This window comes from Medicago sativa, chromosome 4 (genome assembly GCF_051527215.1).
Source record: "Medicago sativa cultivar Bolivia chromosome 4, Bolivia_mono, whole genome shotgun sequence".
Classification (NCBI taxonomy): domain Eukaryota; kingdom Viridiplantae; phylum Streptophyta; class Magnoliopsida; order Fabales; family Fabaceae; genus Medicago; species Medicago sativa.
Window position 1 is genome coordinate 17,868,671 of NC_140752.1, and position 144,179 is coordinate 18,012,849.

General features: G+C 32.5%; 7 protein-coding genes and 1 pseudogene across 9 annotated transcripts; 2 read left to right on the forward strand and 6 right to left on the reverse strand.

The window, feature by feature from the left end:
- Positions 1–1,436: 1,436 nt before the first annotated feature.
- On the reverse strand, positions 1,437–7,300 carry LOC146926874 (putative methionine--tRNA ligase). Its single transcript, XM_085700324.1, has 16 exons — positions 7,093–7,300; positions 6,814–6,958; positions 6,551–6,704; positions 6,296–6,451; positions 5,780–6,154; positions 5,302–5,392; positions 4,862–4,968; positions 4,646–4,760; positions 4,400–4,527; positions 3,577–3,642; positions 3,314–3,442; positions 3,077–3,220; positions 2,872–2,992; positions 2,279–2,502; positions 2,056–2,157; positions 1,437–1,881 (listed from the first exon to the last, which is right to left on the reverse strand). The coding sequence occupies exons 1-16, from the start codon at positions 7,208–7,210 to the stop codon at positions 1,651–1,653; spliced, it is 2,406 nt and encodes an 801-aa protein (XP_085556450.1). The 5' UTR covers positions 7,211–7,300; the 3' UTR covers positions 1,437–1,650.
- An 18,190-nt stretch (positions 7,301–25,490) lies between these two features.
- Positions 25,491–27,146, reverse strand: LOC146926875 (protein BTR1-like). The gene is made up of 5 exons (XM_085708108.1): positions 27,009–27,146; positions 26,739–26,845; positions 26,183–26,460; positions 25,846–25,963; positions 25,491–25,750 (listed from the first exon to the last, which is right to left on the reverse strand). Exons 1-3 carry the CDS (start codon positions 27,075–27,077, stop codon positions 26,322–26,324), a joined length of 315 nt encoding a protein of 104 aa, XP_085564234.1. The 5' UTR covers positions 27,078–27,146; the 3' UTR covers positions 25,491–25,750; positions 25,846–25,963; positions 26,183–26,321.
- Positions 27,147–32,319: 5,173 nt separating this feature from the next.
- Positions 32,320–32,781, reverse strand: LOC146926876 (S-protein homolog 5-like). The gene has a single exon (XM_085706982.1). It carries the CDS (start codon positions 32,779–32,781, stop codon positions 32,320–32,322), a length of 462 nt encoding a protein of 153 aa, XP_085563108.1.
- A 1,728-nt stretch (positions 32,782–34,509) lies between these two features.
- LOC146926877 (mitochondrial import inner membrane translocase subunit Tim9-like) lies at positions 34,510–39,487 on the reverse strand. 3 transcript variants are annotated; one of them, XM_085700301.1, is made up of 3 exons: positions 39,256–39,487; positions 34,970–35,164; positions 34,510–34,642 (listed from the first exon to the last, which is right to left on the reverse strand). In XM_085700301.1, exons 1-2 carry the CDS (start codon positions 39,348–39,350, stop codon positions 34,972–34,974), a joined length of 288 nt encoding a protein of 95 aa, XP_085556427.1. In that variant the 5' UTR covers positions 39,351–39,487; the 3' UTR covers positions 34,510–34,642; positions 34,970–34,971. The 3 variants fall into 3 exon arrangements, with proteins under 3 accessions (XP_085556427.1, XP_085556426.1, XP_085556425.1); XM_085700300.1 differs by having other exon boundaries at positions 34,510–34,707; XM_085700299.1 differs by lacking the exon at positions 34,510–34,642 and having other exon boundaries at positions 34,842–35,164.
- A 10,534-nt stretch (positions 39,488–50,021) lies between these two features.
- LOC146926878 (uncharacterized) lies at positions 50,022–52,449 on the forward strand. Its single transcript, XM_085700325.1, has 3 exons — positions 50,022–51,201; positions 51,727–51,801; positions 52,155–52,449. Exons 1-2 carry the CDS (start codon positions 50,065–50,067, stop codon positions 51,763–51,765), a joined length of 1,176 nt encoding a protein of 391 aa, XP_085556451.1. The 5' UTR covers positions 50,022–50,064; the 3' UTR covers positions 51,766–51,801; positions 52,155–52,449.
- Positions 52,450–60,184: 7,735 nt separating this feature from the next.
- On the reverse strand, positions 60,185–62,463 carry LOC146926879 (metallothionein-like protein 1). Its single transcript, XM_085700327.1, has 2 exons — positions 62,338–62,463; positions 60,185–60,624 (listed from the first exon to the last, which is right to left on the reverse strand). Exons 1-2 carry the CDS (start codon positions 62,385–62,387, stop codon positions 60,447–60,449), a joined length of 228 nt encoding a protein of 75 aa, XP_085556453.1. The 5' UTR covers positions 62,388–62,463; the 3' UTR covers positions 60,185–60,446.
- A 5,749-nt stretch (positions 62,464–68,212) lies between these two features.
- Positions 68,213–69,508, reverse strand: LOC146926880 (metallothionein-like protein 1). Its single transcript, XM_085700326.1, has 2 exons — positions 69,374–69,508; positions 68,213–68,692 (listed from the first exon to the last, which is right to left on the reverse strand). The coding sequence occupies exons 1-2, from the start codon at positions 69,421–69,423 to the stop codon at positions 68,515–68,517; spliced, it is 228 nt and encodes a 75-aa protein (XP_085556452.1). The 5' UTR covers positions 69,424–69,508; the 3' UTR covers positions 68,213–68,514.
- A 1,364-nt stretch (positions 69,509–70,872) lies between these two features.
- LOC146926881 (uncharacterized) lies at positions 70,873–71,916 on the forward strand (annotated as a pseudogene).
- Positions 71,917–144,179: the final 72,263 nt, after the last annotated feature.

Here is a 144,179-nt window from a genome sequence, read left to right on the forward strand (position 1 = left end):
TAATATCTCATTTTAATAATAATTCATACATTACAATAATTCATACAATAAGTTTGAACTTATTCACTATATCTACTTATTTTCTCCTTGGGGTAAAAAGTAATCAATCTTCGTGGGGTAAAATAGTGAGCAGCCTTCTTGGGGAAAATACATCATCAACCCTTGGGATAAATTTAAATCTGGTTTTTTTTACCACAAGAAGTTCTTTTTACCCACGGTAAAAAGTTTCTGCGGTTAAAAAAGCAGGTTTAAAATTATCCCATGGGTCGATCACTTCCCCAAATCGGCTACTCACTATTTTACCCCGACGAAAATTGATCACTTTTTACCCCAAAGAGAATATTGAAAAGAAAAAAAAGAAAGAAGAGAAATAGAGGGAGAGAGTGAGGAGGGGGAGAAAGTAATATGGTGTGAGGAATTAGGGAAGTATGGAGGGGTATTTATAGGTAGAAATGGGAGCCTAGGTTGTAACTACCATAAATGTGGTAAAAAAAACGTGTAAAGTTTGTTAAAAACGTGTGGATTGAAGGTTGAAAACCTGACCACCGTCCAAAAAACGTGTGTTCTTGAGGACAGACCACCGGCCAACGTGCGTGAGTTAACTCGCGCATAGGCCAGTGGTGCGTGACTTAAGTCACGCATTGCTTACAACGTGCGTTAGTTAAGTCACGCTGCGTGACTTAACTAATGCAAGGGTATATTTGGAAGCAATGCAGGGCGCGAGCAAAATGTGCTGGGTGGAGAGCAAATCTTCTCCTTTCAAGCTTTGCTAATTTTAACATTACTTATCAACAATAAACGAACCACAAATGGTAGCTCCAAATTTAGACCCCCACCAAGTCCAAGATCATACCCACCATAGGCCACCTTCACCATATTAAAATTGCTTTTCTGACTTCAAGAATTTCCTAATAACACCTAGAAATTTCTAAAATATCCCCAACGGTAGTTAACTCACTTTGCGATTTCCCCCCAAAATCAGTATAGGCTACCTCCCCTATTCACTCATCACCTTGCATCATCATCACCTTACCTCAAAAAAATTCCCCTTTCAAAAAAATTTCTTCAAATTTTGGTTCCAAAGATGGATTGGTAGAAGGTATCTACACACATTTGACGTCAAGAAACAGGTTTTGCAACGTTAAACTCGTTTCCATCTGACTCATTTTTCCTGCTTTTTTTTTTCTTGACATGCACGTGAGCGGTAGTTAACTACCGCTAGGGACTTAGAAACAATTCTAAAATTTTAGAATGGCAGTTCTACTACCTAATTTTTTTATTTTTTTTATTTATTTATGTTCTTACTTTATATTAGATACATGTTAGTTAATTAGTTTTGCAATTATATGTTGATTATTTATAGTTATGGTTGAGAATGCGGATGATGAACTGTTATTTAGAGGCTTCTCTCAATCGTTACACAAAGACAAAACAAATACAACAATCGAACATCTCACTAACATACGAAATGATTTTAGAGGCTGATCTCAATCGTTACACAGACAAAACAAATACAACAATCGTACATCACACATCTTGTTATTGGTAGTTAGCAAATTTAATTTACATTAAGCACACGTGTTTATCAATATCAAGTACTCAAATGAACTTGAATAGTTGTCATTCTCCCTTTTAATCCTTGAGGTTTGTCTACGTTATTGATCCACAACGTATTGACGAAACCTTGCAAACACCAGCTGAAGTGTTAAGTGGAATATTTTTGTAGCATGCTACTAGCCCTTTGTTAATGTGCAGATCGACTTTTAATGTCTCCCAGACTTTCTTTTTTGGGTTTAAGAGTTCGTCGGGGTTGCCTTCATATCCATTGAATGTAATTCTTTCTCCAACACAAGCAGAACTGGGTGGTTCAACCAACTCAACCTAAAGGGTGCAAAACAATAAGAAATTCAAACAAAAATATTGAAGAAAAACAATATTAATAATCATCTCAATCCACATTCAGAAGCGTGCCACGGTGTGTAATTTAAAGTGTTAACAAGAACAGATCCATGTCCACTTTAGTAAAGGAAAAGGCCTTGTGTGTTTTTTCCTTACCTTGGTGTGATCATCATTGGAAGCAGCAAGAACCATTGCTTGAGATTTAATTCCCCTCATGGCTGCTGGCTTTAGGTTGCAAAGTACACAGACCCTTCGGTTCTGAAGAAAGTTGTTAGAATTAAATTATTAATTAATTGATCAGTGGATAAAACCATACCTTCACAACTTGCATTTAAAGGTAATATATACAGATAACAGATCCAGATAGTAATAACCTAACCTGCATTTCATCAACTGGTATATACTTGACAAGTCCACTGACAACAGTTCTTGTCTGTTCTTCACCAACATCAATCTCTTCAACATATAAGGACTCCGCACTAGGATGCTTTTCAACCTTTTTTATGAGACCAACCCGAATATCAAGCCTGGTGATTGTAATATCTTGTTTAGCAGCAGCCTTGTTTTTGGCTTCATTTGATGATTTTTTCTTTGCTTTGCCATCTGTTGCAACAATCAAGCCTGCTTACTACTGACATACACAGATAACAAGATATGCAATAACTCCTATATATCACATTTACTTAAGAAACAAAGGAAAACATGGTCATAACATCAACCACGTTTTTGATATTTATAAACCACATTTTCAGGTGTTTCAACTTTCAACTACACATGGATTTGAACACCTGAAAATTGTGGAATAGTGCCGGTTGTCACATTTTGTGCTTAATTGGGAGGTTTAGAGATTTCTTAAGGTATTATAGTGCCGGTTCATGTTTTTATGAAAATAGTATGTAACACCACATCATTTGTCTTTGTGGCCATCATAAACTCAAAATTCTATTTAGAAATGGATGGAATATAACACACCTGAAACTTTTGTTTTCTTCAATTGCTTAGCAAAATTTTCAGCTTCGGCCTCTGCACGTATAATTCTATCAGCTTGACTTCCTGCAAACTTAATCTTGTAAAACTCTACTTCTTCATCTTTCTGGTAAAGGATTTTGAATACATCAGTGACTCAAAAGCAAAAGCAAAAGCAAAATTGAATAATTTCAGAAAGCAGGCCACTTACCAGCTCCCTGAACAATAGCTTGGGTGTCCCGATCTTATGACCAGCGCTAAGGATATCCCATAGTTTCCTTAGTCTATCAACATCACCGTTATCATCAGAAAGTGAAAGATGTACCTCCGCAGACAAATTTAGCTGCTTAAATACCTTCAAGGCAAAAACCAGAGAAGTAATGTCATGGAATAAGTAAACAAAATACCAACAAAAGTGGAAGAAAAATATACAGGGAAGTAATCTTACCTCAAGAGTGAACGATGGCATAAAAGGTTCCAATAAACAAGCAAGAAGATATACAATGCCAGCAGCAGTTTTTATGACAAGGGAGCAGAGAGAGGGGTTTTCCTTGTAAAGGCGCCAAAATGCGGTTTCCTACAAAGTAAGTTGCACAAGTACTTAAGAAGCAGCTTACACAGATATGTAACATCAACATCAAAATATTAGGAATGAATATTTGAGGTGGGATTAAAACAAAAATAGAGAATGGAGAAATATTCAAAAGTTACCTGCAAATATGCATTCCCCTCACCCGATATACTCATTGCAATTTTTAATCCTTGCTTTAATTTAACCTTCACAGATTTACAATAAGAAATACAATCAGGCTAGTACTAAACAACAAATTAAGAGTCAAAAAGTGCATTCTAGTGATTATAAACTTATTTCAGGTGTTTTATGTTCACAAAACTTATTCTTGTTTCCTATCTTAAAATAAGATCTTAAAGTTGTTTTTATTTTTTATTTCCTCTATTTTTCCTTGACTGTTGCCGCTTCCACTGGAGCCGCCACCTCCACCTGGCACCATCCACTGCCACCCTCCACCTCCACCATCACTGCCACCTGGCACACGCCATTGCCGCTGCTAACATTCTTCACCATTGCCATCCAGCACCTTCCAGAATTGTTGTCGCCACCAGGCACCTTTTGTCATTTTTGGCCTCTAATATCCTCCACTACTGTCCCCACTGCTGCAAGGTACCTTCCACCGTCGCCATCGCTGCCCAACACCATCTACCACTGTTGCAATTTGACGCCCTCTAATGCGCATCATCATCTGGATTCTGGGCACCCTACCCTACTCACTGCCAGTCTGCCAGTGCTGGGTACTCCACTTTCAAAAACATGATATCAAAACAAATTTACCAAGCAAGTTTTTTTTTTTTTCCCAACCCTTAAAATTGTTTTTAAATTAACATTACCAAAATAGATTTGTTTTCTTATGAAAAACATTATTTTAAAATCATCTTATAGAAAAGTTTTCAGAATAAAATAACGTAAGAACACAATCAAACAATATCATGCTATTTCAAAAGGGGGATTAGCAACAACCTTCTCCATTGCTTCTATGTATTGCTCCAAGTAAGCAGCAACTTTATCGGCCAATTTTCTGGTTGGGTCGTGCGAATCAGCGCTTACATCATCCGGAACAGTTGGAATAGTGGAATTATATCCTTCACCTTTACAGGACAAAATTGGTAAGTTAAACAAAAAGTATGTAAAGGACAGTTAATTGTCAATAGCTCCAACAAATCAGCAGAGATTTCAAGAAAAAAAGTACAAAAGAGCTCAACCAACCTTCGGGTTTGGCAATAAAACTCAAAACTCTGTTAACGAAGTTTCCCAAATTATTCAGCAACTCACTATTTAATTTTGCTTGAAAGTCAGACCATGTGAAGTCTGTATCTGATACCTACAAATGCAGAAATACATTCAATAGAGAAAATTAACTTTTTTTTATCTTCATGAGCAAGTAATAAATAAGCGTTACAGACATGTTTAAAATCAAATTACCTCGGGCCTGTTTATGAGCAAGTAATATCTCCATACTTCAACTGGAATATTAGTATCTTTCACGTCGTTACCAAATACCCCGATGCCATCACTCTTAGAAAACTTCCCTATAAATCACTTACGTAAATTTTGTTACTTTAAAATGGTAAAATCACAAACATGATAACATATTCAATGTTGGTCCTGTTTGGCTTCAGAATACGATTTGTTTTCATTTTCTATTACAAAACTGCCACTTTAATTTCACTTTGTTTCATGCTTTCCAATAATTGTTTTCACAGTTTCTTGTACAGGTCTTAGAAAACAAGAAACATAGTAAAAACAAGATGGTGATTTTGAAATAAAAAAATGTTACTTATTCTGAAATTGAAAGTGAAAATAAGAAATTAAAACATTTCTTTAAATATTGTCAATATGCATCGTTCGCCGAGATTACTAACCTGATTCATACTTCAAGTATTCGGTAGCACTAATAGTCTTCGCTGAAGTCCAATTTTCACCGGTTCCGAGTAGAGTAGATGGAAATATTACCTGTAGAATAAATTCCATCAGTTAGCAAATAACAGTCCAATATCCATAACTCAGTCTATCAATCAATGAAAAGCTAGATCAGTAGCTTTTGTTTTAAAACTTCACTGAGCAAATAGCTGCTACAACAAGATTTAAAACATAGAAATTGGCATTATATAAGGGCAAAGCAAGAGGTGCCAAATTAAGTACTAAGAAGCTGCTTAAACGATAAGAGCATAGGATAGACACATGTTGATCAGGATATACAAATAAAAAGCTGCTTAAAAAAAGAGTGGCATAATATTAACTCAAAATAGTTCAATCATTTTAAAAAAAAAAAAAGTACCGATAGTTGACAAAACATCACATAATAACTATAAAGTCCTCAAATTGGAGAGGATAACTTACACTATGGAACAATATATTGTCCTTTCCCATAAACTGAAACAGCTCCACATTATCTGGATTTTTCCACCATTTCTCCCAATCATGTGTGTAGCAAGCCGTAATCGAAATGTATCCAATAGGCGCATCGAACCAGACATAGAAAACCTTGTCACTGTATTTTTCATGTGGAACGGGAACCCCCCACTTCATATCTCTGGTAATGCATCGCCGCTCTAATCCATCTCTGAGTCGTGCATTGGTTGTTTGAATAGCATTCTGACTCCATGAACCGACCACAGACATCTTGTTGATGTATTTTTCCAATTCATCTTTCAACAGAGGGAGCTCAAGAAAAAAGTGGTCTGTATCACGAAGACGGGGACTTTTTTCACAAACCTGTTACAGTGCCAAAAACTCCTTAAAATTTGTGTACACACTCCCAAACAAATTGTAAAAATACATAGCATGTGTGCTAACCAAGTTTCCAACAAAAAAAAAAATGTAAAATAGAGCGAAAATTCAAGAAGTGGTTACTACCTTGCACCTCGGATCCTTCAATTCGGTTGGATTAAGGAGCTTTCCGCACATGTCACACTGATCTCCTCGGGCAGAATTGTTTTCACACCCAGGAGTTGGACATGTACCTTCTACAAGCCGGTCACATAAAAACCTTGCGCATGTATCACAATAAAGCTGAAATATTTTTATAAGCATTTAAGTCAAGTGTAACAAAGAGGAATAAAACAAATAGACATTAACCAAAGAAATAAATAAAAAAAGACAACAAAACACCTGCTCCACTGTACTCTCGGAGAGCCATTTGTTATCAAATATCTTTTTGAAAATTGACTGGCAAATTTCAGTTTGCTCAAGGGAAGAGGTCCGGCCGAATTTATCAAAGCTTATGTCGAACCAATCATAGACCTCCTTATGAATAGCATGGTATCTACACAAAAGCACATAAAGAAAACACTATGAATGAAATTCTGCTCAATAACTTACTAATCGCAACAATTACAACAAGCAATATAAATAGAAAACAAATGAGATAATACTTGTCAGCAATTTCTTTGGGAGAACAATTTTCTTCCAAGGCTCTCGTTACAATTGGAGTACCATACTCATCAGTACCACAGACGTATAAGACATTATAACCCCTTAGTCGGCAGTAACGAGCAAACACATCGGCACTTAACACGCCTGGTAAAAAAAAACAAAAATTAAAGGAGACATGGATGATCGAATTCAAATTGAGAGAGAGAGAGAGAGAGAGAGAGAGAGAGAGAGAGAGAGAGAGAGAGAGAGAGAGAGAGAGAGAGAGAGAGGTGACTGACATCCAATGATGTTGCCGAGATGAGGTACGTTGTTGACATAAGGTAGAGCACTCGTGATGAGGATGTTGCGTTTACCTTCCACGGGAAGAACCTTCCCTGTTTTCCGATTTTCAATCATTATGGATTCTAAAATTTGAAACGTTTTGAGTCAGAATAAGAAAAGGGAGGGTACGTTGCAAGTCGTAACAAGAAAAGGGCGATTAGGGTTTATCAATAATACTTGATGCAAAAACTAAACATTCATCCTATTTATTTATTATATATTATAGTCTCAATCGTAAATCAAAATCCAATCGTTATAAAAATAAACAATATCTTCCTTAAAAATCGTTATAAAAATAAACAATATCTTCCTTAAAATAAATAAATAAATCAATAGTGTTTTTTTTGGTGGTAATAAATAAATAAATCAATAGTGTTTTTTTTGGTGGTGGTCGGGTTTGAACCCCATACCTTGCATATTTTGATTTATTTATTTATTTGGTGGTGGCCGGGGTTTGAACACCGGACCTTGCATATTTTATGTTTATGTATTGTACATACCAACTGAGTTAAGCTCACGAGGACAAAATAAATCAATAGTGTGTGTGTGTGTGGGTGTGTGTGTGTGTGTGTGTGTGTGTGTGTGTGTATATATATATATATATATATCAATAGTATCAATCAATCAATAGTATCAGTAGTATATAAAGTAAAGTTTTTTATGTTGTGTTACTTCCACGTTCATTCTCAATATTTTTACTATATTTTCTATTTTTTAAAACCAATATTTTATTTGACATAAATATCTCAACAAACATTTGATCTTATCCAATCAATATTTTATTTATTAATTTATTTTTATTGAATTTCTAATATTTTATGTAGCATAAATATCTCAACAAACTACATATAACTTTCAATGGTTTTTTTTTTTTTTAGGAAAGGAAGCTTCAATTAATTACTAAGTAATCTTTTAGCACCGTATCATACAGTTAGTTTTTCCTTTTGACGAAAAAAAGGTTTCGATTATTTACTTTTTTTTTTTTGAAGGAAGGCTTCGATTACTGTTTTCCTTCTTCAGGTTTGCCAAACACCAATTCTATTATTTATCTTACGTATACTTTGATGTATGTGTGTCTGTGTGTGTCTATATATAATTCAACCACTTTCTAATGCTACTTTTTAATATAATAACGTGTTTTCATCTTTTTGTTATTTTTATTTTTTGATTTTTGAAGTCAACTTTTCAAACATCTTAAACACTTCTACTAATGTTTACACACACACACACACACACACACACACACACTTACAATACCTTGATTCAATTTTGATTCCCACCTAACCAAATCATAAATTTGATCATTCTGTTTTTTATTTTTCTTTTCCAAAAATTATGGCTACAAAATTTAATTCCATTGACGACGTCAATCAATCAATAGGATATAAATAAAGTAAAGTATTTTATGTCACATTTAGATTGCACGTTTATTCTCAAATTTTTTATTAATCTTCAATTTTTACATGAAGATTTAATTTTGCATAGATAAATCAACAAATTCTTTCTTTTAACCAACACATGTTGGCTCAGTTGGTAAGGAACGGGCCACTTCCCCTCAGAAGGTTGTGTGTTCGATTCCCGCTGCCGATGTGAGGACGGTGTTGGTGGGTGATCTGTAAGTACCTCTGTAAGTGCCCTTTGGGCCCGGAGGCCTGCCCTGACCCTGGTGGTGACCGGAGCCAAACCCACCTAAACTTTTTGTAACAAAAAAAAAAACAAATTCTTTCTTTTCATCAAAAAGATTATCTTCTTCTTTCTATTTAGCATCCCTCTCTCTCTTTCTCTCTAAACAAACTATATTCATTACATTGATATTTTCCAATGTAAGTGCCCTTTGGGTCCGGAGGCCTGCCCTGACCCTGGTGGTGACCGGAGCCAAACCCACCTAAACTTTTTGTAACAAAAAAAAAAAACAAATTTTTTCTTTTCATCAAAAAGATTATCTTCTTCTTTCTATTTAGCATCTCTCTCTCTTTCTCTCTCAACAAACTATATTCATTACATTGATATTTTCCAATAAATATGTTACTTCATTATCTGATTAAATAATAATTTTTTCGTACAATTATTAAATGCATAATTTAATTTTATCATAATTTATTTCAATAGTTTATTTTTTTTTTCATATTCAATATTTTTGTCGCTTTCACATTTGTTTTGAATATTTTTTATTTTTAAATAATATTTATTTTAATTTGATATAAATATACCAATGTGCATTTTTTTAATGTTTTTTATTTAATTAAATTTTTATTTATTTATATTTTATAAATATTTTATTAATTATTTTTTATGTAGCATAAATATCTCAACAAACTAAATATATTATATATTTTATGTTTTGTTTTTGTTATTTCTTATCTTTTAAAACCTAATTTTTATAATTGCTTAAATTATCTGATACTTCGTTTCTTTTTTTTATCTTTTAGCATCATATTCCAATTCAAACTTTAACTATAAATCTAGGTTATTTTTGTTTTATTTCCAATTTTTAATGTTGTTTTATTTTACTTTATCATAGTTTATTTCAATAAATTTCTTTTTTTTCAAATTTTTAGTGTATTTTATTTATTATTTTTTATGTAACATAATTGTCTCAACAAACTACATATATTATGTCCCCGTAAGCTTAGTTCAGTTGGTAAGGTTTTGGTTCAAGGTTTTAAAACCACGGCCACCACAAAAAAAAAACTACATATATTATATCTTTTTCTTTCTTTAAATGGTTTTTGTTATATTTTATCTTTAAAACCTAATTTTAAAATTGCTCAAATTATTTGTTATTTCTTTATCTTTTAGCATCATATGCATAGTTTTAAAACTCGGCTCGGCAATCGACTCGGTAAGGTCATTGAGTCACTGGTTCAATGGTTGAACCATTGGGTCACTGGTTGAACCGCATGACTGAATCGGTTTAAATCGGATGACTCGGTTGTATACCTCGGTCCTTATAACACTTGTATAGACATTTAACCGGATAAAATATGATGATTCAATCACCAAAAAAATATATAAAAAATCTAAAAATATAAATTAACATTATTTCCTAAACTTACTTTATTTAAGATTCATTGATTTAATAAAAAAAACTAATATTCAATGGTTGAACCGCATGACTGAATCGGTTTAAATCGGATGACTCGGTTGTATACCTCGGTCCTTATAACACTTGTATAGACATTTAACCGGATAAAATATGATGATTCAATCACCAAAAAAATATATAAAAAATCTAAAAATATAAATTAACATTATTTCCTAAACTTACTTTATTTAAGATTCATTGATTTAATAAAAAAAACTAATATTCAATTTAGTTAAAGAAAAAAACGTTAAAAAAATAAGAAGAAACAAAGAAGAAAAGGTTATTAAAGAATAAAAAGAGGAAAATTGCTTTTCTGACATAGGAAACTTCACAATGACACAAGTAAAATACTTAAATGCCCCCATCGGTAGTTAACTACCGTTCTGCAAACCGGCGGTAGTTAACTGCCGCTAGCACTCAGCGGTAGTTAACTACCGCTGACTTCATTTTTCAGTTTATGCCTATACAACATATGTACGTTTTCAAATTCTGCTCTTCCTTCACCTCAGACAACACCCTTCTTCTCTTCCTTCACCTCAGACATAATACCTGATTCCATTTTCATATACCACTGAATCTTGCTACTTTCCTTGTTTATAGATCACTTTCATATACCACTGAATCTTGTTACTCTTGCTACTCTTGTGGGCCAGTATGAACTATTCCAAATTATTCTCATCACATGATTCATATGCTTTTTGATTTTATATAATGATGTCATCAATTGTTTAGCAAATTAGGGGTGGAAACTTATAAAGGGTGTTACTAGTGAATTTTGTAATCATGGGTGTGATTTTGTTTTTTTTAGATTTGATTAATGCGGTGATTGACTGTTTGGTGATTAAAAACAGAACCTTTTGGTGATTAAAAACAGAACCTTTACATAAGTGAATGATGTCGGGGAAATGAAGTTTAGATTTTGAGGTAAAGGAAGAGAAGATTTTGCAGTTCCTTATTCACCGTGAGTTATGGAAATAAGGAATAAGTAATAGGCATAAACTGACAAATGAATTCAGCGGTAGTTAACTACCGCTGAGTGCCAGCGGCAGTTAACTACCGCCAGTTTGCAGAACGGTAGTTAACTATCGCTGGGGGCATTTAAGTATTTTATTTGTGTCATTGTGAAGTTTCCTATGTCAAAAAAGCAATTTTCTAAAAAGAGAAGAACAACGGGGCTTGAAATAATGGGCTTAGACAACCCGAAACCCATCTTTTAGTTTGAGTTCTTTCAAAGTCCTAATTATGGTAGTTTTGCAGCAATAAAAAAAAAAGAGTATTACTTTTCCCACCTTATGCCTTTCCTCGCACGCCCTATTTTTTTTCTTCCAATTTTACCCCTGGTCCGGATTTTGTATTATGGATTGAATTGTTAGAATTTTTCAGATGTTTCAGGATTTTAAAATCCGGAATAGTATTTTAGCAGAACTTTTGCAATTTTAAGCTCTACAATTCGTAAAATAAAATGCGAATAAAATAAAAAACAGAAATAAAAAGACACAAACATAAAAACAACTCATTTTATTAATATATGAACAATACATTACAATAATTTTCAAGCTTTTTAAGTTTATTACATAAGATCCTAAATCTATTTCTAATCTCCTAAGAGCCTAATTCTAATCTCCTAAGAGCCTAACCACTAGTATGTGATAGGACATGCCAGTAGTTTGGCTATTGGAGGAAAACCGGAGGAGGAGGGAAGAGGAGGGCGGGAAGAAGAAAACAATGCCCCTGAGGGAGGTGGGGGGTGCTCAAACTTACACCCAGACAGGCGAAGCTAAGAACTACACTGACCTACATGACCCTCAGATGAACTGCACTTAGTTGCAGCGCGGTTCCATCCTCATTGACCGTTCATACAAACCCTGAAAGTTTTCAACGAGGCTCTTACCTATGAAAGGCCAACGATAGAAAACCATGGTTGTAGAAGGAAGAAGAGGAGGAGAGGATGGTGTGAGAAATGGTGGGGTTTGGAAGGCTATTTATAGGGAGGGGTGGGTCAAAAACGGTTGGGAGGCCATAAATGCAGTCAAAAAACGTGGTGAAACACGTTTTTTTGACTTGACCACCAACAAAAACATGTGGTGCAGACCACCGGCCATGACTGACGCATTCCAGAATATAAAATCCGGAATGTACGTCTGTTTTCCGGAATATAAAATCCGGATTAATGGGATAATGGTGAACGAGGGAAAAGTTGGAACTTCTTGTAGGGCTAAGGGCATTCCGGAATGTAAAATCCGGAACGCTTCAGCATTGGATTCTTTTGAAAGAGAGCTTGGATTCTTTTCAAAGAGAGCCATTAATGTGGGTTTGGACGGTTGCAACCACTAACACGTTTTCATTGACTGTATTAATGACCTAGGACTTGTTTTAGGTTATAAATAGGCTTCCATCTTCAACAAATACATTCATTCTTCACTTCACCTCTTTTCTTCCATTTTCTTCAAATGTTTCTAGTTTTTTAGGGGTGTCGGTGGTGTCATGGTCATTGTTGACCGTTCATATGAACCCTGCAATTGCATTGCAACTTGTGTGGGGTCCATATAACGGTCAACAGAGACCCTTGACATCAAAGAAAGACACAAAAAAGCACACAACATCTGGTTCGGATTTCATATTCCGGAAATCACTAACAATCTTGTCCGAATTACGTAATCCGGACCAGGGGTATTTTTGGAATTTTTGCAGGGCGTGCGAGAAGGCAGTAGGGTGGGAAAAGTAAATCTCTAAAAAAAATTGTGACATTTCATACAAAATCATAATTGTTATAAAACTAAAGGAATAGGAACAAGAATAAAGTAAAGAAAATTAGAGAAGGAGAAAGAAAGTGAAGAGAGATTATTCTATTATTATCTTGTGATGTACAATATGTTACATGTGGTCTCTATTTATAGAGAAGTACAATGATATGACTTAAGAGTTAAGTACTTAAATGATAACTACAAATATGCGTGACTTAGCGGATAAGTAATATGGTGTCACTAAAGAGATAAGTACAAGGGTTTGTGGACATCCACTTATTATATTCATAACACTCCCCCTTGGATGTCCATCAAGGATATGCCTCATTAAAACCTTACTAGAGGAAAACCCAGTGGGAAAAAATTCTAGTGAAGGAAAAAGAGTACAACATCCTTTTGTGTCATAATCTGCCTCGTTAAAAACCTTACCAGGAAAACCAATGGGATAAAACCATGGTTAAGGGAAAAAGAGTGCATAACACATTTTTGTCTCCCCCTCATAAAAAAAATTATATATGAGATGAAGAAAGTCAAATAATCTTTTATGCTTGTTACTCAAAAGCTTCACTTGATGGTGACTTTGTAGAAAGATCTAATTTATCTCCATATTCTTCTCTAAATTAGCAGCTCTTGAGATATCTTCATATTGAGTTGTTGAAAGAACCTCCTTTCAAAATTAGAAAACTGCAAGTTTCTTGTATGTATAAAATCATAATCCTTAATAAAGAACATTCTCCACTTCCTTGATTATCTGCATTTACTAATATTGACAAAAACAAAATACCACGATATATATAATAAGTAAAATACATTAGTGTCCTCACTTGATCAATTCAAGTTGTTCATAATTTTTTTGAGGACATGGTTTTTACTTACGTCAAGTGACATCTCAATCATTCTAGTGTATAATCAATTAAATTTGTCCATATCAACATTTATATAACAAATTTTAGAATCTCTTCAGGAGTTCTAATAATATTTTATACCATTATCATAAAATCGATTATAACAAATTCATTTCCATATCCTTAAAATGGACAAATGATGTCATCTTTCCAATAGTTTTGATAATGTATCTCACACAAATGAAATCCTTAAGGGAGTTTCATATAATCATCTCTATCAAGTGAGCCATATACAAATAAATTGTAACACATCTTTAATATAATTTGAGCCTTTCATGTGCTATTGAACTTAATCAAGTGTGAAAAAGTTCTTGAATTCACTTCAGGTGAATATGTCTTAAACAATATGTTTCTTAAAAATAAATGGTAGATATTTACCAATTCACTTTAGGTGAACATATCAAACTCTATATATATGTATATTACCATACTAATTCCCTTTTCGCGTGAAAAATCATATATAGTCATTTAACTTCACACCTTCAAGTGTGCGGACTACAAGTCCAAACAAAATCTGCTTCATGAAGCGAGTTTGATTTCACTAGAATTGTCTCTTTTCATTATGTAGATATTTTCTTTATCTATAATCTTTAGTCGACTTTAACACATGATCCTCATTATTACTTATCACATATAGCGCTATATTATATGCAAAAACACGTCAACGTTGACTTCATTTCGGTTCCATCTCATTCCATTGAGATCTTTTATTCATGACATAATTTATCAATATTTTATAAGTTTCAGGTACCTGATTAGTTCTTCTGGAACTGAAAAATCAATTATGTCAGAAAACTCTTTTAGAGTTTCTATATCCTCGTTTGGGTTATCTTTCCTTTAAGCTTCTTTTCTTATTCAAGGCTTTTTATATTTGGAACCGATTGATCTATCATGCTTTAGGCACGACTGAGACTCATTTGCAATATTAGATTATCTTATATGGATATCTATTTCGTTTTTAGCAGCTAATATTAGATTTGTTTACCTTTGCAAATGTGTTATATCTTGAGGATCAAGACGAGACAATAATATTTCCTTTCAAATAATTTATTTGAACTTCAGGTTCACAATTTTATCACTCCCCCTAATATTGGGAAAACTATTCCATCAATTGATAATCAACCTACTAGGTTGTAAACAAGTTGGCTCAATACAATTAATGATAGATGAAGATTTATATCAAATATATTTTCCCAATATTCTTTCAAGATTTATCATAGTGCATTATATTGGAGCAATTGTGACATACACAACACATCCAAAAATTCACTTAGATGAGAAATATCAGGTTGTTAACCTTAAACCAATGATAAATTAAAGGGAGAACTTACATATAGTTAGGGTTGGGAATAGGCCAGGCCGGCCTACAGGGGCCTACGGCCTGGCCTGTTTTGGCCTGGCCTGGCCTGGCCTGTTTCGTAGATAGGCCTAGGCTTAGGCTTTTTAAAAAGCCTGTTTAGTTAAATAGGCCAGGCTTAGGCTTCCAGAAAAGCCTGTTAAGCCTAATAGGCTGGCCTATTAATACTATTTATTAAAAAATGTTTTTTTATATTAAAATAATTGCATATATTAAAAATATAAATATCTTTTTCTCTATCTATTAGTCCCTTAATAGGCTTTGTTGTTATAGGCTTTTAAGTAGGCTTTAATCTAGTTAAAATTTACTTGTAGTTAAATAGGCTTTTAAGTAGGCTTTAAGGCTTGTTTAGCTTATTTAGTAGGCTAAATGAACTATTTGATGACCTTAATATAAAGTAGGCCTGTAAGTAGGCTTTCAGGCCAGTCCAGGCTTTTAAATAGGCCAGGCCAGGCCCAGAAAAACGGCCTATGATAGGCCATAGGCCAGGCTCAGGCCTGTAAATTTTTTCGTAGGCCAGGCTCAGGCCTATCAAAGCCTGGCCTGGCCTGGCCTATTCCCACCCCTACATATAGTAATGTGTTGGCTTGATGCAAATAAATATCTCAATATACAAGATTATTGATTCCCAAAATTGAGTTTATAAGGCATGATCTCATAACCAAAATAGAGTTTATAAGGTATGGTCTGATAAGTATCAATCATACAATTAACTTTAGACGTCTAAAGAATGGATCTTCAAGTCCATTTTTATGAGCATATGCTACAAGTTGTTCAATATCAGTTACAAATGATAGTTATCAAATGATTTCTGAAAAATTCAGAAAATAAACTCTTAGTCAAATTTGTTGACAAAGTAATCTCACAAACTTCTGGTTGTGAGTTAACAATAACCATACATGTGATCATTTAGTTGATGCATCGATTCAAATCATATAATATCCAAGTGATTCACATGATCAGTGTATTAATTTAAATATCACCTTATGTAAGTGAGAGACTCGTTCTTTTAAATTGCCAACTTCCTATGGGAACTAGTAACATACAATAGTTACTAGATTGAAGAATCTTCTGGCTCTTCAATATATATCCATTTTTTTCAACTAGTTTATGCATCATAATAGATCCGGGATAACCCAACCGGTCTTGCCAACAATTTGTAAACTTCGGGTTTACAATAACATGTGCTTCCATTGCACTAATAATATAAATTGTAAACTTCAGGTTTACAATAATAGTGCTTCCATTGCACAAATAATATAATATGTAAACTTCAGGTTTACAATAATTTGTTACTTCTATCCCAAATTTGTTGCAAGGTTGTTACATTCGTAACAAAAAAATGTTTCTCATTAAATAGTTTGTTACATTAATTTGTTACATAACAATTTAAAATATAGAAACTAAAATTTTCAAAGATAAAATTAAAAGCATTAGAGATTTATGTACCAAATCAATATGTTTTTGAAGATTCACATAACAAAAAAAAATCATTCAAAAATTAGGCAACAAATTAATATATTTATAGGGGTGTATGTTACAAAAACTAGAATTTATTCACAGACTAATCTTTTATTAATTTGTTCCATAAAATTTGTTTTGAACGAAAATTTGTTATGAAAGTTTGTTACAAAAATATGTAGAATTCATCCTATATGAAACAATTTTCAATTTCAAAAATCATATATGCTATTGGTTAAACAAACAATTCATATAACAATCCTTTTTGTGGAAATTTTCAACTAATCACAAATTAAAATAAAATTTAGCAACATAGCTAAATTGAATTCAAGTATTAAAATTAGATCTTCAAGAACTATATAACTTCTAATTTATTTGTGCAATCCTTCAGAGATGCATATCATTGGATTTAATTGAATTCTTCGGGAGTTCATGGAGAATAAAAATTGAGTTTTTATGTTATTCAATAACTACTCAAAATCAAATCAATTCTTTGTGCAATCCATTAGGGATGCATCACTATTGAATTCTTTAGGAATTCATGGAGGATAAAGATTGATTTTTAAGTTCTTCAAGAACTATGCAATAAATTTAAACCATAAAATCAATTCTCCAAGTAGTCCTTCATAGATAACGCTTTTGAATTCTTCAGGAATTCAAAGCAAAAAATATTAAGTTCTTTGGGAACTACGCTGTTGAATTTTTTTAGAAATTCATAGAGAATAATATTGAGTTCTTCAAGAACTACGATTTTGAATTCTTCAGGAATTCACAAAAAAATAATAGTGAGTTCTTCATGAACCACACTTTTGAATTCTTCCAGAATTCACATAGAGTAATATTGAGTTCTTCAGGAACCATATAATAGATCTCTTTGATTTTGTAATATGAGATCAATCCTTATGCAATACTTCAGGATTGCATATGGAATAAATAAACACAATAATATAATACAATTCACATAATAATGATTTAGTGTATCTATTAGGCACTGATTCGAATTGATGGAATTGTAACAGTATAGTCTATAATCATCGATACAAAAATTAAATTTTATTTACATAAAAAATAGATTAAGAAGAATTGCATACCTCAATTGGTTAGAGCGTCGTGCTGATAACGTGTTATAAAACTAAAGAAATAGGAACAAGAATAAAGTAGAGAGAAGTAGAGAAGGAGAAAGAAAGTGAAGAGAGATTATTCTATTATTCTCTTGTGATGTCCAATATATTACATGTGGTCTCTATTTATAGAGAAGTACAATGATATGACTTAAGAGTTAAGTACTTAAATGATAACTACAAATATGTGTGACTTAGCGGATAAGTAATATAATGTCACTAAAGAGATAAGTACAAGGGTTTGTGGATATCCACTTATTATATTCATAACAATAATGTACTTTTTCAAACCGAAATAGTCTTTTAATCGAATTGCATCAAATTGTTATTATTCACTAATAATCAATATTATTGATTAAAATAAATCAAAACAAATAAAATATCAAAACTATTTTATAAAAACCAAAAAAATTGAACCGAATTGTACAGATAAATTTAAATACTATTACCCTTTCATTATACACAAAATTGAACCGAATTTTTACTTTGACAAAATCAGAAGTCCATTCATCAGCAGCAGCCAAATATATAGAGATGTCACAGAAAATGTGGGATTAGCCGAAACCTTGAAATAAGAATTAAAATTGTCTTGTATACTTTTTTTTAACAATCATCTACATCATTTGTCAAAAAAAATAAAATAATAATCATCTACATCAAACATGTGGATGTTTTGAAAATATACTAATAATACACGCTTTGATTTGATTAATAATATCAAGAAGTGAAAATCACTATTGCCAAACGGAGCCATATACATTTTTTTTAACTTTACGGAACAACATCATGAAATTAACAAATGAAGCTGTAAAAATAGCTGAAAAGGGCTAAACAAAATTACCTTTTAAAAGGCAACGATAATGACATAAAAAATTAACAACGGTACTAAGTTGGTAGTAGAAGTAGAACTAGAAAACAGTGACTATAAAGTTAAATAAAATATGTAAATTAAAATGTCACTCTCATCTCATTTAATTAGTTGGGAACCTTTGACCATGGGATTGATAGGATCCAATTCCGACAAATTTGGATACCAGAAGATCTACTAGTAGAAAGTGACTAATCGTCAATGAAAAACCCTCAACAAAAATTAGTAAAGAATAAAAACAAATTGAAGTGAAAAGAAACAAAATTTTAAGGTAAAAATGTTATTATTTTGCTGTTTGGATTTTCTTATGATATAAAATGTATGTATTGGTTTCGTATCTTTCTAAAATTTAATTAGAAGTAAGAAAAGGGGTACCGGATTACACCTCCACATATGTTTTCACCTCCACATATTTTCTATTTTGCACAATCTTAACAATGAAATAAAGTAACATATTGTATCCTTATATCCTAAAAAAAAAAAACTAGCTTAGCTATTGATCTTATCTAGAGAAGAGTTGGTCGAGATAGAACAACTTATGTTGAGATAGATGTAGAGAGCAAAGAGTGATCAAATGTGTAAAATTGGAAAGAATGTGTATGTTGCATTGTAGTGGATGATGCTTTTAACAGGCACCGATGAGGAGTCGTTGGAGAGTAACGGAGGGTTCGTTATGAACGGCGTGCGTCAACGTTTCGCACATCCATGTTCTTAGCTCTGATGAAGCCATTGAAATGTTATGGAGTGGAGGGGGTTTAAGATTGGAGAGAATTGGTTTGGTCTTTTGTGTATTGTGTCTTATATAATGTGGATTCTCGGCCTTGTGCCAATCCTGAACAATTATAAACATTTTGTTCTAAGATTTAATTTGTATACACCTACAATATTTTTTTTACACACATTCAATAAAATCACGCCATGTAGATATTTGTGAACATATTTTACGAGCGAATCTATAAAGTGGCAATATGATGCAATTTAATTGGATGTATGTGCAGTGGCAATATGAGCGAATCTAACGTTTTTGAATTAAAACTAACGGAAAGGACCAAAATGTGTAATGGAGAGACATTAAGGGACCAAAATAAATCGAATTTTAATTAAGGGACCAAAGCGATACTACCTAAATAGTTAAGGGACCAAAAATGTTATAACACATATCTGTCAACACATTACCTTATTAAGTGTCTATATAAACTATCCATATATTTCTATACAAACTTTTATTTGTAAATGATAAACTAACATGAAATTTTTATGTAAACAAATGAAGTAACATCAACACTTCTGAATACGATATATTCAGCCAAACTTATTTTCAAATCTATAATAATATTTGTCTACTTTGGCTTTATGAAGAAACCAACATTTATCTGCAACAATCTGCAACACTTGAATGAAAAACATTAATATTAATTGCTGATTATTTTTCCTATATGTATGTCAATTATAGGATGTTGAAAAGAATGACTCGCTCAGCCCAGGAATTTGAAGTGTAAATTCACACTTAATAGTTTCATACTATACACCATGTAATTATTCGAATTTTAGGCTCATTTAACTAAATTTGATGAAATCGGCACAATTTACTACCAATGAGTCTTCTACTTTTCTATATACTCATTTGGGACAACTAAAAATTGACAACTCTCTTTGTATTTCGAGAAATGATATTTAAACAACCAAAAGTTGACAACTTCTAGGACAACATGTAAGATATATAAAAAAACAAGTGTTAATCTGTTTGATAGAAATAGAAATTCTAATTAAAACGACAACTGTATAAAAAGAGTGGTAGACAACTCTCTTATATGATTCCTTCGATCACCTCTCTCTCTCTCTCTCTCTCTCTCTCTCTCTCTCTCTCTCCTTAAAAAAGTTAGAAGATTATAACTTTTTTTAAAGTTAGAAGATTATAACTTTTTTTAAAGCTAAAAGTTCAAATATGAAAAAAGAAAGGCAAAAAATTGAGGGGACATATGAACCTAACTCAGAAGAAGAAACAAGACAAAAAAAAGTGAAAATAAAAAACTCTCAAAAGTAGTCTTAGAAACAAAACAAGAAAAATAAAAACAGAAATAACATCGGATTTTACATTTGTAACCCTTTGTTCAACACTTGCATTGTGCAATTTTTTATGATATTTTGAATTAAAAAAAAAATACAGTTGAAAAGCCAAAATGGGACACAACAAGGATCGAACTTGAGTTCATATCCTGAAAGGCGTGCATATACCGCAAAACTACTCCATACACATATTATTTATTTACAAAGATTGATACGTATATTTCTATAATGAGTTTCTTAACATGAGCCCTTCAGGGCACAATTTAGCAGTTGCCATGTTTTATTTACACTTACTTCAAAAAAAGAAGTTTCAATTACACCTAAAAAAATATATGTATTTATGCTTTACCTAGTTAGTTGAAATAAGGGCTTCACTCATTATCAGTTACAGCAAAATGCAAGACTTGCCTTCAAATCAAACATACAATCAATACTCTAACATATTTTGTTAGAAGTGCATATAGGAAACAAAAGAAAATAAAATCAGGGCAATGCTGATATATCTATCTGTTCTGGACCGGCCAAAAGGATCTTTGACCCATTACTTAGGCCCAATACAATCCAAAGCCCAAACTCCACGTTTGGCAACGTCACTTGCGACACACCCCCTCTCCGCGAGGGGGGTGCACGGAGCGAGCGAGACCGGTTCAAACGAGCCACAACGTCTCTCTGCACGTTCCCGCAATAAACTCTCTGGCGGTTACACTTCCCACGATTTCGTAACCGCCAGAGCCAGGTGTGCCATTACAACGGCTCTGCAGCCCTCCACCTCTATAAATAGGGGACTCAATGCAATCCCCAAGGGAGAATCTCTCTTCCTTCTAAACCCTCACTCTCTGATCTCTACTGACTTGAGCGTCGGAGTGCCTGCAGGTACACACCCCCCATCCACTCCAAGAAGCATTCTGACGCATTCCACCACCGTCACAACCACCGTATTCAAAGCACCAACAGTCACCTTCTGATCAGGTACGATCACTATCAGATAACAATGATTGAAGCACATGAACTTCAATGATTGAAATCAATGTGGGACCTACACTTTGGAAATGGAACCCACATAAAGTGGTGGGATATACATTGATTTTACCCAATAAAAGAGTCAGTGCTAGAGAGAGTGCTCAAAAGAGAGTGTTGCTAGCATTCCTTTTTTATTGTATATGACTATTTTTTTCATGTGAATATTTATGCAATATTCATATTCCGTAAGAATATAAATAATAATAATTATTCTTTTTATTTAAATTTATTACTATTTTTTTAAAGTTATTGTTGCTTAGGACTTTCTTTATAGTAATTCCTTTCGTCAAAGGCTTGACTAATTCTTTATCAGTACGTACATGATTTACTTTAACCGTTCCTTTAGAGTAGTTAGCTCTCTAACCCTTTATGTGTTCATGCCATAATTATCGTCTCTTTCCATTATACTAACGATTCTCTATTTTTGTAATAGCTACAAACTATCACAATGAATCAACATTTTTGGCAACGGTTTTACCCACTAAGGGTTCTCAACTAACAAGCATCTTATCAACTTGCTTCTTCACTAGTTTTCTTTAGTGTTCTCATCTCAGATTCATTCCATAGTGGACTGAGTCAATTATCATTTGTTTCTAACAAACAATTCCTCCAGTGATGCTCAATGTGCAGTCACTGGTCGCTAAATACTCATCTGAAGGATGTTCTATTTTATATCTTGTACCATTTAAGTACAATAGGTTACTCCTCATGAAGTAATCCTAGAGTCATATTCTTCTTAAGGCACCTCATGACTCTTTCTATAGCATGGTAATGCTTCTCATTTGTCTACTAGTAAACTTGCACAATAGTTTGACGACATCAGTAACGTTGGGTCTAATACATTCAGTGCCTTACCTAAGGACTGCCAATGATGCTCGCATATTCCATTTGTTTAACTCCATCTCAAGTGTTCTTACACTTGGATCATAATATATGATTGCAAGTTTTCGATCAAATAATTACATTTCCTTAAGATCTTCTCAACTTTGTGAGATTTGTCAAAAAAGTTCTCTTTTCTGATCTAGTAATCTTGAAATCAAGAATTACTTCAAATTTGTCTAGGTTTTTCTTATCAATGTTGTTGATAAACAATGATTTCACATAATTCATAACATGAACCTTTAAACCAAATATGAGCCAGTCGTCTTTATAGAGACATATGATCGTGCAAATATTATTTGTCACTTTCATTCACTTTATACTCATTCGATAGCATTATAATGTCAAATTTTCCATGTCATTCCTTAAGAGTTTATTTTAGACCTCACAAAGAATTATCTAACTTACGTACCTTGTTTTCTTGTCCATGAATCGCAAAATTTGTCAGGTTGTTCCATATAGATTTCTTCTTCTAGTTCACCATAAAAAAGGCAACTTTCAAATCCATTTGGAGTACTATCGAGTTATGAACTGCGGCTAAAGGGACTAGTACTCTTATGGATTTGATTCTAGTGACTGGTGAATGAGTATCGAAGAAGTCTATATTTTTCTAAAACCTTTGACTACAAGGAGAGCCTTGTATTCATCAACCTTCCTATCAGGTTTTTGTTTCCTTTTTCAAAATCCAATTACTACCGATTGGTTTTGCAACTATAAGGGAAGTCAATCAAGTGTCATGTTTTGTTAGACTCTAGAAAATCCATTTCATCGTTTATTTATTCTTGACACCAAATTTCATCCATTCGTTTCATTTAATCCAAAGGTTTAAAACTATCACCAAATTAATTAACATATACCAAATACTTTTTGTCACCTAATTAAGAAACATATCTATCATCATTGATTCATAATCAAACAATCCCTTCTTGTTTTTGGTAGATTCAAACCCTTTTTAATTTCCCCCTAAATTTTTCCTTTCGGCCATAAGCACAAACTCAAACTTTTAAATTTTTATAAAATCATGATAAATCTTAATTCAGTTAAACATGAGACACGATGAGTCCCCGAAAAAAATTAGACCTATAAGTGACAAAATAATCTAATTAGCATGAACAATTCAAGAATTATTTGGGTGGTTTGATGACATCTGCTATTGATAATTTAGTCGAGCTTGTTCGCTTCTTTTTTAATACAATTTCCTTAATTATTTAAAAAGAAAGAGTATATATGAGATAAAGGCAAAGAAATATCATCGATGGTGATCATGACTAAGATAACCAATAGTATGAGTTCTACCATTCATTTTATAGAACAGAAGTTTGAGTATGATGATAGAAATCTGGGAAAATAAATAAATCTTTGGAAATAAAAAAAGGGGAATGAATAAATCTAGGGAAAAATGGAATGCTTGATTATAAATTAATGATGATAGATACGTTTCTTAGTTAGATAATAGAGAGTATTTGGTGTATGTTAATTAATTTGGTTATAGTTTTCAGCCTTTGGATTAAATAAAATGAATGGATGTGATATGGTGTCAAACTAATTGTGACACCATGGTGCCTGGAAACCGCAACCTAAACGTTTAGGCAACGGATTTGGTGCCTTTAACCACGCTTTTGCGACGTTGTCTAAAGTAAAAAATGTTGTAGTGTTTGATCCTAACCCATATATATATATATAATTTGCTTTGATTAATTTTATTGAAAATATATTTGGCTTAATTGCACTTACAGCCCCCTATCTTTCCAAAAGTTGCGGTTACAGCCCCTTAACTTATTTAAATACAAAACAGCCCCCTAAGTATTGAATCTTTGGCAGTTTTGGCCCCCAAGGCTGATGTGGCACCCTAAGTAAGGTGACACATGTCATTTTTGGCAGTTTTTTTGGCCTTGGGGGGCCAAAACTGCCAAAGAATCAATACTTAGGGGGCTGTTTTGTATTTAAATTAGTTAGGGGGCTGTAACCGCAACTTTTGCAAAGATAGGGGGTCAAAAGTGCAATTAAGCCATATATTTTTAGTGAACTTTTATTACAACCTTTCTTATAAGCGATATTGACACCCAACATGACTACAACATTGCAATCCCGAAAAAGAGATATTACAAGCAATATTTTAATCAAACAAGTGCGTTATATACCTAGTTTATATAAAAGGAAACATAGAGACACTACAAGAAAATATGCGATTTGCTATGGCCAATTTCGTAGCTACTCCGCAGCTGATTTCCAGTAAACCCATTTTAAAATTAAAGTTTACAAAATTTAATGTCTATCCAGAACCAATCCCAAACAAATACATAAATTTGAAACTATAGATCACCTTTTACGACTATTTCAAATTAATTTCAGTAAACATGTTTTGGTAAAGTGAGAGAGACAAAGGTTGTAGAGGCTTATCAATCCTAAAGACAATATAGAGTACTAATAAAAACATTTCCAATACTAATGAAAAAAAAGGCAGGGGATAGAGTACGAAACAAGTACAATATAAAAAGTATAAATAAGCTTGGAACTTAATAAACCTCTTCTTCTTGAGGATTAAATGCTTGAGATTAGATCTTAGATAGATGTTCCCCCTTATCTAAAAACTCTAACCACATTTGTTAAGCTCTGCAAAAAATTTCAGGAAGCAAGTAAAGTTACCTTAAAACACATCAGGCAATAACTCAGAAATATTTTTTTTAATCTCACAAACGCAGGAATGTAAAGACTCAGCCCAAGCAATATAATACACTCAAGAATTCAAAGCTTATCATGTGCAAAACAACTTCCACAAACAACTATAAACACACAATTTCAACTTTGGATGCTATAGAAACTCAATAAATATCAAAGTCAACTGAAATGCAGAAAAACATTTGGTGAAAGTATTGAAGGAATAAGGTAGGACCAGTGTAGAAAAACATTTGGCCATATTTACAGCATAATAAACGAACCAGTGTAGAAGGAATAAGGTAGGACCTCGAAACATCAATTAAACTAAAAAAATAGATACCTGAACTGTGTCAAACTCATTTGAACTTTCATCATCAGATGTCCCCAAAAAATCAAATGATGAACATTTCAAAGAAAGAGAGAGTGCCAGTTCTTGCAATTGACTGATGGCTGCAAAATACATAATCACAACTCACAAACGAATGATCACTAAAAAGTAGTAAAGAGACAGGGAAAAAAATGGAGCATGAGTATAGCCATTTTACCATCATTCTTCAACTGGCCCAATGATGTTAAAGATATCTGAAATATTTGAAAAAGATATTGGTTCCTAAAGAAGCAAGCTACCCTTCAATGCTTTGTTGCAGTTAAACCAGCATTCGCCTGAGACAGGACACATAAGTCTAGCACACAGAACATAGTTCGAAAACGCATAGCATAACTTAAACAAAACATGCAATAGCTAAGTTAAGGAATCTTTGATCTGTTGAATTGATTCACACTTAACTATAATGGTTCAACTATGTAGAATACAGATTACGGAAGTACTGAACATGTTAAATGTTGTATGAGAATAATGTGATATCAAACATAATGTCTAACCTGATTCATCTCAGAAATAAGTTGATTCAATATCTTCAAACCAATGATGTTAAAGATATCTGGAACAAATAAATGACAATGGCCAGAATATGTAAACGGAGAACTCATGGACTATGAATAATGAGGATCTTCAGCTAATTTAGAAACAATATAAATCAATTGCACGCATCTGCTCATCGAGAGTTCCTATCACTATTACTACCCTATCATTTTGCCCATAGTAACTATTATTTTGAGGAGATATTTTAATGCCAGCTTGAGATTCTTCAATGAATGACCTGATCAAAGGAAAATAGTGGATAAGGTAAGCTTTTTACCCCCATCTCTGAATAACATTAAAAAAATAAACAATGAGAAAGAATCATGCGGTGAAAAATAACAGTTGGCCTGACAATAACATGCTCATTTTTAGTTGCAGGGGAAGCATAGGTCATAGGGATATAAAAGCTTTGACACCAAAGAACCAGCATTCATATAAGAGACAACCTCTTGAAATCAAAACATAAATATGGTAAACAAGTAAGCCCTACAACTTGACAAAGAAAATGAATGGTACCTAATGGTAGCACCTCCCTTCCCAATTATTCCACCACAAGAACCATTAGGAACAATGTGTCTCACTTTTGTTTTTAGCTCAACATCATTGTCATCCTCGCTGTGAAGCTAATCATATAAAACAAATTAAGCTCAGAAGCCAGCAATGCAAGACATTTTTTATTCTAGTAACTAATTGAATCAATATCATATTTTTTATTCTAGTAACTAATTGAATCAATATCATATTTTTTATGCTAGTAACTAATTGAATCAATATCATGGTTGTTACCTCACTGAGCAACTTTGAAAGAATGAGCTCTACAACTCTTAGTACTTCATTGATTGCACCAGATACCATGATAATCCGATCAGCGGTTCCAGGGAAGAATTCATTATTGCTTGACAACTGGATTCATGCTCCAGATTGAGACTGAAAATCAGTGATAGTTGAAAATGTTCAATACACAATACAGTTCAAATCTTCAACTACGATGAGCTAGATCGTTGCGGATGAAATTCACTCTTAGGATCTTAATCAATTAAGCTATCTGCCAAAGTAAAAAATAATAAAAAATACAGGGCATCACTAAGCTAGAGAGTTGATTTTCAATAATTCCACAATGTGTCATTTGGACTTCAAACACCTTAGTTGTATTCCATGTGCACAAAAGGAATCAAAATTAAGCTTTTGAAATAAGAATATTATTAGAGTTTGAGTTCAATAACAAAAAAATCAATAAAATTCAATCCCAATTTCACATTAATATTAATGCCATACAATATGAAGATCACTAAACATATTGAAACTGATTTCTAGGGAGATACTCAGGATTAGCGAGTTAAACTTCGTTGAGTAAAATTATCAAACACTTAATATGCAACACAATAACAAAGTCAAATTAGGCACACAAATGCAAAACAGAGTCATATTTCATTGATTGAAATTATCAAACACTTCATACTCAACACAATAACACCATAAGCAAACATTAGAATTATCAAATTTAATAATCTCACAATATCACTATTTCACTATGGTTCAAAAACAAGTAGAACAACTCAGAATCATTTTGAGGTAACGTGGTGAATTATCAATTGAATCCGTGAAATGTAAAAAAAGAATATGGGAAACCAAAATCAATAAGCAAAAAATACCAAACCTTGATGAAATGAAACGATTCTGATTAGGGATTCATGTGTGCGTGAAGATTCACAATTCAGATGTGAGATATACGAATCATACTATTCACGATTCTAATTTAGGGATTCAGATTCTGATTCTAACATAGAGATTTGATGAATTGGTGATGAAGAATGTTGTGATGAAGAACATTGTGATGAACGATCAAAACGAGAGTGATGAATCGTGATGAAGAATGAAAATGAGTTAGGGATTTTTTTTCGTGATGTTATTTTTTTAATTTGGTGAAATTTTATCGTAAAAGTAATATATTAAAAAATTTTAAAAAACGAGCCCAAATATAATATATTAATAGGTTCAAATTTGTGTTCCGGTTAAACAACGGTGTTTTTAATAGAGATTGCCTAGATGCCTAATTGGTAGTAATATTTTGGTAGCATATCCTATATTTTGTGAGATATGACAGTAAGTTTCAAACAACTTTCCATATTAGAATGACTGCGCATTATAAAAGTCTACTGCAGAAAATGTTACTTCTACACAAGACAACATAACACTAGAAATTCAATCATTGGAGAGAAAAAGATGGTATAATCTCATCTTAGGTGGTTTCGATGGGAGACAGCAAATATATAACATTGAAGTGTAGATGTTCATAGTTTTTAGATAACATTATTATTTTTTTATGGGTAAAGTTTTATTAATTAAATTGGTACTATTGGCCATTTTACAACGCTAAGTTCTTATGACCAATATATATTAAAATAAATAATTTAAAACGTTGAAGGGTGGGCACGTCCCAATTCATCCAACCCCTTTATTTGCGGCCACTTTGAAGCGTCGTATGCATCCATTAATGGATGCTTCTCCAAGGAATACATTGTCCATTCAAACAGCCTCCATTTACATGTATTACCCATGTGCAATTATCGCATGGCATATGCTTTTCGTTGAAAACTTCAAGATAATGACGACGGCGATCTTGAGGCCATCTAAAACTACAAAAGAATAATGTAGGCATAATTGGTAAAAAATTTGGTGTGAATGAAAACCTGTAAACATCTTTTTTATAATGGATCGTTTGTAATCCAAGATCGTCATCTTTAGACTTGCAATGAAGAGTCAAGGGTGTTGGATTAGGAGCCTTCACCTTGTTGATAATAGAAACTGTTGTATGACGAAGATGCAAGATTGGTAGAGTTGGAGCCTGCACCTTATTGTTAATAGTAGCTATAGTCTCTCTAGCCACGAATGCAAGTAGTATGATTAAGAGTATTGAAAACTTTAAGGTAATTGAACTTGGAATTGCCATTATTGTATACACATGTCTACAAGACTTGCATCAATCTTAATTTATACACATGAAAATGGGATTTGTTCAATGACTTTTTTCATTTTGGTCAGCAAGAATAAATATTGTTTGAAAAAAATTGAATTATTTCCCATTTGTGATATAAATGTGCATAAATGAGGAAAGAAGAATCAGCTTTCCGATTTTGAATGAGAAAAAGGATATGATTTGCAAATCTACCATCTACCATATAAACAAATCATTCTATTATGGAATAGTTCATACATAAACCTGTAAAAATCAGTGTTTATGTTAGAAAGTATTGATGCCCATTCATGTAATAGAATCGTATTATTATTTCACCTGATTAATTACCTTAAAGTCGATATCAACCAATAATTATCAATCAATCACATCCCAATGAATTACCTGCATAGAATTAAATCATCAAACGTAATGTTAACAACAATATGCAATAGTATAACATATCAAGACTAAATACATCTTAATTATTTGTGGAAACTTCAAATAGTTAATATTCTTATTAATTACCGGATCAATTCTTATGATATTCCTTTAGTTGAAGTATTCAGTTTTTTGTTTTTGTTTTTTTGGTCATGCTAACTTGTGCCCTCAGCATTCCACTAATGGTAAAAAATTATTGTAAAAAATTAACATTCTATATTTTGAGCAATAAATTAACACATTTCTAATGTATAATTTCAATTAGTAGAATTCTTAACATGTATCCTAAGTATAAGTTAGCATTTCACTTGTTTTTTTAGAAGTCAATTTTATTTGTTATAACACATATCTGTCAACACATTACCTTATTAAGTGTCTATATAAACTATCCATATATTTCTACAAACTTTTATTTGTAAATGATAAACTAATATGAAATTTTTATGTAAACAAATGAAGTAACATCAACAGTTTTGAATACGATATATTCAGCCAAGCTTATTTTCAAATATAGGATGTTGAAAAGAATGACTCGCTCAGCCCAGGAATTTGAAGTGTAAATTCACACTTAATAGTTTCATACTGTACACCATGTAATTATTCGAATTTTAGGCTCATTTTACTAAATTTGATGAAATCGGCACAATTTACTACCAATGAGTCTTCTACTTTTCTATATACTCATTTGGGACAACTAAAAATTGACAGCTCTCTTTGTATTTCGAGAAATGATATTTAAACACCAAAAGTTGACAACTTTTAGGACAACATGTAAGATATAACAAAAACAAGTGTTAATTTGTTTGATAGAAATAGAAATTCTTATTAAAATGACAACTGTATAAAAAGAGTGGTAGACAACTCCCTTATATGATTCCTTCTTTTTTCTTAAAAAAGTTAGAAGATTATAACTTTTTTTAAGCTAAAAGTTCATTTATGAAAAAAGAAAGGAAAAAAATTGAGTGGGCATGAACCTAACTCAGTAGAAGAAAGACAAAAAAAAGTAGTCTTAGAATCAAAACAAGAAAAATAAAAACAGAAATAACATCGGATTTTACATTTGTAACCCTTTGTTCAACACCTGCATTGTGCAATTTTTTATGATATTTTTAACTAAAAAAAATACAGTTGAAAACCCAAAATGGGACACAACAGGGATCAAACTTGAGTCATATCCTGAAAGGCATGCATATACCACAAAACTACACCATACACATATTATTTATTTACAAAGATTGATATATAACTTAACCTTTAACTAAAATATGTATATATACCTATTAAAAATGAATTTTTTGGGATTTTGGGGAGGCCATAGCCTCCCTGTGTCCCTCTTAGTTCCGCCTCAATCTTTTGGAGTACTTACCAAGCTATATGGTATGTTGAAAACTATAGTTTGATTTTTCTTCAGTATATAGTTGTTGACCCCAATTTTTTATATGTATTAAACTATTTATGTTTTAATTACACCTCAAAACAATATATGTATTTATGCTTTACCTCACATGAACTTCTATAAGAATTTAGAGAATCACCATTACAATTTACAAGACCTTGTTCAACAACATTCTACTTTCTTTGAATCTTCTATTTGGATCCTGAACGTAATGCCAGCTTCCAATATTGTCTGAACCTAATGCCAACTTCTACTTTCTCTGAAAATTTAACCCTGACTTGCGATGAAAGCATCAAGTTTTTTTCAGCACATCTGAGGACACAAGTTTCCTCTGGCTTGTTCAACGAACTCTGATAGAATGTATTGACGCAATTGTTAAATCATCTCTCCACTAGTGAATTATACAATCTAAGACTACAATTTTGTTGGAACAGAAAATAAATCAACAAAATCTATAGCCATTATTTATATGTAAAATTTCGGTTAAACTATAGTAAATGACATGTGATCAGTATTGTCAATAGCTGATCGCAAGACATAGATGCTTGTTAGAAGTCCGCTACAACACTATTCAATAGTCCTGTAGGACAGCTATAGCCACTATTTAACAACATTCTATACTAAATAGTGTATCGCAGATTCACAGAACAATAGCAATTTGTTCAAATTCTAAAATACTATAATGCTATAGCCGCTATTTAACAACACTGCATGTGATAATGTATTATATAAATTATATGTTCTTAACAAGCTCAATTCTAGAGTAATAGTATGCAATAAGTCAATTACTATGGATAACCATAATCAGCAGTTAACTTGTTGATGCTGATTTTCAGCCATATCTACTGCAACAGAAAACGCTAATGCAAGTTCATACAGTTAAAACTTATCACTAGATTCGCTAATAGGATAAAATATCACCTGTTAGAAAATAAATCAATTTGCAGCGTTGTCAATTTGACATGTAATAGTTAAAAACTTAAAATAGGAAGACAAAGTATGAATTAAATTGGCACCGTTCTTTTGTTGATCACCGATCTCTTGACGCATTATGGAGTACGTATGACGTATTAGTGATACACTTAAAACAAAGAGCAAAAGACTAAATTGGCACTCCTGACCATTTTACAATCGTCCCCCCGACTGAGATTTGAATGAGTTCCTTGAACATACAAGGCCAAGCTCTTACAACCAATATATATTAAAATAAATATTTTAAAAAGTTGGAAGCTGGCATGTTTTGAATCATCAAACCCGTTCCTTTGCGGCCACTTTGAAGTGTTGTATGCATCCATTAATTGGACACTTTACCAAGGACGACAATTTTGATTCAAACAGGCTCCATTTCCGTATATTTCCCATGTGCAATCATAGCATCTGTCATACCTTTGGTCGTATACAGCATGATAATAAACACGGGGGTTTTGAGGCCATGTAAAACTGCAATTGAATAACGTAGGACTAAATGGGATAAATTGTGGTTTGAATGAAAAATGGCGAATTTTACCAAAATTGAGTGTCCATAATCCAAGATCGTTATCTTTAGATTTGCAATGAACATTCAAGCTTGTTGGATTTGTTGGATATGGAGCATATACCTTATTGAGAATCCAAACAGTAACCTTGCCAGAAGCTATAGGTATAGCCTTTCTAACCTTAGTAACAGTTACATTGTTAAAACCTATAGCTATAGTCTCCCTAGCCTCAAATGCGAGTAGTATGATTAGTAGTATTGAAAATTTTATAGTAATTAGACTTGGAACCGCCATTGTTGTATGCACAATGCCTACAAGACTTACCACAATCCTAATTTATAGATCAGTAAATAACTCAACAAATAGCTAGTTTAAAAGTGTATAAATTAGCTTGCGTGATATGTTATGTATCCTTTTATGAAATTAAATGGGATTTGATTTTGATGGTAATTGTCAAGATAATGAAGATGGCGGTTTTGAGGTGAAGTAAAACTGCAAAAGAATAATGTAGCTCTTTTAATTGGGATAAATTCTGGTTTGAATGAAAGTATGTAAACTCCACCAAAATTGAGTGTGTGAAATCTAAGATTGTCATATTTAGATTTGCACTGAAAAGTCAAGGTTGTTGTAGTTGAATACATCTTATTTTTTTACACCAAAAAGTTTAGATGAGTTGTTTTCGAGAGACACACGTTTACAAAAGTATTTACAAATCACACACCAAAGATATTCTCACAACGATGATGGGAGTTGAACTCATGACCTTACGGGCGAGTCAACTATTTACCAATTGAGTCAACTTTTGTGGACAAAGGATACATAATTTTGACATAGAACTATTTTTTTCAACTACATCATTGATTTCATTTATTGGAGTTACCATTTTATCATTTTTTTTTAATATTATTTAAAATTATAATTAAAAAATTGTTTTTTTTAGGGGAATTAAAAAATTGTTAAATCACATTATAATAGGAATAATTTCGCTATAATAAAAATAATATCTTATTAAAAAAAATGAAGAATTTGCACTATAAAAGAAGTTTATTTATATATTATTTACCAAAATTATTTGAGTGTGCTATATGATATATTTATTAACCAAAAGTGATAATATATACATACAATTAAGTACAATAAAAAAATGGATAGACAGACACCAAGATAAAGGACAATGAGTTGAAAAAGACCAATGCAATTCAATAATAATAGTTCAGCAAGGTTAAGTCACACGTTTTTCCTCAAGAGAGAATCAAAAGATGATTGAATTGCTTTCATGAGGAATGATCAAGTGCATAATGATAAATAAATGGATATTTTAGATTTTGATCAAAGTTGTAGTTGTAGTTTTAATTCATATTGCATTATTTTACTGGTGTTTTACCCCAACATGTGTTTATCTAGTAAAATGAAGCAATATGAATTAAAACTACAACTTAAACAAAAAACAAAACACCATTAATATATAATAGAATTTTACATAGGACACAATGTGATAAACCTGTAATGAGTCTTCAGTTACAGAAAAATGCAAGGCTTGCCTTTAAATCTAACATACAATTAATAATCTAACATATTTTGACATCACAAAAACACTCTATCAATTTTGAAGACATCTATTCATTTATGCATAAAAAAAAGAAGGCTTCTATTTTTTTTTTTTTTGCCAAAAACTAGGTTCCACATATGTGATGTATCAATTCAATTTTATATTCTAATAATTCAATTTCTCTATCTCATAAACCGAAAACTTGATATTTATTTTTCACATACTCAAATTGAAATGTTAGTATTGTGCTGGAGATGAGGATCAAACCCTCGACCTCCTTATCATTCCACTCTTTTGATACATCAACTTCAACCATCGAGCTAACCTTATATCCCCTTCATGGGCATTGGAATTTAACAATGTCACATAAGTGGTTTTTCTAATCCCTCAAGTTCACTTTTTGTTAAATGTGTATATAGCAAAACAAAAGAAGATAAAATCAGGGCAATTCTGATATATCTACCAGATAGAAATGATTCAAACAGATGAACATCAATAAGAATTTAGAGAAGCACCAGTACAAGACCTTGTTCAGCAACATTACACTTTCTATGAATCTGTTATTTGGACCCTCAACAAAATGCCACCTTCCAAAATACCACCTTCCTATATTGAAGTGACAATATTTTACCCAGTTGAAGAACCCTCTAGGAAATATTTAAGCCGTGAACCTTGATAGTACATAATTTGTATGAAATGAATACAAAAAACAAATGAAAAAAGCTAATGGGAAATTCTTCAGAAATCAATACCATGAAACATAAATAAGAGCAAGCGCATAAAAACTTGACGTCAAAACCTTACCTTTAGAAATTCCAGTTCATTTTATTATATCTATAAAGGAATTTCACTAGTCAAAAACAATTAATTCCCAGTTATTGACAGTAAGAAAGAATACAAATCTAACAAAATCAATATTTCAGTTACACAAACCATTATTGTTTGTCTGTTGTAGATGCTCCTTGGTTGATATCTGAAAATTTAACGCCCACTTGCGATGAAAACCTCAAGTATTTTCCAGCACATCTGAGGACACATGTTTCCTCTGGCTTGTTCAACGAACTCCGATAGAATGAATTGACGCAATTGTTAAAACATCTCTCTACTAATGAATTATACAACCTAAGACTGCAATTTTGTTGGAACAAAGAATAAATCAACAAAATATATCTTATGCTACTAGATCAAATAAAACTTCTGCATTGTAACCAAAGAAAGAGTGAAGTAACCAAAAGAAAACTTTTGCACTCATATCTTTGCATTGCATCTCTAAACTCTACACTTAAAACAAATGTACTACTTTTATATGTGTACAATTTCGGCTAAACCATAGTAAATGCCATGTGATCAATATTGTCAATAGCTAATCGAAAAAAATAGTGATTTGTTCAAATTATGCTATGCAATAGTGCTATAGTAAATGACAGGTGATCAGTATTGTCAATAGCTGATCGCAAGACATAGATGCTTGTTCGAATTCCGCTACAACACTATGCAATAGTGCTATAGGACAACTATAGCCGCTATTTCCAAACATTCTGTACTAAATAGTGTATTCCGGAACAATAGTGATTTGTTCAAACTCCGCAATACTATAACATGGTAGCACTGATATAGCCGCTATTTAACAACATTGCATGTGATAATGTATTACGCAAACAAGATCAATTCTAGAGTAACAGTATCCAATCAGTCAACTCAATTACTATGGCTAGCCAAAATCACCAGTTAACATGTTAATGCTGATTTTCAGCCAAATGTACAGTTAAAGTTAAAATTTAGCACTAGATTCAATACTCATAAGATAAAATAGTATCAGTTCTGAAATTAATTCAAAAATAAATCCATTTCCAGCATTGGATCGCAGAAAATAGCATTGTTCACATTCATCTAAGTCACAACGCTATAACGTCAAAATGACGACTGTTTGACATACTCTGCAGCACTAATAGTGAATCATGAAACAATAGTGATTTGTTCAAATTCTGTTATGTTATAGTTTTGGGTCGCGAGGGAAGCCTAGATGATCACCCACATTGGGCCAAGAGCAGCCATACAAGTGAGGGAAGCCATAAAATAGTATCAGTTCTGAAATTAATTCAAAAATAAATCCATTTCCAGCATTGGATCGCAGAAAATAGCATTGTTCACATTCATCTAAGTCACAACGCTATAACGTCAAAATGACGACTGTTTGACATACTCTGCAGCACTAATAGTGAATCATGAAACAATAGTGATTTGTTCAAATTCTGTTATGTTATAGTGTTGGGTCGCGAGGGAAGCCTAGATGATCACCCACATTGGGCCAAGAGCAGCCATACAAGTGAGGGAAGCCATAAAATAGTATCAGTTCTGAAATTAATTCAAAAATAAATCCATTTCCAGCATTGGATCGCAGAAAATAGCATTGTTCACATTCATCTAAGTCACAACGCTATAACGTCAAAATGACGACTGTTTGACATACTCTGCAGCACTAATAGTGAATCATGAAACAATAGTGATTTGTTCAAATTCTGTTATGTTATAGTGTTGGGTCGCGAGGGAAGCCTAGATGATCACCCACATTGGGCCAAGAGCAGCCATACAAGTGAGGGAAGCCATAAAATAGTATCAGTTCTGAAATTAATTCAAAAATAAATCCATTTCCAGCATTGGATCGCAGAAAATAGCATTGTTCACATTCATCTAAGTCACAACGCTATAACGTCAAAATGACGACTGTTTGACATACTCTGCAGCACTAATAGTGAATCATGAAACAATAGTGATTTGTTCAAATTCTGTTATGTTATAGTGTTGGGTCGCGAGGGAAGCCTAGATGATCACCCACATTGGGCCAAGAGCAGCCATACAAGTGAGGGAAGCCATAAAATAGTATCAGTTCTGAAATTAATTCAAAAATAAATCCATTTCCAGCATTGGATCGCAGAAAATAGCATTGTTCACATTCATCTAAGTCACAACGCTATAACGTCAAAATGACGACTGTTTGACATACTCTGCAGCACTAATAGTGAATCATGAAACAATAGTGATTTGTTCAAATTCTGTTATGTTATAGTGTTGGGTCGCGAGGGAAGCCTAGATGATCACCCACATTGGGCCAAGAGCAGCCATACAAGTGAGGGAAGCCATAAAATAGTATCAGTTCTGAAATTAATTCAAAAATAAATCCATTTCCAGCATTGGATCGCAGAAAATAGCATTGTTCACATTCATCTAAGTCACAACGCTATAACGTCAAAATGACGACTGTTTGACATACTCTGCAGCACTAATAGTGAATCATGAAACAATAGTGATTTGTTCAAATTCTGTTATGTTATAGTGTTGGGTCGCGAGGGAAGCCTAGATGATCACCCACATTGGGCCAAGAGCAGCCATACAAGTGAGGGAAGCCATAAAATAGTATCAGTTCTGAAATTAATTCAAAAATAAATCCATTTCCAGCATTGGATCGCAGAAAATAGCATTGTTCACATTCATCTAAGTCACAACGCTATAACGTCAAAATGACGACTGTTTGACATACTCTGCAGCACTAATAGTGAATCATGAAACAATAGTGATTTGTTCAAATTCTGTTATGTTATAGTGTTGGGTCGCGAGGGAAGCCTAGATGATCACCCACATTGGGCCAAGAGCAGCCATACAAGTGAGTTGGACACCACTGTTCAACTCAAAACCTTAAGACATTGGGTTTATTGGTCTCTCACTTAAAAAGTGTTCAACCTCCACTTTTCTAAGCAATGTGGGACTTCAAACTCACAAATTCACAATAGCTGCACAACATATAGTCCGCTATATGACAACGGTCCATTTGATATGGAATAACTAAAAACACAATACAGGGAAACATAGCATGAATTAACCCATACTCGAATGGCCATTTACTTTTTTTTTTTGAATCGGCCAAATATTATTAACCAACAAGCCCGTGCAAGACGCACTAATAAGCTTGGCCATTTACTTTTTTTTTGAATGGCCATTTACTATTAACACAATAGAGAGGACTACACATTCTTATAGTCTAGAGGTTCATATGTTTTCTTGTCCTCATCAAAATGAATGCTTTAAGTGTATTCATGATCTAAACAGGGTCTAAAAAATGATCTATTACCCCAATTTTAGCCGCAACGTCATGTTTTTTCATGTCTCTATGACCGTGATTCGGGTTCCATCATAAATATTTGACCATGACTCTCTGTAATCAGTGTTATCAATTGAGTACCATGATGGAAAGGCAGAAATACACCATGGCGCCGCTATCCTTCACAAATTGGCCACGGTGGTTGTCAAAATTCTGCCACCACAATCCACCATGGCTGACACCATGGTTCGGCCATGGTGGATATTTGACAACATTGTCTATAATATCAAAGTTGCATCGTGGCCACAATTAAATACATTGAATTAAAACAGTTTAGTTTGAACCATTCAAGCATATCTACTAACTTAAGCACTTGTGACTGCGAGCTCTATAGCACTGACACTTTTCATGGAAGGCGGCGTGTCCCATGTCCAACAACATGTGTTGGTGTCTAACACTGGCATGACACCAACACATATAATTACGTTAAATTAATCAATTTTTTCATTTTTTTTTACCAACGTCGATGTGTCTATGCCGTGTCATTGCTTTATGAGTTGTTAGATTGTTTGAGATAGTTTCTATAAACAACTTATGACATGTCATAAGTTGTTTCCGGCTTAATCCCATAAACTGTCCAGAATAGCTAATAAAAACAGTTTATAACTTATATGAAAAAGTTTAACTTTACTTTATTTATTACTAGAGAAATGGCTTAAATAAGCACTTCTATATGAGAAGTCCTTAAAGGGCCCGTTTGGAATGGCTTATTTTTGAGCTTATGAATAAGCTTTTTATGTATTATTCATAAGCTTGTCAAGGTAGTTTATGCAAAAACAGCTTATGAAGATACAATTTTCTTTAGTGAAAACTTACAAAAGCTTATTTATTTGCATAAGCTATTTTCATAAGCTCCGAAATAAGTCAATCCAAACGAGCCCATAATGCTTAATATGTTTACCCAAACAAATAGGGCATATTTGCCAACTAGAATCAACACATTCTAAATGATTCTTCACACATTGCAGCTAACAGAAACAACAAAACCTCATCCATTAATCAGATCCCCAATCTATATATGATTTTTATTGCAAACAAACAAAATAACAAGATTGAAACATACCTATCACGAGTTTGAAGCTGTTCAACCATAGTAGACATTCTTTTCTTATCTTCTTCAGGAAGATTATCTACTTCTCCAAAAATGTTCTTATCCATTTTCAACAAAAAAAAACAGTTACAGAGGTTTTTGGGTTTTCCCCTGTTTTTTGTTTGTTTGATCCTATGATTTTGAAGGGTTTAAGGTTTTTAACAACGTTACTGTTTTTTCTGAAAAAATGAGAAAAGAAAAAGAAGCGTGTGTGCCCTTAAACCCTAAAACACCGCAATAAATCAGAACTGTCGCTTAAACCTGATGTTTCATTGGGTCGGGTTGGATCCAGCCCGGGAGTTCCAAATCAACCCGCAAACTGTGGGTATTATTTTTTTGGTTTTAAGCCGTCAATCACAAAATTTGACCGTCAAGATTGTTTTAACTAAAAACACACAATTTTCAATCTCAACCGTTGGATCTAAGATGAACGACTAAGATTGAAAACTGTGTGAAATATGTTTTTATTGACGATAGCTTGACAATTTCTTGGATTTTAGGTTCGATCAAATATGTTTTTATCCTATAAATGGAAATCTTTCTTGTTTATTCTTTACTTAAGTTTAATCGATTTTTAGTCCTTAAATTGTTAAACTTGGAACCAATTTTTGTAGACATCTTTAGAACATTATAAAAAGCTTCTCTACAAAAGATAAGTTCAAAATTTGATTTATAGGTTCATCCTTTGTTACTTTTATCTTAAAAATAATATTTAAATCATCATATTAAAAAAATTAAATATTAGTAAATAAATTTTTGATAGTGTTTTAAACATGTTTGCAAAAATATTTTTTAAAAATTTATATAGTTTAAGAATAATTAGACAAATTAGATTTTAACAAAGACTAAAGTTGTGTGCAATTTATTTTTATAAGGACTAAAAAAATTTAAATTAAGTAAGGATTATGCATAAAATGTCCCTATTTTAAATGGATTAAAAACTACAAGAGTGGTTGTTTGTAAGTACCAACCTAGTCTATAATTTGACGAATAAAGAGACTATCAACACAGTAACTGATCATTTACCATCAACTCCCTACAACATCATCAGCAAGCATTAACCACTTTGTCGAGCGTCGAGCCCCAAACAGTCTAGTGTCAAACAAAACAAATGACTAACATATCACTACAATCTGAGACATATGTTAAGGTTGCACTTGTGCCATGGAGACGAACCTCAAAACCCCCACGACGTGGCCATCAGAAAGCAGCCACACGGTCGTTTAAGACAACCATTATTGAAAATCAAATCATGGAAACCGAAGATTAGCATTGGTTGAATCTATGGCGGCATCTCCAACACCTTCACTGATGACAACAAGAACCACCGTGAATTAGCAACAAACAACAAAGATCAAGGAGGCAACATCGATTAAGAGACAACTCTTACGATACGAGATCCATTCGGAATTGAAGGTGGTTTCACGAAATCAATGGTTTAAAAAAGTTAAAAATAATAATTGTTATCATTTAATACTTTTTTAAAGAATAATAACTCTTTTTTTCTGACAAAACACATTTATAAATATGTGGTTTAAAACCATATATTTTCTTTTTTTTAGGGAAAAACTATATATTTTCTTGAAACCATATATCGAAGTTTTTTTTTTTAGCAAAGACAAAATTAGGTCATTTCATTTAATAATAAAGAGTACAAGTAATCAAGTACATCACTGAAGATATGGGGGATATGATAGGATAAGGCATGTAACATTATATTATATATACTATATATAAAGAAAACAACTCCTTTCACCTTTTTTGGGCTGGTTTTTTCTTTCTAATAAAAGTAACACATGTAACAAATAGATAACAATAATCTTAAATATTAAAAAAAATGTAACAAACACGATATGAATATATATATATATATATATATATATATATATATATATATATATATATATATATATATATATGGGGTTTGCTAGAACACACCCACTAATTTTTATGTGGGAGTGTTTTAGCAAAGCTACACCTTAGGGTGTAATTAACCACTTTTTAGTTATTTACTTGCTAAAACACTCCCACATAAAAACTAGTGGGTGTGTTCTAGCAAATGCCTATAGGATTTGCTAGAACACACCTACTTGTTTTTGTTAGAAGGTGTGTTATAGCAACATACACCTTAGGGTGTATTTAACCACTTTTTAGTTATTTACTTGCTAATACACTCCCACATAAAAACTAGTGGGTGTGTTCTATCAAACCCCTATATATATATATATATATATATATATATATATATATATATATATATATATATATATATATATATATATATATTTCCTTTATCATTTAAAAAGTGTAAGAAACTAGATGGGTATATTAATACTTACATTTTCATTATCCCAATTATACCCTTAAACTTTTTCTATAATAAAGATCGTAGTTGGTTTCATTAAAAAAAATTAGATTATATATTTTTTGTTACATTATTGGTGTCATTGAAATAAATAATCATGATTATTTTGTTTTGTTATAACTTGAAAGCAACCACATTTATATTATTAGTTTTAACCCAAATAAAAATTTCATACAAAAAACACGGTTAATAATTTTCAAACGTTAACGCAATAAAAAGAGCGGAAAGACTGGCAAGTGAGTGCCCGTCTTTTTGCTAGTATAAAATAGCGGAAAGACGGGCACTATCGTGTCGTCTGTTTGCTCTTTTTACAGCACTAATGTGTGTGTATATTTTCTTATATTTGTTTGTATAATTTTGATTTAAATTTTTAAATATTAATGAAAATTATTCGTACATCGATTTATCTACAAATTATTGTCAAATCATTAACGAAATTATTTATCAACTTGACATATTTTGGTTTGCTTGTATATAATATAAAAATAAAATAACGATCATTTATTGTTTATTCTAATAATAATTTTATATTGTGATAAAAGAATATCTTTAAAAAACATTTTTCTTTTCAAACTCTCCATCTTCTCCTTGTGTTTTTCTTACTTTAATGAGAACTTTTTTTTTTTAATTTTGAGAAACTTCTCCTGATAAAACTACATATAATTAACCATGACTGAAACACATGTTGTGAAAAATAGATTTCAACACTGAGAATGATTTTCAATTCTATTATGCACAAGGCCCTAGTTTTCTAGTGAGAGAAACTCCAACTTCTCTCTAAACTTTCTTTCTCTTTCGTTCATCGAGGAGGGGTGGTTTTAGGTCATTTTTTGACCTAGAATCACCCCTCGACATCTTTTTTCCCTTTTCTTTCACTCTAAATAAGTGGTTTTCACATATATCAAGTTTTTTCTTTTGTGTTTTTTTTTGTAATTTTGTCGTCTAAGTGCGGCGTTGTTTTGTTCGTCGTCTTGTGCGACGTTTGATTTCGCGTCTTATCGCGGTGTTCGTTTATTACTATTGAAAGATCGGCATCAGTCAATTACAAATCCAACCAATGATTTGGGCGTCAACGTTGAAGATCCAGAAGCATGTGAATTTCGGTGACTTAAATTTTATCATATTATTTGTAGGCATTTTGCCGTTTTATGCTATTAACTTGGGTGCTGTAAGTTTGTTCGCAGATTCACCCTTTACGTTTTTAGCGATGTTTGTATCTGATGTAATCTATCGATTTGAATGAATAAATATCGTTTTATTTTTGTCAAAAAAAAACATTGAGAATGATCTGCCCTTGTGACTTATTTATGCTAATAGAAAAACTTAGTCTAACCAAAAATTGTTTTCAACTAAGCATAAAAGGAAGTCCTAAACTCACATTTGTTTTTAATTTAATTATGGGCAAAAATGCTCTTTTTTCAGCGTTGTTTTCTGATAGGATTTCCGCATTCAACATATTCATAAATAAACCACAACATACTAATTTATGTCCCATTACACATGCGATATTTAGGGTCTATGTTTCGCAACAATATTAAAATTCATGCATTCTTCTGTTAAAAAAAATAAATCTTATTAATTTTTTATTTTATTTTTTACCTTTAATTTTATTTAATCGAAGAATGCATGAATTTAAATTTTTTTTTTATCAATGCATGAATGTGGGATATTTTTTCAGAAAAAAGTTAAATATTTTGGTTATTGTAGCATCCCAGACTGCTTTTAGGATTGCCGACTGACCCCACAAACCAAGACGAGTCTTCTCAGCGTGTTTTGTCCTCACTCGCACGCTTACCGGGAAACTTCCCGGTAGGTCACCCATCCCAAAATTGCTCCAAGTCAAGCACGCTTAACTGTGGAGTTCTTATGGAATGAGCTACCGAAAAGAAGATGCATCTTGTTGATATAGGCAGTACCAAACAATTCTTATAAGCTTTCCTTCAACCACGTAGTCCCATACCTACACGGCCTCATGATCCCTCTCATTCCGATGTGATTCGGTTCCTCTATAAGCTGTCGGGAGCTGCTCAAGCTTTGGCGTAGAACACAAGAGTTTACAACTCAATACACAGTCCTAAACATGTATCACAAACGATACAAGAAAGGCTCACAATAGAAGGTACAAAACTTGCATCAACATGATACAAGAATAGAACACATGTAGACTCAAAACCCTAAAAGCTAAACTTTTTAGAATGACGGCTTGAATAGTTCATTAGGTCTTGTAGTCTTCCTTTTATACTGAAGCAACATGGGTCAAATATTCTTGTTGGGTATCATAAAATGTGATTCTTGCTATCTTACTATTCTTGACGATCTACGTCAAGGCTCTATGACATAACATATAAATGTATGAACAATATGCATAGTCAGATTCATTGATTATGTTAGCGTGTAACAAACAACATTATCTGAGTTCATTTTACGGATTAATCCCGGGTGGAGTAACCCCAGAAGTTAATCCCTTACTACCGGTGGAATGCCTAGCTAGGGCACACCGGACTCCCTTAGTGACGTGCGGGTCCCTTACGGCTTACCCCGTTCCCTTTGGAGAACCTTTTATATCCAACCTTGGAAGGAATACAAAAGACACGACACCTTGATTTAGTGACATGCAGCTCCCTTGCGGCTTAACCATTCCCATTGGGGAACCCCTTGAATCCAACCTTGGAAGGATTACAAGAGACATGACACTCTTATTAAAATCTTAGTCTTATGCATGTATGAAGGTTAAACCTATTTATACTATCTCTTTTACCATGGATCCTTAAACGATCCCACTAGAGGTAAACTTATATGCTTGCTTAACTTACTTTGTGAATAGATATCTAATCAATTCACGTCTTGCCATACTCGTATGGTCACTTTGCTTCTATGCGAAGATAATACTCTATATCACCTCGCATCTTATCAAGCATATCTCTAATGCATAGCATTCTATTCTTTACTAACTATTCTAGTTCTCGACAAGCTATGCCGAGGCTCTATATTCTTTCCCCTTCTTAATGATTAACTTGCTACCCGATTCATAACATATAATTCTCTCGTTTGCCATGCTTTGTTAACTTATCAAATACTTGCTTCTTTCTTAAGAAAACTTTGCACAAGATTATCAAATAGGACCTTGGTTTGAGGGGTTTACTTCTATAAAAATATTGATCAAAGAAATTCGTTCGAAAAGATGCCAAAGCTGCCTAAAGCGAGCAAACCATGTGTGACCACACAGTCTGCTCACCATGGCGAGCAACTTTACTGAGGAGGCAAGCAACCACTCGCTGTGGCGAGTTGGGGGCGAGCAGGACCCCCAGTTCTGCTGTCTAGCTCGCCGTGGCGAGTTAGGACAGTCCAGCACTTGTAAAAATGGTGTTTTTGACCCAAAAGCCTCAAAACCAAGTGTCTCTATGCATATTATGACTCTAGTGGTCATAGAAAACCTGTAAAACAGCCTCAAGACAAGTATTCACAAGTATTATAAGCATGGCAAGAAAAGGGTAACTAGTCTTATACTTTAAAACCCTAAAATACATATTATCCTTACAAGATAAACACATAATCCCAAAGGGTGGAAAACTATCTAAGGAACTCACCTAAACAATGATTCTCATAGCAGATCCAAGTTCCATGCTTAAGCAACCAAAACCCTAGCTTTGATCCACTTGCTTCCTTTGCTCAAACCATTTCTATCTTGATGTTTTCTTGCAATATAAGACATCATGATCCTTGCTTGACCATCTTTATTACAACCCCAAGCTTTCTTCAACAAAACCCTAATCTCATGATTCTTCTCTTGAGGAGGAACAATAGTGAAATCAACTCAAGCTTCTTCTTTACCAACAACAAACCCTAGCCTTGAATCTTTGAGGAAGAAGATTAGATAAGTTGGTGAGGTGGGGAGAGAAAGAGAGGGCCGATGGAGAAGAAAGAAGAAGGAGAAATTCTTTGGTGGAAAACCTAGAGAGAGAAAGTAGATGAGAAATGAGATATTTTGGTGCCCACATCAAATAAATATCCTTCCCAAGTGAAATTACCAAATGCCCTTGCTTCAGGCATATTGAAACCGACACTGATGCTTAACCCGCATTAAGCTGACATTACATAAAAATATTCTCCATACTTACTTTCCTTGAATTTAATCCTCTGGAACAATCGACTGGTAATATTCCGATACTGACAGGCGGGATATTACATTGGGCTTCAGAACGAAACAGATCGTTCAGCTGATCTGCAAAACAGGAATCAGAGACAAATATGGAAAGTCCTAAAATGTAGGAACATCTTTAGGAACGTCCAAAACAGCTTCAAATATTTCCTAAAATATAAACACAACTTTAGGAATGTTCCACAACTGAACCTGTAAAGATATGCGTGTTGCTTGGTCAATAAGATAAGGAAATACGGTTTCCTTAAATAATATTAGGCGCGCGTACATAACAGGCATGATACAAGGCACACTGAACCGTGCCAGAATGTTGGAACATTGTATCCAATATCTTAAATATATGCCTGAAACATGTTGGAATATTGGTTCCAACAACACAAACATGGATATTTGTTTTAGCAACAATGCAGCCAATACAAATACCCATCAAACTTTTGTTTCGGGCGGGACGAAATGATTTTTTTTTTTAAAAAATAAAAAACCACAAACACACATTATTTGAACAAAAGAGCAGCGGAAGGAACGTCAACAACGACCCAATTGCGGCTAACCACTTTATGTGTCACAACATTAGGTACCGTGATTCAGTAGCGGGTTGGCTTGTACATTTGGATTCAAACCTTCGAAGGACAAGATGTTAGCTTGGGTTAACTTATGGACTGCATTCTTCAAAGCAAAGTAGTGCTCAACATCGTAACATGGTGTCACTTGATGGAAAGCACAAGACTAGTCAGCCCTATACCATGCTGGCAATCCTTCCGGCACCGGAGGAGGTGCCGTGGTCTGGACCAAATTCTTTTCAAGAAAAGTTTGGAGCAACTCTGCATACCTCATAGGAATCAGGTCAAATGGTGATCTTCGACTGCGATTCTGTGGATTAGACCGTTGGAGAGCATGTTTTTAAGGTTGTTTATTGATGTTGGTGTTAGGGCCTCTGCTGGAACTGTGGCTGATCTTGCGAAACCGCCAGCAAAACTACCAAGGTACTCAATTTCCCTATCTCGGCCCGAAGGGTTATCACCTCTTCACGAAGCTCGTGGACCTCTTGCTCGATCTTATCCATTTCCGTTTTAGAGTTTGCCCGAGTGTTGTAAATGCGAGTTGGTTTCGGACGAGGACGTCGGGACACTTTGAGATGGATTGACCTTTTTGTAGAAAAAACAACTTGTGAGACACGGACTTGAAACTATGAATGCAAAATGATGCATGATGCTTATGCAAAAATGGACAATTTTTTATTTTATCGAAGGGCTTTATCAAAGTAATTGTAAACATCATACGAAACATTGTTGCATTTAATAATTTAAAATATTACAAACAGTTCCCTTTTTAAGAGCAAAAGCAAAGCCAAGGAAAAAGTCCCTAACAAAGCTAATTCTAGTTAAGATTTTTGAAGTTGTACTTCTTGGTGTTCCTTTTTACAAGGTCCATACCTCTGATGTTTACAAAAACTTATCTAAGTCCTTCGATATTTAATGAATATTTTTTTATGAGTGTATGCATGATTATGCAACAAAAACGGTGAAAACATGGTGAGGTTTTAGGTCCAAAATGTTGGAGTCAAGGGTAAGTGCGCCACATGGTAAGGACTATGGTTTCATGTACCTGAATTTTGGGTCTACCAAGTTCCCAAAGTCATTGCCCACTTTCGAATATTATCGAATTACGGGACTACTCCCGGTCCAACAACATTCGTAGGAAAGTCTGGTTTGAGTGTAGTATCGCGTGTCAACAAACTCAAGACTACTCTTGATTAGCCACCGCACTACGCCCTAAAAGGCTAAGATGGGTTAAAGGTAAATCTAAAGGTCCTCAACTTCATAGGTCACTTGAAAATAACAATGTCAAACACGACTACTCATGTCGACATAATATTACTCTCAAGAGACCTCCATTGAGCGGGGTTATATCACATGTACCAAAAACCGAAACTTACTCTGGGTATGGTACTTTGATTATACCAACATCCTATCTTATTGTTCCCTCAAGTCCGGGTGTATGACTTATCTCACAGCTCGCGTAAAAAGAAAAAAACACTTAGGCACATATTTCTTATTATATTTTTTTTTAATTTTTTTAAGCAAGCTATAGCACAAAAATTAAATAAATTCAAGTTAGGCTCAACCCTCTTAGGGGATTTCCCCAGTGAAGTCGTCATTTCTGTCGTGGTGATTTTTGGAGATCAATCTATTAGATTAGCGTTGACTCACTAATTTTTATTCACCACCGAGCTTTAATTTTTTCCAAGGGAAAGTGGAAAAGTTCGAAATAACCCATATTTTTTGAAAGATTTAAGGTTCGAGGGTTAGTTACGTAAAGGAAAGGTATTAGCACCCTAAACATCTGTAGTATCCTACAAGAACCTTTTGTTTTTATTTATTGTGTGCTATACTTTATTTGCTTAAGAAAAAAAGAATTAGAGTGATGGTTAAAAGGAAAATAAAAATCATTTTTTACATTTTTTTTATTTGGAAGGACAGGGTCATTTGTCTACGTACCCGTGAGGGATCAAAACCTCGTAGTTCGGAGTAAAAAGACTGATTGATTTGTTTTTGTATTTTTTATTAGTTTTGAAAAAGATTTTAAAGGATAAAAGCCAAAGTGGCAAAGAGGAAATTTGTTTGTTTTTTTTTTTTTTAATTTTAAGAAAGGGTTAAATATATTAAAGTGTATTAAAGTTTTTATTTAAGAAAATTAAATGGAAGAAACTCTTGATGAGAATCAAGTCTTTTTAGGAAAAAGAGTTTTTTTTTAAAAAAATAATAAATTGTTTTTTTGGAATATTTGAATGTTTTTGGTTTTTTTTGTTTTTATTATTTACAAACTAAGAATTAACGTAACAATAAAAAAAAGCACGAGGGATTTTCATTGTGACATTGGATCAAAATGAAACCCCTTTCCCTTGGATTGAAACTAACCTAATTTTTTTGCATTTTTTTATATATTAAAGCAGAATAAATAAATAAAAATAAGGACATATGCATGATTTCTCATTTATATTTACATTGTCCTAAATATATTCTAATTGCAAATAAATAAATGACAAAAAAATTAAAATGCTAAATGATAATACTCCCTCCGTTTTAAAATACATGTCCAATTTTTTAAATGTGCACTATTCACTTGACTTACTTTGACCATACTTTTTTACTAATGTATAAATACAAATATTAGCATGTAGGATGTTGTTTGATTTGTCTCGACAAATATTTTCAAAATATTAAATTTTTATAATTTTTTAATTTAGATAATTAAAGATATTAACGGTCAAAATTGTGCATTGGCATATGTGAAGTTGTTGACTTGGACATGTATTTTGAAACGGAGGGAGTAATAAATAGAAACAAAATGAAATGCAAAAATGCTAAATAGTAAAAAAATAAAAGAAACTAAGATAGAGGGACCCCTGGTTTAATGGATTTTGATGGGGATTTGAATGGTGTTAATGGTGAATTTTGAAAGAGAAATGTGAAAGTTGACACTTGAAACTTGGCCAGAAATGGTGGCGTGGCTGGAAAAAAAAATTGGACCCCTTTGGACACTTTTTGGACTATTCTAAGAAAAAAACAGAAAATAAAAACTACAAAATAAAATAAAAATAAAATCAAAGGTGAAAATGCAATAAAATAAAAAACTAATAAAATAAAAATAAGAAATGAAAAAGACTAAAAATAAAATAAAATTAAAACCAGGCCCGAAAACGAACCAAAAATGAGGTATTTCAAAATACCTCTCTGCCGATTTTTTCTTTGAAAAGTCAAAGAATATTCCGGATCAGAGCGTATGAGAGTGAAATGTTAAGTCAAAAATTGAGGTATGACATTAATTGAGTCAAAGAAAAATCATATACATTAAATAATAATATTAAATGAGTCAAAGCAAAACCATATATGTATAATAAAGTATTCAAAAGAAAAATTATAATAAAGAAAATTTCCATTTCGAAGAAATCATAAAAAAAATTATATTGCTTTTTTTTTTTATTTTTTATTTTTTTTATACTTTAGTCTTATATTGTGATAGACTATGAACAAAGAAGCTAGATTCATTCTTTCAACAAAAAAAAGCTAGATTCATGCATGTCTTATCTTTTATCCTGAAATTATTTTTCCACGTGTGTCGAGTGTCATGTGTTACACATCTATAAGATTCGGCTTGTTCAACAATTGAGACCTCACTCATCACACTCGCATGTAATTGTCTTTATCTATATCTCTCTCAATGTAAATTATCCTTGGTAATCATAAACACTCTTTAAATGGAGGGTAAAGTTGTTAGAAAGAAGAGAACAATGGGGATAAGGAAACCTAAATCCTTATTCAACCATCTCCCCACAGAGCTTCAAACAAAAATCTTTGGTGGGCTATGTGTGAGGGATCAATCAAAAGCCATGTGTGTCTCGCACTCATGGCGTAATCGCATCCTAACCACAACACTTCCAAAAGAGCATCCTTTACAACCTTTGGTGATTGCTTCCTCTGTTCTTCACCCATTTAGAAATCTAGAACATCTTTTTAATTGGTGTTCATCAGTGATGGGTTGTATTGTCAGACCTCAAAATATTATAGATAGTTGTAATGGGTTACTTTTGTTTTGCCATAAGGATGGTCAAACTAGGAACATTGTGCGTGGTGTTTACTACTACTACGTCTTGAATCCTATAACAAAACAATGTGTGGCTATTTTGAAGCATTCTCAACTCCCTGAAGGGTATTCATATGCTGCTCTGGCATATGACCCTTCAGAATCTTGGTTCTTCAAGATTGTTCTTTTTCATGGCCATCACCATATTACCATTTTCTCCTCTATGACTGGCCTTTGGACGACATTGAGTATTTGTTTTCCGCAATATATTAACGAGTCTTACTGGGACAGAAAATCGGTTTATCTAAAAGGATCTATTTATTGTCTCTCCTTTTCAAAACATTTATTGAAAATTAAAGTTGATCCGCAGGAGCAAGTCTTGAATCAAGCTGAGGTAATAACACTTCATCCTGATTGTCTTTTTGATAATTGTCAAAGGGAGATAAGTGTGAAAGATGGCAAGATCTTATTGGTATCATCTAGAGGTGTGAATTTTGTTTGTTTTGAACTTGTTGAATGTGTTACAATGGGTGTTAGCTCTTATACATGGCACATTATTAATAACATTGAAAATGTGAATTTGTTAAAGTTTAATACAAATGGAAAGCTCTTGTCCTTTAACCCTTATCAAAGAGTTGCATTTTTCAAGCTTGAAAATGGTCTATATCACTACTTCTACAACTTCAATGGCAACAACATCACAATGTTTGGGATCATTGGATATGACACAAGTGTGTATGATTATATAAGAAATTGTGGAGACTTGTTGCTCAAATGCTTCGCCCCTTTTGCATGCTGCTTAGACAAAGAGGTAATTGTAGTTGCATTAATTTTCACATTAATTATCATAAAAAATTATTTTCTATCGAACCAAATCCTTTGTTCTTTTACTGATTTATTAAGATTGTGAATACATTTCAGAATTTAAAATATATATCATTAAATTTTCATTGCACGTTATAAACACATTATGATCATTGGATTATAAACCATAACTACAACTATTTGTTTGGCTTTAAGCACTTGTTTTTGTAACAATACATATATAGCATTGCATTCTAAGATATGCAATAAATCCATCATTTATTTCTAGCTTCCTATAATCTAACAAAATGAATTATACTTTATCAGCACAAAAACTCATGACTAGATTTAATTTTGGAACCTTAATAATATATTTGATTAAAGATTGTAAAATTAGCTTTTAAAAGTCAATTGGATCAACCAACAATGTATATAGTTTTTAAAATTGAAAATTACACATACATTTTATTAATTACTTATATTTGTGATTTAAAATTACTTTTTTTTTTTTTTTTTTTTTTTTTTTTTATAGAATCCAAGACACATTAAGAGGCTATTGGTTCTACACTGAAAGGCGGTTCTGGACTAAGTAAAAGCATTTTGAAAGGTAATTATTTTACATATTATATGTGGTGTCTTGACCCTTTTAGTATATTTTCAGGCTATAATTTTTATATGTAGTGAATTGGTGGAGTTTAACATGTGGTGTTATATTTTTTCTTGATAGCATTTCGCTTATTTGATTAAAATAATTCATGATGTTTTTTCTCCCAAACATATATATCCACAAATGAATACTGATTGCCAAAATTATAGTCACTTTCTTATTATTTTATGGATGACATTGTAAGATGTTGAACTTTTTTGAAAATATATTATTGTTTTTATTCATTTATTTCTTTCTCCATTTTAGCCCACCATGACAATAATGAGTAATTTTACTTACTTTGTTTCTCTTAGGGATGCAAGACTCTTTGGTGTCGAAGAAGGCAATAAATGGAAGTTCTTTGTGTTGTGTTCTTTTAGACATGCAATACTCTTGTTAGGTCTTGATAGTATAGTATTATTTATATATCGACTTAATGATCGATTTCTTGTTTTTTTAATGGTGAAACCACCTTTGTGTTGTGTTCACATGTAATGAAGTTGGATTTCAATTTACAATTTTAATATTATAAATTTTGTGTTGTGTTCACATGTAATGAAGTTGGATTTCAATTTACAATTTTAATATTATAAATTTCCTTGTGTCTAGTTAAACTAGTTATATTCATGGTTAAAATATATTGTTTTTAACTTTAAAATTTCACTACCTATAAATTATGTATGGCAAATGAAGATCCATTCAATATGTAAGTTTTCCTTGTCTTATTTAAAAAACATATATATCAAGAAAGTTTAAGAGCCACCTTAAAGGTAATTAGAGTAACAAAGAAATAATTTATGTAAACAAATGGGAGCTAAAGGAATAACCCCTCCATCTTTTTTAAAGTTAAATTATGTACTACCCACCCAATCACAAGATGTTAAAAACTCCACTCAAAACACAAGGATAAGACTTTTCTAAAACAAATAAATATTTCCAACTCAAAACCTTAATATATTTAACAAGATTAAGTTCATTCCCGAACGTCATTTCTAACGTTCTAAATAATCCAGGATGTGGCGTGTAATGTTATAATCATATGATGGCATCCTCACTACGAGTGTGTTTTGACTCAAAGAATCATCATGCATGTACGCAACGACTCTTAGATAAGAAAGGATAGTTTATTCTGACTCAAGCAAGAGAGTAAAGCTCCATAATTAACATCATTGTGTTAGAATTTCTTCTAATATTTTGTGGGCTACAATCAATTGTTGGTTTTGGTTTTAATAAAACGGACTGATATTGTGATCCATTTGATGATGCTTAGGCCCTAATAAAAGTGATCAATTAATAATGGGTTTTTGGGCACTTAATCTGATTTGTGTAGAAACATAGTGTAGGCCCAAACACTAGGCCCATGATGGGTGGTGCCTAGGGTTGCACAGTTATAAATAGAGAGGCTAGGTCCCCTTTGCCATCACTCTGAGTATTCTGCTCATTAGCGGTTTGCCCCATTGAAAACCCTAAGTTTGGAGCATGTGAAAGGCAAAGGAAGACTTTGTCTCAAATCTCGGCGAGTTCAGTGATGATCATGGTTTCCAAGTAAGTGTGTTCTAATTTCATATAATAATTCGATCTTTCGATTAAATTGTTTACATGTGGTATCAGAGCCTAATATTATATGATTTAGAACCCTAATTTTAATTTTTTGGTTAATCATGCGGTTACGAGATTTTAATTTTGATATGTGCTTGTGTGTGCGGTGGTTGTTTTAAAATTCAATTATATTTTTTATTGGCATATGTGTTCCGCCGCTGCCGTCACTTTATTCAGAGTGCACTATTGAGAATCAATGATTTTATAACAAAAACAAACTAATAATGTTTTGTTAATCTTAATTTTGTTACAACATCTAATCTGGTAAAGTTTCGGTTTCTGGTTTAATCAAAAATCAAAAGTTGCAACTTATTTGATTGCATTCTTGGTTGCTTGTATTTTTGGTTGATGTCATATAAATATGGATTTCGATTTTCGATGCCAACCACTTCGATTTGTGAATATGTAAAAACTATATAGAATTTTGATTATTTATTCCTTTTGTATAATTATTTATAATTATAATATAAATAGATGCATGGTTGTTGCATTCAGTATATATATTATTTTCTTTTTTTTTATCGAATAGTTAATTGATTCAATCACAATTTTATGAAGGCACTTAATCAATTGCATATGCTTATGTATACATTTGGGTTTAGAAATATATTTATATATGTCCTTCAATGAACATCCAAACCAAAAATCAAAAGGGTATATGTGTGCCATTATTCTGGTTTCTGTTCGGTGTTTTGATGCATCTTTCAAACTTTGATTATTTGTGTTTTAATTTAGACAGAAGTTATGTTCATATTTTGGCATGCGTTGATTGAATCTATATATTACAAAAGTGATATTTTTTGTGGATATTAATTTATTTTATATAAATATGGACCGGAAAAGATATGCTTCTCATCATGCAATTGAATTCAAGTTCTTAAAGTGGATATGGATATCGATTAATTTTTGAGTGATTTGTTTCTAAAGATTTAGAATTAAATCTTTTCACTTTGTCTCATTTTTTTTCTCTCTAATATCGTTGTCATATATTGGAATTTGATATTCTTTTCAACCTTGGTATTTTTGGCCTGATATATTTATATATATGGTCTATACTTCTTGGTGAGTTTGCATATTTGTTTATAACGTTCAACTTTGTTTTTTAAGAATTTGTTCTTGTTTTGAGCGTTCGGTTTGAATCTTTGATTTGAAAGATTTGGTTTTTCATGTTCAAATTGAATTATTGAAATTGTTTCAATTTTCAAAATTATGTGGTTGATACTCAAATAAAATATTTCATATTGTTGTATGTGTTCGGTCTTTGAATATATGGCAAACAATTTTCAATCAAAATGAAATTACTAGAACAAGAGTTTGATTGTTTTCTTTGTGGAATTTTGGAAAATTTTCTTGATCAATATGAAAGATGGTTTGAGTTTAATAATTGTTTGCTCAATTATTATTATATGTGTCAAAGATGTATTAATACATGTGAAATTGGTAAATTGATCCATTTTTGTGTGGCTCCTTCTTCTGTTAAGTTTATGGATAGTTTCCTTTATATATGACTATAGTTTCTATTCTATTATTTGAGTGGATTTGAAATTTGGTTTATGCATAGATTGAAGTTGCTTTAAAAATATGTTTATCATGATTGAATTACAATTGCATGTGTGGATCCAGAGACGATTTTGAGTAGTCATGTTCAAATTAAGACCATGTATTTTTGTGCTACTCCTTTTTATGTTGTTTTTGTCACTAAAAATTGATGTTATATTTGTTTATGTTGCCATAAGGTTTGTGGTTTTTGAAACAAATTTCACATGTTGTGATTCATTGTGCATGTGCTTCTAATGTGAATAAATATTGGCATGATTCTTATATGAATATTCCATCATGCATAATTTTATTGTATCTCAAATCCGGAAGGAAACACCATGATTAATATTTTATGGATCAAATTTTACATTTTCAAAAGGATTTGATTTGATTTGATTTTGATGGATTGATTTGTTTTGAAATTTAAGTAATTTGATTGAGATTAATTTCCAAACATATATTTTTTATTTATGGGAATAAATTTTATTCTGTGAAATGTGTAAATATTTGGTGTCAATTAAATATGAGAATCTTATAGAATTTGAACTCATATATTTTCAAGGATGTGAGTCTAAAATATTATACGTGAAAATCTCTTTTATAGAAGTGAATTATTCTATTAAAGTGTTGTAATTGTGAAATTACTTTAGACTCAATTTTGTCAATCATAGCACCAAATATTTTTGTATATGAATTCATAGTTATTGTATAAATTCTATATTGCCTTGTTCTTATTTGTACGCTCACTTGCGGAATATCATAAAAGATAATTTTTGAGCAATTCTGAAGGCAATTGAAAACTATTATCCTTGTATTGTATTGATCTATTATTAGAGTCTTTCTTTTGCTATATTGGTTTGTTGTTGAATTATGAACCAATTGAGGCAATAATATGTCAAATTCTTCGAAATCTTCGCTAAGTTGTCGAAGCTTAATGGCTCTACATTCAAGGACAATTGATTACACCTTTTGAGGTTAGCCATGGTTTAATTAATTTAAATTCTTTTTATTGAATTTGATTACACGTGTTCTCTTATTATATAAGGGATGGACATATCCTATTGGTGTAATATTAATTGACATGACCATTGTGTGATAGAGAATATAGTTGAATATTGTTTAAACATTTTAAAAATATTGGATTGATAATCCAACTATCATTCTTTATCAAGTGGGAGAATCTTACATGTCAATTACCTATAAATGAGAAACAAATATCATTTCTTTGAGGATGAATAATTTTTTATTATTATGAAGACTTACATTGAGGATATTATAGTCTTTTCTTAAATAATTTTGTGACTCTTTTGTCTTTTATCCTCAATGGTGGTGAAATTCAAGTCTCATATATTTCCGCTGCGTAGGTAATTGATTTAAATCATTACTTGTTAATGAGATTATGAGTTTAGCGGTAATAATACTCTTCTAAAATATAGCACATGATTAAATGTTGATTTTCTTTTATGTGCTTTCAACGTACTTTTCTACCGCATTGTATCAAACAAAATTATGACGAATGCAAATTGAAACGATATTGACCAGTTTAGATGCATTTAAATAATACATATTTTTTCTGTGTCGTATTTTGACAAGAGTTGTTGATTCCTATGCAAAAAGAATTTCTTGCGTTGATATATGTCGTTACCACCAAAGTAGGACTGCCTCTATTGATTGACTGATGAAATTTCTTTTTGTAGCTTGAGGAATGTTTTTAATCGTAACATGTAGTTTCCTGCCCAAAGGTGGTTATTGCATTTTACAATTAAAAATTTATTTGGGATAAGTTATTGGAGAATGTTTTGAACTAAGGAATTTGCCTGCCCAAAGGTGACAAATTTCTGAATTTAATACATGCTCATTGATTAACTTACCTGAGGTTTTGACTAGGGTTATAACCTTAGTTTGTACATTCTGCCCAAAGGTGATTATACAAATATATTGGCCTCATTGTGATAGCTTGTTTATTTCGAGCTATATCTTGTCAAATAATATATTTTGATGCATTCATGTTTTATCTCATATATTTCCTCAAAGGATAATTGTTATGCTTTTATTATGCATGCTCATTGATTAACTTATATAAGATGGAGTTATTGGAGTATATGTTGAACATTTGTCTGCTCAAAGGTGACAATTTCCCAAGTTCAATGTATCCTCATTGATTAACTCATTTGAGGTTTTGGCTTGGGTTTCGACCTTAGTTTGTGCATTCTGCCCAAAGGTGATTGTACAATTATATTGGCCTCATTATAATAGCTTGTTTATTTTAAGCTATATCTTGTATTATGACATATTTTAATTCATTCATTTTTTTTCCTTATCAATGAATGGTTGTTTTGCTTCCATCGAGATCTTAAACGAGTCAAACCGTAAGAAATGGAAGTAAGATTTGGAGTTATCTCTAGGAGAACATGTCTGAACTGAATTAACCTTTTGGTAAGTGGGAGATGACTCACAAGTTAAAGTATCTGACCATAATGGTCTCCATGTGTCTAATGAAAAGTTATTGGACGTAACAATGTTGTAATTTAGGAGTAACTGTGAAGTCAGTGGGAGATGTCAACTTAATTTCAGATTAATATGATCTAGGAGTAATTGTGAAGTCAGTGGGAGATGTCACCATAATTTAACATTCTAGTTTTTTTTTAACTTGTTTTCTAGTTTTTAACTTGTTTTGAAAAATATCTTTCACGTAACCTTCATTTAGGATGAATCCTATTTGTGTTTTCTTGTTGGAGCAACTTTGTTTTAGTTTTACTCTTGGAGGTAGAAAACTAAGTTTGAGTTTAAACTCACATAACCTTGCTCCATCCTTTATTCATCTATATAAATTGTCTCTAGTAGATGGTTCATGACTCCCTGGATCTTTTGTTGATCGTTTATTTAAGTTGTATTTGACTTCACATAACCTTGCTTCGTCTTTCATTGTCAAAACTTTTGTTGCTATAAGGTCTAATGTTGAGGAAGACATCCTTTACTTTATGACATAAGCACTTGGATCATATTTATTGGGGAAAGGGCTGAGAAATTAATCAAAGTAAATATTCTACCTTTCTTAAAGTTTGATGATCCAGGTACTTGTGTGAATTGCATTAGAAGCAAATTTACTAAAACCAAAGGTTACACATAGCATTTTTTGAACCCTTTGAAATTGTCGAAAATGAAATTAGTGGCTCCCAACTCCTATAATTTATGGTAATGAATCATTTATTACATTCATTGGCTTCCTAACCTTGACATTAATTGTTCTTTTAACCAAATGACTTAGGTTCATTGTTTTCAAGAGTCATTTTGAATAACATGAATATTGTGAATTCTTTTGATGCATTTGGTTAGTGGGAGTTTGAATTTTATATTATTAATTTTTGATGTTGAATTTTTCTTTCACTTGTTTTCTTTGATATATTGATGTGAATTTCCATTCAATTTAATTATTGATGATGAGATGAATTCTTGTATATATCAAATATCAAATGTGAAAAATTATAGCTCAGTGTTGAAGGGATCACTATGCCGGTGATCGACACTATTTTGGAGCTGAGACATTACATGTGAAAAATTTGAGCTCATTGTTGACAGGATCTTTATGCCGGCTGTTAACATTATTTTGGAGCTGATGTATTATGTGTGAAAATTAGAGCTCAGTGTCGTTGGGATCACTATGCCGGTGATTGACACTATTTTGGAGCTGAGGCAATGTGGTTTTCCGTGGACCACATAATTTCTCTGGCTTTAAGGCATTTGAGAGAAATCACATAATTTCTTTGGCTTTAAGGCATTTGAGAGAAATCACATAATTTCTTTGGCCTTAAGCATTTGAGAGAAATCACATAATTTCTCTGGCTTTAAGGCATTGAGAGAAATTGAGGACCGACAATGAAAATGATAGTATGGTCGATGATCACGTTGACATATCATTTCTTGTTACACTCTACACAGATGACTAGTCGACGAAATTGGTGATATTTGTAACCATGGAAGGTGTTGTATCAATTAAGGATATAACTACCGCCATGATTCGATATCATTCAGTTCTTAGTTGGACGGAGTCTTTATTAAGTGTTGCATCATGGGATCATGTAGTGGCCACATTAGGAAGTTTGTTATCAGTCCGAGAGTCATTTTCAAAAATTATTTTTAAATTTTTATTTTTTATTTTATTTTTAAAATACACAATTGATTTTGCCCAAGTGGGAGAATGTTAGAATTTCTTCTAATATTTTGTGGGCTACAATCAATTGTTGGTTTTGGTTTTAATAAAACGGACTGATATTGTGATCCATTTGATGATGCTTAGGCCCTAATAAAAGTGATCAATTAATAATGGGCTTTTGGGCACTTAATCTGATTTGTGTAGAAACATAGTGTAGGCCCAAACACTAGGCCCATGATGGGTGGTGCCTAGGGTTGCACGGTTATAAATAGAGAGGCTAGGTCCCCTTTGCCATCACTCTGACTATTCTGCTCATGAGCGGTTTGCCCCATTGAAAACCCCAAGTTTGGAGCATGTGAAAGGCAAAGGAAGACTTTGTCTCAAATCTCGGCGAGTTCAGTGGTGATCATGGTTTCCAAGTAAGTGTGTTCTAATTTCATATAATAATTCGATCTTTCGATTAAATTGTTTACACATTGATGAAATTGAATGACTGATGTGTTAAGCACGATTCTCCAAGATATCTCAACATTTACTCTATCATTCAAAGACAAATATTTCTTCAACAACACTTATATATTTCATCTCTATTTAAAAGACCAATATTTATTGAACAAGTTTGGTGTCTCCTAAAACACTATGAGTATTTGAGGATGAAAAGACTTGAGGAAGCTCTTGATGAATTTTTAGCTTCTAAGGGTATTTGACTAGGGGATCCTATTTACCTTACCTTTTTTGTCTTTTGTATGAAACGAATTTATCATATGATAAATAGACTTGTGGAAGATTCATCTTGGAAACTTGTTAAGCTATCTAGAGATATATATGGGCCTAAGTTATCTCACCTGGCTTATGCTGATGCAAAACATAACATTTGTCTAGATTTTCTCTTTAAAGATTTTTGATGAAATTCCTGCATTTTTTTTTTTTAATTTGTTCCCCTAAAGGTTTCTAGTTGTTTAAGATTTTGCGCCCTTTGTTCATAAAAAATCGATGTACTTTTTTTAATCTATGTAAAAGGGTTAAATAAGTCGATTATTATGAGACAAAGAATTAGTAATAAGCAGAGATTTATGACTTATATTGACTATACTTTACACAAGACAACCAAACACAAAGCAACCATAGCTCTCATAACACCTTCAACAAAATCTAAGAACATTTCAATTTTCTGAAGATGAGATCCATGGCCACTTTATATTATTCTAATTAAAAAGAAAACAAACATGCTTCTTATACATGAAATGTGTACTCATGCACACAATTACACACGTTGGTTCAAGTATCTCTGCTGCAACCTTTCATAAGTTGCACTTCATTTGCAGTTGCAAGGGTCACATGTGCAGCTATCTCCACACTTGCAGCCACCATCCTCAGCTGCAACACCCATTTCAGCACCCTCAAAATGGATCTTTGCCGGACCAACGCCCAGAATCACGGTTTCTGTGGTTTCGCCTTCGAGATAGCCCAACCCACTAGACCTGCTGTTGCATCTGCAAGGCAATAAAATCCATCATACACATGAATTGTGAAAACTTGTCGATTTTTTTTTTTTTAAAATATATAAGGGTTACTCATGAGATATTTAAAACAAAAAATACTACAAAATTTTATTTTTGTTATCATTTTTTATTTTATTGTTCTGTTGACCTAATGATCCACATATTCCCAAATAAACGCAAAGGGAGGAGGATGTGGTGACTCTGGTTCGAACCCTAGACTCTACAAGAAATAGCCTAATCGTTACTTAAAAAAAGAGAAAAATATATAGCTTCATCGTCAACCTTTTGGATGTAACAACGAGGACAAAAGGAAAAATACGTTTAAGACAAACAAAATATATATTATTTCTGGACGGCTAAGGCAGATCCTTATCTAATTTTCTTATTTAAAAATCTAATTAATATATTGATATGAGGAGATCTCATTTGATAATTTTCTAAACAATTTTTATAAGATAGATCTTTAAACAATTAAAATATGCAAAACATAATCTAAGCAGTGGCGGATCTTGAGATATTTTTTTGGGGGTGCCAAATATTGATAGAATATATATTAAAGAGTTTCAAAAAATTGTCAGGATTATGAATTGTTGTGGTGGTTTGTTTGCTTGAATGTTGCATGGAGGGCACTGGTTCAACTCCCACCAGGACTGTTTTTTGAATATAAAACTTTAAAAATGGACTGTTTTTTTGAATGTTGCATGGAGGGCACTGGTTCAACTCCCACCAGGACTGTTTTTTGAATATAAAACTTTAAAAATGGACTGTTTTTTGAATATAAAACTTTAAAAATACAAATAAAAATATAAAAAATCAGGGTGTGAGAGGAATCCAACTCACGGCCAAGAGATGGATGAGGGGGTGTTTGACCACTACAACAGCCGTTAACCTGTGATATATTATTACTAATATGATATTTATAGAGAAGTTGGGGGGTGCAGTGGCACCTGGGGGTCTCAATAGAGATCCGCCACTGAATCTAAGGATATAATAAAATAAGTAACTTTTGGTATAAAGTATCTACTTTTGTCTAGTAGTAACCATTCTTGGTTAAAAGAATCCTATTTAAAATATGGATGAGTTCTTCCTTTTCAATCATGTAATCTCCACACGCAACGACCCTATTTTTTACATTGACAACTTGCTCATTTCTTTTGACAACTTTTACAAATTTAAATAAACAATTGAAAACAAGTCACGACATATCAACACCTTTTCTTCAAAAATTTCAATCACTGATTAAATAGATATAACCATCTCTTCCAAAACACTCATTAAGTTAAGTCAAAATCAGCAAAACTACCCAAAAAGCTCATTGATGTAAGAAAAAGTTCACCTAGAGAAGCAAGTTCACCTAGAGAAATTATGAAAAATTAATGGAGCTTCTTTTCTCCAAGATTCCCTCAACCGGATGCGAGAAAAAACGGTGTTTATTCGGTTCAGATTGATAAGTCCGGAGACATGTATCAATAAGAGTAAAAATGTTTCTCAAATAAGAAACCGTGTAAGAAACTGGAAATATACGCTTAAAACCCCATGCAGAAACAAAAGAAAAATATAGAAGCATCTCTAATTTGATAGAACCTAACCAAAAAAGTACTGAAAAAACAATAAAATATAACAAAAAATCTCCAAGATTCATTCATAAGATACACAAAAAATTATATAAAAAAACAACAAAGAGTTAAGGTGCTTGATCCTTACTTGCAGTTATCACCACAATTGCAACTACTTCCACAATTACAGCCAGACATATTCACAACTCAACTTGCAAAGCAAAGAATAATATTGATTGGTAGATGTTATCTTCACTAGACTAGAATTGATGTCTTTTAATGATGTACGTGACCCCAATTTATAAGGTGCTAGAGAATAATTAGTGAAATCTTGACCATCCACGTGTTGTAATCTTGTGTTGTTTGGGTCCACAAGCCTACCCTTGGATTTATTACACGATTACATCGTTTTCATCGCACGTCTTATTGTGGTGTGCATTGGCGATAAAACTGTTGCATGCTTGCTCTAAAGTCAAATGTAGTGTGAAATGAATTCAATAAAATTGATTCTGTTATTGCATAAAAAGATTGAATTTAGTTAAAAAGGATTTTTATTTGAAATTGGAGAAGGGATGAGTTTATTACTCCTCCAATCCTAAATTATAATTGCCATTCGGTTTTTTCAGTAAAAATACTACCTATTTTAAAAAAGTTTTCCCTAAATATGGACCTTCCAATCAATGACTACAAAATTCGCATTTTTCTCAGATCTTGAATCAATGACTACAATTGCCCTATATTCGTGAAAGCAATAAATTTCTTACTGCAAGTAAATTAGTTTAAAATTAAGTCTAAAATTTGAGGCTAAAAGTAAATAAATTATAGCTTCATTAAATCCAAAACAAAAAACAATACTTAAATTTTAAAGGGTGGTGGATGCACATGATATATTTTTTTTATGAATTGAAGGTATTGTAATTAGTAGTGATTTTGCATCTAAAAATGCAGTTAGAAATCGTTTTTTATGAACATCTAAATATTAAACAAAAAATTCAATCTTTTTTTATGAAGTTTGATCTTTTTATTAGATCAGTACTTGACGTAATAAAAACTATCACGTTCAAGTAAATTATTTTCACACTTTGAGAATTCAAATCTTTTAATATGCTTATTAGCTAGAGCCAAGTTGTAGATTCATCTAGTACCACCAAAATCTCATAAATGTGTGTATTTGCAAGACCACTTATATTTTTTTTGACAAATGCTATACCACTTTTATGTTTCTTTATTCATAGAAAATTTATTGTTTGGATAAATAAATATTTTAATAGTGATAGTGAAGTACGAATTTTCTAACAAAAAAATATATTTCTCAATTATATCGGATGTCACGGATAAGTTATTTTAAAGGGAAGATTCATTGTTCTTAAGACGGGAGATCCATTGTTGTTGATAAACAATTGTAAATTTACACTACCAAAAAAAAAAAAAATTTTAATTTGTTTAGTAGTGAGTGTTTGTCACGTAGTAAAACAATTGTAAAATAATCAATCGTTGTTTAAGCTAATTAATTATGTCCCTTGAAAATAAATTCAATTTTTACTTCTCAAAGGACATGAAATGGGACCTATTAATTATTATCTATTATGAATATTATAAATGGATCTCCATATAACAATTAAGTTATGGGTTAATTATGTTTCTAGTCCCTATAAAATAGCGACCTTGTAAGTTTAGTCCCTACTTAATTTTAATAGCATTTTTAGTCCCTATAAAAAAAATTACTTATAATTTTAGTCCCTGCTAAAACAAAGTTTGATTAATTATCCTTAAACTCTTAAATTTTTGAACTATTTTTTTGAGACAAGATTAGAACATTATGAAAGGTTCGTTTACTAAAATTTAGAATTTTCTGACATGAAATGAATTAAATATGAATTTTTTAAAACGACAAAAGTTAAAGATAAAAAGTAATAAAATCTGGATGTAGAAATCAAATTTTGCAATAATTTTTTGCGGACGAACTTTTAGTAATGTTCTAAACATGTCTGCAAAAAATTGTTCAAAAATTTAAGAGTTTAAGCATAAATTAAACAAATTTGAATTGAGTAGGGACTAATACTCAGTACAGAAAAACAAAATTAGGGACTAAAAATGCTATTAAAATTAAGTAGGGACTAAACTTACAAGGTCACTATTTTATAGGGACTAGAAACATAATTAACCCTTAAGTTATTGGGTCATACTGTTAACTCATGTATAATGTTTGTTTTTCAAGTTATTGATGTTTGTTTTCCATGTCATTGTATTTTCCAAGTCATTGTATTTTTCAATAAATAATGATCGGACGTAACCTAATTGTGTATCACAAGAGAATAATCGAATCTTTTCTCTTCTTCTAGAAAAATACAATGACTTAAGAAACAAACATCAATGACTTGGAAAACAAACACAACATTATGCATGAGCTAATAATATGGTCCAATAACCTAATTGTTATATGAACATCTACAATTATAATATTTATAACACTCTTCTTTGAATGTCCATGGAAGATTATTCTCCCCCTTTTAGTTTTGTGGTGATTATTCTCCCCAGAAACTTTGAGCACGCAATGCAAGGAGAAAACTTGCGAGTTCTTCTCTATCAATCGATTTTTCTTCAATGTTGGGTAGGTTACTCTTAAATCAGCCCATACAGTAAGAAATAAAAACAAGGTGTGTGAGTTTGTGATTTAGCCAAACCCACATCGTGTGTAGGAAAGTTACAATGGGATATTAAATCTCTAAATGAATTACCTACTATGTTGCAATGCTAAACAAAAGCACAAGATAAAATGCAGAATAGGGTATGCCGAAGTGAAGCGGAAGAAGGAACTTTAGGTAAAGATCTCATGTTCAACTCACTTATGTGATTGATTTTGAACTAATGTAAATGATCTCATAGACTCCTCTCATGATTTAATAGTGGTATCAAAGTTTGGGTTGCATAATAGAAAGTGAATATTTTGGTGATTTAATATTTTGGTGCAATAGTAGAGGTGGTCACGTGGTGTGTCCTGTCCTATTTATGGATCTCTTTATAAGAGTGAAAGCATATATGGATTTCGTTTGAGCGGGAGCATATCCATACAAATGGATGAACTTACACTTGATTGTTTACGCTATGGCTCCAAATTTCTAGAGGGGATGTGGGATATATACACTTAATAATTTACTGTTTCCAAAATTTATACAGCTGAATTGTGGTAAATATAAATTATGCTTATCAAATACGCAAATGAGAAGTTAAATAGTACGAAGATCACTGCAAATTATAAACAGTAATTAAGTTATAAACAGTAATTAAGAATAACCAATTGATTAATATTCAAATTAAATTATTTAGCGAATCACTTATTTAGGTTAACTTTCTATAACTTAGATTAAAACTAAATTGAATTATTAACAAGTAAATAATAAAAATGATAATCGATTCAATTGAGTGATTAAGACTATGGATTCTAAGAATCCTTTTTGATGCAATTTGATCATATTTTCTAAGATTACACCTCAATCAAGTTTCTTTCAAATCAATAAAAAAAAAATTAGGTTTTTCGTAAAACGATTTTCAACCTCAAAATTGAAGAAATTCAAAAATGGAATTTAAAGAGTTAAGGAATAGAGAGAGAAAAAACAAAGATTTATAGTAGTTCTCCAACACCGTCCTTGCCAGTGGTCTAATCCACTCCAAAAGACTAAAGTCAAGGGATTTTTGTTGAATATTTAACACCAAATGTTTGGTACAAAGGTTAGACCAATTTTGTTTGTTGAGACTTGATATATCTTCCAAGAACCTCAATCCTTTAACAATTATTGATGTAGATTTGATTCTTGCCCTCCAACCTTAGAAGTCAACCATCCTTGATCAACCAATACGATGAGACAGTCTATCTAAGAGTCTTCTCAATCTTAGTATGAGTCACCCAATCCTTTTAGACCTCCTTTGATCTTGAGCACCCAACCTTTGACTCTCCTTTGAATGTTGTTAAGGTGTCAATTGAATGATGAATAAATTAACCCCAATACCTAAATGGATGAAAACCTCGATATTTCCTTTAGGTTTTAATTGCCCCCTATTGCAAAACCCTATAGTGTCACAATCTAATGTACAAAGAAATATTATCTAGGTAACTCTCAAGATTATAAAATTCACAATCAATATCTCAGAGTTTTCAAATAGTAGAATGTATAAGATGAGTGTTACATTTGAGAGAAGATATGTGAAGTATTTATGATGATAATGATAGTGTTATGTTACTTATATAGTTTTTAGAAAGTAGTTATAAAACACGTTTTTAAAAAAGGAGTGAAACGATTCACATAAACTTTTTGTTTGTGTGAAACAATATATTAGAAATGATTCACTTTCTCTTGCACCAAAATAATTTTAAACAAAATGAGAAAAATTATTCACTCTACTCTAAGAAAAGATTCACAGAAAAATATTTGTTTATGTAAAACAACTCACATGTTGATGTGAAACGATCCACACAAGTTTTCAACCAAATGAACAAGTCTTGCATAAGCACAAACCCAAATAAAATTTATTTGGGCGCACACACATGATTGATAAAATTTAAAAGACAAATGATATTAAGTGATGCGACTATATGATTTCTCTTTTAAATTTTATCATTTATGTGAGTATGTCTAAATACTTTTGATTTGGGGTTGTGCCCAACCAAGTATTTCTCCTTATTTAGTTATTCTTGGCCAAATATGGATGATTTTATGGGATCCCTTCATGATCCGACAGTAGTATGAGGTCCCTGGGTTCGTTTTGTGCATTTTATATGGAGAAAATTCAACAGATGAATATGACTCTAAGATTAACTCTACCAATTATACACTCTTGAAGACTCTCATTGAAGACTTTGTTATACACCAATGACTTATGATCATATAAGGCGGCAACCGTTAAACCCAATGGTAACTCCGATGTTGACTTGAAGAAGATGAATAGAAAAGAAGTTTCTATAACCAAACAGAAGCTGAATTAGTCAATTGATAGATGTATTAGTTGTAGCATACGTATAGGAACAGAAGCTGAATTAGTCATTCCTACTTAATAGTAACTGATCCTTATCACTAAAGGAGCCTCATCAGGAGCCTCTTTTGCTAACCTATGAAGTAGCACTTCTTGTAACTTACTGCTATATATATTTATCTGATGTAACGTGAAAATACAATTCATTCTCATTACTTTATATTTACATGGTACATTAAAAAAAAAAAAAACTGAAGATTCCTGAAGATAAATCACCCAAGGGAAAGAGACGAAGTAACAATTTCTTCCCGTAAATGGTACATCTCTAGAAACATGCATTCATTTTTTTTTCCCTAGTAAGTAACATATAGAGTTTCCTTTCATAAATCTAGTCCTTATAAGAGACCAAATATTTTAGATTTAGTTCATAATAATATTTGCATGATGGATAGTAAATTTATTGACTATTGGTGGTGCATCAAATTTTGTTACATTTATTGACGACCACTCTAGAAAAGTGTGAACTTTTGTTTTGAAATTTAAAGAGTCATTTGTGTTTTCAAGCATTTTCATGCAAGTGTTAACAGAGAAAAATGAATGAAATTGAACTGTGTTAAAACATATAATGGCGGGGAATATATTGAGGTCCATTTGAAGAGTATTGCAAATAACACGGAATCAAGCTTGGAAAGTCGGTTCCAAAGATGTCTCAACATTAATGAAAGAATCAAGTGTACCCTTTTTATGCAAAATTATCGCAAAAAATTTGATCAACGATTCTCCTTCTCATTCTATTGCACTTGATGGTGATGTTCTAAACATAGTGTAGACAGTGAAATATGTCTCTTGTGACTATTTAAAGGTTTCATTAGGGCCAATAAAGACTTAATGGCTCAAAAAGTGCATTTAGGTGCTTATAGATTATCAATCAACTAGGTCTTTATGCCAATATAGCATAGTTGAATTGACGCTCTTCCAGAGCATGAGTTAACTCGTTACCAAATGGACCAACTTATGTCGATATATGCCAACTTGATATTGATGAACCAAAAAACTTATATTCAAACAACACAATAATATATTCTATTTATAATAGGCAGAGATTTATGATTCATATTAGCTTTTAGCTATACATTAGACAAGACAACCAAACACGAAGCGATCATAGCTCTCATAACACCTTCACCAAAATCTAAGAACATTTGAATTTGATGAAGGTGAGATCCATGACCACTTCATATTATTCTAAAAAAGGAAACACATGCTTCTTATATATTAAATGTGTACTAATACACACAATTACACATATTGGTTCCACTATCTCTGCTTCAAGAGGCTTTCATATATATGCTGCACTTCATTTGCAGTTGCAAGGGTCACATGTGCAGTTATCTCCACACTTGCAGCCACCATCCTCAGCTGCAACACCCATTTCAGCACCTTCAAATTGGATCTTGGCCGGACCAACGCCCAAAATCACGGTTTCTGTGGTTTCGGCCTCGGCATAGCTCAATCCACTAGACCTCTTGCTGCATCTGCCAAGTAATAAAAATCAATTATACACATGAAACATTATTGTACACTTCTTTTTAAGAATAGTTATCCAAAATTGATACCGATGAATTATTATTGTACACTTAATTTTCTTCACACACTGACTAAAGTCTAATATTTAACTCTTTACCATTGACTTAAGGAGTACCCGCCAAGTCGTTGTGCATATCTTATTAGAAAGACACTTTTAATAGACTATTTAAGCTTTTAAAGAAAGACTATTTAACCTCTTACTTAATTGCATTTGACAAGTTTTAGAAATTTACATAAACAAAGTTGAAACACAAGAACGAATATATTATGATTCATGATCTAGTTTTTCAAGTTTTTTTTAAACCCTCATAAAAGAAATATAAATACCCCCTTCTAAACACAAATCAAATTTCATCAAAATCATATGCTAGTGACCAAGTATATTAATTTAATGATCAAAGTATAAAAAAAATAAAAAAATTGAAAGAGACTAGAACTCAACTCTAGAAAACCTATGAAGATAGAGAAAAAAAAAACATCAAATTCATAGAACCCAACCAAAAGAATCATGGAAAAAACAATCAAAATCTCCAAGAATCATCATAAATTAAAAAAAAAAAAACACAAATTATAATAGTCATATAATTTTGTTTGGAAAGCAACAAAAAGTTAAGGTGGTCGATCCTTACTTGCAGCTATCACCACAGTTGCAACTGCTTCCACAACCACAGCTAGACATATTTTCAGAAACTCTAGAAACAAAGATTTGCAAAGAACAAATTTATATTGGTTGGTAGTTGTTTATCTTCACTAGAATTGATGTCTTTTAATCATGCAAGAGAATAAAATGTGAAATCTTGACCATCCACGTGGTGTAATCGTATGTTGCTTGGGTCCACAACCCTACCATTGGACTATTTCCACGTAGACATCGTTTTCATCACACGTCTTTTTTGCAAATTGCAATTACATAAAATTGTGGAGAATTCTTTAGTACCTCTAATTTGGTCGGTTACTGTTATTCTTATTAATAAAACTATTTTTTAATTAAGATATTTTTTGTATGAAATTACATACTTATCATTTAAACTTTGCAAAACTCAAATAGATGACAAAGGCTTGAAGAGGGTAATGCTAATATATCCAAATTGAAAATCGATTTCAAGACCATAATTAATTAAAAAAAAGTTGTAACATCTCATCTTATAAATGGTTTTTGATAGACTAATAAATTCAAAAAAATAAAAGCTAATTTAAAATTTAATATAAAAAAGGGTACTGCTAATATGTATCTCTATAACAAAAATATACATAAAAAAATGTTATTTTTTTTCTTAAAGTGTTGATGAATTAACCATTTCCAAAATAATTTTACTTTTTAGATTATTTTAATAAGTATTCTTTGGAGACCATGATATCAGATGACCTAAGCATCTATACTACATGTTACTTGAGTGTTCAGCTAATTTTTTTGCATTTCTTGCTCTAAAGTCAAATCTAGTTTGATTCCGTCGTGTTCGTTTTGTTAAATACTTCTCTATTTCTCCGCTGATAGATGATAACTTGTTTGAATAAACAAATAATGAATATTGTAACAAAAAAATAAATAATGAATATTTCGATAAATAATGTTAGGTAGGTGACAAAAGTTGGGCAAACGTACGGGCTCTCCGAGCAGCTCTAATTATGTTTGAATCCTTGTCGGGTTTAAAGGTAAATTTTCTCAAAAGCTTGTTGGTGGGCGTTAATATTTCTGATTCATGGTTGTCCGACGCAGCGGCGGTGTTGGGTTGTAAGGTGGGAAAAATTCTGTTTATGTACCTTGGCCTGCCTATTGGTGGTAATCCGCGGAGACTATCGTTTTGGGACCCTATTGTGAATCGTATTAAATCTAGACTGTCGGGTTGGAATAGCAGGTTTCTCTCCTTCGGTGGCCGCTTGATCCTACTTAATGCAGTTCTGACTTCTCTACCTGTCTATGCTCTTTCCTTCTTCAAAGCTCCATCAGATATAATCTCTTCCATTGAATCTTTATTGAATAATTTTTTTGTGGGGTGGGAGTGAGGATTGTAGGAAAATATCTTGGATAGGTTGGAATATCGTGTGTTCTAAAAAGAAGCATGGAGGTGTGGGGGTTCGGAAGTTGAAGGAGTTTAATATTGCTTTACTAGGCAAATGGTGTTGGAGAATGTTAGTCGATAGAGAAGGATTGTGGTACCATGTTCTAGTCGCCTGTTATGGCGAAGTAGATGGGCGGTTGGCAGTAAGGGGCCGGAGTGTGTCTTCTTGGTGGCGTGATTTAGGTAGGATTCGAGATGGAGATGGTGAGTCAGATGGAGGGTGGTTCGGTCACAGTGTGGAGCGGAGGGTGGGTGATGGGGCTGACACTTTATTTTGGTCGCATAGGTGGATTGGTGATAGCCCGCATAGTGTGCGTTTGTTTGACTTGACTGAGAACAAAACCATTACGGTGGCTAGCTTGTTCTCTAAGGGCCTAGAGCGAGATGGGGAGGGGTGGAAGTGGAGGCGTAGACTGTGGGCGTGGTAGGAGGAGATGTTAGATGAGTGTAGGGCGTTACTATTTGATGTCTTGTTGGTTCCAAATGTTTCAGATAAATGGGTGTGGCTTCCAGATATTGCTGATGGCTATACTGTTCGTGGTGCCTATGATATGTTACTTAATTGTGATACTTCTCAGATTGATCAGTCTGTGGAGTTAGTGTGGCATAAACAGGTTCCGTTGAAGGTTTCGGTTTTTGCTTGGAGACTCATTCGAGATCGCTTACCTACAAAAGCTAACCTGGCAATGCGTGGTGTCATTTCAGTAGATGATATTATGTGTGTTACATGTTGCGGTAATGTGGAGACAGCCGAGTATCTTTTTCTAACGTGTAATGTGTTTGCATCTTTATGGCAGCAAGTGCGCGAGTGGATTGGGTTCGTTGGGGTGGATATTAATAATATTTCCGATCATCTGGTACAATTTACTCATATGACAGGTGGTGGTAAAGCTAAACGTTCCTTCATGCAACTTATTTGGCTTTTATGTACCTGGGTTGTGTGGAATGAACGGAACAACCGCATGTTCAATACTATTGTAACTCCTGTTCCCCGTCTTTTAGATAAGGTCAAATTGTTATCTCTAGGGTGGTTGAAGGCAAAAAATGCCATGTTTGTTTTTGGTACCCAGAGGTGGTGGTCGAGCCCTTTAGCTTGTTTGAGCATTGGCTAATTTTTCTGTTTTCATTATTGTGTATTGACTCTGTATCTCTGTAGTGGTTTCTTAGGCACACCTTGTGCTTGGGGACCGCTTTTTGTTGTGGTTATATAATTTCATTTTAGTTTCTTCAAAAAAAAAAAAAATATCGAACGAGCTTTTTAACGAAAAATATTATTTCTCAACTATAATTAATGTCACAGGATAATTTATTTTAGATACTTATGGATTAATTTAGTTACTAGCGAAAACATTCGCACTTATATGTCCGTGTTACCGCTATTTTTATTGCGCTAATATTTGAAATTAATCTAAAGTATTAGTTATGAAATTAATCTAAAGTATTGTAAAATATTTTTTTACAAACAATTTAAAGTTTTTAAAAATAGCCTATTCCAAGAATTCTCTTCTTTGAAGGTGTCCACATCTCCAAAATTTTAATTCATGCTAAATAATGATTCATGATCACAAACTCCCACTTATTAGATACAACAAAAACATTTATATATCTTCAAAAATAAAACATAAGCGGGCTTAGGCCCTCATTTCTATAAAAAAAAAATAAAAATAAAGAGAAACACTTGCATAGGCACAGACCCAACACCTATCTTTTGGGCCAACAAATTTTTGACAAATCATATTTGCGAGTTTTTAAGTCGGTTAAAAGGTTAACTGACGTTGCTGATGTGACCTAATAATTGAGTGCCACGTGGATATCTTTTTAAATCGGTTGTTTGGAAAAGCGATTTTAAAAAGCTTTTGTTTTTGGAAAAAAGATATTTTTATTTTCTTTTTTATTTTTGTTTTCATCCCTTAGGATTGTATTATTGGCTCTGATACCAGGTTGTGGGCAGAATCGCCAGCGGAATTTTTTCGAACTTGTTCTAACATTTGTTCGATTTTATATAAACCTTGAAATGGTTTTAAGAGTGTCCTACCTCTTTCTTGTTGTATATTTGTAAGATTTTTTAAATCTTCTATTTCTCTTAGTAAATCATCAATATATTCTATATGATAACGTGCTAGATCTTGAGAATGGAAAATAATTTGTTTTAATATAATTCTTTCATTGTAAAAGTTTATCTCAGAAACTATGTTTTCTAATCTCTTTTTAAAGAGTTTTAGTTTTGTCTTAAGACCTAATCCGGGCATTATTGCTCTGATAGGTTGGTGTCAGGATCTGTGACAAGGGATTTTCCAAATTTTTGGCTTCTTTTAAAAGCAATTCGATCTGTGTTAGTCCTTAGAAGGGTTCTAAAAGAATTTTTGCTCTTGTTCTTTGAATCTCGGTGAGATTGTTTTCTTGAATTTCTTCTAATAAATCTTCAATTAGATCTATATGAGCTATTGTTATAGTTTGGGCATTATAACAAATTTGTTTGAATGTTATTAAATCATAATACCATTCAATATCACTGACTATAGTTTTTAGTCTTTCTTTCAAAACTTCTAATTCTGTTTTAATTGTCAACCTAGGCATTATATGTTGGGAACAGAATTATTTGAGGAGTTTTCGGAATTTTCTTCAGCCTTTTTCAAAAGGTTTTCTAAGTAAATTAGATTTTGAGCAGGCCATAGTAAGGTTTCAGCTCTTTCTTTTTGTTGAGTAGAACATTTTCTGTTTCTTCTAATTCTCTTATCATTTCTTCTACATCTAAAATTTGTAGAATTATTAAATCGCGGATTCCCCAAAGCGTATTCTTCATTTCTATATTTAGAAAGTTTCCTTCTATTTTATCAACTAAATTCTTTAGTTTTATTTTGAATAAACTTAATTCGTTTTTTATTGTTATTCCTGGCATTATAGTTTTTTTATTAATATTAAAAAGTTCAGTCTTTATTTCTGATAAGGTTTTGTCAACCTTTTTACTATCTAGTGAAGTTCTTGGTGGTAAGAATCTTAATTCACTAGTACTTTCCTCCTGCTCTAAAAGAGGTGTCCTTTCTATTGTCATAATAGATTTTGATCTTTTTAATGGTTTTAGAATTGGTAATTCTAATTTTATTAATGGTGCAAATAGTTCGTCTATTTGTATCTTTTCTTTTCCACTAAATTCTATGCTATAATGAGAGTTACTTAGTGCATAGTTCATCTTATAACTTATGCTAAAAGGATGATTTCCTGGTCTCATAAGATTTTGGTCTTTGAGTTTATAATGGATTACTAAAGATCTGTTTAGATCTATATCATTTAAACTTAAACCTATTTGCAAATTTATGTCAAATTTTATTTTTCCACATTTTAGATTTCCTTCACCTTTGGTTATTGGTGAATGCTTTTTATTCATCCTAGCATCTTCTATAAGAAGCTCTAGTTCTGCATTTATTCCTTTCATAAAAGTACTTTTTATGATTATTTGAATAGTTGATATATGGATATATCCTATCTTTCTTCTTTTTTCTAGCGATAAATGTTTTAATCTTTCGCTTATTTGTTGTTCATCAATCATGGATATTACAACAGATCCATTTGTTGATTCCATTGGTATAGCAACTTCTCCTACCATCATTCCATATTTTAGAATGTTTTCTCTGGTTAATTTTTCTTTTATTAAAGAAAAAATACTTTTTTGTTTGAAGTTTTCTTCAGGTTTTAAGGTAAAGTCTACCTTTTCTATATGATCTATTAATACATCAGCTATAAAACCAGATGAATCTTCTTTTATCATGTTAAATTTCATTATAAAATACTATAATTTGTGAAATATAAAATCGTACCTGACTTTGGCTAGAGTTTTTGATGATTCTGATCTTTCAATCTTTTGAACTTTGAAATAATCTTTCGATTATTAATATTGGAAACTTTAAAATCTTTTGATTTGGTGATGACAACCTCAAATCCTGCAAAGTCTTTTCCCAACAATGTTTCTCATAAACTAAATGGTACTTACTTCATTGATTTAAGTTGTATCTTACAAATGAGCATCGAGGCTCTTATTTATAGGAGGAAAGGACTTACAAAGTAGGTCACATGTCTCTTTCCATCCAACTAAAAAGAAAAATAGACAAAACACGTAAAGGAAAAAGTAAAAACATTATCACATAAGGTGATAAGATTCCTTATCTGAATGGACCCCATCTGACTCAGATGATAAGGTTCCATTATTACAACTTTATTCCTACGGTCATTTACATGACGCGTGTTTAGGCTTTTTCTTTTGCCTTATCTCCAAATACTGGGATTGTCGGTATTTTGTCTGGTTCTGCCGACACTTTGTTTTTTGCACACCATTTACAGATATGCCCTTTGTAGGTTGAGAAGTACCGACAACATTCCTGTTGCACTTCCTCTGGAATCCGGTAGAGACCGTTTTCGAATCCTGAGAATAAGTCTTCAAAATGAAGTGTTTGTTTAAGGTGTTCTTCTGAAACCTTCTTCTTTGAATCACAGATCATAAAACAAAAATCTGAGACATATAAAACCTTGTAATTAATAATGGATGACCTATATTTAATCAGGTGGTCGTAAAAACGCTTCATTTGTTGGACGAATGAGATTAATGTCCATCCAACACTTGTTGCATTTGGTTCTAGATAGGTTTTGTTTGAAATTCCTATCTTTATGACTGTTCTTGGTCTTACAGTCATTTGGTTATTTTCTCCTTCGAACCATGGATATGTTTGTTCGAACTGAAGATATATTTCCCTTCCTTTTGCAAGAAAGTCATTAAATCTTTTTGCTGTATCGCCAATCTCTTTTGGAAGATCCGCTAATTCTTGAAATCTACGACCTTCTTCTTCTTCAAGATATACAGTCTTGAGCATTCCGTAGTCATAGGATTCTTTGAACAATTCCTTGGATATTCCTGGAACTGTATTAGCTTTTACCCCATGCTTGGTGTTGACCGGGTAAAAACATTCAAGTGCTAACTCTTCTTTGAAGTTTGCTAACCATCTCCATTTTCCCATGAAGTCATCAAGGGTCTTTGGCTTATTTTTCTCTTTTTGGAGGTTTATAATAGATCCCACTGAGATCTTCTTCTTTGATTCCATTTTTGATGGTTGACCAATATCTTTGGCAATGGCCATTTCTTTGTAGGAAGCTTTGTAAGCTTCTTTTGCTTCTTCCAGGGTTGGATAAGTTTTGTGTCTAACATTCTTGCCATTGATATGAAGACTTGCAATCGCCCAATTGCTGTAAATGCCCTTCATTGGACCGTCAAAGATGACATACACCTTTTTCTCTAGTTGTTCGTTGATTGGATCGACGACAACGTTTGGTTGGTCTGAACCATTTTTTGGCTCTTCATTTTCTTCTTCGGCTTTGTCTGCCCATGACTTTTTTGTATCTTCTTCTGGCATAGAACTTGCTGAAGATGTTGATGAAAAACTTTGTTGTTCATTCAAAGTCTTTTTTTGGTCTTCACCTGTTGTTGTTGTTGTTGGTTCAACATTTATGATTTTGGTTAAGCTTTCAATCATTTTAATCATCTCCTCCCTTTCTGAAGAGAGTTGTTTCAGCTTTTGGCTATGAATTTCAATTTGTTCATCTTTTTGCTTTAAGCTATTTTGGAGAACCTTTAGAGCTTGCTCCATTCTCTTGTTATTGTATCTGCAAAACAATTATTTTCTGATTTTATTATTTGAATATAAGGATAGAATTGTTGGATACGCATCTGCCATCGAACAAGTCTTCCCTGTTTATGATCAACTTTTAAATTGTAGCGCCAAAATCCGCTAACATAAGTTGAATCAGTTCTTAATAAAAATCTTGATGGAATTAAATCCATTCTCCATTTTACTAAAACTTTTAAACTAGAAAGGGTTTCTTTCTCATTAATATGATATCTTGTTCCAGCATCTTTAAAAGAAACTGAAACATACTTGCATAAGACAAGTTCATTATCCTTAATTCGGATGTTATTACTTGAATAATCAAGTTTTGTATCAGTCGAAACTGAGTTTATATCTGATCGCCCATTAGGGATATCTGATTTTAACTGTGGGGTTGCGCCCACAATGGTATAGGATTGTTGTGGGGTTTCATCCTCAACATATCCATTGAGATTTAATACCAGTTTTTGTTTACCATTAGGAAGAGCTCTCATGACTCCAGCCCAAGTAAACTGATTTGCATCAACATTTACAACCAAAAAATCATTTTCCGTTGGGTTGTATAGTTGAGGTAAAACTTTTAGTTTTTCTTTTAAAGATTTTACAGCCTCAGTATCTTTTTGTGTCCATGGCCATGGCACTTTTTCAGATATCTTCTTCTGTAAAATTTGTCTATCATCTGCCAAATCTTGAAGAAATCCTTCATTAGCAATGTAGTTTAGGCATCCCAAAAATCTTTGGATTTGTTTTCTATCTGCTAATTGATCAGGAAAAAGTAAAAAAATTTCTTGAACATGTGGTGATAAATCGAGTTTTCCTCCTTCTCTTATGATAAGACCAAGGAATTCGATTTCTTGTTTCAAAAGTACTGACTTTTTTCTGGATAAAACAATACCTTTATCTTTTATTCTGTTTAAAACAGTTGTGACATCTTTGACATGTTGTTCTTTACTTCCTTTAGTAAAAATAAGAGTGTCATCAATGTATACAAAACAAATATGGTCGAGACCTTTAAGAGTATTGTCCATAAACCTTTGATATATTGATGGTGCTTGTTTTAAACCAAATGGTAAAACATTCCATTCAAAATGTCCTTCTGGACAACTAAAAGCTGTTAAAGGTTTTGTTTCTTCTGACAACCTTAACTGCCAATGTTCAGATTTTGCATCTAGAGATGAAAACCAATTACATCCTCTTATTTTTTCAAAAATGTAATCTTTTCTTGGTAACTTATAAGAATCGCTTATAGTTGCATCATTAAGTTTCTTATAGTTGATTACCATTCGAGCCTTACCTCTTTTTATCTCATTGTGTTTTCTAACATAAAAAGCTGGCGTTGAATGTGGACTGACAGTATTAGACCTTTCTCTAATAATTCTGCTATCTCTTTTTTAAATTCTTCCTTATCATCAGATGAATAAGGGATTTTGTATAGGACCTTAACTTCCTTTTTAGGATCCTTAAGCTTTATAACAATTAAATCCTGTATTTTATTTACTACAGAATCTAATGGATTTTCAGAACAAACTTGGTCTAAGTGATGTCCTAAATTTTGTTCAACTGTTAAATAGAACTTTCTTTTGTCCCACATACATCTAAGTACGTTAAGATTTTCTTTTATTGCCCTTAAAATTTCATTTTTTGTTACAATATTTGTTGTAACAAATTCACTTTATTTCTTCTGGATTATTTACATTAAACCATTTTAATGTTATAGTATCAAGTTCTTGAATAAAAGGATTATATAACTTTAAAAAGTTATTTCCTATTATCAAATCTATTCCAGAATCATGTTCATAAATTGATCTTACATAAAAATATCTATGTTTGATTTTTATGAAGGTATTTTTTAAAACAAACCATACCTTATGTTTTGTTTTATCAGCAATTATTATTTCTTTTGGTTTTTTTAAACTAATCCATTCTTTGGATATAGATTTTCTTCCAAAACATAGAGTTGCACCAGTATCAATGTAACCCATGATTTTCTTTTTGTTCAAAATAATTTGAATAAATGTTGAATTAGGATTTCCGTTTTTTAAAATTTTCCTACTCATTCTTCAAATTCCTCTTCAGTAGTATATTCAAAGATACTACTTTCATCGGAATCTATCTCTGATTCTATTGGTTCGAAACCTGCTTGCCAAATTAATTTTAAGGTTTCTTTTTTAGAATCTTTCCTCTTGGGACACTCATTTGCATAATGTCCTTCTTCATGACACAACCAACATGTACATGTTTTCTTGCCTTTGGGACATGAATTCTTTTTAGGATATTTTTTCTTTCTCCTAAAATATTTTTGTTTGTTAAATTTCTTAGGAAATTTCTTTTTCCTTCTGTATTCTGATCGATCAATTTTTCTAAAGATATTTCTTTTTCTTTTCCTTCTAGATTTATTACAACCGTAGTTTCCTACTTTATCTTGAAGTTTGTCGCAACAAAGGTTTATTGTTGCTTCTCTTTTAGCAATTTTGTTCATGCATTGTTCAGACACCCATCTTCGCAAAGCAGTTATCCTAGTTCCTAGAGTATCTTCTAGCCCTACAATTACCTCTAGGTGTTCTTGGATTATTTTATCCATTTTTGCTCCTACCGCAGATGGTAGTTTATTATAAAATAGACCTAAAAGATTATATTGTAATCTTTTCTGTGGTGATACTGCATAATAGTATTTTCTGAATTCACATATAAATGGTTCGATTTGACACATATCACAAATTCTTAGTTTAAAGATTCTATGAATATTAGTGTTTTCTAAATCTGCCTGTGCCTCAGGCTCATCAAAACCTACAAATTCCTTTTTTAGAATTGAATATACATGATTTATTACTTCTTCAGTTGTTGATGGGAGTTCTGAGTCTGATTTTTCAGACATGAAACTCCAAGCATTTCCTGTAGTTTTTGTTTTTAGATAGTTAAAAATACTTTTTGGACTTAGACTTCTTAGCGTAGAGTCTAATTGGATTGTTACCAAATTATCATGATACCAACTTCTTAGCTCTTTTTTAGTATCATCACTACAGTCGATGTCTAAAACATTTTCTTGTTTGTGGTGATTTATAGTAGGTATATACTTAGGTGGTATATGTTTAAATTTTCTATCATTCATTTTGTCTTGAATGATTTGTTGGTCTATAAATTCTTCTTTACCCTCACGGCGTCCTCTTTTACGCCCTTGATCTGATGACTCTGGGTTATCAGTTTTAACAAGTCCTACTTGTGGTTCTTCTTCTTCAAAACTACCAAGGGAACTTTCTGAATCGAAATCATAGATGAATTTACTTTCATCTTCTGGTTCTTCGATACTTTTACCCTTTTCATTAATGTCTAAAGTAGCCATTAGGGTTTGTAATTTTTGTAGTTGGCTAGCTATCTCTTCTTCTGTTTCGTCCATTATCGTCTTGGAGCGAAAAATTGAAATTCTTGTTTTGGTTCATCAGGTTTTTCTGAAATTTCTATCATGTCTCCCCCTTCTTTTTTGACAAAAGTTTGTAATTCTTCTAGGGTTAGACATTTATCTCTTATAGGTAAGAGTTTTAATAGATCGATTAAATCGTCTATTTTTAGGCAAAGTTTTTCATCTAACAATTTTTGATTTTCCTCTAGATTAGATAATTTTTCTTCAAGTTTTTCTTTGAACTCATTTTCTAGTAGGACTTCTACTATCTTATCTAATCGTTTTTGAAGTTTCATTAGATTTTCAAAAATGTCTTGCATATTTTCACTTAATCCTTTATTAGCCATTAGTTAGTTTTTGTAACTTTTGACTTAAAAAGATTTGCTAAGTTTTCATACTCCCAGTATGTAAAATAATTGTTTTCAATTATTAAAAACCAGAATGATGTCTCTCTACACCATCTAATTTGGTTTTTTACTTTCTTTATATCATTATATTTAGGTTCCAAAATAAATGGTTGTTGTATTATTTTTCCAAATGGATTTATAAGACCATCCATTATTTTTCTAACTAGTGTTTTTTATTTTTTATTTTATTTTATTTATTTATTTTATTTTAGACTTTTTAAGCCTGTTTTTGTGAGAACTGGTTTTAAAAGATTTTGACATGTGTCAAATTTTTATTTGTTGTGTCCAAGGATGACGTGTTATGTTTGTGTGCAAGAAAGATTTTCTCAAAAATAAAACATAAGCATTTATATATAAAGCTTTAATGCTTCACCTTTCCTTTTGTTTCCTTTGAATCTAACATGGTGTAGCCTTCCAGAAGTAAGTGATTTACAACTTCCTTAACTGATCGTAATTGTATACCATTAGTGGTACCATGTAGGGGTGTAACGGTTCGGTTTGGATTGGGTTTCAGTCAAAAAAAATGTCCGAACCGATGAAACCTTCATCGGTTTGGATTGGTTCGATTTACACTGTTTTTCAAAAAAGAAACCGAGCCAAACTAATCGGTTTGGTTCGGTTTGGATTAGTTCGGTTGATTGGTTTATTTAAAAATACAATTAAAAAAAATCATATTCTCACAAAATATTTCATAGAACTTTGTATAATTGTATTTCATATTTTGTTTTTTCATAGAACATTGTGTTATTTCAATTTTTATAAATACACATCAGTGACATCACACACGATCAAAATTTTACGCAAATTGCAAATGCTTTCTTTTTTGAATGGCTTTTTCTAATCTTCACTAAACAAAGACATACAACGTAACATGTATAAATCAATGACATAGAAAATGAACATGGAAAACAATCAAATATAATGAGTATAAAATCAATGACATAAACATGATAAAACTAACCAAGAGATGAACGATCTCAGCAGTGACCGGTGGCGATGAACAATGGGTTTGGTGTAGTTAACGACTAGGGTTTCTTTTTTAGTAGAAATGAAAAAGTCTGACTGATGAGATGAGATGAAGATGAGAGAAAGTGAATGAATTAAAAAGTATTTTATGTTTAATCTTGGGCCTAACCAATAACCATAAGTTTGTGTGAGGTAGGATAATATTAGTAAAATAAGGAGTGTGATTATCATAAGATTGGTTCATCGGTTTCACAGATCTCGAAATGAAAAACCATGAACCAAACCAAACTAGATCGGTTTCGATTGGTTCGGATTGGTTTCTAACCGAACCACACAAGATCAGATATTTTTTTGGTTTGGTTCGGTTTGAACTTTCGGTTTCATTGGTTTTGTCCGAACCACTTACACCCTTAGTACCATGAGCATAATACTACAAGAATGATAACAAAAAATAAGATAAATGGGTGTTATTATCATTAACAAATACAATTTAAGATTAAGAAAATATAGTCTATCACCCGTGCATTGCACGGGTTAACACACTAGTTATCATACACATAAGAAATTAATTTTACCATATCTAATGTTCCCGAAGTTCTTTTTCTACATTCTACCTCCCATTGATCAAGATTTGATGATAAATTTTCTGTATTTGGGAAAGTCGTTGAATCTATTTGAAATTTAAAAGATATAATTTCCTTTTTGATCAATATGGTTTTCAACCACCTTCTTCTATGTTGTTCCTATCAAAGAAAACCATCAATACAATATATTAGAACAATAATTAAAATGTTCGAACAAATAAATGAATAGTAGGTTGATTAATTACTCAATGCATTCATTTTTTTTTTTGCAAGGACTCCCATTTGATGAAAAATAAAAGTGTTAAACATTCATCTCTTTTATGCGTTTCAAATAATTTACAGGAAAACATAAAAAAAAACATTTTTTAGCCTCCAACAATTGTCTATATGCTTCAACTTCTTCCTTACAACAAAAAACTATTGTGCTATGAAATTAATTTTAAGTAAATTAAGTATATGAGAATATTTACCTCTACATGAGTATCATCCATTTTCCTTGACCTTATCCTTGCATTGTGCTCTAAAACTTTTTAACATCTATAACGCTCAAGGCTGACGAGGGCGGGGAGTGGTCACCGGTGCACAAGGCATTACAATGTCCGGCTCTCGAAAGCTTTTAGAGGAACCGAATAACATCGGAATGAGAGGTATCCTGAGGCCGTGTAGGTATGGGACTACATGGTTGAAGGAAGTCTTATAAGAATTGTTTGGTGCTACCTATATCAACAAGATGCATCTTCTTTTCGGTAGCTCATCCCATAAGAACTCCACAGTTAAGCGTTCTTGACTTGGAGCAATTTTGGGATGGATGACCTACCGGGAAGTTTCCTGGTAAGCATGCGACTGAGGACAAAACACGCTGAAAAGACTTGTGTTGATTTGTAGGGTTAGTCGGCAATCCTGAAAGCAGCCTGGGGTGTTACAATATAGATCTTAAGACTGAGAACAAGACTTGTGTTGATTTATAGGGTTAGTCGGCAATCCTGAAAGCAGCCTGGGGTGTTACAATATAGATCTTAAGACTGAGAACAAAGGATAAGACATGTCTTTAGTGCAAAAAGGACGTAGGAAATGGGGGATAAAACTATGAAGGGTGTGGATACAATATAGATCTTAAGATTGAGAACAAGACTTGTGTTGATTTGTAGGGTTAGTCGGCAATCCTGAAAGCAGCCTGGGGTGTTACAATATAGATCTTAAGACTGAGAACAAAGGATAAGACATGTCTTTAGTGCAAAAAGGACGTAGGAAATGGGGGATAAAACTATGAAGGGTGTGGATTCTAAACATGATGTTGATTTAACAAATATGTGAACTATAATATTTAAATATGATGTTAACCAACGAATGAAATGTTAACGTTATAAGATGATGAGGTATGATGATAGTAAAAATGTCATATGGCGATGATGAACGACGTAATGAAAGATGCTTATCAATGACAAAACTTGTCCTGTTAGTTTCATTTAGAAAAGTAGGGCATATAATAAAATACTTTTTTTATTAAAAAGAATTCATCTAGCGTCGGCCCAGCTGACTCTACAAAATATTGTTGACTAGTTAAATGTTGACTTTAGAGTTTGCCTGTCCATCTCTAGCTGAATAATTTAGCGTCGGTTGGGCTGACTCTACATGATTTAGTTGACTTTCCAAATGTTGAAATTAATAGCCTCGGCTCATTGTAGAGTCCGATTAAACTCGGCACAACCGGCGCTACATTAGCCTCGGAGTACAAAGAGCCGACTCTACCCAGTAGCTTCGAGTTTTTTAGCCTGCCCCGAAACCGACGCTAAACCGACGCTAAATCTGTGTTAGCGTCGGTTTTTGCCCTGTTAGAGTGGGTTTTAGGCCGACGCTAAAACGCAGTTTTCTTGTAGTGAAAGTAGAGAAACTTGTAAGAGGGTTATTCATGAACAAACAAAGATGAAAATGATAGTAAATTGTAGCAAGGGATAAATGTAGCGACAAGACTATTTGAATAGTGTGAACTTACGAAAGTTGTTAGGTTGAAGCGAAAAGGAGTCTAGGTAAAATGGTAAAGATAAAGACAAGATGAGGCGTAGGTAAATGAGGATTTGCGAGGAGTAGGTTAAATAAAGGGATGTGATGAAAGATGTCAGTCGCAGTAAGGATGAATATTGAGTTACTTCTGAATAATGAGACAAGATCATAACAGTACAAATAGCGAGGACGAATTTAGAGAACTGATTACGATGCTGAGATCATTAAGATGAAATGTAAACGAAGATAGTGAGTTGTGTATGAAATAAATGAACAACGTGATGGGTAGTAAGAGCGGTGAGTCAAGATATGAAAATAATAGAAGAGAGTAAGAATAATGAGAAGAAACATAAGGGATAAGTGAAGAAAAGGGGATTGTTTTAGGAATAGTTCATAAACAACGGACAAAGATAATAGAAGAAACTTATAATTAAAGATTGAGTCTAATGATTTAAACTAGATATACAAGGTACAAACCAAGTAAAATAAGTGTACGATGTTAGTGGACTAAGGTAATAGACGACAAAAATGATGAAATGAATAACTAACGATAGGGTCTTACAACTTAATAAGCCTAGTTGTATAGACAGAAGTTATTATGAGGAAAGACGAAAGAGTAGTAAAAATTGTAAAGACCAAGGATGAAGGATAAGGTAGGTTACTAGGAGTAAAGGGAGCAGACAATGTAGAGGAAACCAATGATGAGTGTAAGTTCTAAACACGACGTGAGTTTCTAACAAGAAAATGGGTTATATATAATTAGACGAACATATGGTGTTAATAATGACGAGGTGTTAATGATGATGTAAAACGACGTTATGATTGTTAAAAGACGAATGATGAAAAATGACAAAAGATGAAAAATGACGAATGACGAAAGATGACGAATGACGAAAAATGACGAAAGGTGAAAAATGACGGATGATGAAAAATGACGAATGAATATGATGTAAAGATGATGTGTTGTTTATTTGTCTTTCTAAATAAAGTTTGGCAAGTCTTCATGCATCATATCATACTGCATAATGATGAATGACGAATGCCAAAATGTATGTTTCAGTAACATATCTCTGAACTAACTTATTATGACGATAGGATCCGGTATCGGCATGCATGTAGGTCTAGGAATGAAGTATGTTTCATATAGGTCATGTTAGGTGAATTGTGATATGTGCTAATGATGTGAATATGGTATGTGTTAAAGGTGTGCATAAGAGGTATGTGCTAATGATGTTTATAAAATAAATTGTATGATTATTATGACGAATTAATGATGATGATATGATGAATGACCGATGATGATATGATTATCCACTTTATTATTCATGTATCCCAATATATGTTATGATGTGAATTCTCACCCCTTTGTGGTTGTTTATGTATTTTGGTGTCTGTACCCTCGGGTTACAAATACTCAGGACGAGAAGCTTTAACTTTGTGGGACGCTTAGAAGAGGGTGATGGAGATATACTCCCGAAGCTATTTTCTGGTGATATTAAGTAGTCGAATAAATACGTGCTTCGATCTGTAACACTTGGGTTGAGATTTAACGTTGAATGTCTTCAAATTATGAAGTTTAAACACTATGATGTTTTATGCAATTTTTCCCAAATGATGTTAAAGACCAGATATTTAAAATTATGAAATTTCTATGAAGTATCTTCCGCTTTTGTATCTGATTCTCTATTATCTTATTATGTGAAAGATGAATGAATGTGTGTGACATCCTTTTTCGTTAAAACCATGATTATTATTATATAAAATGACTGTCGGGAATTAAGGGGTTACACAATCCATTAAAAAAATCATAAAAAAACAATTGCCACATCACCATTCCGTTTGGTGATTGGGTAGAAATTGACGGCGGGGACTATTTATGATAACATAGTAAAAATGTGGGGATTTTAAAAACATTTATTGAAATGTAAAGATTATTCTTTAAAGAAGGGCAAAATGTAAGGACCAAAAACATATTTAACCCTTAAAAAATTGCATATACTGATTTTTCTTTTTTTTTTTTTTTTAATTTGGAAATACATTACTGGTTTTCTTTATTTTGGTAAAGACATATAACTGCTTTTTTTTTTTGAAAAGACATATATTGATTTTCCTTTTTTTTTTTTTTTGAAAAGACATATATTGATTTTCCTTGGAAAGATATATACTGATTTTCCTTTCTGTTTTTTGGAAAGACATATATTGATTTTCTTTTTTTCTTTGAAGAAAAAGAAAAAAAAGGAGAATCGGTGTCTTTCCAAGATCAGTATACTGATTTCCCTTTTTTAATTTTATTTTGGAAAGACATATACTGGTTTTCCTATTTTTTTTCCTTGAAAGACATATACTAATTTTCCCTTTTTTTTGGACAACAAATTTTTTTTAAAATACAAAGGCACAAGGAGAGCCTCAGGAAAGGAACAACACACGCTACAACACCACAAAAGAGAAAAAGAACAGGGAAAAAAAAACTCCTAGCCCAAACCATATAAGTATATCTTCTTTATTTAAGAATGAGAATAAAATTTATTATGTGAACCTTATTTTTAGTCAATGGTCAGCCTTCATAAAGTCTTAATGTACCTTTATATAATTATGGTCAAAATATTTTTTATACAGAATATTAATATTAATATTTTTATGAAAGGAAAATATTTTTATTCTAAAAAAGAAAAACATATATTAATTAAGTGGCTTTAATAGTCATTTTACCAGTATTGCAAAGGGGGTCTGTTTGGGAGTAAGGAGAGGGAGAGCTTTGGATGATTACAATATGAAAAAAATAAAATAGTCAGCCCATTTGAGAGGTCCCCTGCTTCCACTGATAACCATATAATCTAACTATCACATAACAATAGAACACTCCATCAGTAAGGCGACATAAACATCTATCAAAACATAATTCTCTCAAGTCTCTTTCAAGTCTATATGGATTCTTCAACTATTCAAGGTACATGGTTATGCTATTAATTATAATGGTTAATAATATGCTATATTTTCATATTTATGATTTTGATCCTCTGTTAAAATATCATTCATAACAATCAAGAAGATGTCTATGGCGAAGCATTGGGTTTGTTACTAAGAGACAACATCAATGTAAGTATTAATCAAAAATTTTCATTCGTTGTTAATTAACTATTCAATTAGAAAAATACAAGAGTTTCTTCTGCTAATATTATACATCTATCTTTTTACATGTCCCAGGGGATGTTAGAAAGTTTTAGAGCGAGGTGCAAGGATAAGGTCAAGGAAAATGGAGATGATACGCCTGTAGAGGTACATATTCTCATATCTTTAATTTACTTAAAATTAATTTCATAGCACATCAGTTTTTTGTTGTAAGGAAGAAGTTGAAGCATATAGACAAAAGTTGTAGGCTAAAGAATGTTATTATTTTTTTTTTTGTTTTCATTGTAAATTATTTGAAACACATAAATGAAAACAATTTCATTTTGTTTTGTCACTAAAATCAATTGTTCGTTGACATTTCGAATATATCCGAAATATAAATTATGCATGTATTGGGTGTTAGGGTTTACAAGCATGCTCGGTGCAGTCCTCAGACATCTCGGAGGTGAGAATTGAAAATGTCGTCACACAAGACCTTCAGAATCAAGAAGAAGTTGGCCCAAAAGATGAGGAAGAACAAGGACATTCCTTACCTGATCCGTATGAGGACCAATCACACCATCAGGTAGATTGTTAAGTACATTGGTAATGCAATATTTTGTTAAGTCCTTTTAGCAGCTAGTGAGAAACTTATTGTCTATTAACGGGTGTTTAACACTTTTTTTTTTTAAATCAAATGCGAGTCCTTGCAAAAAGAAAAAAGAAATGAATGCATTGAGTAATTAAGCAACTTACTATTCATTCATTTGTTATAACATTTTTATTATTGTTCTAACATATTGTATATATTGATGGTTTTGTTTGATAGGGACCACATAGAAGAAGGCGGTTGAAAACCATATTGATAAAAAAGGAGATTATATCATTTAAATTTGAAATAGATGCAACGACATTCCCAAATACAGAAAATTTATCATCAAATCTTGATCAATGGGAGGTAGAATGTAGAAAAAGAACTTCGGGAAAATTTGATATGGTAAAATTAATTTCTTATGTGTGTGATAATTAATATATATATTTGTTAATGATAATAAGACTCATTTATCTTCATTTTTTGTTATCATTCTTGTAGTATTATGCTCATGGTACCACTAGTGGTAAGCAATTACGATCAGTTAAGGAAGTTGTAAATCACTTACTTCCGGTAGGCTACACCATGTTAGATTCAAAGGAAAAAAAAGGAAAGGTGAAACATTAAAACTTTATATATAAATGTTTTATGTTTTATTTTTGAAGATATATAAATGTTTATGTTGTATCTTATAAGAGGGAGTTTATGGTCATGATAAATAAATTTTATAATAATCATAGCTTTAATTTCATTTATACTCACTCATACTCCGTATATTTTTTAGGACATTGAGGTCAAGGATGAAGATAACAGTCTTGAAGTGAGGGATGCAGTTGTACTTCCTCATAGTGTCTCCTTACCAAAGAAGAGAAAAACAATAAACAAGGTAATGCATCATATTTAATGATAATGTTGATACAATGATTTTCCTTTAAAAACATTGCTACATATATAATTTTTTTATTCAATTTTGAATAAATATTTTATCACTGTTTATTATTTCTAGGCTGAAATAAAATCTTCAAAACTAATGAAGTCAAATACTTCTCATGGGTCTTCTTCTTGTTCACAAGAAATTGAGGACAAGCACAACAATCTTGAAGCGGGAAATGTTTCAACGAAAACATTGTCAATTCTACCAAAAGCCTGTATTCAATCTTCACCAAATATTTCAGAAGGGCAAACTGAATATCCCCTATGTATGTCAGAGGTGCAGCATTTTACTCCAATTAATGATGAAGGTTTGGAAGATTATGTTGATAATTATTTGATAGGGGATGATGACCTAATTGAGATAACAGAAGATTTTTCTCAGTTTCAAGATATTATGGATGACTATCTTGCATTCTTGGACCGGATATCAAGTCTTCGAAAGAAATTAAATAAATAGATAACTACCTTGCACGAATTTTGCAATTTGATTTATTTATTAGATCTTTCAAGTAATAACAATATCAAATGAATGATTGTATGTTGAGAATTTCTTTGAATGCTCATGATATATCTGTATTCCTATTAGCATTTGGATTAATGTGATTTCCTTTTAACCTTTTTAAATTGTCATTCATAAATTTCGACAAAAAATAAATAAAAAATTGTCATTCAAGATAGTCAAAACATGAGAATAGTTTTCTGATTTTTGGGATAATAAGGTTGCACTCAAAGGGTCTCAATGGTAATCAACCATGAGAATAAGTTTGATTATTGTTTGAGATACATACATGTTCTGAGAGGAAACATGAAATACCAAATTAACACCATGTCCTTAGAAATGAATACATTATAGTACATAGAGAATTAGATAGGGAATGCCAAGGATTTAACATTTGATGAAAACCTCAATCGCATGATTCTTTTTAATATCTGAAATTTTAATCAAACAACCATTGCTTTCAACAAAATCATTCCTTTTCAACTAATCAAAATTAAATAAAAAATTAGATTGGTAATCATTTTAACTCCCTGTAGATCGATACTCTTTTTACTACCCGATAGACCCGTACACTTGCAGGCATATCATGATTTTTTCGCTGTTATCGGGAGTTAGTGATATTAATTTTTTTTTTCTTTTTGTACTGGTTAGACTAAAACTTCTCTTTTATTTTGTAAATTTTGAATTCTCTTATTTTTTTGAATGTGAAGAACCCGAAATCTCGGAGGTATTGTTCAACTAGTTCCTGAGAATGAAAGATTATGTCATACAAGATGAAGAGATTTGTGCAATAATCAAATGCCTGCAAAAAGAATATGATACAGCTTCTTCGGTAGAGCTCCATAGTGTTATCCTGGCTAACCCAACTGAGCTAGTGCAAACCCCACTGACTTTGATATTTTCCAATCTGGTGTTTGAGATACCCTCTCGGATTTTGCACACTTTCTCTTCTTTTTGGTCTACTTGACCATATAAGTTTTGGACATCCTCTTCAGACTTTAATCGACCACACAATCCACCTTTATACCCAAAATAGGATTACTGAAGCTTTACAACAAATTACACAATTGTTATTGTGATTTTGATCTTTACAAAGAATCAGTTAGATCTCACTGTGACCTCTCTATGTTCAAACCGATCACACTAAAGTGAAGCTAAACATTTATTTTTCTAAGTTTAATATGATCACACACGTGAATATGAACTTTTCAAATACACTATAAAAGATGTTCCAGAGATACAATGGAGGCTTAAGTGTATTTGTGTTTGCAATCTAATGTTTGAGAATATATTTGGATCTTTTTCAAACAATCTGATCTTTTTCAGATGCATAAATTCTTGACATTAAAGTTTTTTTATTTAGAGATTGTGTTGTTGGGAGATGTGTTCTAATTTGAATGATACTTCCCTATATATAGCTTCAATCTTGGTTATCAAGCAAGGAACTAGTTGTTATTTTTTTGTTGTTGTTGTTTTCCTTGTGGAACAAGAAAGTTTTGAAAGTAGTTGTTGTTCATTGCTTCTCAGCTTCTGATCTTCTTGTGCACCACTGGTTAGGAAGTTTTTACTAATGTGCTTCTCATCTTTAAAATTTCAATCTCATGTAACCCTTGACTTACACTTATGGTCTACCAAATCTCCAACCTAAATTACAATTGATTTTCATTCTATTCTCCAAAATGTATGATCCCAACTTCTAATATGAGAATGGTGATGAGAATCAATTCCTAACTTCATGGAGTAGCCTTTTTTTTAAGTGCTTTTGATGTGCTTATTAGATCTGCAATCCGAAAAGTTTCTGAAGTCAATTATGAAGTTCTTTTTTATTGAAGAATTTTGTTTCAAAGATTGACATGGATCAGCTTTTAATCTCACATCCCTTGGTAAATTTTGTCCTTCAATTTTTATAGTGCCCATGTGATACTTTTGAGCTCGTTTTGAAGTTCTTCTAATCAATCTGAAGTCATTCTTAGCACTCGATGATGTTAAGATTCATGTTTCTTGGAATTATAAAGAACGCTTAAAGAAAAATGTTAAAATTTAGCATGAATTACAATCATATTCATCTCTTTAATTCACATGAGTTTGTTATGTAACATCAACTTAAGAAGGATTTGGGATTTATCTCAACAATTAACATTGTCAAAATTTACTTAAACACCCTTACCATTTTTTGCGATAAAGTAGCAACAAAAGTACTTTTTCTTCATTGGCATCACACATATTTCCAGCTTAAAATCCAACAATTTCAATTTTATAGGTTGGCAATTCATGTTTTTTATTTTAGAAGTTTCTGGGATTCCTTTGAGAAGAGGTTAGCTATTCATGTGATAATCACTAAAAAAATTGATTTTATTGCGGAAAAAAAGGGCAATTGATTTAAGCAAATTTGGAATAATACTGATTATGCAATAAAGGTTTCTCTCAATGTAATTATTAACATACTTCATTTTTTTCTTAGACTGATTTCTTTAAAGGTTTTACAAGCAACCATTTCCACAATTTTCTTTCTCATTCTCTATTTAAGCAGATCTATATTCAATTGATATTGTTCCAACTCTACAAAGTTTAATGATTTAAGAAATTTGTTGCAATAGATTTAAAAAAAATAAATAATACTGTTGTATCATGAATAACAATCAAGAAGTAGCTCATGGCCAGTATCTAGGTGGGATACTTAAACGTGACATTGAAGTAACTCAAGTAAGTATTAAACAATCTCTTTTCTTTCATTCCTTATTAATTCTATTTGAAATGTACAATTGTGTTTTATAGTTTATTTTATGCTTCTTTCTTGTTGCATGGCACAGGAACAATTAAAGACAATAAAGAGAAATGTACAAAATTGAAAAATTATTTCATTTTTTTTGTCTGTTACATAAATCGGTGTTCTTGTCCAAGAGGTTGTTTGAAAGCCAGATAATTTTTGGAATGGATTCTCTGTTGTGACTGCAATGTCCAATGAAATGATCATAGTCATTGAAAAGAATAAAAACACAGTGAATTAAATGTAGAAATCAAAAGAGATAAAGTGTTTAATGATATAGATGTTCACATTGGAGAAAACTGGAGAGATTCCCACGGTAGAAAATCCATTCACTAAATTGTGTCGGTGATCTCTTTTTTTTGGGCTGGAGTACCCACTATACTCTCTTATCAATAAATTTTGCTTTTAAGAAAAAGTTAAACTTTCCAATATTCAGGATGAATTATGTATACTATGGTGTTATTTAAAAACATACTATTTATTTATCTTGTTTTTGTATTGTTTCATATGGTGTTGTAGAAATCACCTAAGAAAGGGAAACGACAAATGAAATCGATTCAACTTGCAAGAGAAAATATTTCGTTTGAATTTCCTGAAAATTGTAGAAATTTCAAAGGTATAAACATTGTACTGAAAAAGCTTGATTGGACTCTTGAATGCAGAAGACGGAAGGACTCCTCAGGAACATGCGACACGGTAAAATAAATATCTTTTGTGTATATGATTTTCACAGTACTATAAGATTATATGTTTGTGTATGTATTCATTGTAATGGATTGTATTAAATTAGTTTACAATGAGCACATGATATGATATTTTTATATATTATATTATATGGAAGATTATATGTCTTGTCAATGATAATAGCACTCTTTAATCTGGTTTTGTATGTTGGTTTTTAATTTCTTGAAGTACTACATTTATGAAGACAAAAAATTAAAATCTGTCAAAGACATGGTAAATTTCCTACTTCCCGAAGGCTACCCCAAATTACCCAAGAAGACAAAAAAAAAAAAAAAGGTTATGCATCTAAACTATATTTCAGATGTTTCTATCGATAACTTTATCACATATATAATCTTGACTAAATATTTACATATAATAGATTTTATGGCATTTTATCTCATGGAGTTTCTGGTTTTTTTTTTTTTTTTTTTTTATGACCATGAATGCTCCTGTGAAATTTTCTGTCAAAGACAGATGATATTTTTATATATGATTTAGTTATAAATTATAACCTATACTTTTTTTCTCGAAAAAAAAAACCTATACTTTATTTATACCCCTTTACTTAAACTACTTTAAATAATTTTTAGGACATTGAGAATGAAAATTGTAACCTTCAAGTGGGGAATGCATCTGCTAGTGTCTCTACAGAATCGAAAAGGAAAGAAGAAAAAGAGCAAATAAGGTGATACATCTAACTTATATTTTTTTTTTTGACAAACATCTAACTTATATTTGAATAATAGTTTTCTTGTCATTATTATATTGACTGAATATTTTTCATATAAATATTTTGTCGCATTTTATGTTATGAAGTTTCTGGTAGATTTTTTTTCCTTTTAGGCTTAATTAATGATGTGGTCCCTTAAGGGACCAAATTGTAACGTTGATAACTTATGGGACCAAAATGTAACTAACAAATGATTTAAGGGACCAAATCAATAATTAAACCTTCTTTTTACTATCAATGCTCCTCTACATGTTTCTGGTCAATGATATCTTTATATAGTTTAGCAATGATTAATTTTATTTATAATCCTTTACGTAAAATCCTGCAAATAAATTTTAGGAAATTGGGGATATGTGTGAAAACAACACTCTTGAAGCAGGGGATGCAATCAACCATTATTTTGACTGAATATTTTGACAATGTTTTTTATATCTAGGTTAAAGAGGAAAATTCAGAAAAAATGAAAACTACCTTGCTTGATCATTCTTCTTGTGCTGATAAGAAAACTGGTGACGAGAATGCGGGTAATAATTCCGTTGAATCTTTGCCTATTCTACAAGAAGACTCGATCTTATATGGGCTAATAGAATGGCAACTGCATTGTAGTGTTATCGATAAGATACGATGGGAAGACATTCACAATGAGTACGCTTGTAATGATAATTCAATATCAACCAAGGACAATGAACAGAACAAAGATTTGCACCTCATTGGTGAAATGGAGATAGATGTGATGGATGTAATAGATGGATAATGTGATAGGGAAATAGAAACGGTATGAAGTGTTGAATTAGTGCAAAAAATGTTGGTACTTTATTCATTCAAAATTTATTGAAAGGTATAGATTGGTTTTAGTACTTATCAAGTTGATGAATGTGATTTCATTTAGCTTTATAACTGTCATTCATTCATAGTTTGAGTAGCATGATACACATCTAGATTCCAAGAGGATTTATACATCCACTTAGTTTGAGGGTGTGCTAAAAGATTCAACAAAGATGCATGGACACCCAAAAAAGATTAACCCTTATTCAACATGTTATTTTCTATCTATTTATCTATCTTCTCTTTACATTTATAACAATAAACCGATTTCTTTCTTTCTTAACTGGGTGTTTCGATGTCCATCAAACATTTTCCTAAAAAATTTATATAACAAGAATGTGTGTTATAATTAGTTAAATCTCCTGCTTAAATTAACCCATCCAGCAACACATATGGAAGATATTTTTCACTTATTTCTTGAATAATGTTCTTATATCGGTCTTCTTCTATGAAATTTTTTGAAAAAAAGATTACTCAATAGTTTTTTACAATTATAAAGAGAACGGAATGATTATTTTATAAACTCAATGGTTTGTCAATAATGACGTATATACACCCCTTTTTCAGGGAATGATAAATGAATAATTATGATTAATATATTTTTAGTCTTGCCAATACTATAACAATATATATATTAAATTTGAAGAATATATCGAAGCCTCCGAATTTTTTTCAAAATCATCATCAAATACAATTTTTGAGTTCTCTTAAATTTAGGTTTGTTTTATACATTGAGTGTTTTATTTTAGAGCAGTGTTATTTATTGCAAAAATGGATCTCATGAATAACGCAGTTCTCCCACTCCCAAATTTGGTCATGAATATAATGTTCTAGGAAAAAGTGAATTTTATTTGATTCATGTGGCTTATGTAGAAACCTTTCTTCGTATTTTCCATGTGAATTTTACTCTACTACATGAATTATATAACAATATTCTTTTGACTCGACGCCACTATCTACAAAGCAATCTATGGAGGAGGAGGTGGTAAGGTTTGACACAGGATATTTGTACCAAAATTAACAAAAACTTATAGCAATAACTTCAAACGATGAGAGTAAATGTAAGCTATGAATGCTTGGATCCCCACCATGCAAACTCCAAAGGGATTAATTCAAACTTAGTCGGCGGCGGTGAAGGTGACCAATATATACTACTAGAAAAAGCAAAATTAGAGAGGGAAATTAGTGACGGAAAAAATAAAATCCCTCATAAATTTCTTGGTCGCAAAATTTAGTGACGGAATTTGAGAGGGAGAAGAGAGAAGCGCATTTATTTATTTTTATGAAAAAAGTGCATTTAAAATGATAAAATAACATGTTTTTTTTCTCGAACAAGTATTTACATGCATATTCTATTGCAAAAAATAATAGGTCGATTTAAACAAATTTTGGTCAATAATTAAAATAAAGGAAAATGTGATAAAAGGAAATACTTTTAGCATTTTTATTAGTTTCAGCAGAAAATTAATAATATCCTTAATGTTTCAAATTTATCCTTAATTGTCAAACCGAATGTAATAATAGTATAAATCTTTGCAAGACTGTGTACAGTAATGCTGATATGTATTAAGCCCATTGTATTAACGTATATGCACATTAAAATAAAAAAGTTTATACTTGCCACCTTTAACATTCTTTGCCTCTCATCCTTTGTATAAATAGTTACAATAACGGGATAGTCCCCAAGTAATTTACAAACTGTGTTGAGGAGAGAACTATCATATTAATCAAGCACAGAAAATATCATATCTCATTGTTTAAAAGTAAGAGGATAACAATCTAGAGGATGTCAATGACAAAGGACTGGGTCTGTTGCTTAGACATCATCAATGTAAGTTTTAATCAATAATTTTTCATTCATTATTAATGAACTATTCTAATAGAAAAATGCAAGAATTTCTATAGCTAATTTTATACATCTATATATCTTGTTACATGACACAGAGGATATTAAAAAGTTTTAGAGCGAAGTGCAAGGATAAGATCCAGGCAATGGATATGATACCCCTTTAGAAGTACATATTCTCATATCCTTAATTTACGTATAAATAATTTCATTACACATCCATTTTAAGTTGTAAGGAAGAATTTGAAGCATATAGACAAAAGTTGGAGGCTAATTTTTTTTTTTCCCTTATGTTTTCATTGTAAATTATTTGAAATGCATAAAAGAAAACATTTTCATTTTTTTTTGTCACTAAAATCAATTGTTAGCTGAAATTTCGAATATATCCAAAATATAAATTATGCATATATTGGGGGTTAGGGTTTACAAGCATGGTTGGTGCAGTGCTCAGGCATCTCCGAGGTGAGAATTAAAAATGCCGTCACACAAGACCTTAAGAATCAAGAAGAAGTTTGCGCAAAAGATGAGGCAGAACAAGGACATCCCTTACCTGATCCGTATGAGGACCAACAACACTATCAGGTAAGTCCTTTCAGCAGCTAGTGAGAAACTTATTGTTGTCTATTAATGGTGTTTAACATTTTTTTTAAATCAATTATTTTAAGCCAAAAGGGTGTAGCAAAGAAGCTAGCCAACCCAAAATCCGTTAAAAAAAGAGGAAAGATACAATAAGGAAGGGGACTAGGCCAAAACTCCCAAAGCTAAGAGGAAAGTCTAAAATTAGGCCAACCAGTTTTATTGCAAATAAAACTAGGTTTAGCAAATTAAGGAACATCATTCCAAAAAACCAAAGAGTCCAAAGATAAACCATGATTGGCTAAAGAGTCTACGACTTGATTTCCTTCTCTGAATATATGTGTGATCATGCAATTCAACCCTTGTAGGATAGCCTTAGCATTGTTCCAACGGTTCCTTAGGCTCCAAGGAATCTGATTATGGCTTTTATAGACAAAAGCAACTAAGGATGAATCAGTTTCAATCCTTATATTGTTCCACTGATTTTGAGAAATGACTTCTATTGCTCTCACAAAAGCACATAATTCAGCATGATAAGCAGTGCAAATGCCTAGAGGTTTAGAGAGACATAAAATAGCTTTTGAGTTTTGACCCCTAAAAATACCTCCACATGCAGAGTTACCAGGATTGCCATTTGAAGCCCCATCTATGTTACATTTGATACAGTTCACTTGAGGAGGTTTCCAAAGAACTTCTATGATATTTGGAGCCTTTGGATGATGGATATTCCAATTGAAAGACTTAAAAACGGTGAAATCACTGATGGAATTGTTAGATGCCTTGTTTGTCTGGTTACCAGAAAGAGAAGTAGATGCAATGATAATTGATAAAGCTGACTTCCAGGTAATAATTTTGTTTTTGAATCTAGCTTGGCTGAGAAGATTAACCAGGACAACTTTGATTACCATTTACACTGTGGGGACAAAGCCCTATCACAGATTTTCCAAATGTCTTCTTTTGAAGAAAACAGAAGAGGTGTTTTAATAGTACTAGCTAACCATGACCAAAGCTTAGTAGCAAGATAACATTCAAAGAAAAGATGGAAAGAGGTTTCAGAGCTTTTGAAACAGATGCTACACAAAGAAGGGATATTGCAATCTCTGAGCATTAAGTTTTCATCTGTGGGGACTTTGTTATGCATGAATCTCCAAGCAAAAAGGGACCTAGCAGGAGGAATATCCTTACTCCATATACACTTAACCCAATGCAGGGTTTGGAGTTGTTGGTTCTTGAATTCATAAGCTTCCTTCATCAACAAGTCACCAGTTGAAGTATGCCTCCAACGGAGCTGATCCTTCTGATCAATTCTAGAGATTGAGACTTTATGAATTAGTTGTGTAACTGCAGGATACATTTGAATAAGTTGAGGAGGAATCTGCCATTGATTATTTTGAATTTATTCATTGATAGTTGATTTGAGGAGGGATTTAGTTGTTTCAGGGATATTGAAAAGATCTGCAAGAGACTGGCCACACCATGAATCATTCCAAAAGCTGACATCCATACCATCAGTTAATAACCAAATGGAATTAGATTGAATAAATGAGTATTCATCTTTTATGCTACTCCAGATAGAGGACGCTACTCCAGATAGAGGAGAAAATGTGATATTTGACAGGTTTCTTGTTCCTCAAGGCTCTATCTGTAAGCCCAAGGTTTCTGAGAGTTTACCAAATTCTAGAAAAATTTTAAATTGGTTGCATGATTTAAACTTATGAGAGATCTTAAGTTTAAACCACCTTGAGCCAAAGGTCCACACACCTTCTTCCAAGAAACAGAAACTAATTTTCTTTTTTCCCTATCCCCACTCCATATAAAATTTCTAATAGCTTTTTCTTGATCTTTGAGCAGAGAAACTGGCCAGGCATAAATTAAGATGCTATAAATTAGCATACTCTGGACAACTGATTGCACTAATTGGACTCTATCTGCCATAGATTAAAGACTAGCCTTCCAGTTTGATAACTTAAGTTTGATTCTATCTGCAATTGGCTGTAAATGTGAAGGTTTAGGTTTACCTTTGAAAACAGGAACTCCCAAATAATTAAAAGGGAGAGTTCCTATGTTGAAATTTAGAATGCTGACAATGTGATTAAGTCTTTCTTGAGTAATAGAAGTAGAATATATTGTTGACTTGCTAGTACTTATTAACTGACGAGATGCAATAGCATATTTGTTGAAAAGATCTTTGAGTGCCTGTAAACCTGAAATGTTGCCCTTACAGAATATCATCAAATCATCAGCATAAAAAGAGTGTGATGGAACCCTGAAGTTTCTTATCCCTTTTATGAGATTCAAATTGCCATCTTCCACTAACTTGGAAATACTTCTGCTAAGAACATCCTCAGCAATGCAGAATAAGAGTGGAGATAAGGGATCTCCTTGTCTGACTCCTCTAATACAGTTGAAATAGCCATGTGATTCTCCATTGATTGAAATTGAAAGAAAGGATGACTTGAGGATCACTTCAATCCAATTACAGAAAACATCATTAAATCCAAACCTTCTCAGCACTTGCAGCAAAAACCGTCATTCCAAAGTATGAAAAGCTTTTGTGATATCTATCTTTAAAGCTAGATTACCACCAAAATCTTGTGTTGTGAAGTAAATTAGCTGCTTCAGAAGCAATGCAAATGCAATCTTGAATATTTCTGTCATGAATGAATCCCATTTGCTCCTTAGAAATGATTGAAGGCATGATATTAGCCAGTCTATCTGCTAAAATCTTAGAGATAATTTTAAATTTAAAATTAGCCGTAGCTATTGGCCTATATTGATCAATAGAGAGAGCATAAGGAGTTTTAGGAAGCAATGCTATAATGTTAGAATTGTAACACGACATGATCCAGCTAGTTGTGAAGAATTGCAAGACTGCAGCAACAACATCTTTGTTGACTATGTCCCTATAGTGTTGATATAAGAAAACCATAGCCATCAGGACCAGGGGCACTGTCCTTGTTGACAGCAAAGATAGAAGCTTTAATTTCATGGTGAAAGGGCAACCATGTTAACATAGGATCATCTGTGATAAGGTTGGGGATGACTTCTTCAGCAAGAATCTGTTAGTAAAAAACAAGTTGCTATAATAAGAAACTACATTATTTGCTGTTTGAGATTTTTTGTGAGCACCTGATCACCATCTTTTAAGGAGGTTAGAAGTTTGGTTAAGGCTTTGATTCTTTGCAAAAAGAAAAAAATGAATACATTGAGTAATCAAGCAACCTACTTTTCATTTATTTGTTATAACATTTTAATAATTGTTGTAACATATTGTATTGAAGGTTTTGTTTGATAGGAACCACATAGAAGAGGGAGGATTGAGACAAGGAAATTGATCAAGAAGGAGATTATTTCATTTCAATTTCCAACAGATGCAACGAGTTTCCCAAATACAGAATTTTTTTTTTATCAAATCTTTATCAGTAGGATGTAGAATGTAGAACAAGAACTTCAGGAACATTAGATACGCTAAAAATCATTTCTTATGTGTATATGATTCTCACACTATACCTTGTAACGAATATTTTGTATTTTCTCATTGATCTGGTTTGTATTTAATTTTTCATAAGCCCATGATATTGTATTTTTACTATATAATTATATGATAAATAATATATATTTGTCAATGACAATAACACTCATTTATCTTTTTTTTTTCTTTCTTGAAGTACTATACTACCACTTGTGGTATATCTGAAAGCTTCATGGTATATCTGGATTAATGTGATTTCCTATCAACCCTTTTTAAATTGTCATTCATATATTTCGACAAAAATAAAATAAAAATTTGTCCTTCAAGATAGTCAAAACATGAGAATAGTTTTGTGAGTTTTGGAAAAATAAGGTTGCACTCAAAGCATCTCAATGATAATCATCCATGAGAATAAGTTTGATTATTGTTTGAGATACATTCATGTATTCCGAGAGGAAACATGAAATACCAAATTAACACTTTGTTCTTAGGAATGAATTCATTTTATAATAGAGAATTAGATAGGGAATGCTAAGGATTTAACATTATGATGAAAACCTCAATTTCGTGACGCTTTTTAATATCTGAAATTTTAAACACACAACCATTGCTTTCAACAAAATTATTCCTTTTCAACTAATCAAAATTTAAAATTAGATTGGTAATCATTTTAGTTCCTTGTAGATCGATACTCTTTTTACAACTCGATAGAACAGTACACTTGCGGGCATATCATGTTTTTTTCGTCGTTATCGGGAGTTAGTGATATTAATCAATTTTTTGGTACCGATCAGACTGAAACTTCTCTTTTATTTTGTAACTTTTGGATTCTCTTGTTTTTTTTAATGTGAAGAACCCAAAATCTCGGAGATATTGTTCAACTAGTTCTTGAAAATGAAATATTATTTCATACAAGAAGAGATTTGTGCAATAACCAAATGGATGCAAATCTTACTCTTAAAGAGTATGATACGGCTTCTATGGTAGATCCCCATAGTGTTATTGCGAATCCATCCATTGAAGCTTATAATTTTGAACTTAAAAGAGCTTTATACTTTCTATAGTTCAACAAAATCAATTGTCTGGATTAAGGGGTAAATCTAGGGCTTGGTTTCACTCACTACCTAATGATTCTATCACAACTTGAGATCAACTAAAGCAACCATTCCTTACTCGATTCTTTCCCTACGCAAAATCACTCAATTGAAGAATCAAATCAAACAGTTCACTCAAAATTAGGTGGAATCTCTTTATGATGCATAAGAGCATTTCAACGAAATCCTAAGGTTTTTTCCCCATCATGGACTAGAGAAATGGTTGATCATCCATATTTTTTACAATATCAGAATTTCAAAAGCGGAAGCACAAGCATGACAGTGCACCCTTGAAGCGCGACTGTATGCCCTTCAGGATTTCAACAGGCAGAAAGTTCATGAATGAACGTATGTTGGTGAAACACGACTGTGTTTCCAGTGCAGAACAAAAATAGTTGTTACAAGCTCTTTGAATTCTTTGGTTAATGGCCTGTAACTCGTTTATAATGTATTGTTAGATATTCTAGGCTATAAATCCTCCACCTCAGTGGCAAAGGATGTTTAGACACTTGTAATCTTGTTCCAAAGTAAAAATAAAAGTTCTTACAATTCTCTTAAGTTTTTTATACTCTAATTTATACGAAGTTTGTTCTAATCTAATATCATCGTTGTTAAATTTTATATCAAATATCAAATGAAGAAGCAAGAGGTGAAGTTTGATATTGGATTAAATGAGATTAGACAGGATAATCAAAACATTAGAATAGTTTTGTGAGTCTTGTGACATTAAGATTGCACTCAAATGGTCTCAATAATAATCAACCATGAAAATAGGCATGGTTATTGTTTCATAAATTTTATTTTTTTAAAAATATGATATTGAAAAATAGTGGGATTTAATTGGTTTTCAGTGTAAAACTCATTTTACACCGAATTTTCATATCCAATACACTCAATTATATCTACCTCGTTAGATTTTACCATCGAAACACACACTAAAGAAAATTAAAATACGTAATCTTTAAAAAATACTACTACAATTAAACCAAATTATGGAATTTAAAAATGACACCTACCAAAAGGAATTGACAATTCTCTCTTTCTTATTCATTATATATTAAGTTAGATCTCCGAAAACCCTAGCCCAACACAACCTTCATAGTTTTGGTACCTACGACGTCATTGATTCATTTCCCGTAAACTCACTTTCATAGATTTATCTTTTTCGTTTTAATACTCAGGGTGTCTCCTTAATAGCGATAACATCTTCGAATTTTGCAGAGCTCATTATCATTTCCATTTAGATTCGTTTATTTCCTCATTTCCTCGCTTTCGACCCGTGATTAATTTTTCTAAGCTTCCTTTGTGGATATGATTCCTAAAATTTTTAGATTTGGATTTTTTGTATTTAATTTCCTATAAATTATTTTATCTTGCTCATTTGGTGTGATTGAATCTGTTGGTTTTGGGACAACACCCACAAACCTGGATGGGAAACTGGTCATGGCAATGAACAACAACCGATATGAATAGATGGGAATAGTGGACAGTCAAAACTTTAAGCAAAGTTTTGTTAACAATAAGCACACAACCTTAGGGTGCGTGACCCATCCAGGTTTGTGAGTGGTGTCCCGAAACCAACAAATTCAATTGCACCAAATGAGCAAGATGAAAATTTTTATAGGAAATTAAATACAGAAAGTCCAAATCTAAAAAATTTAGGAATCAGATCCACAAAGGAAGCTTAGAAAAATTAATCACGAGTCCAAAGCGAGGAAAAGAGGAAATAAACGAACCTGAAATGATAACAAGCTCTGCAAAATTTGAAGATGTGGTCGCTATTAAGGAGACACCCTGAGTATTAAAACGGAAAAGATAAATCTATGAAAGTGAGTTAACAGGAAATGAATCAATGACGGCACAAATACCAAAACTATGGAGGTTGTTTTGGGCTAGGGATTCCGAGTTCTAACTTAATATATAATGAATAAGAAGGAGAGAATTGTCAATTCCTTTTGGTAGGTGATCATTTTTAAATTCCATAATTTGGTTTAATTGTAGTAGTATTTTTTAAAGATTAAGTATTTTAATTTTCTTTAGTGTGTTTGGATGGTAAAATTTTAGGAGGTAAATATAATTGAGTGCACTGGTGTAACACCCATACTAAACTGTCTAGAATATGTAAAAGGGTATTAAACATAAAGTACTGGATACAATAAAAGTTACAACATAATTTCTTTTCGAATGAACATATCTCAAATACAAGTTCGTACAATTCTGACTATGTATGGAAAACATATAAGACTGGTACGAATCGTGTGTATAAAGGTAAATCATCCAGCTTCCTCCTGCTGATCTCCGACACAACCCCTTATGCTTGCGAACAATATGCTTATATGAAAATAAATAAAGGGATTGGGGTGAGATAGGATGTCTCAATGAGTTCCACCTATCCTAGGTTGTAGGAAATCTTTGGGAATCTATGATCGCCATTTTTCTCTACATATATCTGATTCCAGGATTTGCTATTCTGTTATGCATAACTTAGCGATCGAGGGAAAACTAAGACCGCTAATCTGAAATACTATCATAGAGTCTTTCCATATACATAATCGTAATCATAATCATATCATATTTCATAATTAAGTTAGACAGTTAGCGTTGAACATACATTATTATCTGACTTCATTTTACGTAATGAACCCAAGTGGAGTAACCCCGGATACATCCCCATACATAACCGGTGAAATTCCTATATGAGGCTAACACCGTACTCCTCTTGTCGTCGTGTGGTCCATCCTTGCGGAAAGTATCCCGTCCCACTAGCGTGAACCTTCCGTATCCCACTAGTGTGGATAACAAAAGACACAACTTAAACATATTTTAAATAATCTGAAACTGATAATAAAGACGTAGTAATCCCGTCTTTAACATGTAAATGATTCTTCTCTAGGTCAGTAACCTACCCATTTCCTATCATTTTTATACTTACTAACGTGCTTAAGTATGTTCTTGTTCATGTTGGACCTATCTCAGGTTCTAGGCATACCGTTTTCATATGTTGTTCACTGAGTCTGATCATTCTCAAATCTCAAGGATAGTAATCTACCCACTTCATAACGTTCTTATAAGTTATGCTTTTGGGATTGCATAATGTGTTACTGGAATTTTAAGTTTGATTTTCCATGAAAATAAATCATTTCAAAAAGCACGGCAAACCAATTCAACATCACAATAACACAACATTCACATAGGGTATTAATTGTGCAATACTTAATCTAAATAAGTTAAAATTTCACATAATAGCTTAACTACCCAAGCGTGGGTTCTATCTAAAGGAACTCACCTTGAATCCTTGATTTTGTCTATCCAGCTCCCATCCAAACCTTTACATAAGCTCCAACTTAAAGCTTTCCAATTGCACAACGTCTTTTTCCAAAACTCCTTTTTACTTGACTTCAATGCATACATGTACTTCCATTGAGTGGTTGCTCCAAAGAAGATTCCACTTGTTCAATAATGCTCCAACTTTCCTAACCTCCTTCAAGCTTCTCATCTCTGATCCTAATGAAACTTCAGTACTTGTTCGTCCAATCCGATCCTTGTACCGAATATTATAACATGAATATTCCAACCACATTAGTGCGGATTTTTTATTCAACAGCTGAAACTTGTAACTCAGTTTTATCCATCATAACATAACTAATTTAAGCCATTCCAAAGCCTACTTCGTGTTAAATTTTGTTTTCTTTCTAATGCTTCAAGTCCCATTCCAAAAAGAATCATGTACAGAAACTTATGACAGTTTTACCGACAACAGGTTCATACGAATTTTCTACTCAAATTACACTTTTTTTAACACGGCTATTCATTTAAACAGAAACTACAGCCCAATGTACATCAACAACAGTTCATTTAAGATAACTAACCCGCTTTTCCATCCACTTATCTCCAACATCAATTGTCTACTCTACTTTGTACATGTAACAATTGTCATGCATATATATATATATATATATATATATATATATATATATATATATATAATCATCTCTCTATTCAACATTTTATCAATAAATTAACTAAAATCAACAACTTGTTGGAGACCCACCTCGTAGAACATTTTCTACTTCATGCATCAAAGCCGCTCCAACCGCTCTTCCCTCCAAGCTTCTTATCTCCTTCAAATTTCAGATTCCAGCAACGCAAACATCCATTCTTTGCACAAAATCCATACATGCAACAACCCAACTTAAGAAATTGAACTATGGTTATTAAAATATAGTTAGGGTTCAGTCAAGAGGGAGAGAATTATGAGGAGAATAATGAGTTTCATGACTTACCTTAATTTCTTGCTCCTCAATTCCAAGGAACTTGATTCTAATCCACCATAAACAAGCTTAACTACATAATCAATGGAAGATTTGAGAGTTTGGTTGTTCCTTAACATCAACTGAAGGATTGGAGAAGGAATTGAGACATGCAATAAAAATGGAGGTTTGGAGGTGGTGATTGTGGTGGCTTGGTGGTGGTTTGTTTTAACAGAGAGAGATGACGCGATAGAGAGAGAGAGAGAGAGAGAGAGAGAGAGAGAGAGAGTCAACGGGAAAAATTGTGTGAACAGAGAAGGAGAATGGAAGGTAACGGGAGAAAGAAAGAAATATGCAAAATGGGTCTAATATTCTTTGTTCATCATATTAAAGCACATTTAACCCTTCCCACTTATACCAATTTTCCCTCTTTTTACTACTAAAGAATAATTGTGTCCTTTCATCAATATTCATCCAACTCACTCTACATAATCTTATATCATCCCTTATTTGGAGTCTCTAAATAACACCGTTATTATTCATAAGAGTTGGATTGTTACAACCGGATATGAAATGTCGGTGTAAAATGAGTTTTACATTGAAAACCAATTAAATCCCACTATTTTTCTATATCATATCATGATTTAAATTATATTTTTTTAGGAATTTTTAATTTATATGTTTTTTTTAATTTATATGTTGTTCGCCCCTACCATTTCGCAAGTGAATTTATTAACATATTTTTACAGCAAGAGAATAACTTTATTTTTACGAATGAGAATAAATTTTATTATGTGAACCTTTTTTTTTACAACGATATCTATTTGACAAGCATGAACATTATAACATATTACCTTGAACTTTATAACAGCATTGTTGTGGCTTCAAACCATTGGTGAAGGTTACGGTGATCACCACCTCAAAAAATTTGTGCCTCGGACATTGCTTGAGGAGCAGTTTGTATATTTCCCATGCCTCGTACAAAGTTTCCCCGTCTTCTTGTTGAAAACTAGAAATTTCGTGTATCTTCTCCAATTATTTTGTTGTTGGGAAAAAATGTTATTAATAACAGAAGTACTATTAGTCAATTTATAACTAAATCGTATGAGACTTGAACATCATCCCTTAAGGTTGCAAAACCAACTTTTACCACTTAGTTAAAACTCAAGGATAATAATTTTAATTTATATGCATGGGTAATGTTAACATTTTACACTAACATCCAACGATTTCAATTATATAGGTAATTGGCAATTCATGTTTAATTTGAGATGTTTCTGGGATTCCTTTAAGAAAAGGTTGGCAATTCATGTGATAATCACTAAAAAAAATGCTTTTATTGGAATTTGGAATAATACCGATTTTGCACTAAAGGTTCTTTCAATATGATTATTAACATACTTAATTTTTTTCCTAGACCGATTTCTTTAAAGGTTTTACAAACAACCATTTCCACAATTTTCTTTTTCATTCTCTATATAAGCAGATCCTTTTAGACAAGAAATGATCTAAAAGGATGTTTGAAAGCCGGTTAATTTTTGGAATGGATTCTCTGTTGTGACTGCAATGTCCAATGAAATGAAATGATCATAGTCATTAAAAAAATAAAAACATAATGAATTAAATGTAGAAATCAAAAGATATAAAGTGTTTAATGATATAGATGTTCACATTGGAGAAAACTGGAGAGATTCCCACGGCAGAAAATCCATTCACTAAATTGTCTCGGTGATCTCTTCTTTTTGGGCTGGAGTACCCAGTATACTCTTGATGACAGTCAATTATTCGCTATTTTTAGTGTCATTTTCATCACATTTTGGAGTTCACAAGGCAACTTAAGCAGCAAGAAAAGCATGAAAAGTTGAAGATTTTGAAGAAAGTAATTTTCTGAAGAATATTGGAGTTCATAGTTATTTTGAGCACGATAAAGTGTGAAAAAGAGGAAAAATTGAAGATGCTGGAAAAACGCCAAAAACGTGTCACGATTTACCAAAACGTGACACGATTTTACCAGACCAGAAAAACATGCTCTCGGCATTGGGGTAAAACGTGTCACGATTGCAAAAACGTGACACGATTTCTTCAGCTGTTTGTAAAAACGTGTCACGATTTACTTAAAACGTGACACGATTTTAGGCTAATTTCTGTGCCTATTTAAGCTGAAGTCTATTCCAAAAACAAGGGTGACGAATTCTAGAGAAAAAAGTGCGATTTTGCAACTGCAAGGAAGACCCGGAGGACGATTTCTTCATCTTCCAACCACTTTGTGTATGTTTTATTACCTCTAATGATTATGTTATTTGTAAACACTATTATGATTAGCTAAATCCATTAGAGGTTAGGTCTGAGATGATTCGTTGTAACCCTAATTGAGATATTATGTTGTGAAACTCTATTTATTGTGAATGATATTCTAGTCTTTATTCAATTCAATTGTTCTTAATGCTTTTTATATCCTGATCAAATATAAATATGATTTTGTGAGAACGGATGACTACTGACCATAGCTTTCGACTTAGACCTATTGAATTGTTCTAATAAACATGGTTAGTCTAGGAATAGATAATCGTTTGTTAGTGATATTAGGTTAACGTGCTTAAAACCTTCAAAGATTATTAGACCACCTAAGGGATTAGGGGCTGTAGTTTGAGAGGAGGGTCCTAACTCAAGGGATTGATTAGGACTATTTTGTTAACTATCGTGGGACTAGAAGATCATTCATACGAATAGGTGCAACATAACAATTAGGGGAACATCGATGATTCGAAAGACCGAAACTCATCTCTCTCTTATTCTAAAAAACCAACTTTATTTTCAGCATTTACTTTTATGCAATCAAACCAATCTACTGCCTAGTGGCAAATCAAAACAACTTTTATACATCCTAAAATACAACGTAGTTGAATTATTGAGATTAAAAACAGTCCTCGTGGGATCAATATTTTTTTACTACTTCGATAGTATTTGGTGCACTTGCCAAACGTCTATCAACTCTCTTATCAATAAATTTTGCTTTTAAACAAAGTTAAACTTTCCAATATTGAGGATGAATTATGAATACAATGGTGTTATTCAAAAACATACTATTTATTTATATTGTTTTTGTATTGTTTCATATGGTGTTGCAGGAATCACAAAAGAAAGGGAAACGACAAATGACATCTACTCTACTTGCAAGTGAACATATTTCGTTTGAATTTTCTGAAGATTGTAGAAATTTCACAGGTATAGACACTGTATTGAAAAAACTTGATTGGACTCTTGAATGCAGAAGACGGAAGGACTCCTCAGGAACCTGGGACACGGTAAAATAAATATCTTTTGTGTATATGATTTTCACAATACTATACCTAAAATTTACAGGGGGTAATTAACCCTAAAATTTTTAACATTCTTCTTTGTAGCTTTAGACCATTGGTGAAGGTTGAGGGGATCTCTGTCTTAGAAAATTTGTGCCTTGGACATCGCTTGCGTAACAACTTGTATCTTTCCCATGCATTGTACAAAGTTTCTCTGTCTTCTGGTTGAAAACCAGAAATTTTGTGTATCTTATCCAAGTATTTTGTTCTTGGGAAGAAACGACTGAGAAACGCCCTCTTCAACTGGTCTCAAGTAGCTGTGGTGCCATTTTGTTCCAATAATGTTCTTCCAATAATGTTTTTAATGTATTGTCATAGATTTTAGGCAATAAATACTCCACCTCGGTGGCGAAGGATGTTTAGACACTTGTAATCTTGTTCTAAAGTAAAAATAAAAGTTCTTACAATTCTCTTAAGTTTTGTATACTCTAATTTATACGAAGTTTTATTCTAATCTAATCTCATCGTTATTAAATTTTATATCAAATATCAAATGAAGAAGCAAGGGTGAAGTTTGATATTGGATCAAATGAGATTAAACAGGATAATCAAAACATGAAAATAGTTTTGCGAGTCTTTGTGACAATAAGGTTGCACTCAAATGGTCACTACTAATAAAGAGTCATTTTGAAATTTCGGACGGTTTTGGGATGGAATTTACGGAAAAATCCCATGGAGTTCGGACGGAAATGTGTTTTCGGACGGATTGTGCATTGTTCAAAAAAGCCACGTCGCAAATCATAATTTTGTCCCAAATTCCGTCGCAAAAATATTTCAGACGGATTTCGCACGATTTTCACAAAAACTAAAGTTTAAGTTTGTGGGACATTGGAATAGATTTCGGACGCATTTCGGACGGAATTAAGTATAATTTCCTATGAATTTCGGACGGAATTAAGTTTAATTTCCTACGGATTTCGAACAAAATTAAGTTAATTTCCTACTGTTTTCGGACAAAATTAAGTTTAATTTCCTACGGTTTTCGGATTGCAGAAATGAACAAAACTGCTGAAAACATTTTCCTTAATTACAATTACCTATATAGAACTATTGTCCAAACTTTCTTAACTCACTTTACCTTCCTTCGCGGCAGAGTTAACTCACTTTACCTTCCTTCGCGGCAGAGTTTCAAGAATAGCACTTTTTCTCCATGGGTATCACATGCCAGCCCATATATTTTGTATGCTTTGTTGCTACTGTAAATTTTGTGAGTGATAGAAAGTTACTAAGTCCATTAGTGAGTGTGACTATGCCCAAGAGTATATAAGAGAATAGTCTTAGAGAAAATTAGGTCAAGAGTTCATTTCTTCATATAGCGAAAGAGGCAAAAGGAGATAAATAGAGAGAAAGAGGTAGAAGAGGAGAATTCAAGATAAAGAGATATCTAGCTTGGGGGAAAGCTCAAGAGGGAGATTAGAGTGAAGATTAAAGCTGCTTTGGAGGTCAAGGTAAGAGGAAAAAGTTTATATTTACCATTAAGTGATTATGAATGATAGGGTAGTTATAGGATATGTTTGATTATGTGATTTTCATGAAATTAGTGTTATGCTAAATTGATTTTCGTGCTAATTGATTATGTTAAATTATGGGTATGTTGAACTTTGTGAAATTAAGTTGCTTAAGTGCTTAAATTCATATTGATGATGTAGCATAAGTTGTTCTTGAGCTTTTAGCTTAAATGAGTGAGAATCATGATTGGGTACATTTGTATGTTGAAATCTATGCAAGTAATTGTGTTAAAAGTGGGTTTTGGATGAAATTGTAGGTTATTGTGAATTTTGGAATATGGATGAAGAATTCATGAATTTAAAGATTGAATCCGTGTTTTGAAATGTTTTGAATGTTCTTTTAAACTATGTTAACATTGGATGAAGTTGGTAAAACGATTTTGGGACAAATGAGATCAAAAATGGGGTTTTGGGGAGTTTTTGGGAAACCTATTTTATGGGCTTCCGAGAAACAGGGTGCTCGTTGGACGAGCAGATGCTGCACCATGGCGAGCGAGTGCTGAACAACACTTGATGTTCTGCACATTTTGACCTTTTGGGGTGTTCCGAACATCCCTAAAAGGATTTTGAGTCAAAAAAATAATTTTAAACGGATTTCCTCATTTATGATGTCTTATTGTCTTTGTAACACTCATACCAGACGTATCTAGAAAGTCTAGCATGTGCGTTAGTTTAGTACTGGATACATTAAAAATTTACAACATAAAAACTTCGAATGAATATCGTTTACAACAAATGCGTTCGTACAATAAGATTATAACTCGACTTTTCTAAAATATAATAAAGACATCCTTGAATATCCATATCCTGCTGCAGCTGGTACAAACGAACACTTGCTGAAACATCCATCCGGCTACTAGCTTGCTAATCCATCTTGATATCTGAAACAAAAAAGGATTGGGATGAGACATAATGTCTCAGTGAGTTCCACCTAACCCTAGGCTATAGGCAACCACGGGGAAAACCTACGGTCACCACGTGTCTACAATACAACCTGCCGGTTGATTATACGTGTGTGGGGACTTGCTTTCTTAGACGGCGGTGCTTGCTAGGGCCGTCTTAATATTCTTAACTTGTTATAGGCTTCTCTTCTTATACGTGTCATGGCGGTTAAGGGGATCTAAAACCGCATTGCCAAGATACGATCTACGCATCAAGGCCTTCACTTGCTAAAATCATGACACGACTCTAACCGGACGATTAGGGAAAACCTAAGATCGTCGACGGTATAACTCTCTTAACTTGCTTACTTACTTACTTGGATAAGAAGTATCAATAAACTTTCTTAATCTTGCCACAAATGTGACTCTTTCTAGCTTGCTAACTCTTGACTTTCTACTTCTATATTCTTTCTATTTCTTGACAGTCTATGCCAAGGCTCTATGACACATTACTCATAAATGTATGATGAATATGCATTGTCAGCTTCATTGATTATGTTAGCGTGTAACAAACAATTATCTTGAATTCATTTTATGGATTAGTCCCGAGTGGAGTAACCCCGAAAGTTAATCCCTTACTACCGGTGAAGTGCTTAGCAAGAGCGCACCGGACTCCCTTAGTGAACGTGCGGGTCCCTTACGGCTTACCCCATTCCCCTTGGAGAACCTTTTGTACCCGACCTTGGAAGGAATACAAAAGACACGACACCTTAGCTTAGTGAAATGCGGCTCCCTTGCGGCTTAACCATTCCCCTTGGGGAACCCCTTGAATCCAATTTGGATAACAAGAGACATGACACTCTTTCCTTCTTGATTATCTTAGTCTTATGCATGTATGAAGATTAAATCTATACATACTATCTCTTATACCTCGGATCCTTAAACGATCCCACTAGAGGTAAACTTATATGCTTGCTTAACTTACTTTGTGAATGGATGTGAAATCGATTCACGTCTTGCCATACTCGTATGGCACTTGCTTCAATGCGAAGATAATACTCACATTACCTCGCGTCTTATCAAACATATTACTAATGCATAGCATTCTATTTCTTTCTAACTATTCTAGTTCTCGATAACTATATCGAAGCTCTAGCTTCTTCCCTTTCCTTAAGGTTTATCTAGCTACCCGATTCTCAACATACTCTCGTTTACCATGCCTTACCAAAATGCTTAATACTTGCTTCTTTATCATAGAAATCTTGCTTACAATGATCACCATTTATGAACTTGATTTGAGGGGTTTACATTCGTAAAAAGACACCACGGAGAAAACTGCATCGCGAATCCCCATGCCGGCCTGAAGCGAGCAAAACAATGAGATCCCTCACTGTCTTACTCGCCTAGGTGAGTAGATTTGCTGGGGAGGCGAGTGGTAACTCGCCGTGGCGAGTTGGGGGCGAGTAAGACCCCCCTTTCGAAGTTCTAGCTCGCCGTGGCGAGTAATATCTCGCCGTGGCGAGTTAGGACAGTCCAGAACACTTAAAAATGGTATTTTTGACCCAAAAACCTCAAACCAAGTGTCTCTAAGTGTTTTGAAACATAATTGATCATTGGAAACTTATAAAACATTCATTCGGCAAGTATAAACATATTTTGCATGCATGGCAAGAAAAGGGCAACTAACCTTCACTTGAAAACCCTAGAAATATTCATGTTATTCATATTAATCTAACAAGTCATAAACATAATCCCAAAGGGTGGGAAAACTAACTATGGAACTCACCTAATCAAGTTCTTGAAATAACTCCAAGCTTCAGACTCAAGCAAGCCAAAACCCTAGCTTATTTTTCCCCACTTGCTTCTTTGGCTCAACCCTTACCAATCTTGTTGTTTTCTTGCAAACCCTAGCATGATGATCTTTGCTAGCTCATCTCTAATCCATTACAAAGCTTCTTTCACCAAAACCCTAATTTCCAAACACTTCCTCAAGAGGATAAATAGAAGAAATCAAGCATAATTCATACTTCCTTAAGCTTAAATGATCACAAGGGAACAAGTTTGGAAACTTACCATGGAAGGATGAAGTTTCTTGAAGAATTGGTGAAGAGGAAAAGAGATGGGATGAACTTCATGAGAGGTGGAAAAGAGAAATCAAACCTTAACCAAGCTTCTACAAGCTTAAGAGACCATGAGGGAGCAATGTTATTTCACTTGCCATGGAGAGGAAGAAGATTTGATGGAGAGGAAGAGGAAAGGGGGCGTGAGAAGGAAGAGAGAAGGAAGAGAGAGTTGCTTCCCAAACCTAGAGAGAGAAAAGGATAACAATAATGAAAATATCTTGCCCAAAAACACTTAAATATCCTTTCTCGAGAAATTACCATTATGCCCTTGCCTTTAAACGTGTTTAAATCCGACACTGATACTTAATCCATATTATGCTGACATGTCATAAAATATTTTCCATTAACTTACTTTTCACGAATTAAATTCATCTGACACGGTCAACGGGTAATATACCGATACTGTCAGGCGGGATATTACATTCTACCCCCCTTAAAAAATTTCGTCCTCGAAATTTAGAGATCGACTACCAATCCTCATGACATAAACTTATCATCTTCGGTCTGAGCCATACATATTCTACACATACATATCCAAGAAGTTCATCATTGCTTGTTTTTCGTCTTGCTTCTCGATCCACATACATAAGCATATAGCTTTCTTGATCTTAATATCACTCATACTTGAAGTTATCTTAATATATCATGATTTGGAACTTTCCTTGTTATACAAAAACTTATTGTCTCGAACTTGTATTTTACCCGCTTAACATAGACCATACACAAAGGTATCTTAACATAAACATAAACACTCAGGATTTGCCTTTTAACTGGAGACCTACCGGAAACCAGGTTTGCCCTGCAGTGCTTACCTATAACTTTGAATCATCTTTCCATGCATACATAATCTTTTCGGGTAAACATACAATTCATTCATCAGTTTACTTACGATCCTTTGAGACACACGTCTCTTACTTGCAATGACTCATATAGACAATTTCCACATATCACATATACCTTTCCGAGTCTTAAGAATACTCCGACTTCATGTAATTTATTTACGCCTGAACAAAGGGTATTTACATAGCTTGACATGAAAATGTTAAATCAAATGGCCACTTCATCTGACATTCTAATAACCCATGTTGTGGTTAACATGTTCTTGAAACTTTCTAGCAATTCTACTTGCACATACATCAAACATTCTTAACACATTTCCGTGTATTCCGTAGGACATTGGCTTCATACGAATATTGTTGTTCCATAACATGTGCATACTTCAAGTACCACCTCTTGTTAAATGATAACGATATGTGTCTAGCATTTTTCTTGAAGAAATTTTCTTAAACTTTGGTGTTCGGGTTCTTGGAACGAATATATACATGACTAAAAATATTATCATCTCCAAAACTGAGTTTGTAATAGCACCACAGAACCACCGGACGAGTTTCTATATTTTGAAAAAGATTTAACAACTCGTCCCAACTTGTCCATAACAAGTTGGTCCTGAAGTTTATACGTCTTAAGTGAATTTACTTACGACGTATTTTATCAGTTTTAAAAAATGTATAATTCTATGAGTTTAAATAAAAACATCATTCCTAAGTTCCTTGATACCAATCTTTCCTTTAAAAGTTATAAATCATGCTTTAACATATCTTAAAAAATATCGTTTTCACTCAACAAGTATTGTATACAAGAGTATGAATCTCATTGCATAAAACTCAAAAGTCGCATCTCCCTGCATGATATCACTCTTAAACTTCGAGGTGGATTCTTACCTTCTTAACTGATATACATACCTCATAAACATATTAATACATAATGTAAACCAAGAAGATCCGTAACCCACTTAACATTAACTTATTCTTCTTATCTAGGGACATTAAACTTGATTCTCCACATCATCTCATCTGGTTATCGCTTGAGCGTTATTACCTTTTCCTGAAACCAGTCATCATTCTTGATACTTCGATTATTACTTAAATCACAAAAAAATAACCGTCTGAATCGTACATGTTTTCCATATTTCCTGATTACCGATTAACTTCCATGGCGCTACTCTGATCCCCACCGGTTGGCTTAAATTAATACTCTAATCCTAGAGCAACCGAGACTTCAATTCATACTTACCACTTGAATACATACTTCTTGAGATCTTCCATGTTGCAACCAATGTCACAACCTTACTCTTGTCTTGTAAATTTCAAATCTCGTGATAACTTATCTTATACTCATAATACTTGACTTGGGGGTAAACCTTACGTTATTGCTGATTGCATTTACCTAAGGGGCATACATAACATACTCGAACTTGGTCCCAATCAGACTTGAATTCCTTTAACAACTTATCTAGCACTTGAACATATCTTTCTTGAACATCTAGTCCTTGTACCTTAACATTCTCGCATACTATACTTTGCTTAATCTTACCAATGCTTGCTCATTGATTTTCCTTTTTAAAGAAAACTTCGTAAATTAGCGCACGGGTCATTGACGTTGATGATTTCCTACTTTATAAATATATTAAATTTAGCCCCGACCATTACTCTAAATTCATAGAACGGATTGATAACACATACGTGTCGTCAAACCTAGACTCTAATAAGTCTAGCCCGCTTTACGAATGTAGTAGCAAACCGGTTCCCAGAAAGTCTCGTGAATTTTTCAAAATGTCAACTTCAATTACCCATACGCGTAGATCCTTCTAAAATTTGTTTAAACTTTATAATTCAACATCATATTGAGCCTTAGCAAGTCTATTAAGCAAAACATAGGTTCGAGAGATACGTCATAATCCCACATAATCCGTGAACCTTGTGATTTCTTATAACCTTGCACCGCTTTAACTTCTCGATTCTGGCTCGTTCTTGACTCTTAACACATTAACTTCCAAAGCTACCTTAAACCATATCGATTTCATTGATTGTTACCTATGCCTTTTTCCTTGAAAATCTTAGGATATGATATGCATTCGTTACTTGATGTCATAAAAGATTATTGTAAGAACATCTCACCAATAGTCATTGCAAACCATAGGAACGAACTAGTAGATTTAATAAAAACGGGAAGTTTCATCCCAGGCTTGCTATTGGTGAGCTTCTCCAACTATATTTTCAGAAAACATTCTTTGCATGAAATTCTTATTCTCAAGTATACAATGCACATCATTCACTCCTATCATCATGAAATATTATATGATATATGCATGGCAACATCAACCTTCTTCGATACAATTCTTGGCACATCGGAAATCAATGGCTCAATCCTGATAACATAGAACTTTCTCTTAAGTCCTTAACTTCATTCATGTGTAATACTATTCCTGAGAGCCCGCTGACTCCGTCAACATATGTCGACTTCTCACCATCTTGTAGCCTTGTTCTGACATCCCAAAATATCATAAACATGTTCTAACGACAACTCTTACCGAAACTTTCGGTCATGCTTAGAGATATATCCAACTTTGTCACTTACGGGTACATGAAGTATTGCTAACATCTTACCCGACATGGTTGGAACGTTCCTTTATGACATGTCTTACATTCCCGGAGGATTCACGCTTCTACTTACTTAGTTCACCGGCCACCTTTTGGCACGATCAAACTTCTTCATCAGATACTTCATTCCTCCTGGGTCCTATTTAGCTCTCAGGCATCCATTCTAATCGTTGAATGCTAAATTGAGTTGATCAGGCTCAACTAACAACAACAACTAGAACATTTACCTGGAACCCAATGGTCCCATTTCTTTTGTTGTAATTTAATGACCCAAGGCACAGTCTGAATCGACCTGCTCTGATACCAAATGTAACACCCATACCAGACGTATCTAGAAAGTCTAGCATGTGCGTTAGTTTAGTACTGGATACATTAAAAATTTACAACATAAAAACTTCGAATGAATATCGTTTACAACAAATGCGTTCGTACAATAAGATTATAACTCGACTTTTCTAAAATATAATAAAGACATCCTTGAATATCCATATCCTGCTGCAGCTGGTACGAACGAACACTTGCTGAAACATCCATCCGGCTACTAGCTTGCTAATCCATCTTGATATCTGAAACAAAAAAGGATTGGGATGAGACATAATGTCTCAGTGAGTTCCACCTAACCCTAGGCTATAGGCAACCACGGGGAAAACCTACGGTCACCACGTGTCTACAATACAACCTGCCGGTTGATTATACGTGTGTGGGGACTTGCTTTCTTAGACGGCGGTGCTTGCTAGGGCCGTCTTAATATTCTTAACTTGTTATAGGCTTCTCTTCTTATACGTGTCATGGCGGTTAAGGGGATCTAAAACCACATTGCCAAGATACGATCTACGCATCAAGGCCTTCACTTGCTAAAATCATGACACGACTCTAACCGGACGATTAGGGAAAACCTAAGATCGTCGACGGTATAACTCTCTTAACTTGCTTACTTACTTACTTGGATAAGAAGTATCAATAAACTTTCTTAATCTTGCCACAAATGTGACTCTTTCTAGCTTGCTAACTCTTGACTTTCTACTTCTATATTCTTTCTATTTCTTGACAGTCTATGCCAAGGCTCTATGACACATTACTCATAAATGTATGATGAATATGCATTGTCAGCTTCATTGATTATGTTAGCGTGTAACAAACAATTATCTTGAATTCATTTTATGGATTAGTCCCGAGTGGAGTAACCCCGGAAGTTAATCCCTTACTACCGGTGAAGTGCTTAGCAAGAGCGCACCGGACTCCCTTAGTGAACGTGCGGGTCCCTTACGGCTTACCCCATTCCCCTTGGAGAACCTTTTGTACCCGACCTTGGAAGGAATACAAAAGACACGACACCTTAGCTTAGTGAAATGCGGCTCCCTTGCGGCTTAACCATTCCCCTTGGGGAACCCCTTGAATCCAATTTGGATAACAAGAGACATGACACTCTTTCCTTCTTGATTATCTTAGTCTTATGCATGTATGAAGATTAAATCTATACATACTATCTCTTATACCTCGGATCCTTAAACGATCCCACTAGAGGTAAACTTATATGCTTGCTTAACTTACTTTGTGAATGGATGTGAAATCGATTCACGTCTTGCCATACTCGTATGGCACTTGCTTCAATGTGAAGATAATACTCACATTACCTCGCGTCTTATCAAACATATTACTAATGCATAGCATTCTATTTCTTTCTAACTATTCTAGTTCTCGATAACTATATCGAAGCTCTAGCTTCTTCCCTTTCCTTAAGGTTTATCTAGCTACCCGATTCTCAACATACTCTCGTTTACCATGCCTTACCAAAATGCTTAATACTTGCTTCTTTATCATAGAAATCTTGCTTACAATGATCACCATTTATGACCTTGATTTGAGGGGTTTACATTCGTAAAAAGACACCACGGAGAAAACTGCATCGCGAATCCCCATGCCGGCCTGAAGCGAGCAAAACAATGAGATCCCTCACTGTCTTACTCGCCTAGGCGAGTAGATTTGCTGGGGAGGCGAGTGGTAACTCGCCGTGGCGAGTTGGGGGCGAGTAAGACCCCCCTTTCGAAGTTCTAGCTCGCCGTGGCGAGTAATATCTCGCCGTGGCGAGTTAGGACAGTCCAGAACACTTAAAAATGGTATTTTTGACCCAAAAACCTCAAACCAAGTGTCTCTAAAAGTGTTTTGAAACATAATTGATCATTGGAAACTTATAAAACATTCATTCGGCAAGTATAAACATATTTTGCATGCATGGCAAGAAAAGGGCAACTAACCTTCACTTGAAAACCCTAGAAATATTCATGTTATTCATATTAATCTAACAAGTCATAAACATAATCCCAAAGGGTGGGAAAACTAACTATGGAACTCACCTAATCAAGTTCTTGAAATAACTCCAAGCTTCAGACTCAAGCAAGCCAAAACCCTAGCTTATTTTTCCCCACTTGCTTCTTTGGCTCAACCCTTACCAATCTTGTTGTTTTCTTGCAAACCCTAGCATGATGATCTTTGCTAGCTCATCTCTAATCCATTACAAAGCTTCTTTCACCAAAACCCTAATTTCCAAACACTTCCTCAAGAGGATAAATAGAAGAAATCAAGCATAATTCATACTTCCTTAAGCTTAAATGATCACAAGGGAACAAGTTTGGAAACTTACCATGGAAGGATGAAGTTTCTTGAAGAATTGGTGAAGAGGAAAAGAGATGGGATGAACTTCATGAGAGGTGGAAAAGAGAAATCAAACCTTAACCAAGCTTCTACAAGCTTAAGAGACCATGAGGGAGCAATGTTATTTCACTTGCCATGGAGAGGAAGAAGATTTGATGGAGAGGAAGAGGAAAGGGGGCGTGAGAAGGAAGAGAGAAGGAAGAGAGAGTTGCTTCCCAAACCTAGAGAGAGAAAAGGATAAGAATAATGAAAATATCTTGCCCAAAAACACTTAAATATCCTTTCTCGAGAAATTACCATTATGCCCTTGCCTTTAAACGTGTTTAAATCCGACACTGATACTTAATCCGTATTATGCTGACATGTCATAAAATATTTTCCATTAACTTACTTTTCACGAATTAAATTCATCTGACACGGTCAACGGGTAATATACCGATACTGTCAGGCGGGATATTACAGTCTTTAATATTAATATTTTTATGAAAGGAAAATAATTTTATTAAAAAAAAAGAAAAAAATTAAGTAGCTTTAATAGTCATTTTACCAATGTTGCTAAGGGTCTGTTTGGGAGTAGGGAGAGGGAGAGCTTTGGATCATTACCGTGTATGGAAAAAAAATCTAAAAATAAATAAATTGAAAGAGTGATTTCATAGAGAATGGTTAATGAATACTTGTGATTAATATATTTTTAGTCTTGCAAGTACTATAACAATATAGATTGAATTCAGAGAATAAATCAAAGCAGCCGAAAACTCTTCAAAATCATAATTTGAATACAATTTTTGAGTTATCTTCAAAAGTGCATCTAAGTTGTTTTTTTTTAACCAAAAAGTGCATTTAATTTTTTAAGAAAAAAAGTGCATTTAAATTGTTATGATAACATTTTTTTTGTTTGAGGGAGGATATATAATAACAAAATTAAATACTTCATGCTTATCAAATACCAATTATTTTACAAATGATATAGGTTAGCAATATACATGATACCAACAAAAGGATTTTCTCGAACAAGTATTTTCTTGCCTGTGCTAATGCAATAAATAATAGGTCAATTTAAACAAATTTTGGTCAAAAATTAAAATAAAGGAAAAATGTGATAAAAGGAAATACTTTTAGCGTTATTATTAATTTCAACAGAAAATAAATAATATCCTTAGTTGTTAAAATTTACCCTTAATTGTCAAACCAAATATAACAGATAAATAGTATAAATCTTGCAAGACTGTAAAATAATGCTGCTATCTATTCAGCCCATTGCATTAACGTACATGTACATTAAAACATTTGCATATATACGGATTTCACTTTCTTTTTTTTTGGAAATACATAAATTGATTTTCCGTTTTTTTTTTTTTGGAAATACATAAATTGATTCCCTTTTTTTTTTGGGAAATACATAAATTGATTTTCCTTTTTTTTTTGGAAAGACATAAATTGATTTTCCTTTTTTTTTTTTTTGGAAAGACATAATGATATTCCTTTATTTTTTTTTTTTTGGAAAGACATATACTAATTTTCCTTTTATTTTATTTTGGAAACAGTAAAAGAGAAAAAAACAGGAAAATGCTCCTAGCCCAAACCATATAAGTATAAGAGTTAGAATAAGGGATAGTCATTCTTTTGTTTAGAGAAGTATCAGATTAATCACAGAAAGGTACTATGAATAACAAACAAGAAGATGTCCATGGCAAAGCATTAGGTCTGTTGCTTAAAGACAAAATCAAAGTAAGTATTAATCAATAATTTTTCATTCATTGTTAATTAATTATTCTATAGCTAGTGTTATACATCTATCTTGTTTCATGTCACAGAGGAAGTTAATAAGTTTTAGAGCGAAGTGCAAGGATAAGGCCAGGGAAAATGGAGATGATACCATTGCAGAGGTACATATTCTCATATCCTTAATTTACTAAAAATTAATTTCATAGCACAACAATTTTTTTATTGTAAGGAAGAAGTTGAAACATATAGACAAATTTGGAGGCTAAAAAATGTTATTTTTCTTATGTTTTCATTGTAAATTATTTGAAACACGTAAAAGAAAACCTTCTCATTTTTTGGTCACTAAAATCAATTGTTAGTTGAATTTTCGAATATATCCAAAATATAAATTATGCATGTATTGGGTGTTAGGGTTTACAACCATGCTTGGTGCAGTCCTCAGGCATCTCGGAGGTGAGAAATGAAAATGCCATCACACAAGACCTTCAGAATCAAGAACAAGTTGGCGCAGAAGATGTGGCAGAACAAGAACGTCCCTTACCCGATCCGTGTGAAGACCAACCACACCATCAGGTACATTGTTAAGTACATTCTTAATGCAATGTACATTGAGTAATTTTTTTTTTGGGTGAAAATACATTGAGTAATTAAGCAACCTACTATTCATTTATTTGTTGTAACATTTTAATTATTGTTCTAACATATTGTATTGATGCTTTTGTTTGATAGGAACCACATAGAAGAGGGAGGATTTTGACAACCATATTGATCAGAAAGGAGATTATATCATTTTACTTTCCAATAGATGCAACGACTTTCCCAAACACAGAAAATTTATCATCAAATCTTGATCAATGGGAGGTAGAATGTAGAAAAAGAAGTTCGGGAACATTAGATACGGTAAAAATAATTTCTTTAGTGTATTTTTATATAATTATATGATAGATAATATATATTTGTCAATATTAATAACACTCAATTATCTTTTCATTCTTTTGTTTTGTTTTTCTTTCATGAAGTACTATACTCATGGTACCACTACTGGTAAGAAATTACGATCAGTGACGGAAGTTGTAAATCACTTACTTCCGGAAGGCTACACCAAGATAGAATCAAAGGATAAAATAGAAAAGGTGAAGCATTAAAACTTTATATATAAATGTATATGTTTTATTTTTCAAGATATATAAATATATGTTTATGTTGTATCTTATAAGAGGGAGTTTGTGGTCATGATAAATGAATTTTTAATAATCATAGCTTTAATTTACTCCTTATATTTTTTAGGATACTGAGGCCAAGGAGGAAGATAACAATCTTGAAGAGAGGGATGCAGGTGTACTTCCTCGTAATGCCTCCTTACCAAAGAAGAGAAAAACAATAAACAAGGTGATGCTACAATGATTTTCGTTTACAAAAATGCTACATATAAAATTTTATTTATACCCCTTACTTAAACTACTTCAAATAATTTTAGGATATTGAGAATAAAAATAATAACCTTCAAGTGGCGGGTGAAATTTTTAATAATCATAGCTTTAATTTCATTTATGCTCACTCAAACTACGTACATTTTTTAGGAGATTGAGGCGAAGGATGAAGATAACAGTCTTGAAGTGGTTGATGTATTTGCTAGTGTCTCCAAAGAAAAGAAAAGGAAAAAAAGAAAAGAAAATAAGGTGATACATCTATATTTTAATGATAATATTGTAACCATTATTTTAACTAAATATTTTGACAATGTTTTTTTATATCTAGGTTAAAGAAGAAAATTCTGAAAAAATGAAAAATGCCTTGCTAGATCCTTCTTCTTGTGCTGATAAGAAAACTGGCGACGAGAATGCGGGTAATAATTCAATCCAACCTTCACCTATTCTACAAGAAGACTCGATCTCATATGGGCTGATTGAATGGCAAATGCATTGTAGTGTTATCGATAAGTTACGATGGGAAGACATTTGCAATGAGTACACTTGTAATGATAATTCTATCTCAACCAAGGACAATCAACAGAACAATGATTTGCTCCTCATTGCTGAAATGGAGATAGATATGTGATAGATTTAATAGATTGATAATGTGACAGAGGGAGATAGAAACATTATGAAGTGTTGAATTGGTGTAAAAATGTTGGTACATTTATTCATTAATAATTTATTGAAAGCTATAGATTGGTTTTTAATTGTCATTCATTCATTGTTTGAGAAGCGATAGATTGGTTTTCAACCAATCTAATTTTTTCATGGTTTTTGTTGTGCAACATTAAGGAAAGGCAAAACACAACAAAACCAATACCTCCTTCCACACCCAGAAAATAACAAAATCAAGGGAAACCCCATGTTTTCAAAATTCAAAGTCGAATAATAGAAGCTTCATAGGAAAACTGAGTATATTCTAATTTAAATAATACTCAAAAAGGTTTGCCAATTGTAACAAATGTATAGAAGCTTGGTTTGAATCCGATTTAAAATTATGGTCTCACACAATAGAGTTTTGATATTATCCTTTATAGGCACTTAATGATTTCTATTTTATATTGTACAAAATACGATTAAGATTCAGATTGTTTTGCTATGTTTATTTTTGAAAGAACTCATGAACGCTCTTTCAATAAATTTTTGTAAAGGTTGATCTGTATCAAGTTTTCCACCTTAAAGAGATTCCAAACAAGTGCAGGATGTAAAATTGTGTTGTTAAGGTGGATAACATCACTTATTTAGGAGCGAGGCAGTTTAACACTTCAGAAAGTATGGTTCTGGAAAATTGTGTATGACACAATCAGAAAGTTGAGTTTTTCATTTATTTTTCTAACGGCAATTTAACACTGTTATGAGGATGGCAGGTTAGTTTTTTGTGCAAAATTAGAGGGGATGTGAGTGACATTTCAACATACCTCAGGGGAGATTAATGTGATTTACCCTAATAATTAAGCAATTTATTTCTCTTTCAACCGGGTGTTTCAATGTCCATCAAACATTTTCCTGGGAGTTATAATTAGTTTAATATTTTGCATCTCTTAACCTATCCAACAACAAATATGGTCATTTATTATATGGAAGATATTTTTGACTTATTTCTTGAATAACATTCTTATATCAGTCTTCTTCTATGAAACTTTTTGAAAAAATATTACACTATAGTTTTTTCCAATTGATTGAAAAGAGAACAATATGATTATTTTATAAACTCAATGGTTTCTCAACAATGATATATATATATATATATACACCCCCTTTTCTTGGAGTATTTCTATCACGTCGTCAATCTATTACAACTATCATATCTCTATCTTTTTCTTCAATTGAGTGTACACAAAATAATTTTCTATTAGATTTTTCTATCAAAGTCTCCAATATAAAAAACACCAGGAATATCGCAAGCAAATCTTCGATTTTTTCTGTCATGGGTTGATATCGAATAATCGTTATATCCACTATGATCGGACAAATAATATGTTGCACATCCAATACACCTATCAAATGTTCATTCGAAACTACTTTTTGAATAGGCCATAGATGGATTCAATCATTACCCGCTTCAAGATTGTTCTTGTTTCCCTCAGTTTTCTTCTCAGCGCAAGAAGAAGAATCAAGCGAACTATTTTTCTTCTTTTGTGTGCATGAACGTTAATATATGGGGATGAATAGAAACTCATATTACAGTTTACATTCTTGCAATATTGTATATTATTTATATTTAGTTTAACAAATTAAGGGAAAAAATCAAACAGAATAAGCTTTGAATATTTTCATTGCAGAAATGAACAAAACTGCCGAAAACTTTTTCCGTAATCACAAAACTGCAAATTTGATAATATGAAGTATGTATCAAAATGAATTTGATGCAAGAAGAGATTGGTTGAGTGTGTTTGATTTCGAACTTTCAAATAAAGAAGCTAAAGGATATAGAAGATGACACAAAAATTTATACTTGTTGACCCAACTGAGCTAGTGGAAACCCCGCTGACTGTGATATTTTTCAATCTGATGTTTGAGATATCCTCTCGGATTTTGCACGCTTTCTCTTCTTTTTGGTCTACTTGACCAAATAAGATTTGGAAATTCTCTTCAGACTTTAATCGACCACACAATCCACCTTTATACCCGAAATAGGATTACTGATGCTTTACAACAAATTACACAATTGTTATTGTGATTTTGATCTTTACAAAGAATCAATCTCACATTGACCTCTCTATGTTCAAACCGATCACACTCATCTTTAAAATTTCAATCTCATGTAACCCTTGACTTACACTTACGGTCTACCAAATATCCAACCTAAATTACAATTGATTTTAATTATATTCTCCAAAAATGTTTGATCCTAACTTTTGATATGAGAATCAGTTGATGAGAACCAATTCCTAACTTCATGGAATAACCTTTTTGAAGTGCTTTTGATGTGCCTATTAGATCTTCAATCCGAAAAGTTTCTTAAGTCTATTATGAAGTTCTTTTTTATTAAAGAATTTTGTTTCAAAGATTGACATGGATTAACTGTTAATCTCACATTCCTTGGTAAATTTTGTCCTTCAATTTTCATAGTGCCCATGTGATGCTTTTGATCTCATTTTGAAGTTATTCAATCTGAAGTCCTTCTTAGCACTCAATGATGTTAAGATTCATGTTTCTTGGATATTCTATTATTAACGAACACTTAAAGAAACTTGTTAAAATTTAGCATGGATTAGAATCAGATTCATCTCTTTAATTCACCTTAAGAAGGATTTGGGATTTATCTCAACAATTAACTTTGTCAAAATTTACTTAATTACCCTTACCATTTTTTGCGATAAATTAGCAACAAAAGCACTTTTTCTTCATTGGCATCAGACATATTGCCAGCTTATGTAATTTATACAACGATATTTATTTGATAAGCATGAACTTTTTAACATATTACCTTGATCTTTATAACATTATTGTTTGTGGCTTCAGACCACTGGTGAAGGTTACAGTGATCACCATCTCAAAAAATTTGTGCGTCGGTCATCGCTTGAGTAGCAGATTGTATATTTCCCATGTATCGTACAAAGTTTCTCTGTCTTCTTGTTGAAAACTAGAAATTACGTGTATCTTCTTCAGGTATTTTGTTGTTGGGAAAAAATGCTATTAATAACATAAGTACTTTTAGTAATTTATAACTAAATCGTATGGGACTTGAACATCATCCCTTAAGGTTGCAAAACCAAGTTTTACCGCTTAGTTAAAACTCAAGGATAATAAGTTTAATTTATATGCATGGGTAATGTTGACATTTTACACTAAAATCCAACAATTTCAAATATATAGGTTGGCAATTCATGTTTTTTTTGAGAAGTTTCTGGGATTCCGTTGAGAAGAGGTTGGCAAATCAAGTGATAATCACTAAAAAAAATGCTTTTATTGCGGAAAAAAAGGTAAGTGATTTAAGCAAATTTGGAATAATATTGATTATGCAATAAAGGTTCTCTGAATATAATTATTAGCATACTTTATTTTTTTCTTAGACTGATTTCTTTAAAGGTTTTACAAACAACCATTTCCACAATTTTCTTTCTCATTCTCTATCTAAGCAGATCTATATTATAAATGACAGACCAGCAGCTGCAAAAGCATTGCAGAACCGGCCAAGGAACAAAACCAACAATACAACCCAGTACATACACATAGGCGCTCGACAAACAACACGAAAGCAGCAGAGGAACAAACAAAAGAAATAGAAAAACAGCACCAAAGCAGCCTCTGCATGTACCTAAAAACGCAGCCAGCAGCACAGGCCTGCGCTAACAGCCTCTGCAGATCTATATTCAATTGATATTGTTCCAGCTCTACAAAGTTTACTGATTTAAGAAATTTGTTGTATCATGAATAACAATCAAGAAGTAGCTCATTGCCAAGATCTAGGTGGGATACTTAAACGTCACATTGGAGTAAGTATTAAACAATCTATTTTCTTTCATTCCTTATTAATTCTATTTGATATGTAGAATTGTGTTTTATAGTTTATTTTATGCTTCTTTCTTGTTACATGACACAGGAACAATTACAGAGAATTAGAGTGAAGTTTCGGAAAATTGCAAAGGGAAAATTAGATGCTGTTCCAATACATGTACGTACATACTCATATCCTTAATTTATTCAAAATTAATTTAATTAACGTATCAATTTTGTATTGTAAGAAAAGTTGAAGCACATAAAGAAATTAGAGATGAAAAAAATATTTTTTCTCTAAAATTTTAATAAAAGTATTTGCAGCACAAAATTGAAAATTTATTTCATTTTTTTTTTGTTTCTTCCATTAATACGTGTTCTTGTCCAAAAGGTTGTTTAAAAACCAGATAATTTTTGGAATGGATTCTCTGCAGTGATTGCAAGGTCCGATGAAATGATCGTGGTCATTGAAAAAATAAAAACATAGTGAATTAAATGTAGAAATCAAAAGATATAAAGTGTTTAATGGTATAGATGTTCACATTTGCGAAAACTCGAGAATTCCCACCGCAGAAAATTCAGTCACTAAATTGTCTTGGCGATCTCTTGTTTCTCGGCTGGAGTACCCATTATACTCTCTTACCCATACTATTTATTTATATTGTTTTTGTATTGTTTCATATGGTGTTGTAGGGATCACCTAAGAAAGGGAAACGACAAATGACATCTATTCTACTTGCAAGAGAAAATATTTCGTTTGAATTTCCTGAAGATTGTAGAAATTTTCCAGGTATAGACACTGTATTGAAAAAGCTTGATTGGACTCTTGAATGCAGAAGACGGAAGGACTCCTCAGGAACATGCGACACTGTAAAATAAATATCTTTTGTGTATATGATTTTCGCGGTACTATACCTGGTAATGAGTTTAAGATTATATATTTGTATATGTATTCGTTGTAATGGATTGTATTTAATTAATTTACAATGAGCACATGATATGATATTTTTATATATTATATTATATGGAAGATTATATGTCTTGTCAACGATAATAACACTCTTTAATCTGGTTTTGTATGTTGGTTTTTTATTTCTTGAAGTACTGCATTTATGAAGACAAAAAATTAAAATCTGTCATAGACATGGTGAATTTCCTATTTCCCGAAGGCTACCCGAAATTACCCAAGAAGACAAAAAAAAAAAAGAAGAAAAATGCATCTTAACTATATTTCAGATGTTTCTCTTGATAACTTTATCACATATAATCTTGACTAAATATTTACATATAATAGGTTTTGTGGCATTTTATGTCATGGAGTTTCTGGTTGTTTTTTTTTATTACCGTGAATGCTCCTGTGAAATTTTCTGTCAGACAAATGATATTTTTATATATGATTTAGTTATAAGTTATAACCTATACTTTATTTACACCCCTTTACTTAACCTACTTTAAATAATTTTTAGGACATTGAGAATGCAAATAATAACCTTCAAGTGGGGAATTCATCTGCTAGTGTCTCTACAGAATCGAAAAGGAAAAGAAGAAAAAGAGCAAATAAGGTGATACAACTAACTTATATTTAAATGAAGTTTCTGGTAGATTTTTTTTTCTTTTTGCTATCAATTCTCCTGTGCAAGTTTCTGGTCAATGATATTTTTATATAGTTTAGCAATAACTAATTTTATTTATAATCCTTTACGTAAAATCCTTCAAATAAATTATAGGAAATTGGGGATATAAGTGAAAACAACACTCTTGAAGTAGGGGATGCTAGTATCTCCAAATCATCAAAGAGAAAACGAACAAGCAGAAAAAATAAGGTGATGCAATCAACTTATATTAATGTTAACATTGTAACCATTATTTTGACTGAATATTTTGACAATGTTTTTTATATCTAGGTTAAAGAGGAAAATTCAGAAAAAATGAAAACTACCTTGCTTGATCATTCTTCTTGTGCTGATAAGAAAACTGGTGACGAGAATGCGGGTAATAATTCCATCGAATCTTTGCCTATTCTACAAGAAGACTCGATCTTATATGGGCTGATAGAATGGCAAGTGCATTGTAGTGTTATCGATAAGATACGATGGGAAGACATTCGCAATGAGTTCGCTTGTAACGATAATTCAATATCAACCAAGGACAATGAACAGAACAAAGACTTGCACCTCATTCGTGAAATGGAGATAGATATGTGACAGATTTAATAGATTGATAATGTGACAGGGAGATAGAAACATTATGAAGTGTTGAATTGGTGTAATAAAATGTTGATACATTTATTCATTTAGAATTTATTAAAAGCTATAGATTGGTTTTAGTACTTATCAACTTGATGAATGTGATTTCATTTAGCTTTTTAATTGTCATTAATTCATAGTTTGAGTCGCATGATACACATCTAGATTCCAAGAGGATTTATACATCCATTTAGTTTGAGGGTGTGCTAAAAGATTCAACATGTTATTTTCTTCCATCTATCCTTCTTCTCCGTAAAATTATAACAATAAACCAATTTCTTTCTTTTTCACTGGGTGTTTCGATGTCCATCAAACATTTTCCTAAAAAATTTATATAACAAGAATGTGTTTTATAATTAGTTAGATTTTCTGCATAACTTAACCCATCCAACAACAAATATGGAAGACAGTTTTAACTTATTTCTTGAATAACATTTTTAATGAGTCTTCTTCTATGAATTTTTTTACAAAAAGAGAACAGCTATCATATCTCTATCTTTTTAGAGTCCTTATATCACATAATCAGTCAACTACAACTATCATATCTCTATCTTTTTCTTCAATTGGATGTACACGAAATAGTTTTCTATAAAATTTCTCTATCGACGTCTCCAATATAGAAACAACTTCAGGAATCACAAGCAAATCATCATTCTTTTTTTTGTCCTTGGTTGATATCGAGTCATCGTTATAACCATTTAATAAAAATGTCTCCTCCATATCCACTACGATCGAGACAAATAATATGTTGCAGTTCCAATACATCTAGCAAATGTTCAATCGAAATTTCTTGAAGAATCAAGCGAAGCATTTTTATTCTTTAGTGTGCATGAACGTTAATGTATGGGGATGAATAGAAACTCACATTATAGTCTACATTCTTGCAATATTGTATATTATTTATATTTAGTTTAACGACTAAGGGAAAAATTCAAAAACAATAAGTATTTAATATTTCCATTGCAGAAATGAACAAAACTGCTGAAATTTTTTCCTTAATCACAATTACCAATATATAACTATTGTCCAAATTTTCTTAACTCACTTTACCTTTTTTCGGGGGCGGAGTTTCAAGAATAGCACTTTTTCTCCATGGGTATCACATGCCAGCCCGTATATTTTGTATGCTTTGATGCTACCGTAAAATTTCATAACAAATAAGGACACATTATTTTTCATTGTAGAAATTAATAAAAATGGTAAAAAGTTCTTCTTATCACATTTCCCCACATATCTAAAGTAATAACAAGGATCACAATAAATAAAGGTTTGAATTGTGATCCTTTAAAAAGTTTGGTGGCTTCTCAACCCTTGGGGAATATGTTCAGATTTGATAATCTGAAGTATGTATCAAAATTAATTTGATACAAGAAGAGATTGGTTGAGTGTGTTTGCTTTTGAACTATCAAATAAAGGAGCTAAAAGATATAGAAGATGACGCAACAATTTATCCTGGTTCACCCAACTGAGCTTGTTCAAAGCCCACTGACCGTGAGATTTTTCAATCTGGTGCATGAGATACCCACTCGAATTTTGCACACTTTCTTTTCATTTTGGTTTACCTGACCATATAAGTTTTTGATATCCTCTACAAACTTTAATCTACCACACAATCCAGCATTATACTTGAAATTGGATTATTGAAGCTTTACAACAAATTACACAATTGTTATTGTTATTTTGATCTTTACAAAGAATCGATAAGATATCACAATGACCCCTCTCTCTCTCTCTCTATCTCTCTCTCTCTCTAAGTTCCCTATCTCTCTCTCTCTCTCTCTCTCTCTCTCTCTAAGTTCAAATCGATCACACTAAAGTGAATCTAAACATTTATTTTTCTAAGTTTGATATGATAACACACATGTGAATATAAACTTTCCAAATACACTATAAAAGATGTTTCAAAGATATAATGGAGTCTTGAGTGTATTTTTGTTTGCAATCTAATTGTTGAGAATTGAATCATAGAATGAGAAGATGTTTGTATCTCTTACAAGCAATCTGATCTTTTATGCTTCTTATCTTTTCTAGATGCAGAGATTCTTGATAGAAAGGATTTTAGGTGAGAGATTGTTTTCTTCGGAGATGTGTTTTAATTTGAATGACACTTCCCTTTATATAGTTTTGAATGACACTTCCCTATATATAGCTTCAATCTTCGGAGATGTTTTCTTCTTGTGCAGCTCTGGTTATGTTTCTGTCATAATTCCTTTTATTGTTTTCTGAACTTCTCATTCTGATGTTTTTTCTAATCTGCTTCTGATCTTTGAAATTTCAATCTCATGTACCTGTTGACTTACACTTATGATCTACCAGATCTCCAACCTACATTTTAATAATTGTTGTAACATATTGTATTGATGGTTTTGTTTGATAGGAACCACATAGAAGAGGGAGGATTGAGACAACGAAATTGATAAAAAAAGGAGATTATTTCATTTCAATTTCCAATAGATGCAATGAGTTTCCAAAATACAGAAAATTTATGATCAAATCTTGATCAGTGGGATGTAGAATGTAGAAAAAGAACTTCAGGAACATTAGATACGCTAAAAATCATTTCTTATGTGTATATGATTCTCACACTATACCTTGTAACGAATATTTTGTATTTTCTCATTGTTCTGGTTTGTATTTAATTTTTCATAAGTCCATGATATTGTATTTTTACTATATAATTATATGATAAATACTATATATTTGTCAATGATAATAACACTCATTTATCTTTTCTTTTTTCCTTTCTTGAAGTACTACACTCATGGTGCCACTTGTGGTAAGAAATTAACATCAGTTACTGAAGTTGTAAATCACTTGCTTCCGGAAGGCTACACCAAGACTTTTCTCAGTTTCAACATATTATAGATAACTAACTACCTTGCACAAATTTTGCAATTTTATTTATTTATTAGATCTCTCAAGTAATCACAATATCAAATGAATGATTGTATGTTGAGAATTTCTTTGAAGGCTCATGATATATCTGTATTCCTATTAGCATTTGGATTAATGTGATTTCCTTTTAACCCTTTTTAAATTGTCATTCATATATTAGACAGGGGAATGCCAAGGATTTAACTTTATGAAAACCTCAATTTCATGACGCTTTTTAATATCTGAAATTTTAAACAAACAGCCATTTGCTTTCAACAAATTTATTCCTTTTCAACTAATCAAAATTATAAATTAGATTGGTAATCATTTTAATTCCATGTAGATCAATACTCTTTTTACTACTCGATAGAACCGTACACTTGCGGGCGTATCATGTTTTTTTCGTCGTTATCGGGAGTGAGTGATATTAATCAATTTTTTTGCACCGGTTAGACTGAAACTTCTCTTTTATTTTGTAACTTTTGAATTCTCTCTTTTTTTTTTTTTTTTAATGTGAAGAACCCAAAATCACAGACATATTGTTCAACTAGTTCCTGAAAATGAAATATTATTTCATACAAGAAGTGATTTGTGCAATTACCAAATGGCTGCAAATCTTACTCCTAAAGAGTATGATACGGCTTCTACGGAAGAGCCCCATAGTGTTATTGTGAATCCAGCCATTAAAGTTAATAATTTCGAAATTTAAACAACTTTATACTTCAAAAAAAATCAATTTTCTGGATTAGCCACTAATGATCCCTTATCATTAAGAGGTAAATATAGGGCTTCGTTTCACTCACTACCTAATGATTCTGTGATCACAACTTGAGATCAACTAAAGCAACCATTCCTTACTCGATTCTTTCCCTACGCAAAATTGCTCAATTGAAGAATCAAATCAAACAGTTCACTCAAAATTAGGTGGAATCTCTTTATGATGCATAAGAGCATTTCAAAGAAATGCTAAGGTTTTTCCCCATGATGGACTAGAGAAATGGTTGATCATCCATACTTTTTACAATATCAGAATTTCAAAAGCGGAAGCAAAAGCATGACAGTGCACCCTTGAAGCGCGACTGTATGCCCTTCAGGATTTCAACAGGCAGAAAGTTCAAGAATGATCGTGTGGGTGAAGCACGACCATGTTTCCTGTGCAGAACAAAAATAGTTGTTACAAGCTCTTTGAATTCTTTGGTTAATGGTCTGTGACTCGTTTTTAATGTATTGTCAGAGATTCTAGGCAATAAATACTCCACCTCAGTGGCAAAGGATGTTTAGACACGTGCAATCTTGTTCTAAAGTAAAAATAAAAGTTCTTACAATTCACTTAAGTTTTGTATGCACTAATTTATATGAAGTTTTGTTCTAATCTAATCTCATCGTTATTAAATTTTATATCAAATATCAAATGAAGAAGCAAGAGGTGAAGTTTGATATTGGATCAAATGAGATTAGACAGGATAATCAAAACATGAGAATAGTTTTGCGAGTCTTGTGACAATAAGTGAAATTCTAGCGCACTAGTTTTAATATGTTATTTAAGATGTTTTAACGTTTGCAATGTTCCGTTCAATGTTCCAACATCACGAGATAAACAGAAATATAAACAAGAAAATAAATGACAAGAAGGTAAAGAACACAGACCCAGTTCGGTGACAAACACACGTTCTCTGGGGGCTACCAAGCTAGGAAGAAAATCCACTAGTGTAGTCCTTATTCTATAGCTCTCAGCAAACTCCTCGTTTACACTAAAGACCTAGGACCTACCCGTATAGACTTCAACCTAGGAACTCCTAGATCTGAGATCCCATCTCACTATCCTAATGGTCAGTCACAGCCCCTGGATGAAGTTACCTTCAAACACAAACAACTAACACCTTGTTTCACAACTTCAGTGTAGTACACAAGAGTTTCAAACTCACACACAGTCCTAAACAAGTATCACAAACGATACAAGAAAGGCTCACAATATAGGTTCTAAACTTGCATCACAAACGATACAAGAGTAGAGCACATGTAGACTCAAAACCCTAATTAAAAATCTAAACTTTTTAGTATGACGGCTTGAATGATCAATTAGGTCTTAAAGTCTTGTTTATATACTGAAGCAGCTAGGGCCAAATACTTAGTTGGGCTTCAGAACAAAGCAGATCGGTTCAGCTAATCTGCAAAACAGAAATCAGAAACAAATATGGAAAATCCTAAAATGTCGGAACATCTTTAGGATCGTCCAAAAAAATAACAAATAATTACTAAAATATAAATACTACTTTAGAAATATTTCACAGATGATTATGTAAAGATATGCGTGTTGCTTGGTCTATAAGATAAGGAATATTGTTTCCTTAAACAATAAAGGGCGTGCGTACAAATAGGCATGAACCCAGGCACACTGAACCATGCCAGGATGTTGGAACTATCCAACATCTTACAGAGTAGCCTAACCACATGTTGGAACATTGGTTCCAACTTACACATCAAGGATATTTGTTTTAGCAACAATTCAGCCAATACAAATACCCAACAATAAGGTTGCACTCAAATCGTAACTACTAAAAAATGTCATTTTCTGACGAAATTTCGGACGGTTTTGGGACGGAATTTACGGACAATTCCCATGAAATTTAGACGGAAAGGTGTTTTCGGACAGATAGAGCGTAGCCGAAAAAGACACGTCACAAATCATAATTTTGTCCGAAATTCCATCCCAAACATATTTCAGACGTATTTTGCATTATTTTCACACAAACTCTGAAGCTTAAGTTTGTGGGACATTGAATAGATTTCGGACGGAATTAAGTATAATTTCCTACGAATTTCGGACGGAATTAAGTTTAATTTCCTACAGATTTTAGACGAAATTAAGCTAATTTCCTACAGATTTCGGACGAAAATAAGTTTAATTTCCTACGGTTTTCGGACGAAGTTAAGTTTAATTTCCTACGGTTTTCGGACGGTATTGAGCTTAATTTCCTACATTATTCAGAAAAATTTTCTAACGATTTTCAGACGAAATTAAGGAACCTTAAAATATTTACCACGCTTTTCGGGAGAGATTATTAGCCTTTTTTTTTTTTTTTACAGAATTGCAACAAAATTAATTTATTTGAATGAGTTTGAGATAAATTCAAATCCTAAAATTCATATTCAATAAAAATAAATAATAATTCAAGAGTAAACAAATGCTCATTGTCTAAAACAAAATTATATACAAACTAGATTCATATATGTGCTCAATGTTCTAGCACAATATATCACAAAATAACATGACTAAATTATTCACTAGTCAATACTCAAAAGTAAATTAACAGAAATTTGAGTAATACTTTGTTCAAAAGATGACGTACTCGAACATAAGAAAAACAGATACACACTCAAGTGCACTAGCAGGAACAAGGGCGACAACAACTGCCCTCAAAAAGTAAATAGCCAAAAGGTAAAAAGGTTTGGAAAGATAACTCCAACCAAAAGGAAATTCCAAGACAAAGCAAAATACAAGACAAGAACAATCAAACACAAACCAGTAGCTACAACCACAAAACATCAGGACAACATAAATCTAGCAAGGCCAAACTCATCAATCAAATCCAAAATTATCAGCATTGTTTCCATTTAGAGGCTTCACCAATATCATTTGGTTCATCTTGCATAGGTGTTGCACAAGCAAAATTTGGAAGCAATGGCATATTCAACTTTTCAAATAAAGCTGCATGTATGCTTTCGTTTGACTCAATTCTTTTTTGTTGCTGCTCCAGTTTTTATTTTTGCTCTTGGTTTATATGTTCTTGCTCTTTTGCCTTTTCTTTCCATTTTAAGAGCTCATGTTCTATGTTTTTTTTCCTTAAAGGCATTTGAGCATGAACCAATAGTATACTTCGAAGCATTTGTTCCTATAGAACCTAAACCATATAATTTTCCTTTTTACCTTTGGGAGCTACTTCCTTCGAAATAGTCAAGTCATCTGACATATTATGCTGTGTTTTAGAAGACAATCCTTCTTCCTCTTGATTTTGAGACATAGATATTTCCAAAAGCTCTTCTTTTCTCTTCTTAAAAGCTCCCTGCAATTTTGAATTTTGTTAGTCATTTAACTAACAACCAATTAAAATCTATAATTTTAGTAAAATCATAGATAAAAATAAAATCATAGTAAAGGTGTTTTCTTGGAGGTGGATGATGGATCGTGTTAAAATTTCGGTCAGTTTGTTTTATGAGTGGAGGTGGAATCCTAGAGAATATCTTAAGAGGTAGTCAAGAAGTGCGTTATCGAGGGGGTGGAGTGGTTGTTTTTGTTCGTCTGTCAGCTGTGTGTGGCCTACTGTCAGCAGCTGCTTTGTTAGCAGGTCTGTTTGTTGGCTGGTTTTGGGTGGCCGTGGCTGTTTTGGTTCGGCTGGTTGTTGTGCATAGGTTGCTGTTCCAGCAGTGGTTACCTGTGATGGCAGGTTTGTTCTTGGCTGGTTTGGAGGGTCGTATGTTGTCTATTTACCAGGTGTGGTGGCCAACTTTCTTCCTTTCTTAGCTCTATTATCATAACTAAATTATAGATAAATCTGTAATGTTAAAGATCTACTTACGTAGGCATGCTCAGCTCTACTATCAACCCGTTTCTTATCCTTTCTAATATGGCAATGAGCAAATACCTCCTCCACAGCAGGCTTGACTCCTGTTTCATTCTCCTACATTTTTTCCATAACTTCAATGAGAAAATTTCCAATATGTTGTTCACAAATTAATGAGAAAATATCACATGTCTTACCATCCTACGTTCCTGCTCACCCATAGATATAGAACCAACAGTATGAATGGAGCTACCTTGAGTTCAAGCACGATTTGCAATGTTTGCCATGGATAAATACTTAAATTTTTTATCGAATACCCAATAATGTATTAATATGATTCCATATTGGCTCAGGGATGTACTTTGGCATGTATTCGGAATTTTCTGCATAGTTTTTCCTCTCTTGATACATCATACCTCTGAATCTACCTTCTCCCTTGATTTCAAAAATTTGGCGAATCCTAGAATCATATTTAGGTTGCCATTTACAATATTTCTACAAAATTGCACCCAATTAACATGTTAGCAATTCAATATTTTCAAGAGTCTAATTTCATTGTTCAGTAAATCACATCTAACTAATGAAAAAAAAACACTTCGATAAAGTACTTTATGCACTGTTTGCACTGTTCTACACGAATATTCATCTTAACTACCAAAAACTTACGTCAGCAAAGGCATTTTGTAGCTATTAAAACAAAGTTGTTTAGCGAAAGTATATAAAGCATTGTAGCAAAGTATTCTTCTTACAGAAATATATTACTAATTAACTATAAATTACTAATTATATAACTGTTACCTTAAATTCAGTAAACCATAACAACTTCTGGTCAAGAGATGCATGTCCCGATGTAGGACAAAACCAATCGAATTTTCTCTTAATGGATTTTGTCAAGAAACGAATAGTAGTTGATGGATTGAACCTGTTAGTACAAATTGTTAATATACATGCATAGATTATTTTCTACAAAAAAAAAAAAAGTTAATTTCTCAAAAGTATAATATTTAATATACTCATTTCCATATGGCTCTATTTCGTCATTGCCTTCTTGATCAATTCCTTCATCATCATCAGGTTCAATGGCAGATGATTGAGTGTGTGTGGCAAAGTTTGTTTAGAATTTTGAGGTATGGTAGTTGATGCGTTCGGAGTTCGATTTTGTGGTCGGAGTTTGTGTTGGAGTTAGTGATGGTGATGTTGATGGTATAGTGTTTATGTGTTGTGATGGCATAGTTTGTGCACGTGATAATGATTGATTTAGAGATACCTGTGGAGATGGTATAGTAGGTGTAACTTGAACAACAATTCTCCCTCTACCAGTTGAGTATCGGCCTTGAGAGGATAAAGTCATTCCACCTCTGTTAGTACCTCTTCCAAACATCTTAAACAACAATTTCATTAACTTCCTAAATATCTTTTTTTTAAATTCCAAATTTATTCACGACGAGAATATGCAAGAAGCAAAAAAACTCACGGACAAAAGGGAAAAAGATACTCGGAGGTGCCGCAAATATACAGAACACCATAAAACATCAAAAACCCACAAAAAACTAGATATCAAGTATTGAGGCCGGAGTATACATGCAACAGACTACACGCATACCCCTGCCTCACACCCGAACACCACAAAAAAATAACCCCAACCTGTGCCAGAACCGCAAAACAGTTGCTGGACCAAATGCTATCGCAGCAAAAAAAACAGCAACACAGTTGCTGTCACAACATAACAGTTGTTGTCCACAGCACCACAGGACCCGTAGTCAGCACCAACTGAAAAGGCAGTAGCCGCACAAAAACTCTCAAGCAAAACAGACCCAACAAACCAAGGCAATTAGACCAGCACTAACAATAAAACCACACCAGAAAAACAAATGGCATAATGTACATATCATGGCTGAACGTAGTAAAACATCAAGGTAGAATATAGTAAAAAAATTAATAGAAATATTAACATACACAAATTCATTCCTTATTATCACTTTGATCCCTAAACCCTTCATCACGAATTAGAAATATTAACATACACAAATTCATTCCTTATTATCACAAATTCAATAATATTCAACCATGAAAATAAGCTTGGTTATTGTCTGATAAATTTAATTTTTTTTGAAAAATATCTTAGGATATTGAAAAATAGTGGGATTTAAATGGTTTTCAGTGTAAAACTCCTTTTACACCGACTTTTCATATCCAGTGAACTCAATTATATTTATCTCGTAAAATTTTGCTATCCAAACACACACTAAAGAAAATTAAAATACTTAATATTTAAAAAAATACTACTACAATTAAACCAAATTATGGAATTTAAAAATGACACCTACCAAAACGATTTGACAATTCTCTCCTTCTTATTCATTATATATAAATTAGATCTCGGAAAACCCTAGCCCAACACAACCTTCATAGTTTTGGTACATGCGCCGTCATTGATTCATTTCCCGTAAACTCATTTTCATAGATTTATCAATTCCGTTTTAATACTCAGGGTGTCTCCTTAATAGCGATCGCATCTTCGAATTTTGCAGAGCTCGATATCATTTCCATTTAGGTTCGCTTATTTCCTCATTTCCTTGCTTTTGACTCGTGATTAATTTTTCTAAGGTTCCTTTGTGGATCTGATTCCTAAAAATTTTAGATTTGGATTTTATGTATTTAATTTCCTATAAATTATTTTATCTTGCTCATTTGGTGCAATTGAATATGTTGGTTTCGGGACACAACCCACAAGCCTGGATGGGTCTTGCACCCTAAGGTTGTGTGTTTATTGTTATCAAAGCTTTGCTTAAAGTTTTCAATGTCCACTATTCAGATTTATTCATATTGGTGGTTACACAGTGAGAGATTGGCCATGGCAAATGAACAACCACCGATATCAATAGATCTGAATAGTAATCAGTCAAAACTTTAGGTAAAGCTTTGATAACAATAAATATACAACCTTACGGTGCGAGATCCATCCAGGTTTGTGAGTGGTGTCCCGAAACCATCAAATTCAATCGCACCAAATCAGCAAGATAAAATCATTTATAGGAAATTAAAATACAGAAAATTCAAATCTAAAATTTTTAGGAATCAGATCCACAAAGGAAGCTTAGAAAAATTAATCATGATTCAAAAAGCGAGGAAATGAGGAAATAAACGAACCTAAATGGAAATGATAACGAGCTCTGCAAAATTTGAAGATGCGGTCGCTATTAAGGAGACGCCATGAGTATTAAAACGGAAAAGATAAATCTATGAAAGTGAGTTTACAGGAAATGAATCAATGACGGCGTAGGTACCAAAAATATGAAGGTTGTGTTGGGATAGGGTTTTCGAGATCTAACTTAATATATAATGAATAAGAAGGAGAGAATTGTCAATTACTTTTGGTAGGTGTTATATTTAAATTCCATAATTTGGTTTAATTGTACTAGTATTTTTTAAAGATTAAGTAATTTTCTTTAGTGTGTGTTTGGATGGTAAAATTTTACAAGGTAAATATAATTGAGTGCACTGGATATGAAAAGTCGGTGTAAACTGAGTTTTACACTGAAAACCAATTAAATCCCATTATTTTTCAATATCATATCATAATTTAAATTATATTTTTCTTAGGAATTCTTCATTTATGTTTTTTTAAAATATATATGTTGTTCCTATACCATTTCGCAAGTGAATTTATTAACATATTTTTTAAGCAAGAGAATTAATATTTTTTGACGAATGAGAATAAATTTTATCATGTGAACCGTTTTTTTTTTTACTCAATGGAGAGCTTTCTTTGATCTACAATCATAAAAGGATTTTGGGTAAAAATAAATAAATTAAGCAGATTTCCTCATTTCTGAAGTCTTAGTGTCTTTATATAATTTTGGTCAAAATTTGTTTATACAGAATATTAATATTTTTGTGAAAGGAAAATAATTTTATTCAAAAAAAGAAAAAAAAATTAATTAAGTGGCTTTAATAGTCATTTTACCAATGTTGCCAAGGGTTTGTTTGGGAGTAGGGAGAGGGTGAGCTTTGGATGATTCGCGTGTATGGAAAAAAAAAATTAAAAAATCTATAAAAAAAAAAATTCAAAGAGTGATTTTATAAAGAATGATTAATGAATACGTGTGATTAACATGTTAGCAATTCAAAATTTTCAAGAGTCTTTAATTGTTCAGTAAATTACATCTAACTAATGAAAAAAAAAAAAAAACACTTAGATAAAGTACTTTGTGCACTGTTTGTACTGTTCTACACTAATATTAATCTTAACTACCAGAAACTTATGTCAGCAAAGGCAGTTTGTATCTATTAAAACAAAGTCGTTTAGCGAAATTGATGTTAAGAACCGACTGAATTGTATATAAAACATTGTAGCAAAGTATTCTTATTACAGAAATATATTACCAATTAACTATACAATACTAATTTTATAACTATTACCTTAAATTCAGTAAACCATAACAACTTCTGGTCAAGAGATGCATGTCCCCATGTAGGACAAAACCAATCAAATTTCCACATAATGGATTTTGTCAAGAAACGAATAGCAGTTGATGGATTGTACCTGTTAATACAAATTGTTAATATACATGAATAGATTATTTTCTACAAAAAAAATAAGTTAATTTCTCAAAAGTATAAAATTTAACTTACTCGTTTCCCTACGGCTCTATTTCGTCAAGGCCTTCTTGATTAATTCCTTCAGCATCATCAGGTTCAATGTCAGATGATAGAGTGTGTGACAAAGTATGTTCAGAATTTTGAGGTATGGTAGTTGATGCGTTCGGAGTTGGATTTTGAGGTATAGTAGGTGATGGGGTTGGAGTTAGTGTTGGGGTTTGAGTTGGTGATGGTGATGCTGATGGTATAGTGTTTATGTGTGGTGATGGCGTAGTTTGTGCACGTGATAATGATTGATTTAGAGATACCTGTGGAGATGGTATAGTAGGTGTAACTTGAACAACAATTCTCCCTCTACCAGTTGAGTATCGGCTTTGAGAGGATAAAGTCCTTCCACCTCTGTTAGTACCTCTTCCAGACATCTTAAACAACAATTTGATTAACTTCCTAAATAACATTTTTTTAAATGGCAAATTTATTCACGACGAGCATATGCAAGAAGCAAAAAAAAAACTCGCGGACAAAAGGGAAAAAGATACTCGGAGGTGCCACAAATATACAGAACACCATAAAACATTAAAAACCCACAAAAACTAGATATCAAGTATTGAGGCCGGAGTATACATGTAACAGACTACACGCATACCCCTGCCTCACACCCGAACACCCAAAAAAAATCACCCCAACCTGTGCCAGAACCGCAAAACAGTTGTTGGACCAAATGTTGTCACAGCAAAAAAACAGCAACACAGTTGCTGTCACAACATAACAGTTGTTGTCCACAGCACCACAGGACCCGCAGTCAGCACCAAATGAAAAGGCAGTAGCCGCACAAAAACTCCCAAGCAAAACAGACCCAACAAACCAAGTCAATTAGACCAGCACTAACAATAAAACCACACCAGAAAAACAAATGGCATAATGTACATATCATGGCTGAACATAGTAAAACATCAAGGCAGAACATAGTAAAAAAATTATTAGAAATATTAACATATACAAATTCATTCCTTATTATCACTTTGATTCCTAAACCCTTCATCACAAATTAGAAATATTAACATACACAAATTCATTCCTTATTATCACAAATTCAATAATATTCAACCATGAAAATAGGTTTGGTTATTGTTTGATAAATTTATTTATTTTTTGAAAAATATCATAGGATATTGAAAAATAGTGGGATTTAATTGGTTTTCAGTGTAAAACTCCTTTTACACCGACTTTTCATATCCAGTGCACTCAATTATATTTACCTCATAAAATTTTGCCATCCAAACACACACTAAAGAAAATTAAAATACGTAATCTTTAAAAAAATACTACTACAATTAAACCAAATTATGGAATTTAAAAATGACACCTACCAAAACGAATTGACAATTCTCTGCTTCTTATTCATTATATATAAATTAGATCTTTGAAAACCCTAGCCCAACACAACCTTCATAGTTTTGGTACATGCACCGTCATTGATTCATTTGTCGTAAACTCACTTTCATAGATTTATCATTTCCGTTTTAATACTCAGGGTGTCTCCTTAATAGCGATCGCATCTTCGAACTTTGCAGAGCTCGTTATCATTTCCATTTAGGTTCGTTTATTTCCTCATTTCCTCGCTTTTGACTTGTGGTTAATTTTTCTAAGCTTCCTTTGTGGATCTGATTCCCAAAATTTTAGATTTGGATTTTATGTATTTAATTTCCTATAAATTATTTTATCTTGCTCATTTGGTGTGATTGAATATGTTGGTTTCGGGACACCACCCACAAATCTGGATGGGTCTCGCACCTTAAGGTTGTGTGTTTATTGTTTTGAAAGCTTTGCTTAACATTTTGACTGTCCACTATTCAGATCTATTCATATAAGTGGTTGTTCATTGCCATGGCCAGCTTCTCACTGTTTGGGTGAACAACCACCCATATGAATAGATCTGAATAGTGGACAGTCAAACCATCAAGCAAAGCTTTGATAACAATAAACACACAACCTTAGGGTGCGAGACCCATCCAGGTTTGTGGGTGGTGTCCCAAAATCAACAGATTCAATCGCACCAAATGAGCAAGATAAAATAATTTAGAGGAAATTAAATACAGAAAATTTAAACCCAAATTTTTTAGGAATCAGATCCACAAAGGAAGCTTAGAAAAATTAATCATGATTCAAAAGTGAGGAAATGAGGAAATAAACAAACCTAAATGGAAATGATGACGAGCTCTGCAAAATTCGAAGATGCGATCGCTATTCAGGAGACACCCTGAGTATTAAAACGAAAAAGATAAACCTATGAAATTGAGTAATCGGGAAATGAATCAATGATGGCACAGGTACCAAAACTATGAAGGTTGTGTTGGGCTAGGGTTTCTGAGATCTAACTTAACATATAATGAATTAGGATGAGAGAATTTGAGTTATCGGGAAATGAATCAATCATGGCACAGCTACCAAAACTATGAAGGTTATGTTGGGATAGGGTTTCTGAGATCTAACTTAATATATAATGAATAAGAAGGGTAGAATTGTCAATTCCTTTTGGTAGGTGTTATTTTTAATTTCCTTAATTTGGTTTAATTGTAGTAGTATTTTTTAAAGATTAAGTATTTTAATTTTCTTTAGTGTGTGTTTGGATGGTAAAATTTTACGAGGTAAATATAATTGAGTGCACTGGATATGAAAAGTCGGTGTAAAATGAGTTTTACACTGAATCCCAATTAAATCCCACTATTTTTCAATATCATATCATGATTTAAATTATGATTTTTTTTTTGGAATTTTTAATTTATATGTTGTTCCTATACTATTTCGCAAGTGAATTGATTAACATATTTTTACAGCAAGAGAATAACTTTTTTTTTTACGAATGAGAATAAATTTTATTATGTGAACCTTTTTTTTACTCAATGGAGAGATTTCTTTGATCTACAATCATAAAAGGAGTTTGGGTAAAAAATAAATTAATTAAACAGATTTCCTCATTTATGAAGTCTTATTTTCTTTATATAATTTTGGTCAAAAAATTGTTTATACAGAATATTAATATTTTTGTGAAAGGAAAATAATT

What these genes read in the sequence shown, in the direction of transcription:
- LOC146926878 (XM_085700325.1), top strand. Translation starts at nt 50,065, where the DNA reads ATGGAGGGTAAAGTTGTTAGAAAGAAGAGAACAATGGGGATAAGGAAA. An exon ending in CATGCTGCTTAGACAAAGAG is followed by an intron (nt 51,202 to 51,726) that starts GTAATTGTAGTT and finishes TTTTTTTTATAG; the next exon opens with AATCCAAGACACATTAAGAG.
- LOC146926877 (XM_085700301.1), bottom strand. Translation starts at nt 39,350, where the DNA reads ATGGATAAGAACATTTTTGGAGAAGTAGATAATCTTCCTGAAGAAGAT. An exon ending in CAGCTTCAAACTCGTGATAG is followed by an intron (nt 35,165 to 39,255) that starts GTATGTTTCAAT and finishes ACAAAATTGCAG; the next exon opens with TCTTAGGTTGTATAATTCAT.
- LOC146926876 (XM_085706982.1), bottom strand. Translation starts at nt 32,781, where the DNA reads ATGGCGGTTCCAAGTCTAATTACTATAAAATTTTCAATACTACTAATC.
- LOC146926879 (XM_085700327.1), bottom strand. Translation starts at nt 62,387, where the DNA reads ATGTCTGGCTGTAATTGTGGAAGTAGTTGCAATTGTGGTGATAACTGC. An exon ending in AATTGTGGTGATAACTGCAA is followed by an intron (nt 60,625 to 62,337) that starts GTAAGGATCAAG and finishes ATTGCCTTGCAG; the next exon opens with ATGCAACAGCAGGTCTAGTG.
- LOC146926874 (XM_085700324.1), bottom strand. Translation starts at nt 7,210, where the DNA reads ATGATTGAAAATCGGAAAACAGGGAAGGTTCTTCCCGTGGAAGGTAAA. An exon ending in TCTCGGCAACATCATTGGAT is followed by an intron (nt 6,959 to 7,092) that starts GTCAGTCACCTC and finishes TTTTTTTACCAG; the next exon opens with GCGTGTTAAGTGCCGATGTG. An exon ending in TGCTCATAAACAGGCCCGAG is followed by an intron (nt 4,761 to 4,861) that starts GTAATTTGATTT and finishes CTGCATTTGTAG; the next exon opens with GTATCAGATACAGACTTCAC.
- LOC146926875 (XM_085708108.1), bottom strand. Translation starts at nt 27,077, where the DNA reads ATGGTATCTGGTGCAATCAATGAAGTACTAAGAGTTGTAGAGCTCATT. An exon ending in TTTCAAAGTTGCTCAGTGAG is followed by an intron (nt 26,846 to 27,008) that starts GTAACAACCATG and finishes TTATATGATTAG; the next exon opens with CTTCACAGCGAGGATGACAA. An exon ending in AAGGGAGGTGCTACCATTAG is followed by an intron (nt 26,461 to 26,738) that starts GTACCATTCATT and finishes TCCTTTGATCAG; the next exon opens with GTCATTCATTGAAGAATCTC.
- LOC146926880 (XM_085700326.1), bottom strand. Translation starts at nt 69,423, where the DNA reads ATGTCTAGCTGTGGTTGTGGAAGCAGTTGCAACTGTGGTGATAGCTGC. An exon ending in AACTGTGGTGATAGCTGCAA is followed by an intron (nt 68,693 to 69,373) that starts GTAAGGATCGAC and finishes ATTACTTGGCAG; the next exon opens with ATGCAGCAAGAGGTCTAGTG.